Source organism: Argiope bruennichi, chromosome 10 (genome assembly GCF_947563725.1).
Source record: "Argiope bruennichi chromosome 10, qqArgBrue1.1, whole genome shotgun sequence".
Taxonomy (NCBI): domain Eukaryota; kingdom Metazoa; phylum Arthropoda; class Arachnida; order Araneae; family Araneidae; genus Argiope; species Argiope bruennichi.
In genome coordinates, this window is record NC_079160.1 from 107,511,809 (window position 1) to 107,633,704 (window position 121,896).

At 28.9% G+C, this 121,896-nt stretch overlaps 6 protein-coding genes and 10 non-coding genes across 20 annotated transcripts; 15 read left to right on the top strand and 1 right to left on the bottom strand.

Moving 5' to 3' along the window:
* Positions 1-21,132: 21,132 nt before the first annotated feature.
* Trnac-gca (transfer RNA cysteine (anticodon GCA)) lies at positions 21,133-21,204 on the top strand. Its single transcript has one exon. It is a non-coding gene; the product is annotated as a tRNA-Cys (tRNA).
* Positions 21,205-29,826: 8,622 nt separating this feature from the next.
* On the top strand, positions 29,827-36,873 carry LOC129988502 (acyl carrier protein, mitochondrial-like). Of its 2 annotated transcripts, XM_056096748.1 has the most exons (5): positions 29,827-30,058; positions 32,159-32,287; positions 33,129-33,216; positions 34,722-34,813; positions 36,767-36,873. In XM_056096748.1, exons 1-4 carry the CDS (start codon positions 29,924-29,926, stop codon positions 34,811-34,813), a joined length of 444 nt encoding a protein of 147 aa, XP_055952723.1. In that variant the 5' UTR covers positions 29,827-29,923; the 3' UTR covers positions 36,767-36,873. The 2 variants fall into 2 exon arrangements, with proteins under 2 accessions (XP_055952723.1, XP_055952724.1); XM_056096749.1 differs by lacking the exon at positions 36,767-36,873 and having other exon boundaries at positions 34,722-34,817.
* Positions 36,874-39,250: 2,377 nt separating this feature from the next.
* LOC129989413 (CDP-diacylglycerol--glycerol-3-phosphate 3-phosphatidyltransferase, mitochondrial-like) lies at positions 39,251-57,682 on the bottom strand. 3 transcript variants are annotated; one of them, XM_056097936.1, is made up of 9 exons: positions 57,517-57,682; positions 54,930-55,158; positions 52,896-52,973; positions 50,060-50,334; positions 46,837-47,018; positions 43,529-43,845; positions 41,867-42,092; positions 39,869-39,951; positions 39,251-39,520 (listed from the first exon to the last, which is right to left on the bottom strand). In XM_056097936.1, exons 1-9 carry the CDS (start codon positions 57,528-57,530, stop codon positions 39,401-39,403), a joined length of 1,524 nt encoding a protein of 507 aa, XP_055953911.1. In that variant the 5' UTR covers positions 57,531-57,682; the 3' UTR covers positions 39,251-39,400. The 3 variants fall into 3 exon arrangements, with proteins under 3 accessions (XP_055953911.1, XP_055953913.1, XP_055953912.1); XM_056097938.1 differs by lacking the exon at positions 57,517-57,682 and adding an exon at positions 57,373-57,508; XM_056097937.1 differs by lacking the exon at positions 57,517-57,682 and adding an exon at positions 57,241-57,378.
* Positions 57,683-57,870: 188 nt separating this feature from the next.
* Positions 57,871-60,693, top strand: LOC129988779 (cyclin-dependent kinase 2-associated protein 2-like). Its single transcript, XM_056097049.1, has 2 exons — positions 57,871-57,995; positions 58,477-60,693. The coding sequence occupies exons 1-2, from the start codon at positions 57,886-57,888 to the stop codon at positions 58,832-58,834; spliced, it is 468 nt and encodes a 155-aa protein (XP_055953024.1). The 5' UTR covers positions 57,871-57,885; the 3' UTR covers positions 58,835-60,693.
* A 1,772-nt stretch (positions 60,694-62,465) lies between these two features.
* On the top strand, positions 62,466-78,781 carry LOC129987706 (diphthine methyltransferase-like). Its single transcript, XM_056095655.1, has 8 exons — positions 62,466-62,751; positions 63,738-63,893; positions 63,983-64,302; positions 71,023-71,177; positions 71,333-71,402; positions 73,785-73,850; positions 74,166-74,329; positions 78,594-78,781. Exons 2-8 carry the CDS (start codon positions 63,753-63,755, stop codon positions 78,779-78,781), a joined length of 1,104 nt encoding a protein of 367 aa, XP_055951630.1. The 5' UTR covers positions 62,466-62,751; positions 63,738-63,752.
* Positions 78,782-87,179: 8,398 nt separating this feature from the next.
* Positions 87,180-97,146, top strand: LOC129988255 (40S ribosomal protein S2). Of its 2 annotated transcripts, XM_056096440.1 has the most exons (6): positions 87,180-87,311; positions 90,018-90,246; positions 93,816-94,097; positions 95,768-95,927; positions 96,519-96,687; positions 97,131-97,146. In XM_056096440.1, coding segments are annotated over exons 2-6 (840 nt in total). In that variant the 5' UTR covers positions 87,180-87,311; position 90,018; the 3' UTR covers positions 97,132-97,146. The 2 variants fall into 2 exon arrangements, with proteins under 2 accessions (XP_055952415.1, XP_055952414.1); XM_056096439.1 differs by lacking the exon at positions 97,131-97,146 and having other exon boundaries at positions 96,519-96,730.
* Positions 97,140-97,215, top strand: LOC129989533 (small nucleolar RNA SNORD24). Its single transcript, XR_008785795.1, has one exon. It is a non-coding gene; the product is annotated as a small nucleolar RNA SNORD24 (small nucleolar RNA).
* A 1,297-nt stretch (positions 97,216-98,512) lies between these two features.
* LOC129989532 (small nucleolar RNA SNORD36) lies at positions 98,513-98,580 on the top strand. The gene has a single exon (XR_008785794.1). It is a non-coding gene; the product is annotated as a small nucleolar RNA SNORD36 (small nucleolar RNA).
* A 5,297-nt stretch (positions 98,581-103,877) lies between these two features.
* LOC129989538 (small nucleolar RNA SNORD38) lies at positions 103,878-103,947 on the top strand. Its single transcript, XR_008785800.1, has one exon. It is a non-coding gene; the product is annotated as a small nucleolar RNA SNORD38 (small nucleolar RNA).
* Positions 103,948-104,135: 188 nt separating this feature from the next.
* Positions 104,136-104,211, top strand: LOC129989534 (small nucleolar RNA SNORD24). Its single transcript, XR_008785796.1, has one exon. It is a non-coding gene; the product is annotated as a small nucleolar RNA SNORD24 (small nucleolar RNA).
* Positions 104,212-105,196: 985 nt separating this feature from the next.
* Positions 105,197-105,272, top strand: LOC129989535 (small nucleolar RNA SNORD24). The gene has a single exon (XR_008785797.1). It is a non-coding gene; the product is annotated as a small nucleolar RNA SNORD24 (small nucleolar RNA).
* A 264-nt stretch (positions 105,273-105,536) lies between these two features.
* On the top strand, positions 105,537-105,604 carry LOC129989539 (small nucleolar RNA SNORD38). Its single transcript, XR_008785801.1, has one exon. It is a non-coding gene; the product is annotated as a small nucleolar RNA SNORD38 (small nucleolar RNA).
* Positions 105,605-109,646: 4,042 nt separating this feature from the next.
* On the top strand, positions 109,647-109,716 carry LOC129989540 (small nucleolar RNA SNORD38). Its single transcript, XR_008785802.1, has one exon. It is a non-coding gene; the product is annotated as a small nucleolar RNA SNORD38 (small nucleolar RNA).
* Positions 109,717-109,937: 221 nt separating this feature from the next.
* On the top strand, positions 109,938-110,013 carry LOC129989537 (small nucleolar RNA SNORD24). Its single transcript, XR_008785799.1, has one exon. It is a non-coding gene; the product is annotated as a small nucleolar RNA SNORD24 (small nucleolar RNA).
* A 2,633-nt stretch (positions 110,014-112,646) lies between these two features.
* Positions 112,647-112,714, top strand: LOC129989541 (small nucleolar RNA SNORD38). The gene has a single exon (XR_008785803.1). It is a non-coding gene; the product is annotated as a small nucleolar RNA SNORD38 (small nucleolar RNA).
* A 6,846-nt stretch (positions 112,715-119,560) lies between these two features.
* LOC129987710 (uncharacterized) lies at positions 119,561-120,307 on the top strand. Its single transcript, XM_056095659.1, has one exon. It carries the CDS (start codon positions 119,561-119,563, stop codon positions 120,305-120,307), a length of 747 nt encoding a protein of 248 aa, XP_055951634.1.
* Positions 120,308-121,896: the final 1,589 nt, after the last annotated feature.

The window sequence follows — 121,896 nt, forward strand, 5'->3', positions numbered from 1 at the left end:
CAGGAAGAATTCGAATTTTAGGAGCATTAATGTGGTCTATTGTTGGAAATGAGGGGGGGGGGGGCATTTTAAACCAGCGGAAATAGTCCCACAGGCTTACGACAGTTAAGAAATGTTAACTTTTGTATGAATGTAGCACTTTTTTGTTTTTCTTTGTGAACTACACAGATATGAAACAATCCTTCATTAACTTTCAACAATAGAAGAAAATCAGGAAGAATTCGAATTTTAGGAGCATTAATGTGGTCTATTGTTGGAAATGAGGGGGGGGGGGCATTTTAAACCAGCGGGAGTAGTCCCCCCCCACACAATTTTCTTGCATACTTTTTAATAAAATTGTCATGCCAGAGAACGCCTTACATGGCACAGGCTTACGACAGTTAAGAAATGTTAACTTTTGTATGAATGTAGCACTTTTACTGAATCTATCGTGTGATACTTGGAGATCAATCAATAGAATACGTTAATAATAATAAAAAAAAATGTTTTAGACATGTTTTTCTCAATCGATTAAAACCAGTTTGACACAAAACTGCACTTGTAGTCACAAGTTATCATACCAAATTTGATAAATTCAATTCATTGTGTTTTAGAATTATCGGGTTTACTTATTTCTGCAAGTAAAGACCGATAGACAGTCAACCCGCTGTTGGATTTGTCTTAAAATAGATGATGTTAAATCTGAGTACCGAATCTTATCTATCTAGCTCTTTTCGTTTGGTAGTTGTCGTGTTAACTTATATTTGAACAGACGGACTTTCTCTAAATGGATTTTGCTCAAAATATGATAGAAATCTGCAAATTTGGTGCAAAGACTGTATACTAAATTTCAACCTTCTAGTTCAAATCGGTTTTGAATTATCTTTGTCACAGACAAACGGACATTTTCCAAAAATGTGTTTGTTGAACTAAAAATCTGAAATTCGAATTTCTTTGACGATAATTTTTTTTTTTTTTTTTTTTTTTTTTGTATTACGTATATAAATAAGAAAGTAAAATTTAACAAAAATTGGCAAGACTATTAAATTAGTAACATTAAAATCAACGTATTAAAAAAAAAAGATTTGAAACATTGTAAAATTAATATTTTTGTAATAATATTTTTGGAATCGCGGAGAAAGGCCAAAATTCTACTTAATTTTTAATTAATTAAGATTTAAAAAAAAAAAACTTTTTCAGGTGTGCATGCCAAATTTGGTAGCTGTAGATCAAGCAGTTCGACCTGTACAGCACCAACACATTCATATTTATTACTAGCCGCCTTTGGCGACCAGCCGGTTCGCCAATCTTAATGTTCGTTAAAATTTTAATAATTAAATATTTTATAAATTTTTACTTTAATAGCTTCTTCATCAAAATATTTTAAAACTTCAAATTTTGATTGTCATATAATTCATTCATAATATTATAAAGGCCTTCAGTCATAACGTAATATGTATCTCTCATTTTCTGTTAGCACCCGTAGAATTTATGCTTTAAATTAAAGTGGAAAGAATTAATCTTCAATTAATATAATAATATTTTTTACTGAAACAAAGTATTTTTTTTATAATCTGATTACTGAAAATAGAGTCACTCAGCGTTTAAACGTTATGGGCACTAAAGAATATCTTTTTTAATTTATGTAATATCTCAAGAGTTTGTCAACAAAATTTTCTTAGATTCATTATGAGCAGATCGATTAATTAACAATGTTTAAATTTAAATGCATCAAACACTAAGAAAATAAAACGAATCGTTTAAAAAAAATGGTTGAAAACAGGTTTTAAATAAACTACTTAAAAAACGATGTACTTAAAACTATAAGCATATACAAAAAATATATAACTAACATAAATACAGTAGACTCCCGATTATCCGCGCCTGCCGAACAAAGTTTTTTTTTTTTTTTTTTTTTTGACTGATTTCTTCAAAAAGGTGCAGTTTTACAGTTATGCTTTTGTAATTACATAATACATTACAATATTAAAAAAGTACATATGTATTAATTTTTCTGTGTATCCTTGGCGCCTCTCGTAAGTACAAAGCACTTTTCTGTTTTCATTAACAAAATGCATTTTAGGTTAGTTTTGAGTGATATACTAAAATATTAAGCGTTAGTTAAACATTTCCTGCTGTTTATTTTACGTTTTGTTGTACATAAAACGATTTTTCAAAGTTGGAGTGACTGTTTTCTTTTTTGATATACCCGTTTTTAGCTTTTTTCGGATTATCCGCGATTTTTGTTATCCGAGGCGGCCGCGCCACCCAATTCCGCGGATAATCGGGAGTGTACTGTACAATTTACTTACAAAAGCATGCGACTAACTCAAAAATAATTTAAATCATGCATTGATAACGGTTGTCATGGCAACAATCAGAACAGAATGCGCATGCGTGAATTTTCTTCCCCAGTTACGTAACGCAAATACGTGATTTTTTCTACGCCAGATGGGGTAACGCTATGCGGATTAGAAATTTTTAATTTCCTTTATTCTGTTTTATTTTAATTCAAAAGTACTTCAGAATGAATCTGAAAGATCGATTCATTAACAATGTTTAATTTTAAATGCATCAAACATTAAGAAAATAAACAGAATCGATTGAAATAATCCGCTGAAAACTTTTAACCCTAGCCTCATTACTGTTGGGAGAAAAAAAAATTGGAAGCCTTTCTCATTTGGCGGTGGGGAAAATGGAAGATTTTTTTGGCGGGAAAGTTAGTTTTTAATTAATAATTAAAATTCTAATTAAAAATTCGGAAAAAGGAACCCCAGGTGCACATTCCCAACCTCCAAAGTATACATGTACCAAATTTGGTAGCTGTAGGTCAAACGGTCTGGCTTGTAGAGCGCCAACACACACACACACACACACACTGAGCTTTATTATAAGTATAGATATAGATTAATACAGAAAGGGACATTGTATGAGAAAGGAATCATAAGATTCAGTGCATGCACATTACGTTGTTAGGAACTGTGCAAGACTTAACTAATATGAAAAGAATGCGCATGCACTGTCCGCTATTTTCCGATCAGTTTTATTAAACGCAGCATCAGAAGTTATTAGCATTGATGAAATTCGCCTACACAAAAGCAGGGAAGATAATGTAGTGAAGACAGGAAACTGATTTCATCTGTGAATTAATTTTTGAGTGAGTGCGTTCATGTTGAATAAATTATCGACATTGTTAATGTATCCACAGACACAAAACGAGCGGGTGTGTCTAGGACACAACCTACATCATATTATCCCCCCCCATTGTGGGAATTGACCAAGAAAGCTGGGAGGGGGTGTAAAAACCGTTTCATCAAATTGATGAGTAATTTTTTTTTTTTTTTTTACATAAATTTAATTTTTTTTTATGAAGTATCTTGCGGATCAATATATATACGAGGTGATCGGTAAAGTTCATAGCCAGTGATCTACGAATACCTGTAGTAAAGTGACTATGCGGAGTTTATTGAGGCAGGTTATAGCGGTGAAATAAAGAAGTTACAAAAAATAAAGATCGACCAGAAAAAAAAAACCCATTAGAAAAATAACGCTATATCATAATAAAAATATAGAAAAATGTTTCATGAAGTTATCTGTAAAATTGGCGAACATATCAGCGATTAAAACTGTGAACTTTCCGTGAATTAAAATTAAGTCATAGAAAATTAACAAGTTTAATGACAAATATTTCCACTAATTTTACAGACAACTCCGTAAAATTTTTTTCAGTATTTTTATTATAATAAATCTTACATTTTACATAACATATCTATATCTTACATTACTATACTCTGTTTCACCCTAACTTGGCAGTATTGTAAAAGGTAGAAAATGTGACGCTCCGCGTTGGGAAAGAGTTCCCCATCAATTCCGACTTTAAAATAGTTAAAATGCGCAGAAATTTATCAAATAATATCATAAATTACAGAAATCCTTTTTCTATCAATATGTATTTAAAATTATTCTCAAGTTAGAAGTGCTTATATGTTAAGTATTTTGTAAATAAAGCGAACGAATAAAACTAAAAGATTGACATAATGAATTCTACTTTGGCTAGAACCGGTCTTCAAGGTCAAATATTTGGCGCGCTTTTCTTTTACGTCTCCGCCAACTCAACTTCATTCAGTTCGCAACCATTATCATCTTTCGTACTTTTTTATTCTCGCTTTTTTAGAAGCTGATATTTTTGATACTATTAATCGCATTAGTAGTTATTAGTTTTGTTTGGTGAATATTTATTCGATTCGTCATTTCTATTAACTTCTAAAATGTTTGAAAAAGAGAAAGTGTTATCATCGACTACGCTGTGCACACCTTCAAGACGAGTGAAACCAACAAAAAGTGTAGCACGCAGAAACATATTAAATGTTTATTCTCGACTCCGAGAAAACCCTTAAGATTCTATCAATAAAATCGTCGATAAAGTTTCGCATCTTACAGATGTTTCGCAATGAACGGTTTTCCTTTTGAAAAAAGAAATAAAGGCATCCTTTAAGTACCCCTAGAAAGAAGCGACCAGGCTCAGTAGATAAACATTCAGGTCTTGTAAAATATGATGATTTTACATTATTCTGTATTTGACGAAAAATCTATGCATTTTTTTTCGCAGAAATGAGATCTCAACATTAGATAAAGTTTTAAAAGATGTGAACGATGATACAGATATCTTTTCGAAAAACATTAGCCTAACTACGCTTTACAGAATATTGAAAGATATATTGTTTTCTTTTGAGAAACGGTGAAACGAAAGGAAATAATTTTAATGATTTATTAAAATAATGTGTCAATAATATTGAAAAAATAATGGAAATAAGGAAACAACTAATTCTCCGATAAAGTGATAATATGATAAAGTAAATAAATATTTACTATTTGGCGAAAAATTTGAGAGATAAAGTTTCGCCAGCGATCTGCATTTCTAGTAACTTTGTACTTTAAAGTAACCCTGTTCCCCTGACGACGACTGCGATTCGGCATGCCTAGAGTATACACTACTGCCAAGTTAGGGTGAAACAGAGTATAGTGGCCGACCTCCTTTACTTTTTTTTAGTTATTTTTGTAATTTCCTTATGTCGCCGCTAGAGGCGCTGTAACCTGTCAATAAATTAACGTAGTCACTTTACTATAGGTACACGTTACTTCGCTGGCTATATGAGAAACCATTTTAAATTAAAAGGCTTATAAAGAAGTTACAAAAACATCGTTCAAGACCATCGTGCGTGTGTGTGCTATTTGTAATTTGTACCTAGATGGTATAATATTTAGTTTTAACACAAATTTTTCAATATTAGTAGAGTAAAAATTCTTAGTTTTTTTTAAAATTGTGAAGTCATTTTAATATAAAATATTTAGATTAAAATTATAAAATAACGGTGTTCGATGAATCTTTGTTCTATTTTTTTAATGAAATTGCAATATCCTATATATATATATATATATTATCGAAATGATGTGGCAACACATTTTGCTCGAAATTTATTTTCTTGTTTCTAGATGTGCATATTAACAAAGCAGTAGATAAATAAAAACGTCAAATAATATTGAAGTATATGGAATTTAATTAAATGTTTATATTTAGAAAAATACAATTAATTGATTGATTAAGGTACTTAATTGTACTATTTTCTTTGTAAGTTATAAAATTTGACAGAACCATGATAGGAATTTTAGAGTTCCAAAATAAACACGAAAGGAAAAAAATGATTTAGAATATTATGTTCGAGACCAATATCTTAAAAATTTGTATCTCTAACCCAGAGAGCTTTTCGTCGGGGTTTACTAGCTCCTGCAATGTGTTATTCTGTTTCAAAATTTGTGAGCGTAAAATAATCTTCTTAATGGTCATTTCAAATGATTTCATTTCATTTATCATTTATTAATGCATCATTTTCAAATGTTGGAATTGTTACAAAATTTTTCGATTGAGATAAGACAACTGGTAAAAAATACGTTGAATGATAATACGTTGAAAATCTTGAACTAATTTCATCGATCTTTATCCCACCTGGATCAAAATTCCTTAAATTGTAATCTCCATCTTAATTAGGGCACATCGCTGCAAGTGTGAAAAGTCACTTTTTACTTTTTCGTATGCGAAGTATAGAAAAAGTATTGTAATCTTTAAAAAATATTCGAATTCGAGATTTGGACGAATTTCCACGTTTTTAGACCTACCTGAATTTGAAAAACGCATTTCTGGCATTTCGTCCATCCCTCTGTTTGTGATACGAAATTCAAAAATATTTTGAAGTAGGATGAAATTTGATATTTTTTATTATCAAATATTGGATGAAATTTGATATTTGTTAAATTTTGAACAAAATCCATTCTCAAGAAGTCTATGTCTCTATCTGGCTTTTCGATTATGAGTTAGCTTTAAAACTCCAATAAACAAAGAGCTAGATAGATAAAATTTGATACACAGTCTTAGCATCAAATTTTGAACTAAATTTGTTGACGGCTGAAATATCCGTCAGTCTGTCCTTTCGCATGCTTGTAAAAGCAATAACTCAAAAACTGATTGAGGCTGACTAAATCTATGAAATTTTGATTGTTGTCTGCAGTTCAGTGTCAAAATTTAGTTTCATACGGTCAACAAAAATTTTTCAAAATACCTATTCGCACGATGGATTCAATAAAAATAATAGATTCATCCCAAATATCTATATTTCGTATAACTATCGTTAACCACTGCCATGCAAGGTATTCGGCCAGGCTACGGTCCATTATTTTATGTGTAAGAAAGGGATAAGACTTTAGTTGAAGCCTATGCGAGAAAAATTAGGGGAGACTACTTAGGAAAGGGATAAGATCTTAATTGGAGAATGTGCAAGAAAATTCGTGGAGACTATTTAGGAAAGGGGATAAGATCTTAATTGGAATGTGTGCTAGAAAAATTCGTAGAGACCATTTAGGAAAGTGGATAAAATCTTAATTGGAGAGTGTGCGAGAAAATTCGTGAAGACTACAAAGGAAAGTGGATAAGACCTTAATTGGAGAGTGTGCGAGAAAATTCGTGAAGACTACAAAGGAAAGTGGATAAGATCGTAATTGGAGTGTGTGTGCTAAAAAAATTCGTAGAGACCACTTAAGAAAGTGGATAAGACCTGAATTTGTGAGTGTGCGAGAAAATTCGTGGAGACTATTTAGGAAAGGGGATAAGATCTTAATTGGAGTGTGTGTGCTAGAAAAATTCGTAGAGACCATTTAGGAAAGTGGATGAGACCTTAATTGGAGAGTGTGCGTGAAAAATTAGGAGAGACCACTTAAGAAAGTGGATGAGATCTTAATTGGAATGTGTGCTAGAAAAATTCGTAGAGACCACTTAGGAAAGTGGATGAGACCTTAATTGGAGAGTGTGCGAGAAAAATTCGTAGAGACCACTTAGGAAAGTGGATAAGACCTTAATTGGTGAGTGTGCGAGAAAAATTCGGGGAGAAACTCCTGCTGATTTATTTTTGTTATGCTCCTGTCACCAATCGGAAAGGTTTCAGCAACGTTGATATGGATTTATGAAAAATACACTGATGCATGTAATATTTTTACCCACCTATCATTATTACAAATATAGGGTCAATTATGACAAACATTACACAGATTCATGTAAAATGCAGCAAATGAATATCGATGTTTCTGAAGTCAGTTTCAATGACTTAAAATTCAGATATTTTTGTTTTAAAATGACATACATCCAAAGGGAGGCCCAAAAATGTTATCCCTGTTTGTCATTCGCACTTGCTATGTTGCTGTCATGAATGAAAACAAGTTTAAGAAGGTCTAGTCTAGAATCCTTAGTCACGTATTTTCTACCCTCTCTCTCATCATTGTAAATATGGGAACAGTACGGACAAACATTAGACAAATTTAAATAAAATGGAGCGAACGTGTATCCATGTTTTGGGTGTCAGTTTTGAAAACGTAAGAATGAAATATTTATGCGTTCATTGTGCTTAGATTAAATGATATAAAAAGAAGAAAAAAAGAAAGTACCTCCGCCATGCTGTACTATTATCATTAGTGGAAAATACAGATTTGTCTTACTATAAATGCGTTATAGTCCTAGAGCGCCTATGATCGAAGAGTAGGTATGATCTTAAAAATTTACTATAATCTGCTATACTGATGTATTTTAATTTTAAACAGGAAATTTATTTTATTATAATTTTATATATTTTGAAATTAAAAATATTCTTGGAGCATATAACTAAACAGCGACAAGAATTTCGAAGCTAAAAATACAAAGAATTATTTAACATCTTCAGCAAAATAGAAGCGGTTTAATTTAAGTGTTGGTAGAATACAAAATTTTTGAAAATATGTATCAAATCAAAATTATTGATGATTTTATCACAAATATTTGCTGTTAATGTATATAGATAAACATTTTTACATCGATCAAATGTATAAACATCAAATATCATGTTTTATTAATTTATGCTTCACATTACCTGAATGAATAAAATGTGCTTATTTGAATAACATTATGCTATTGATTAAAATGCTTATTTTTATATCAATTTAATAATTTCAATAATGGGTTATAAGTTTTGACACTAGTCAATAAATTTGAACACTAGATTTTGACGAATCTCAACGGTTTAGACCTCCAAGAGTTCGAGAAATAGAATTTTGAAAAATCTTTGTCTATGACAAAGATACATCAAACACGCTTTGAGCTAGACGAATGAAATTTGGTATACGGTCTATCAAATTTTGAGCAATTTCTGTTAAGAAGTCTATTTGTCCGGCTGTTCGAATGTAAGTTAACACGACAATTAAAAAACGAAGAAATAATTAGGTGCATAGATAAAATTCGAAACATAGATTTAACATCTATAGCATAGACACCAATCAAATTTTGAACAAAATCCAGTGACAGGTTGACCATCTGTCGGTGTCTACTCTCAGAAACAGGTAAACGCGATAACTAAAAAAAAAGTAATGACAAATTTATCAAATTTGGTACGTGGTTTTGAGATTGCAATTGTCATTCTGTGTCAAATTTTGTTTCCAATCGGTTGGTCAAAACGCGTAAGAAATATAAATTCGATTTTCGAATACTATTAACCACATGCCAGAGATTATTCGCCAAATAACTCGCCAAGGATTTACAGATATATTCAGTAAAAATGCTGAATTCACACCAAAAAATATTTCGTATCGCAGGTCGATGCCATGCATTTAGTAAATATACAGAGTAGTATTAAACTTTTTTATCAAGTAATTGTTAAAATTTATTAAGCATATAGTCATGATGGACGGATGCTATTGTAAAGTCTCGATCCAAAAACAGGTAGCGATATGATCAAATTTTTTTATTTACAGCTTTATTACATAAAAACAACTCTTTCTAATCTAGGTTAAATGAATGATGCTATTTACAACACGAAAATTACACAAGAATAGTTCCTCGAACCATTTCGAAGGAAACAACTCTACAAGAACAGCTAACAGGCTGTTGGCGTCTTAGGCTACTCCGGGGGTAGCTCTCGGAATCCACCGAATTTTCTTCGGGTGGAATTCTACGCAGAGGTCCGATTCACACGAAGCTTCTCCTCCTTGGTTCACACGAAGCTCCTCTCCGTCTTCTTCCGAAAAATCTCACCTTTTATTTTCCTCTCAGACTCCCTGTTACCCAATCACCGTTCAGAACAACCTGAATCGTCTCTGGTCGCCCGTGGGAAAATGTCCATTGATGATTCACCCTCCACCATGGGAAAAATGCAGGACATCTGGAGTGTTTGACACTGTCGCCTTTCGAAGACACGATTTATTTGCCTGGGAAACGCACGTGTGGTTCCTTATCTGGATTAGCACTAAATGGCCAGATGACCGTACTTAAAAGGAGGGTCTTCCATTTGGCAATCTGGAGGCACTTAACACTGTGGGAGTTTCGTTGATGAAGAATGGCCCGGAATGTACATTATCGAGTGTGGGAAAAAGAAATGCCACAGTGGTCACCCAGGAAGAAGCTGATTCATTACAACTCTCCCCCCCTTTGAAAGGGGACTTTTGTCCAGTCTTGGACGAAAGTCACTACTGGGTCGTGGAACCAACTATCCCTTCTTAGAGGCAATTATGCAATACAAATACATTTTAAAAAACAATTTACATTAAAACACTAGTTACACATTAAAATACCGTTTACACATTAAAATTTATCACTAGATTTTCCTTTTTTTTAAAGGTCACAGCGGCTCAAACCATCAGCATTCTGGTGCTTACTGCCCGGTTTATGTGTGACAGTATAGTTGTATGGTTGTAAAGCCAATGACCATCTCATCAATCTAGGGAAAGCACATTAGATACAGATTCATCATGTTTGCCAGTTTTTGACTGAACAAAGAACATGTGGGTTTGTTGAACAGCTTCTGCTCTTAGTTTCGCCTGCTGGGCTGGTGTTAATTTTCCTCCAGGAACCAGCACACTGGCTTGTGGTCTAATTCCAATTTTTTGTTGAGACTGAGGTGCAGCTTGAGTAACAGTTGCAGGCCCAGGTCTCCGAATAGGTGGTGGGTAATGTAAATTAGACGCTGCTGCTGCAGCAGCAACAGTTGGAATTTGTTGATGAGGAGCATTTCTTACAAAAGTTGGAAACAACATTTGTGGAGCTCGAATTGGATTAGATTGCAGGTGATTAAACTTTTGTTGTCCAAATTGAAAATAAGCCTGCTGTGACTGTGGAACTGAATACTGAGAAGTCTTTCCAGAAGTTGCTGTCATACGATTAGTAGGAAGAGCACTCCCTTGAGGCTGTCCATGTTTGCCAATCACACCAGTAGTGGACATTGGGGGAACAGCAATAACAGGAGTAGAATTTATTGCAGTAGACACTGCAGTACTAACATTAAACATGTTGCGATTTGTAGACACATCAATTGTAGGTGATCTGGTTGCCGAACGTAATGAAGCAGAATCGGGCACAATGTTTTTCATCACATTATTAGGAGCCTTGTACTGATGCCCTCCTGTCCCGCTTTCTATTCTCCTTGCTTTTCCATCCCCTTTCGCGTTTTCCCCCTTCTTTTGTGAACGAGTAGTGACAGCATTCACAGTGGCAATACTGATACGTTTGTTAAGTAACTCGGCCGTGGCGTTACTAAGAAGGTAAATTCCTTGATCGAGAGATGAATCAACAATAGCGGCCTTTGTGACGACCTCCCCGAACTCTGGGCTATTGAGCCTTACACGTGCCAGAGGCAAACACCTCAAATCTAAGTCCAATGGTTGTTTCACTCAAATTACCTCACCGGTAAAATCTGCATTACTGACGTAATTTCGTGTAACGATATCTACGCTGGCGCCTGAATCCCGGAGAATTTTAATTTCCGATCCGTTAACGGATCCTTCACTTATATAGGGAGCAAATAATTCATTTTCGTGCGCGCTTCCTACGTGATTTATCTGCTCCGTCGGTTGATTCTTTTTTAATTGAGGGCAGTTTGGCCTTAAATGCGTCGTAGACAGACATTCATAACATTGTAATTGTTTCCGCTGATCAAAATTGTCTCCCCTCCAATTCCTTTGTGGGGCTAAATTCCTCCACGATTTATTTTCATTGGGTTTAGCGTTTGCCATTCTTTCCGTCGCTTTATACTTCTCTTCTTCCTTAGGCGAAAACGGTCTGTTTCTCTCAACCATTTTTCTTTCGGGGAATTTTACAAAGTTGGATTTCGTCCGCACCGATTCGTAGTGGTCTAGTTTCTCGGCTAGAACAAAAGGATCTACGAACTCCGACCATACGTCTAGAAAATGGTCTCTTATCTGGCTCGGGACGCGTTTTTTTATCTGGTCGGTGATTAACAATTTCTTTAGCCCGGTAAAATCCGTTACACCCGATCCCGAAAGCCAACCATCTAAGAAATGTTCCAGATCAAAAATTAATTCCTTCCACAATGCGTTCGGTTTTTTCTGATGGCTCACGAAACGCTGCCTATATGTCTCAGTTTTTATCTTAAATCGTTCCAGCAAAACTTGTTTAATATGCTCGTAATCCTGAGCTTTGTCTTCCGGTTCTTTCGCTATGATGTGAGTCAAATCTAACGGCAATAATGACAGTAGTTGAGAGACCCATTCAGCCTCGTCAATCTCGGCGGTTTTTAATTGCCTCTCTAGTAATGTCAGATAAATTGACATATCAGTTTGGTTACTATCAAACTTAGGCATTAAATGCTTAATATCTCTTCGCGGTCTAGAATTTTCATTTCGGCTTGAATGTGAGCTATTAATTTCCGAGGAATTAGATATTCTTAAACGCTCCAACTCAAATTCCCGTTCGCGCTGCCTTTCAGCTTGTAATTCTGCCTCTACGCCGCGCTCTTTCTCTGTTTTTCGTTCTTCCACTATAACTTCATATCTATCTTTTACGAAGTCTAAGTCAATATCTGGGAACTCTTTAATTTTCCTGATCAGATCTACTACTTTATTTGAAGGGTCAGTCTCGATCCCTAATTCTTCCGTCAGGGAAAATAAATCTATTTTCAACGCTCTGTTTAAGAAAGCCATTTCTTAATTTAATTCTACTTACAAACTGATTAGCTATCTTACTCTCAAAAAAAAAAATTTAAGCTACACAAAACTCAACTGATTTTAAACACAAGGAACTCCTTTATGTATCAACACTACACATAAAACACAGTTGATTTATACAATACACAAAATAAATTCTATTAAATATTTCACCAGTTTTGAATAATTTACTGAAATCAGCAGATTTCTATTCAACTAATTACTGCAAACTGTCACACAATTTTTCATCTAATACACATTCGATAAAAGTCAAAGTTATCATTCATCGAATGCATTTGGTTCAGCCACTGAAACCTGTGGTTACATTTAGCATTTACAAGTTAATTAGCATCTACAATTTAACATTACTTCTATAACTTATTAACAGAACTTGTACACCAAAATTTTAATCTTTACAATTAGTCCCAACTAATTAAAAATTTCTTTACTGAATTGCTTTAATAGCCAATTCTAGAATGCTACACTGAAATTTCAAATTTTACTTCAGTGATCGACAGTTACTTTTATAATAAATTTACTGCCTCTAGAGAAAGGAAAGTTAGGAAGCACTCACCGGTGTGCAGGAGACTCGGAACACTTCGTCGGTTGGTTGATACCAGGTTGGAGGTAGAGGGAATTCCAATCGAAGTTGAGTCCACTCGTCGAACTTGCGGCTGGAGAATTCCTTTCTAACTTGGGTCAGTACGCTCTTGCAGCTCAGCGATTCTTCCTCGCTTTGAGTTCCACTCGTCGATCTTGAAGTTGGCAATTACCACGCAACTTTTTAAAAGGTAACTTTAACCTAGATATTGTAAGTTTTCTCAGACTAGAAATCTCTGAGTCTGAAACGCAAGTCCAGTTAGCTAATGATAGCTTACCGCGCAAAGTTCTATCAACACCGCTGCCACCAAATATTAAAGCTGTAAAGTCTCGATCCAAAAACAGGTAGCGATATGATCAAATTTTTTTATTTACAGCTTTATTACATAAAAACAACTCTTTCTAATCTAGGTTAAATGAATGATGCTATTTACAACACGAAAATTACACAAGAATAGTTCCTCGAACCATTTCGAAGGAAACAACTCTACAAGAACAGCTAACAGGCTGTTGGCGTCTTAGGCTACTCCGGGGGTAGCTCTCGGAATCCACCGAATTTTCTTCGGGTGGAATTCTACGCAGAGGTCCGATTCAAACGAAGCTTCTCCTCCTTGGTTCACACGAAGCTCCTCTCCGTCTTCTTCCGAAAAATCTCACCTTTTATTTTCCTCTCAGACTCCCTGTTACCCAATCACCGTTCAGAACAACCTGAATCGTCTCTGGTCGCCCGTGGGAAAATGTCCATTGATGATTCACCCTCCACCATGGGAAAAATGCAGGACATCTGGAGTGTTTGACACTGTCGCCTTTCGAAGACACGATTTATTTGCCTGGGAAACGCACGTGTGGTTCCTTATCTGGATTAGCACTAAATGGCCAGATGACCGTACTTAAAAGGAGGGTCTTCCATTTGGCAATCTGGAGGCACTTAACACTGTGGGAGTTTCGTTGATGAAGAATGGCCCGGAATGTACATTATCGAGTGTGGGAAAAAGAAATGTCACAGTGGTCACCCAGGAAGAAGCTGATTCATTACACTATCTTGCCTAGTCCAATTTTGAAGTGACAACGATTTGCAAAATTATTTTGCAAAAGTTTTTTTCAGAGAACGAATAACTTTTTTTTAGATGTTTTACCATTTTCTATATTCGTTGAATCATATGCACTCCAATTCTTAGTGACGATTCAGATTGAATGCCAAATTACTTTAATCTAGAGCAATGAAATTTGTTAGGATAGCCCTGTAAATATAACTATTAGCTGCTTGCATGTATTTTGATCATTTTTTTTCACTTTAAAAAGGCATTTGTTGAGAAAAAGTGGTACAATATATATCGATCAAAATATTTTCCATCCTTTTCTACAACTTTTTCCCATTTTCGTCCAATAAGTCTTGCAATTAATTGTCTTCGAATTTTTTTGGTCCTCCAGGTCCTCATTGACATCGAAATCACTCTTAAATCGTTGAAACCAAAACCGACAATCTGATATGACGGAGCAACATCACCATAAGTTTCTAAAAATGCCTGATGGGCTTCGGCAGCAGATTTCTTCAAATCAAGCAAAGAAAAAAAAAGCAATGAATGTCGGAAATGCAATCTGGAGCATTCTATGATTGGGGTCTTTATACACCACTTTTAAATAGTTGAAACCAAAACCGACAATTGGGATATGACGGAGCAACATCACCATAAGTTTCTAAAAGTGTCTGATGGGCTTCGGCAGCGGATTTCTTCAAATCAAGCAAAGAAAAAAAAAGCAATGAATGTCGGAAATGCAATCTGGAGCATTCTATGATTGGGGTCTTTATACACCACTTTTAAATAGTTGAAACCAAAACCGACAATTGGGATATGACGGAGCAACATCACCATAAGTTTCTAAAAGTGTCTGATGGGCTTCGGCAGCAGATTTCTTCAAATCAAGCAAAGAAAAAAAAAAGCAATGAATGTCGGAAATGCAATCTGGAGCATTCTATGATTGGGGTCTTTATACACCACTTTTAAATAGTTGAAACTAAAACCAACAATTGGGATATGACGGAACAGCATCACCATTAGTTTCTAAAAATGCCTGATGGGCTTCGGCAGCAAATTTCTTCAAATCAAACAAACAAAAAAAAGGAATCAGTGTTGAAAATGCAATTTGGATTTTTCCATGGTTGGGTTTTTTTTTTTTTTTTTTTACACTGAAAAAGTCAATTGTACTAAATGGGAAACTTTTAAAATAAAATAATAGTAAAATGGTAAAATCTAAAACCATTGTATTTTTTATAGATACTTCTCATGTTTACCAATAGATGTCGCTGATTAAAATACTTGCAAGCATGTAATATTATCAGTTGTTCGTCCCTTGTACCTAGTTTTTCTTTAGCTAACATGGTAGACCACTATATAATAATTTCTCTTTAATTGCACTTCATTGTTTTCTAGTCTTTTGTGATTTGTATCAAGATTAGGTTAAACGTATCTGACATTGATATATTGAATAAGCTTTTAATATAATTTCTCTCGAGTTTTTTGCGGATTGCAGCTCAAGGGGTTTGAAGTGTTCTTCCCTTGGAATAATATTTTCCTCAAATTTTACTGGTAACAAAATGAAAAAATAATTGATAGCTTGAATGAATTCAGTTATGCAGCGATTGACAACTAAGAATCAACCATTTGTATATTTGAACAATTTTAATCAAATCTGTTGTGTGTGTATGTAGAATTTGACCAATTATAACCCATTGCATTATCAGTAATTTATAATGCATCAATTTTCTTCTATGATTATTAAATTTTGGTAAATCAAATTTTCGTATGTAATAGTAAATTAGTAAAACCCAAAACCATCGTCGCTTATATAGATAGTTAGCATGTTTGTTGATGATTAAAGTTCAGATGTTGCTGATTAAAGTACATCTAAGCACCTAATAGTTAAGGACTAGATTTCTGAGACATGAATTCTCTGGCCAGTCGCAAATATGAGGTTATCACGACAGGCATTTTAGGTGACTACTTTATGAGGCAGATTCGAGTAAAACGCTTACATAGAATCCCCGCCTGAAAGAACCATTTTTCTTTTGTGCCGTCTTTCTTTTCACACCTCCGGAGCGGGAGAGGCCTTGAGGAGCGCAAACCGGTCGCTCCCCCCCTGCCCTGACCGCAGGGGTTCGGGTCACTCTGACAAAAACGAAAGGGCGGGTGTCTATTTTTCGATCTTTTTCGCGGGCCCACATGCGCTTGATACAGCTGGAGCGATCATATCATAAATAATGGCTTTTTGGGCGAAAAAAAAAAGTTCAAAGTCTTCGAAGCTGGAATAAATTTAACTGAAGTGGCGTGACTAGGAAAATGGCGCACGATGCATAATATTTTATTTTTTTATGTTCTTTCTTACATTAGGCTTTAAAAACGTGAAATAAAATTCTTGATAGCAAGTGGTGTAATTATGAAGTATAGGGACCCTGAATATGTTTAGTGTGGAACCCATTTTTCAGTCTTGGAAGATAAGACAATAAAAACAGTGGCGTAGTGATCAGAGGGAAAGGGGGTATAGATACCTGGGTTTTATGGGTACTTCTTGTGTACAGCCGAACATCCCATACCACTGGATGAAGCAGAACCGAAAGGATGTGTTTGCTTTAGGGGTACCATGGGGAACAAAAGATCATTGCGTTTATGCCATCTTTTAAAGGAAAAAATTATGGTGTCTGTGTGTGTGTGAAAAAAGAATCACATAGCCCAACACCATTTAGTTTGTTTTATAACTAATAATGAGCGGGGGCGATAAAAATCATATTATGTTTCGAGCGCCACTTACAATCGCTATGCCGCTGAAAGAAATGGTTGTATGTCTTTGCATTCTCTTTGGCTATTTCTAAACTGGTACATCGATGTTCCGTTCATGAACACCTTGCTCTAACCCATTTCTTCACTGGTATAGCGACAGAGAGCAAGGAGGGGGAGGGGAGTACAGCCTGCGCCATCTATGGCATGTAGATAAAATCTTTTAATTTTATGCCATTTATATTTTCGAAATATAAAGTAATCTCCATATTTTAACCTCCGTGAGTTCGAAAAACATGGATTTGGAATATGTCTGTCTGTCTATGACAAAAATACCTCTAAAATGTTTTGAGCTATACGGATGAAATTTGGTATATGATCTTCACACCAAATTTGTAGATTCCTGCCAAATGTTGTGCAAAATTTTTCAGAGGAAGTCTATCTGTCAGGATGCTCGAATATAAGTTAACATGATAACTAGAAAACGAAGAGAGCTAGATAGATGAAATTCGGTACACAGAACTTAATATCTATATTGTAGCCACCTACCAAATTTTGAGCCAAATCCAACTAGGGTGCTGAGTGTCTGTCAGGCTGTACTTCCAGAAGCATGTAAAAGCGATAACTCATAAACGCAATGGCTTAAATATACTAAATTTGGTATATGAATTTGTGACTATAACGAGTTCTGTGCCGAATTTTGATTTCAGTCGTTGGGAAAAACGAGTTTAAAACAATAATTCGATTTCGTATTCTATTAGTCTCACGCCAGGGAAGAATCGCCAAAACACTCGCCAAGGATGACACGATGGATTCAGTAAAAATGGTAAATTCCCTTCAAAGATTAATATTTCGTAATTATTGTATGCCATTGTCATACAAAGCGTCCAAAACTTTATTCAAAGCCCACAGTTTTCTGTGGCTGGTGGTGGGTTAATACCTTTATTGAAGAGATTGCAAAAAAACGTTCTAAGGAGACTACTAACACTTGTTTTAATACCTGATAAAGGTTCTGATAAATTAAGGAATTCTGATAAAGGCATTCTAAAACGAACGGGAATTATCACTCCAAATCTTTATAATAACGTTTTGTATTTTTTGTAAGGTTTAGCACCCACGAATGCTTATATTTTCCTTTTCAAATTCCTACATATAAGAAATGTGTGTTTTATAGTAAAGAAAACTGGTACTTCTGTATCAATTGCATCGCACTGTCAAGCAATAGCAAAGGAATATTGGCCTTTAACATGCGATCTTCGGCGATTAATCGCTGGCCTGATCAATAAGCAAATACGAGAAAATCGAATATGTATTTTGAATGCCTTTTTTTTCTCGTTCAATTGAAGCAAACAATTGACATAGAATTATAGTTGTAGTCACATCACATATTAAATTTCATTTATTTAAATCTCCGCATTTTTGTGTTATTAGCTTTATATACTTGTAAAAGTACAAATCAACAGATGGTCAATAACTTTTCGGATTTAGTTAAAATTCTAGATTCTAAACCTGTGTACCAAATTTTATTCATCTGTCTCTTTATGTTTTATAGCTGTAGTGTTCTCTTGTACTAGGGCAGTCGGACAAGCAGACCTCTGCGTAATTCATACTCTTCAATATTTGAAAGAAATCTACAAATTTGGTTAAAAGATTATATACCAAATTTCATTAGTCTATCTCAAACGGTTTTTGAATTATAGTGTTCGCAAACATAATTCCAAAAATGTGTTCTTCGAATTCAGGAGAATTTCAAATGTGGAGAATGAGTTTAAAATAAAATAAATAATTAAAAATTCGCCTTTATAAAAGAGCAAGGAAATAAATTATTCACACAGTGACAAAAACGAATATATTCGTTTCTAGGCTGCTTTTACTATTCTCGTATACGAAGAAAAATTCTTGTAATCGCCAAAAGTCGCCAAAATTCGAACTCTAGATTTTGATGCATCTCCACACTTTAGATCTCTCTAAATCCGAAAAACAAAATGTGTCATTATTTATATTTGTATGTGCATACGATAACTCAAAAATGTTTTGGGCTAAATAGATGAAATTTGGTATATGGACTTATGACCAAATTTTTAAATTTCTATCAAATTTTGAACGAAATTATCTTAGAGGAAGTCTATTTGTCGGGCTGTTCGAGTATAAGAGAACTGGATAATTACAAAACTTAATCAGAGGGAATGGTCCTACCGAAACTTTCTCACGTAGTGTCCAATAAATGTCTTATACAACCACCACGCCTTCCCTACCACCGCATTAAATTGTGGACTTTGGGTAGGCTTAGAAATCCTTGCTTGGCATTCGTGAAAGATAGTTACGAAATAGAAGCCTTTGACGTGAATCTAGTATTTTTACTGAATACATGGCGAGAATATGTATTTTAGACGCCTTTTTCACCAACCGATTAACACCAATAAGTAGAATTTGACGCACAACTACAGCTGTAGTTACAAAATTGTGTACAGAAATTTATTGATTTGAATGATTGCGATTATGAACTATTGCACTTATATGCACGTGAAAGTACAGTCCGGTAGATAGTCAAACGTTCGACGAATTGTGTTCAAAATTTGATAAGTGTTTATAGTTAGAAATACCATATTTCCCCCCCCCCCTTCTTCTTCTTCTTTTTTACCTAGCTGTTGCAATTTGTAGTTATCAAACTCATTTGTATTCGAGCAGAAAACCAGATACACTTTCTGTGAATGGATTTCACTCAAAATTTGATAGAAATATACAAATTTGTTCATAATTCCATATACCAAATTTCGTCCATCTAATTCATAGTTTTTTTGAGTTGTACTTTAGACTTACACACAGACATTTTACTTACAGACAGACATAATGCCTAAATGTGTTTTCGGACTACTTCGGAGATCTGAATTTTGGAGATACGTTAAAATCCCGAAATCGAATTTTGCGACGTTTACAGCACTTCCTCTATATTTTGTTTATGAGAAAGTAAAAAGCTTCATCGATAAAATTTGATACATAGGTTTGGGATCTAAAATGTTGATTCTTAAAATAATTTGAGCGAAAATATAATCAAATATAAATATTTGATTTTCTTATACTAGTGTATTAACCTCGTGTCAACGATTAATCGCCAATAGTTGTTCTCTAGATTTAACAAAATTGCTAGATTCACAACAAAGACTAATCTTTCCTAAGTATTATTCGCCAATAAAATTGAGTTAATTTTCAAATAGTGAAAATAAAAATTTGATCACTTCATATTGGCAATCACGGCACAATTTTATGTGGATGGAAGGGGACAAAGCCTTTATTAGTGATTATGATAGAAAGTTTAGGGCAGACTACTTTTGCTAGTTAATTATAGTAATGACTTAATGGAACGTATGCTGTCCATCAGAGAATAGTTTAAGAAACTTGGATTAGAGCAATCTTTTGTTTTGCTTTAAATTCAACTAATCGAAATTAAACTAAAACGAAGAATACTGAGCAAGAGTTCTCGATCGACTTGTTTTAGACACTATAGCGTAAAAAAATGATTGATGAATAAATCACCTTAAAAATACATATATATTAAATATGTATGATTTAACTGAAAAATGAAAACGACGTATTGTAATGATCAATGTAATTATATATAAAAAATTAGTATTTAATTCAGGGTTGAGGAAAAAAATATAGTGTTTATTAAATTGTAAATTTAATAAAATAGAAAATTATGTTTCTGTTAATATAAATTTTATAAAAAAGCAAAATTTGATGATAGCAGAGCCATAATTTGGTAAGAATTAGCTAAAAATATTGAGATGACTAAATGACCAATGGTTTATATATGAAATGGTCTTCAATATGATATCACAAGCACAAAATTGTTTTGGACACCCCCCCCCCCAACTTCGTTAACTTCGAGTAAATTTTAAGTCTTCCCCTCCCTAGGTCTTGAGAACCGAGATGAGTGCCTTTTGCACCTATGCGGAAAAAAGCCGCTGCCTGTTAACGACAATTATCTTATTTTGCAGTAAAAAATACAAATACAAAAAGTAGTTGTTATACACATCGAAAAATTCATTTCGATATTTTGATAAATCTTTAATAAGCTCTCTTTTCAATCAATTAAATGCAAAGATAGTGTTAAGAATTGTCACAATATAATCATATGGCTACGAAGATTACTTTTGAGCTATATTAATTCATTTTAGAATGAAATATAATAATACAATTTTAATTTAACAAAACGAAAAAATAAGAGGCTACTTCATTGTTTTATAAAGTTACATTTGAGCAACTTGAGTACGGGGGTATAGCTCAGTGGTAGAGCATTCGACTGCAGATCGAGAGGTCCCCGGTTCAAACCCGGGTGCCCCCTGGTCAGTTATTTTATGCAAAACAATTTTTTATCCTCTGCGATACTATTCTAAAATATATATTTAACGAAAACATGTTTCTGAAAAAAAAATTAATTCTTATTCATAATGGTCTCATAAATGTCCTAATTATTAACCCTTTCGTAAACTTTACTTTTACTAAAAAAATATAAATTCAAGATGAAAATCGGTTTCATTTTAACTAAAGAACTGGAAAAAAAAAACGAAATTTTGACTGGCAAATAAACGACTTTTTCATAATATAGAATTCATATTTTAACTTTCAATAAAGAAATTATTTCTTAGTATTTTTTTTTTTTTTTTGCCTGAACGAAAAGGGGGGGGGATGCTCCAAAATATAACAAAAATTTCCTCATTTTAAAAATTTTAAGTTGAAGAATGAATTTATTTAATTATTAGTGTGGCTCGCAAGCTTCGATGGAATTATTAAAAAAAAAAACGCTTAAATAAATTAATATTTTTCACAAATGTTGTCAGAGATGTATAATGTTCAAACTTTTATGGAAGACGTTTAAGGAAGACACGTTTATGGAAGAATAAATTATATTTCAAAATATCATTACAATAACAGACAAAAAATAAATTAAATGGACTATGTAATAAATATGTAACAAAATTTTATTTTATTAAATTTAAATTTCAAAGAAAGTAAATGCTTTTTCGATGTGGGTGCGGTATTAAATTACTTCATAATTATTTTCAGGTAGCCGATGTTACAAAAAATACAATTCTTTTAAATTTTTTTTTTAAATTACATGCTTGAAAAAACTAACACCACTCTTACAATAACAGAGATGAAAGTTTGAAAAATGATTTTTGAAAATTATATATTTTACTCCAATGTTGCAAATACAAATGAAAATTAATTTAAGGCTGATTTTCTTTAAAGAATTATTTATTATTTTTATTATTTTCAAGACTGATTATTTATGCAGTTGCCCATAAAAAGGATCCGAAACCAAAAATGATTTTTAAGAAGTGATAATTATGCTTTGATTTCAAGAATATAGCTTAGTTTACTTTTATTACACTAGATGGCAGCGTATACGAATAAAGAAAAAAATCGTAAAAGAAATTTGTTGTAAAAAGAAGAAAAAGGAAAGCCTTTTTAATTTACATTATAGATGTCCGATTTTAGGAAATAAATTATATTAACTATTGGATGATCAGGTATATTAAACATTTTAAAAGCTTAGACAAATGTCTTCTTAAACCAGAAAAATTTTTGAAATTTTAAATAATATTTGGCGCCATCTACTGTATAAAAATGTATTAAAACATGTAGCATGAAAAGAAAGCAGTTAATATAAATATATATCTTTATTTTTTACACTATAAGCAATTCATTTAAAAAGAGAAACATAAAACCAAAATATCTATATCAAGAAATAAAATTATTCTTTTCAACTGTATTTCTAAAATATCTATATTAATAAATAAAATTATTCTTTTCAACTTATCTGATATTCAATATAAAGTCTCAATCCAACGATATCACACTCCCATTTATTCTGACTGTCAGAATTAACAAAGATTAATGAATAGGCAAAGAAATTACTTTACAGAAGTGCATTTACAATTAACTTCAATGTTATATACGATTTCAGTAATTATATTATAATCATTCAACGAAAGGTGAAAAAATAACTTTAAGAAAATAGATAATACTGAATTAAAAGGAAAGAAAAAAAAATTGCCTGGGAGCCACAAAATCTAATAGAAGAAAGAAGAAATTGAAATTTTCTGTAGAAAATTTCACTTTTAATGCCGGAATGGAAATGTGTCGCTACATACATTCACTGCATGTATGTGATACTATTTTTAAGCATTTATCAAAAACTGATAACATAATATTCCCTTTTTATGTTCGTTTCATATAGCAATGATTTGATCTTTACATTTGGTAACTGTTCCAAATTAAGAATATCATTCATTCAATTGAAGTAAGCGAAACAATGCTTCCATAAGTAATTTATTTTTTCAGAAGCATTCTAATTGCACAGTTACTTTTTCTAAATACATGATTACTTTTTCTAATTGCACGATTACTTTTTCACCGAAAATTTAACATAAACATAATTCCGTTTTCTTTATCGCTATGGACGAACCTCCGAACCTCTTTATTGTGTGAATAAAGTGATGAGTTGAAAAAAATATCTTAGAGCAGATATCGAATTGAACCAATCTTCCTTTAGTAATTTTACTTACCAGTTGATCGAGGGTACGATATAAAAAATAAATATTAAAATAGTATAAATGATTCATGATTCAACCTGCCACTTTGATTTGGGTTCAGTTGAACGCATACTTATTGCACAATATTTCTTTTTATTACATTACATGAACTGATTCTAAATTATGAGATCCATACCGAAATAGCTTCCAAATAGCATTTAAAGGTGACATTAACGTTATTAAAACGTGACTTGTAAAACAATAATTAAGAATTCCTGTTAATTCCATAACGCTTTTTTTTTTATAAGAAGGACAAAAATAAATTTAAAAACTTTGTGAAAGGGCGGTGATTATCGATTGATTTAAGGTATATGATTACATTAAATGAAAATCATTAACAAATTGTAATATTTTTGTGTTTTTGCATAAAATAGATTTAAAAAAATATCAATAAACCAAAATATACCTATTTAATGTCAAAATGTTTTTTAAAGGAAAGAAAAAAAAAAAAAATGTGGGTTTTATTGGCTAAAAAAGGATATTTACTATGTAAAAACATTCCAGTTTAAAAGTTTATCAAATGATTTGTTCAAAATATTTTAGATAGATTACTTAATAAATATGTTTCCTAGCTTCTGAACTAAAACAGAAGCTCTTCTTCTATTTAATCTTGAAGTACTGAGATTCGACTAATAAATAACATCAAATGCTCAATTTTTTTCACAATGTGAAGCATTGAAACAATTATAAAGTACTTTTACTTATTCTCTAATTCAAGAATTGCAGAAGATATTGAGAAATTACTATACTAAATTTGAACAAAAAAAAAATGCATTTAATTTTAATTTGAGATATAATTGTGAGAAATTTCTGCCAGAATTTTGAATTTGTGAAAATTGCATTTAAAGATGTAAAATAGCACTAACTTGTATTATACAAATATAAGAATCAATGTAATTTCCCAAAGAATGAGCTTATAAATAAAATTCAAACAATTTTATGAAGAAGACTGTTCAGAAATTAAAAGTATTGAATAACAAAATATTTCAAAATATAATATAATAATTTTTTTGCAAAAAATTGACCTTCCAGCATAGTTACCTACCTGAAATGTTTCTCTTGTTCAAGAGACATCTGAAAACCAAATTTAATATGACTTCACTATCTCCAACGCTCGGGGCTATATTTGAGCATTGAACACACACATATATATAATTTCTTGAATTTTCTTGAAAAATTTTATAAAATTTTTAAGAAATAAAGGAATACAGTATTTTCCTTTATATATATGTAATGATATTTTAAAATCTAATTTCAACCCTAAAATTTTTTTAACATTTTATCTTAATTGAGCCCATATTAAAATCATTCTAAAATGTTCTCTTTTTTTTTTATCCCATTCCACTTTTTGTAACTAATTTATTCAAGAGAAGTTTTGTAAAAATGCTTTCGTCAGCGGTTCCCACGCTGCGAGTGAAAGGATAAAAATTGCTGATCTAAACCAATACTTTTTAAAGAGATCCCTGTGTTTCCCTTGCCTGGTTCGCGCGTGTGTCGGAAATCCCTATCAGAATCTTAATAATATATTAGCACTGTGAAAAAATATTTTCCCTATCAATATCTCATGTTATATAAGACGAGGAATAGTTTATTTTTCGCTTCTTCACCTCTTCTGCTTTTGTGTCGTGCACTATGGCGGACGTGCCTTGTAATAAATTATACCTTGCCGGGATGGATTAAAACGAATTTAAAAAATGCAAAGTCTCTTCACTGTCTTCGAAACTGTCATCTGCTTTAAAAAATATTGCTTACATTATATATATTTATTATGCTTCTTAAATAAAGAAGTATAATAAATATATATAAAGGAAAAATTCTGGAATAAATTCTTTATTTCTATTTATTATATTTCTTAAATAAAGGAATACATTATTGTAACACTGTAAAAATACTTCATTACAAAAGAAAGAAAAACATAAACATTCATGCAAAATTAATATGAAAACTAAACAAATACTTATAGAATTACTATCTAATGTTTATTTCAAACATATATGCAATAATAGAAAAAAAAAAAAAAGCAAGCGCTCAATGTATTAAATATTCTTACAAAATCATTCATTAGAATATTGTTGAAATTGAAAAATTTCTTATTTTAATTTGCTAGCAGTACCCATATATCATCATTACTTGTGATATGATTTTAGTTACGCTTCTTCTAGGAACTTGAAAAGTTTTTTAAAAAAATTAAGAATGAGTTCCATCCCCACTTTACGAAACTCAATAGGCATGCCACTGCATTCCTCCCCTCTGACGACCCCTGAAAACTTTTAAAGAGAAAAACATTTTTTAAGAATCCATAACACAGATAAACTGACTTTATGTCATCATCTTTTCTTACTTAAAATGTTGGTTAGAGGCTTTAAGATTCTTAATGCTGCTCTACTCTTCCATTTAGATTTCGGATCTAAGATGGTGGTTTGTTGAATGGATTTATATTAATGTATTCTTGGAATGATTGAAATGAGTGTATTTTTCCCGGTGTATTTAAAATGTAAAAGACACTCCAGTTCCATAGAAAGTTTCGTTATTAAAAAATTCTATATTTAAAAATTCATCCTCTTTTTAATTTGGTTTCGCTCTTTTCTTTTACATTTTTTTTATTTACTGATATGTATGTTGGCTGGCAATTTATATTACATTAGATATAGTGTTTTCTATAAATACGTAGCACTAATTTAAACTACAAAAGTGCAACAGCATGACGTAAACTTTTTTGTCTTTTTTATACAGCTGGCAATAATAAGCAAAATCAAAACTGTTTGTTTTTAGTAGCCGCAGTTTCAATTAATTTACAATTCCAATTTTGCTGTTCTCGAAATTTTTACTATAATAATTTTTCAGGCAAGATATTATTGCATTTTTTTTTCAACATTCCTTTTTTTTTTTTTTTTCAGTTGGATTATTGCTATAGTCGTACGATTTTCTTTATTGCTATTTTCCATATTTTCTTCAGCACTTGATGATTGGGTTTCTTCACTATTGGCTTCTTCTGATTCGAGCATATAAAATGATAGTATTTGCACATTAAGAATCTGACACTAAGCGTCATATATTGCACGAGCAGTATTCGATGCTTCTGACAGGACATTTACGTATATTGTTAGATTTCTCAACATGGTGCATAAGGGACGGCCCATTTTTATTCTGTGATAATAAATTTGTCTTTAAAACTGGTAAATCCATACTTGTTTTCTATTTGGCTGCTGGTGATATGGTATTTTCTTATCAGAACAATTCTAATTGTTTTCCCTTTGCATAGACATATCCCCGGAAAAGAATTTTTTTTTGCAGTACCTTAATGACAATAGGCAGAACTTTCGTTATAAACGATATTGTCAATTCTCTTCATTACTTTTCCATCGACTTCCTCAGACTTTAGTTGGTTATACCAACCTGTAGATTTAAATTAAAATTTAGCCATAATTCAGTTATATAGCTTTATGTTTATTTCTCTGATCTATTCATGTAATTTAAAACAAAATACTCCACAACTTTTTCCCCCCTTTAAATGAGGGAACAAAATTACTGCTTAGGTTTTTAAAAGTTGAGAATTATATTTCTGTTGGCAAGATTTTCAAAATATTTTTAATGATTTTGTTGTTGTCATGATTTTCAACCTCCGCATAAATATTGAAATTCCAGTTATATATATATATATATATATATATATATTCCAAATGCCTTGGATTATCTTTTCTTAAGTTTTAAATAATGAAGTTGTGTCACTATTGTATTTGTAATCAAACAAGCATGCATTTTTTATAACTGTAAAAATGATATAGAACATTTATTTCTGTGATCTCATCAATAGTATGTGTGATTTTTCCATATATGATGGACCCAGAATCTTTTATGTATTGAATTTTATCTTCCGTAGGCTGATAATGTCTTCTTTAAAGACAGATGCAATGGGATATTTTGTTATTGATATTTTTTTTTCTTTTTGTCAGAGCAAATTTCAAAATGTTCTTCTGAATTTTTAATTTTCATCTAGAAAATCTTATCTTCTATAAAATGTCTAAATGGCGAATTTAAGGTTAATAGAATGTTAATTTTGTATTTGCACTCTTAGGACAAAATATTATATGATATCTCGACAATATTGCATGATATTCTGAATGTCAATCGATATTCTGAGAATATCATAATAATATTGTGAAGCATTTAGAGCTATTAGGCCGCTTTTGTAATTGTTCAAGATTTCTTATTAGAAACAAGTCTATGCTAAAGTGCACACACATTTAAATGTTTTCCATTATGGCATTTTGTTCTATATGAAATCTTAGATGTCTCGCTCTCCTAATGAAATATCGTACTTTTTACAAATAAGTGTGAGTTCGTCTTGCTGTGAAAATAATATATATAAAATATACTATTAATAGAGTAACAATGTTCATAAAAAACTTCCTGAAACTTTTTTCTATTAACATTGTCCTAACATTTAACATGCATTTATTAGAAACTACATTGCATAAAAAAATAATAATAATCACTTAAAAATCAATATGTATAAAATAGACTATGGTTTATTTCATTTTCATACACAATATTATGGAAGATGAATATCATAAACTCCTTCTTATTCTGATTAATGTATTTCAAAACAAAACTATTAAAATTAACGTTAAATTATCATATATGATTAGCTTGCTTTAATTTTTGAACAATAATATAGAAATTGCATATTAAATACAGTACAAAAAGAATTCTTAAAAAGCAAAATGAACGTTTTTAAAATAAACCAAAAATGCATGCTAATAGAGTTAACATGTAATAATTAAAACATTCACAGAAAAAAAATTTGAAGTTTTTTTTTTTCGTTCTCTAGAGTAACAGCATTTTACTTCTTTCAAAGCATTGGTTGATTGAGAAAAGTTTTGGGAATTATAGATGCAAAGACTATCAAACAACGGATACAAAAGCAAAGAAGACCCTTTTTTTTCCCATTCAATGCATGTTGTTCACTCAGGAACAAATTCGGATTTGGAACGAAAAAATGAACGATGAACCTACATTCTATACTCTGTTTCACCCTAACTTGGCAGTAGTGTATATTCTAGGCATGCCGAATCACAGTCACTGTCAGGGGAACTGGGTTACTTTAAAGTACAAAGTTACTAGAAATGTAGATCGCTGGCGAAACTTTATCTCGCAAATTTTTCGCCAAATAGTAAATATTTATTTACTTTATTATATTATCACTTTATCGCAGAATTAATTGTTTCCTTATTTTCATTATTTTTTCAATATTATCGATACATTATTTTAATAAAACATTAATGTTATTTCATTTCGTTTCATCGTTTCTCAAAAGAAAACCCTAAATCTTTCAATATTCGGTAAAGCGTAGTTCGGCTAATGTTTTTCGAAAAGATATCTGTATAATCGTTCACATCTTTTAAAACTTTATCTAATGTTGAGATCTCATTTCTGCGAAAAAAAATGCATAGATTTTTCGTCAAATACAGAATAATGTAAAATCATCATATTTTACAAGACCTGAATGTTTATCTACTGAGCCTGGTCGCTTCTTTCTAGGGGTACTTAAAGGATGCCTTTATTTCTTTTTTCAAAAGGAAAACCGTTCATTGCGAAACATCTGTAAGATGCGAAACTTTATCGACGATTTTATTGATAGAATCTTAAGGGTTTTCTCGGAGTCGAGAATAAACATTTAATATGTTTCTGCGTGCTGCACTTTTTGTTGGTTTCACTCGTCTTGAAGGTGTGCGCAGCATAGTCGGTGATAACACTTTCTCTTTTTCAGACATTTTAGAAGTGAATAAAAAGAATCGAATAAATATTCAACAATCAAAACTAATAACTACTAATGTGATTAATAGTATGAAAAATATCAGCTGGTAAAAAAGCGAGAATAAAAAAGTACGAAAGATTATAACGGTTGCGAACTGAATGAAGCTGAGTTGGCGGAGACGTAAAAGAAAAACGCGCCAAATATTTGACCTTGAAGACCGGTTCTAGCCAAAGTGGAATTCATTATGTCAATCTTTTAGCTTTATTCGTTCGCTTTATTTACAATCTACTTAACAGATAAGCACTTCTAACTTGAGAATAATTTTAAATACATACTGATAAAAAAAGGATTTCTGTAATTTATGATATTATTTGATAAATTTCTGCGCATTTTAACTATTTTAAAGTCGGAATTGATGGGGAACTCTTTCCCAACGCGGAGCGTCACATTTTCTACCTGTTACAATACTGCCAAGTTAGGGTGAAACAGAGTATAGCAGATTTGGGTGTCTCGAAACGAACCGGATAGTAGAAGCTTTAGCAACTAGATCACGCCAAGAGCCGGTTTTGTAACCAATAGGAGAGCACGATTTTCTGAAGTGCTTGCTCTACATAGTTACCATCTGCAGTCTCATCTGTACCCCGAGACTCTTAAGTTTGTAAACAAACAAATTTTGGGTAGAAGTGTGAAATAAAATCTAGATAAAAATGCTTACTTATTCTGTTATTAGTAATTTTGCTAGAAGAACTAATCGTTGTCTACCCATCGCTTCTAATATTTTTCTAAACAAAAGAAATTATTTAAAACTACACGGCTCCAGACTCCTTAAGGGTAATACGAAGGTCAGTTGTAAGGAGAAATCCAGTGCACATATATACATGAATAATAGATACATTTTTTTCTTTATTTTTTTCAATCTAGTTTGTTTATACTATTAAAGATCAGTATTTTTCATATAAGCAAAAGTTTTAAGATTAATCGTAAAAATTACAGATTTAAAAACTATAAAATCACGTGTGCCTTTAAAAATTGGAAACTTTTCCATTTTTGTTAAAATTCAGAAATCCAAAGGCAGTTATTTATTAGTAGTATGATTAAAAACTTTTCTATATTGTGTTGAAAAAAATGCCATCTCAAATTTCCAATTGAAAGTAATAAAATGGTTCTGTGAAAATGCACAGTTTTTATCAGATTACTTGTCAAATATGTTCTAATATAATAATATATAGAATTTTAATATGTGTGTGATGTTTTTCTTTTTATTTGTATGACATTCAGGCATAAAGAATTTTGCCATCCACAGTTGTACGATAATTTCTTGTTTAGCAAACTTTTTATAATATCAAAAAATTAATTTTTATTTAAGTGAAGACATTTTGTTTTATACTCTATCATGAAAAATCTGATACATAATCTTTTAGTATTTATTAAGATATTATATCTAATTCAGTCATAATTTTTTAGTATGTTATTTATTTTCAGATTAGTAATCATTGATTTGTTATAACTATATTTCTGTTGAACTTATGTTATTAAAATGTATTCCTAAATGAATTTCATATAAGATACATGGACAAACAATATAATATATCACTGAAGTGTTGTCAGAACAATTATTGTATGTAAGTCATACAAATAACTTTAATAATTTATTAAGATACTTAAAGATTATACTAGAGTTCATATATTCTTATTCACATCTTTCTGTTTTAAAAATTCTCTAAAGCAAAATTTCTTAAATTGTGGCATTGAATTATATACATTAAAGATTTAAATGGTATATAGACATTTGCTTTTTTATTTCACATTAATTACAAAGATGATAAGGAATCCTTTTTAGATAAGGTAATTTTCTGACATTCAAACAACTTTATTAAATGTATTTTGTTACTTTTATTTGAATATGAGAGTAGATGAGTTATTAAAATGTTGTTCATTAGGTATATCCTTTAATTTCAAAATATGCAAGCAAATATTTTATATTTTCTCATATTTTGTTGACTGACAAGCTAGCAAAAAAAAAAAAAAAAAGTACTAAATTTACATTTAGTAATAACTACTGTCAAAACTGGGAAATCAGTTTTGTTGCCTATGAATTAATCAGATACTAGCTATTACAAAAAGCAAAAAGCAAAAAAAAAAAAAAAAAAAAAAGGTAATTGAAGATCATATGCTAAAAAATTTTTCCTAACTAAAAGTTCACTATTTTTACAATTGTATGCAGTTAATACATAATTATATATTTTAAAACTTTCCATAATGCATTTAAAAGCGTTAATTTTGTGTATAAATATATATGAGGGTTAGCAGTCTAATATTGGCAACTATATAAGTATAGTTGATATTATGACTTGAAATCTTTGTAGTAATCAGATTTGTGTACAACTTGTTTCCAGGAATGTGAAAATTGTATAATATCCAAAATAGTATATGCTCTGTTAATGTCTGAAATAAGATAGTCTGTAGCCTTAAAGATCTTTTAAATAGTTCCATAACAATTGATGACCTTTCTTTTCTTTCTTTTTTTGTATTGCTTTACTTAAATTGATACTTCTATAATTATGATTTGGTTCCAACGAAGGAGAAACCTTTTTGCGACTTTCGATATGAAATTGCTTCAAAATATTCATATATTGACATTTCACTCCATTCAAATCATCTATATTTTGGCAGACATTCTACAGCATCTACACAGCTTAAAAACAAATTATATGCAATGCTGGCAGCTGCATTGAATGTTTATAAATATTTCAAGCTAGTATAGTACAAGCTATTGACTGTAATTATATAGTTGCCATTATTAAATTTTCAACACGTATGGAAATTTATTAATAAAATGTTCACCTGAAGATAGAAGCTTAAAAACTTTTTTTAACTAAAAAATTGTTAAATATGTTTTAGAATTTATTATTAAAAGGCCTTATAATTTACTATCATTTCAGGCATTGATTGTACCATCAATTTCCCCTGTCCGAATGGGTGGTTCTTTCCATATGCCTTACACTTTAAATCATATTGAAGAACGAGTTCTCCTGGTCTTGAAATTATATGATAAGATCAATCCAGACAATGTAAGTATTTTGTGAATTTTATTAACTGTAAAAATCATTTTGATTAATTAGGAGTTAAAAATGAATTGTATGGCCCAAGTGTTTGATGAATATATAAAAAATATCTGTTTAAAAAATGAAGTCAATCATAAGTAATTGAAAGAGCAAATTCTATACTGAATAATAATAAAATGTCATTGTTTTAGCACTGAATGGTGCAGAAATGTATATATATTTTAAAATCTAATTTTAACAATTAATTTCCCAATTTTTGCCTCTATTCAGCACATATTAATTTCATTCTAAAATATTCTTTTATTTCCTACTCATATTATATAAGCACTGGGGGAAATATTCTCCCTCTCTTTTACTCTAATCTGCTCTTGTATCACACTGTGAACGGACGTGCCTCGTCTGCTCCTCTTGTACATAAATTATGCCTCCCGGGATGAAATAAAACGAAGTTAGAGATTCAAAGTATCTTCCCTAACTTTGGAGACGAGACTGCCTTAAAAAAATTATGGTTACATGTATATATATATATACACCTTGTTTATAAATTGTATAACTCACTCACTATATAGCCTTGATTGGCATCATATATTACTATATATCTAATGATTATAGAAATAGATCTTTAAAATTTAACGGTATTGTTCCAGATATATGTTATCTATAATTGGTATTTAAAATTATATTCGATTTCAATATTCTTATTGATACCGCATGCAACTTTCCACATATATTGTTATCAGATATTGCCACCAGTTGTAAACAAAATAACTTTATTATGAAATTTTTGCTTCAAATTGCAGTATGATTTTTTAGAAATATTTCATGATTTTTTTTTTGTTGTTCTCAGTTATCAGCGAATTCCCACTTTACACAAGATTTAGGACTGGACAGCTTAGATCATGTTGAAATTATTATAGCAATGGAAGATGAATTTGGTAAAAAATTCTTTTCAGTGTTCAGTTTTGTATAGTAAAACATTTCAAATGAAAGACATGTTGTATATTGCAAGTTTATATCATGATATACTAGTTTCAGTTGAATAAAAAATTTATTATGTAAGGTAATAATGTTAATGTATTAAATTCTGAAGCTGTGTGGTTTTCATCAAATCAAATTAAACGTTTTAAGATGCTAATTACATAATTAAGAAATGATTTGCTGAGAAAAGAAACACTAAATATTTGTTAATTCAAACAAGAGGTTTTGGTTTGCAAAAAAGAATTGGAAGTTTGAGGAAGGCAATGATTTTCAAGTAATGACTTTGCAAAAAAAAACAAAAAACATTCTGATTACTTATTTTACATTTTCATTTAAAGTTTAATATTATTTTCCTTTGAATTTAATATATAGGTTATTTACAAAAATTACATTTGTTTTCATAAATTGTATTAATATATACAATAATAAGGTGACATGTTGAATAATGTATTTCTCTATTAAATCTCTTAGCATTAGATATTCTTCTACTAAAGCGATGTTGAAACTTAGCTGAGATAGTGATGGGCCATGTATCATCTCACAATAATTGAAAATAGCAAATTTGGTTCATAAATAATATTTGTTAAAATCACTTTCAAAATGGAGTGTTAATTAACTAAATTAATCTACATTTCATTTTTTTAGCATGGTGCTAAATTAAATATTTGTTAATTAAATTATATAAAATTTTAAAATTAATATCTATATCTGTTTATCTCTCTATATATATACTTTTTCTTTCTTTCTTTCTCTCTCTATATATATATCCCGCTTTCAAAATAGTGCTATAATACCCCTTTTTTTATATCATTATAGACCAATCAATAATATTTTAAATTTTGTAATCTCTGTGTTTTTTCATTTGTATGATCCTAAATAACATTACTCAGATGAAGCTTTACTCAAACCAAATCTGTCATCATGAGTAATATTCTTTCCTGTCTTTGTTTAATAAATTTAATTTTTTTCCTGATTATTCTTAATTATTTTACAATTTGTTATTTTGAATTAGCTGGCTAAAAAAATAAATTTAATAATTAAATACTGACTCAGTAACATTGTTCATAAATTGTTTATCTTGTTATTGCTTTGATAATATTTTAATTTTTCTCCCACTAATTCTTTGAGAGAGAAAACTGTACTGTTAAAAATTATTGACATTTAGTTAAGATTTAAACTATAGAATAATTTTTGTTACTTTTAATGGCTAGATTGAATGGAAGTTGCAATTTTGTAGCAAAATTGTTTGATAATTTTTTTTTAATTTTTATTTTATGTAATATGAATGAATACTAATTTCTATCTTACCATTATCTAAGGAAGAAGCATTGCCATTTTATTGAATAAACCATAATAAAAAGAATAATTTTGGTGAAATTCTTTATTTAAATGATAAATGGTAATTTCATAATCGAAATTTTTGTATGGATTTATAACTAATAATTAACTTTTTATTCAACAGATTTTGAGATTCCAGAAGAACATCATAACAGACTGATGAGGCCTAAAGATATAATTAGATATGTTGCTGACCGATTTGATATTTATGAATAGGTGAGTGAAATTTTAATCTCAGTAATGTCAGTTGTTGAAATTTGTGAATGAATGAATCAAATGAATTCTATAATAAAAGTGTAAGACTATTGATGGTTCATTATTCTCTAAAGCTCTTTGTTAAAAGTAAAGGAACTTAAAGTTTATAGACTGTTGCTGATTAATTTCTGTATATTTTTGTTGTAAAGTTGGAAAATAATTTTAGCTTTAGAATGAATATTTAAGAACCGTTTTTATACTAAAAGCATTAAATGAATGAGAAAAAAATATTTATCTTTCTAGGGGAGAAAATTATTTATCATATTAAAAAAATTATTTATGATTATTTTAAAAATTATTTAGGAAAAATATTTATCTTTTTAGGAGCAATTCCTCTACCTCTGTAAATTTGCTAATAATCCTCCCACCTAAAAATAAATTATTGTCAAAATAATAAATTGTCAAAAATAAATTAATTTTAAAACTATAGTTTCATGAGATTATACAAACAATTATAAGTTATTAGAATTTACTAGTGAGAAAGAAGAGAGAAGGGCTTTATTTTATTTATTAAAGAGTATGTATCTTTAGATTGTGGAAAAATATAAAGCTTAAAAGAAGAGGGAGGGGGGATTTAGGGAAATTAATGGCAATTGAATGAAGTAAATGTTTTGTGTGTGTATGATAAAGGATATAAAGTTCTCTAGTGGTACTTTTCAAATGTTATGTATTTGCACAAAATAACCTTGTATTAGAAAGTTAAATTATTATTTTTTTCCATCAGAAAGCATTATTTCCTTTGGTGTAGAATATACATTTCACCTATTCCAAAATAATTAGATGAAAAATTTATTTTTATTGACTTGTGGATTTTACAAAATGTACACCACCATGTTTTAAGGTGTCACTACCATTCTCTGTTAAGATACTCATGAATCTGTGCAGTAGAGGATTTATTAACGAAACTTAACAAGCATACTAATGATATCTTTAAATATATGTTTCCTGGCTACCCGAATGTTATAAATTATGCTAGAAAAAAGTAATGGAAATTAAATTTTGAACAATGAGGATATTCAGAACTTATCCGATATGATGAACTATATACCATTAGCTAATGAAGCAAAATAATATATATGTGTTTTATATCACAAAGGAAACTACAAAAAAATGGTAATAAATTAAATAGTAATTCTAATTTTATATTTATTTTTTTTGGTTTATAAAAATCATAATTATTATTTGGATATAAAATTTCTCTTTAAAAATGCTTTTAAATTTCCATTAGATTTAGTCAATTTATTTTGAGATGTCATATTTTTTGCACTCTTTGTCCTTGTTTATTGATATTAGAAACTATTATATGTGTTATTTTTTTTAGATAAGTTATGGGTATCAGCTTCTACTTAATATTAATAATTCACGAATTTGTGAAACAGGCTAAATAGTTTCTAATCCATTTGTTTGTTATTTATGTTATTCAATATGTTTGTTTTTCTAGTTCTTTTAGAATTATTATAAAGGAAACATTGCATATTTAAATTTAGTAAATGAATTATTTTTTCAATATAAATATTAAATTGGAAGGAATTATTTTGTTTGAGTATACTTGAATTTAACTATTGCCAACTTCACGTTATTGGTGATCAGAAGAAATTGTTATTGAAGTAAATAGCTACTCAGTGATATCACTAGCCATCCTATATATTTGGACAATGCTAACAATGAAAACAAAATAAAATAGTGTTTAATTTGAAATTTTTTTTATTTCTTAATCTTTTTTTTGCACATGTGCTTAAAATTGCTTTTTTCAATGAAAAGAACATATAATTGTTATCTGGATGAAGATACATTTGAGAAGGGGGAGGGGGGAGAACTGAAATGTTATATGTATATATATAACATTACTGAAATTTTACTTATAGATAATGTGGTAGTTTATAATATTAATTATTTTTATATTCTTTATTTTAGGGGAACAAGCGACAAAATTCTAGAATATTTCTGAAGATTGATAAGGAGGTGTTGTAGTTGTAAAACTTTTAGTTTGTTTTGAAATAAAAAAAAAACTGTAAATGTTATTTTTTTTAGAAGCTTTGGCATCAAATCACCGTGAAAAGATTTCATGCATAATTTGCCTTGTATAAAAGCAAATGTGTACATTTTTAAACATAATCAGAAAATTAATAAATATAATAAGCCATGTAATTTGTTAAAAAGATTTTTTTTAAGAAATGCTATACATTATTTATTTTGATTTATATAAATTGGTTCTCCAATTATAAATTTCTTATTAATTATATATTAGAATTCTATTGAAAATTTATAAAAAAATTTTATTAATGAGAACATTATTTGAAGTTTAGATAATTTGTTTTTGAAATTGAAACAGCAATATTTTGTATAAAGGGAGCATTTTAAAAAAAAATCTCATTTTTTTATGTATTCTAATTTGAAATGAATAATGGAACATTATAGAATTTATATTTTTAATGTAAAATAATGACTAGCTTTTCTGAGGATTACAAAAAGAAAGATCAGCAGTTTAATAAATTATCTGATAATTAATATTTCAAAGATATAATTTTCAACTGTTGAATTTTCAATCGTGCCTTATCTAAAATATTATGCTCTTAATACTTCTAGATTGTAATTAAATAAGTTGGTTTTGTTTTGACATATAAAATTTAACCATGAAGAATTCAGAATTTTATTCAGTTCCATTATTGTTGTTTTTACTCCAATATAAAGTAAAATCAGTCTAGAATACAGTATTAGTCATAACTAGAGCTGTAGCTGCAGAATTTATCCACTACCTGACGATTTATATTGATATAATAATTATTATCTACTCTTAGAATTAAGAAAGAAAGTTGTAAAAAAAGTAACTTTTTTTTAAGTACACATCTTATTTATTCACCTCAACATAGACGGTTAATTACTTGAATAAAACAACAATATAATTTGTGTATTGTGTTTGATATCATTTAATTTGAATAGAAAAAAATATGATTTAGTAAATCTGTATTAAATTTATTAGAAAAACATTTCTCAGTATTATTAGTAACAGAAGGAAAATCAGCAAATTTAATTAAAAGTAATATAGTATTAAAATATTAACTAAATAATAAATATTTGAGGATCTTCCTGAACTTATTTTCAAGCATTCATATTTTTCAAAATTGCTGTTAGTAAAATCACATGTTTAATAACTTATTTCAATGTTAAATAGCCATATCATTATAAGATTAGACTTTTTTCGACAATAGCAAAACTTTTAGACATTATTTGATAAATATAATATTTTTCAATTAACTGCTACATGTATGATAAAAAACTGTTAGTCACAATCTTTTTGTTGCTGTTTCTTCAAGAAAGTAATTAATAACTATTTTAAAAAAGATTAAACTGTTATTTTTGAATTTATGTGCTGACATGATTACCTAATTTTGGCTATAAGAGTGTGTTAACACTCCTCATTATTCAAGAGCTAATTATCACAGATTAAAATCAGAATATTCTGCCATCTTAGAAAAGTGGAGTCTAAAAATATATATACTAGCTGTACCCATAATTCCTTTAGCATTTATTTTATCTCTATATAAAAAAAGCAAAATATAATTTTATGTCCTACAATTTTTGAATTCTTTTATTCAACCCCTTTAGAATCCTCAAATATAATTTGGATAGTAATAAATTAATTAATATTAACGATCTCAGATAAACACTCTTAATCTCAAATATGTAAAGCTCACTTGGAGTTCCTGCTGTAAAATATGGCAACACATATTTGGCCCTGGAAGAAATAGACAATTACTAAGTTGATACTGGCAACTTAAAGAGATTAAATTTTAACTTAAGAAAAAACTAATTTTAAGAGAAGACAATCTCAAAATTTCTTTGATCTTACTACATGTATTTTTAAATATTAATTGCTATCTAAAACGGAATTCCAATAATTACAAAATCCAGTGTTCAAGTAAATAATTTTTGAGAAGCAGTGTGCACTGAATGGAATGCCAACATACATAATAATAATAATATTTTTAGTTTCATGCAGATTTTGTAATCTACAATTGCACCTATACTCCTTTAAGAGTCGAGACTTTTAAATATTCTTTAATATTTAATCAAGTATTCCCATTCCAGTATTTAAATTTTTAGTCCCGATGATATGAGAATGATGGTTAACAGGGGGGAAAAAATGCTTGGGATTCTAAATTACTAATAAAAATCTATAGTTTGTCAATTAATAATACCTATCTAATAAAGAGTAATAATTGATAACATTATTCCATTTCAAATATACATTAAAATCTAGAATATAATCATAATTCAGAAGACATTCTGTATCAGACAATGTAGGTTCAAAGAATTGAATTTTAATTATGCATTAACAGTAATAGATAATTTATTTAATGTGACTTGAACAAAACAAAAAAAAAAAAATGATTCAAATTCACAAATGCAATGTTCTTTATACAAACAAATTTTTAAAAAATAAATTAAGTCATATGAATAAAATATTTGAAGATCAACTTTTAACAAAATTTTTACAATCCCCTTAAAAATATTCATTCTATGCAGCTTAAATGGAACATTCAGAAATCAAAAGAAATCTCTCATGAAGAAGGCCACTAATTTCACCCAGAGAGGAACTTTCCGATCAGGCCGATCAAATAATTCTTTTTCAATTATGGTAGTGCGATCATAAAATCCCTGCTGTTCCTAGAAATAATAATAATAAATAAATAAATATGGGGAAAAAATTGGCCAAAAGAAAAATTATGCAACAAATCATATCCTCTTTTTTTTGTGACAAAATAATGTATGAATTTAAAATGTGAAAATGGACATATAGAGAAATATATTTTTAAAAAAAATGATGTAGATATATTATACAACATAGCATATGGAATGTTATGAATGCAAATGAAAATAAATTATTAATATAATATGCTCATTTTTTATTTTGCATTGCATCGCCTTGTATTATTATTATTATTTTTTTATCATTAGTATAAAAATTATTTCTATTAAAATCAATTTAAAAAAAAATCAATTTTGAAATCTTACATTGTGTAGTTGCATCTGTAGTTCTCTATTTTCTGTTACAATAGCAACTTGAGCTTCTAAATCTTTATACACAGATCGATAACCTGGAAAGAAATATACCGTTTGAGAAGATGGACTCTAGCACTTTTTAAGTAGGATATATATTTCATAGTATTTTGATTTCTTATCTTAAATTTCTTGAACTTGTTAATGTTATCATGGAACTTGTATTTGAATTAAAATAAAATTAATCAATGGCTAAAAAATGATAATATTCCATCTTGATGGCAGCTAAAATAAGCATCAAATGCATCATTTTAATCCCACAAAGCAAATAATTTTTTTTAAATGCATCTTTGCTTAAAAGAACACTTGGAAGATACTTTAATGGCAACTACACTAGGGAAAAGTAGAAAAATTATATTTCTCATCAACTTTAAAGCTTAATAATAGTTCCAAACAAATTAATGAAAAAATATCAAAATGAAATTTTAAAAATTTCAATTGTATTTAAATAAAAGATAACATTTCAGCTTTAAGCACAAATTAAGAATTAACATTTTATTGTATATAGTATTACAGTTGAGAAATTCTAGTGAACTATTTTATACACATAGCATACACAATATTTTCAATTGATCTGTGTTTGAAAAATATTTTTTTTCTAACAGATTTCACTTTAACTTTTGAGTTACATAGGCTTTTTTATTTTTCAACAGTGAAACTAACACATTCTAAAATCAAAAATGCTTCCCCTGTAAAATTAAATTCTAAAGCTACATAAATTCATAAGATATTTCCATGGTCTCTTTTTCCAGCTTTCTGTCTTTCTAGTCATAATTATTTCAAAAAAAAAAAAAAAAAAATCTCTTAATATAAACAAAAGTTAGTGTGGCTATGCATGCTCCACATCTCTCCTTAAACAACTTGGCTGCATTTAACCAAATTTCGCACTCTTTTCATGTAAGACACCAAGAAAGAATATTGTCAATCTTTCAAGGTACAAAAATTAATGAAATACTCTATTAATTAGAAATTAAGAAAAATCTAATCTTTTTTATAATTTGAACTACTCTACCACTATTTTTAATTTTTTATTTTAAAACATATTTTGACAATGTTTTTACTAGCCTCAAAGTACTGATAAATCATGCTCAAAATTAAAGTTAACGGCTTAAAGGTAGACAAACTATCTTATACTGCATCATTTGTAAATATAATTTGAAGTACTAATGTAACAAATATTAATAACATATGCAAAAATAGTAGTTATCAGTGGTTTTTAAAAATTGTCTGGTTTAACTGATATTTTAATTCAAATTAAAAGCAGATGATAAAAATTGTAGAAGATACAAAGATTTTGTGTATTATAATATTTTAAACTGAAAGTTGTTGTCAGGTTAAAAATTTTATACATACAGGGATTTTAATCTCGACAATCAATAGGAATATCAACAGTAATGGATAAAAATTGAACTCCTTCCGTAACATCATGGAGAATAAAAATTATTCTTAATGAGCTTCATGTCCCCTTCTTCTTAAATCAATAATGTGTGTTTCATAAAAAGTTTCATGATGGAATCATTAAGAAAAATTTTAGAATATAAGAAATGTACATAAGTTTTATGCAGATAAATCTATAGCATAAAATTTTTTCTTGATTTGAAATCATTAAATTGTAAAAATTAATTTGAAATATCTGCAGAAAAAAAAAGTCATAACAGAGAAACATAGCAATGTATATAAAATTTATGACAAAATATGGGATTTACTATCTATATAATATTGATTAAGAAGAGATAATTAATCATTGTAGAAAATGCTGACATATAATTTACTTGAAATACATTTAAAATAATACAGAAATACTTTTAAAATGTAATACTGAAAAAGAGAAAATAGTGTTTTTACAAATTATTTAAATGTGTATGAAAATCTGACTTCTAAGGGCTGTTAAATTAAAAAATAATAATTAGAATTTTATTTAATCACACTTTTCAATGACATAAAAGAACTCACCAAAATTTGGTGAACCAATGAAAGTAGCTGAAGGTAAACTAGCATTTGGCTTATAGTACCACAAGCCCTTTACATGAAAAGTCCATGAAGGCCTCTCATATTCACAAAGTTTGATTCTGTCCTGCTGACGGTAACTCAAAACCTTAGAAAAGAAAGTCTTAGCAATTTGGGTATATGCACTTGGAATAGCACCTGACACACCCTTGGCACCATAGAAACCATTCACCTAGAGACAACAAAGAATATTAAGTTTAAAATTCAAACCAGTTAACTTGGTAACCAAAAGCATTATAAAGCCATGCAATAATAATAATAAAAAACTAGGAGATGTTCTAGATTTATATTCTTTAAATAAAAATAAAACAATTACAGTTAGCTGTATTAAAACCATCTCTTTAGATTTAATTCCAATAAAACTTTTTAATCAAATGATAAAAGTATTAAAGTATTATTAGTCACTCTCTTGTAATGCAATTTGATTTCTAGCTGAATATCACTTAAAATATCTACTTATTCCCAATTTCTCATTGAAAACAATAATCAAAATGGAATTATTCCAGAATTTCAACAATTCTGGAATATATTATTACGGCTTTAAAAGAAAAGTTGGGGAAAAATTGAAATCTAATCTTATTTCTATATTAAAATACATACACAAAAATAAAGCCAATTTATACTGTTACTATTCAAAAATGCAAAATTTATATAATTAGTGGCAGTTTAGTCTGTGCAAGGAGTGCTACAAGTCTATACTATATTCAATAACCATGAATTTTGTCTTAATGTTCTACCTATAAAACTTTAAACATTAATGATATGCATGATAAATGAAAATTGATTAATTATTGAAATCTTTTTAACCTTCTGAACTCAGATATCTCCTCACAGGCACCATTCAAGACAATGCAACATTTTGATATCTAATTTATTTATTTTTAAATTTTGGTTATTAAAAATGTTTATAGAGTGGTAAGAAAATGTAGATTAATTTTTCTGGGAAATTCAACACAAAACAATTATATATATTTACAAGTAATAAATCATTGTTATTATATATATTTATTAATAGCAATAAATAAATAAAACAATAAAAAGTTTCCTTATATAAGGCTAATAATAATGCATCAAATTACTTTTCTGAGTATAAAGAGTTAAAGCCCTAAGGGATGTTGAAACAAATGTCACATTATTCACAGAAGATGAGATCATATACAGCATTCTAAGTTTGTCAATTACTGACTAAAAATCCTTAACATTTTCATGCCTTCATAAACTGTTGAAAAATACAAATACAGCCAGTGACAAATTAGTTTCCATGAAGAATGCCACAAAATTATAACTTAATTAAATAATCATGAATATAATCATAATGTCCTAATTGAGAACTTTAAACAGTATTGATTCATATTATACAGTAAACAAAAATTGGTTGATTATTGAAATTTCTTCAATATTCTAAAACGTATTGAAAACGAGAGTTACAATATTCACTAGAAGAGGTCACAAGTAGCATTCTAAGTATTAACAACTTGAAATGTTACAGATTATAAATATATAAATTTTTCCAATGTTTAATTTTAAAAAATAAAATTATCCTTTTTATTAAAAATCCTAACATAAAAAATATAGAAATATTTATACAAAATAATGAATTAAACAAACCTTAGGTGAAGCTACTAATAAACTGAAAAACGCTTTGGATGACTTTAAAATGATGTTCATGTAATGATTAGTTAAATTAAAATATCCTGATGCCAATTTGATGCATGAATTTGGTTCAGCTAGTCGAAGAAATTTTTCTGTCACTTGCTCATCTTGCCTGATTCCAAATGTGTACATTTGAAGCAAAGGATATACAAAAGTATCAGCTTGTGTCATGTTTTTGTTACCCAGTTCATTATGCATATTTCTTGCTTTTGCAGTGTTTATGAGGTTTTGCAGTGATTTCTGAGCTTTAGAAACATATTCTTTAAAATTTCCTATAAAAACAACAGTTATTAAGAAAAGCAATTTTTTAAGGAAAATGAAAAATAATAACAATAACAATCATAAAACACATAGAGTAATATTTATAGCCTGATAATTTAATGAAATATTTTTATAGTAAATAAGTAAATCATAGTAATAAGTAAATGCCTTAATTTTGTTCTTTCTTTTTTATATCACTCCTTTTAAAGAGAGGGGGGGGGGGATTTGTTGTTATGATTCATTTAAGATTTCACAGAACACAAAATTTTTACAAATTCCACATAAATTTTTATCACATTGTGATACATCAATTTTAACTTCTTTTAAAATATGATAGTTCTATATATGCTTATGTGGTGCATAAGTACAATAATTAAGAAAAAAAAATCAATTCTTTGTCATTATAAAGAAGATGACAGATCCAGCCAAAAAAATTTGTACCAATGTATAAGCATATATTGTGCATCGTAGATAAAATATAACAATGTTAGATATATGCAAAAAAAAAAAAAAAAAAAAAATTGCACAAAGTAAAAGACTTTTTTGGAAAATCTTTTCAATGAAATAAATATAGTTTTTGAATAATATTTGCTTTAGAGGCAGTAAATATGCTTAAATTCTTTCTTTCTTTTTATTTTTATTTCATTCCAATTTTTTAAAGGATAAATAAAGATTTTTTTAAAATATAAATTAAAGAATATATTTTCAGTATCTGAAAATTTGACTGCACACTAACAAGCACAATTATCAAAGTCTTTTCGGAAAAATATTTTTAAAATCAGATGGTTGAGAACATCTTAATTTTTGGAGTAGTACTAGATAATTATATATTAATTATAAGATAATTTCATCCAAATATATTACATTATTCTTTAATAAGTCAAAAATAATGCATAACAAAAAATGCTTCTGTAATCAAATTTTATAATCAGAAAAAACAAGCAACTTTGCTTTTATATGCATGAACTTTCGTTTATTGAAACACAGCTAATGAATTAGGTTTTAGTCTTGTTCATTTTGTTTCAGCAAATAAGTAATAAGTTCAATGTAGAATTTAACTTTTGGTAACATGTTTTGGAAATTAGAAAGAGATATTTGACAATATGTTATGTAATTGTTATTAGATTCATTGTTTTTTCCAATTTTTTTTTTCATTTAACAAATTTCAAATTATGTAATATAATCAAAGAAAATGCATAAAGAATTGATTCAATATGCAGAACATGATGTAAAGTAGTTTTAAGTAGGGAAAAATACTATCATGGAGGAATAGAAAAAAAAATATATTCGAGAAATTTAATTAAAGGTAGAATTTCCATCTTTTGGCAAAGTTATGGTATTATTTCGATACAAATTGAAATCGATATAAAGAGTAAAAGAATTTTTTCAGATAGAACAAAAGAATTGAGAGATAGTATTGAGGTGGTAAAAGAAAATAGTATATAAAAAGACAAAAGAAAAAATATACAAGATGAAATAGCAAACTGATGTTCAGTAGAGTGCAATGATTGTTTAGTACAGTTTTCAGTAATTTGGTCAAAATTTAAAAATTTCACATTGATTGTACTTTTTGGCTTATTTATAATGTATATAAACATAGCCAGTTTTGTTATAGTAATTTTTCCTGTAATTCAAAAATTGACAGGTTTCATTCAAAATATGACAGTGGCAAGTTACAATTCACAAATGGACCAAATAACATAACTTTACAAATGGTGCTTGTGGAATCGGGGAAGCTTAAAAAATGGAAATTCATCAAAATCTTGTGTCATTTTTTTACATTGACAAATACAAAATTTTCACTTCATACTTCACTTACAATTTTTTTTTCTTTTTGAAAAAAGCATTTTTATCTTTCATGTAAAGTATTAAAACGGGATTCGAAATCCATTTAAATAGGTATAAAAATGATAGAACAGTACTAATTAAAGCATGAAAACAAATAATACAATATGTTTTATGCTTTCTGTATTAGAGAATATTTGCAACTTTATTGTATTACATTAACCAAGCAATATCTATTTTGTTGTAAGATCTTGGGTTATATATTATTTACAAAAAAAGGGAGCAGAATTTATAAGTTTAATGGGAATATAATTAACTTAAAATACATAATTGTCTAAAACACTTATTTAATACCAGACACAAACAAATTTTACAAATCAATGAGGTGTCTGTAATCCAACAAGATTAAGAATTATACCATAATGAAAATAACTCTAAAAAGCAGTTTCAATAGAATAATTATATTATTCTGCAAATGGAAACATTATGAAAAAAAATATGGAGAAAAAAAAAGAACTAACCAAACTGGGAAATTTATACAGTTTATTAAAAGTACTTAATAATCATACAATATTCGTTATTAAAATCCAATAATAATTCAATATTGACATTGTAATAGATGCACAATTTAATTCAAAATTATAGATTGAAATTTTAATGTTGTAATAAATATTAAACTAGTGAACTATTCAATGACTTCGTCAGAATTTTTTTATATTCCCAATTATCTAAATGTTTTATTGTTCTTTTTTTATAAATAAATTCTACTACAATCTATTTATAATAGCTAATACATCATACAAAATAAATTAGCTTTCCAGTAATATATGATTTTATTTATTAGTTCCTGAAAAAAAAATGTCATAAATTATAAAATATTTAAGTTTTTTCCCCCTCCTTTACGGTTTTGGTCAATAGTATATATCCGAATTTTATCTTATAAATAAGATAATTATTTTACGATTTAAACATAATTAAGATAATTATATGTATTTAAATATATACAAGATAAAATTAATACAGATAGTTTTATTAATACCATCTTCTTATTCATTATTAATGACAATGATGGATTAAAATATTTTTGTGGCAGATAAGAAAACAGGCAGCATCAAAGCAATAATTCAAAATATTGATTAATGTACAAAAATTTTCTGCAAGCTCTCAGATTTATCAATTAAAATCATATGACAATTACACAAGAACAGCTTACTAACCTTCGGATGGATGGATGTTCCACTCAGGATGTAACATAACTGTATTGTTTGGCATAAGAAGAAATGAAAATGATGACACAGTTTGTACAACATGATCAAAATAATCACAAAGCTCTTTGCAGTTATAAAAGATGATATAACGGTCTTGACGATTACAGAAGTATTGGTCACTTAAATTGGCGCTAAAAGTGGAAAAAAATTATAATGAGTTTAGTAAATTTAATCGCACTTTTAACAACAAAATATAATATAATAATCAACAGCTGAATATGTAAAGCATTCAAAGAAATACATTTTGTTTACTATGCACATCTACCATTTTGATTTGGAAAACACACAAATTAAATTCATAAAAAAAATAAAAATTTCATAATATTCATAAAGAATTTTTTTCTTTTTTGAGAACAGTAAGTCTTTACTAAATGTTTACTATTAGCCACCCTTGGTAAACAATTGGTTTGCTCAGATTAATAGTTGCTAAAAGTTTCATTTTTTTTGTCATGATAATATTCTTAAACATCAAATTTTGATAGACATATAACATATTATTTCAAAAGCCTTACACAGTTCTGATCATTATGCTTTGCATTTCCTTAATTTTCTGCAAGCATCCAATTATTACTAGAAAAAGCAGCAGTATTTTAAAATGGAGACATTTTAAAATGTTTGCATCATTGCCTGGTTCTAAACTTAAATCATAATTTTTAGTACAGCAAAACATCAAAAATTTATTAAAAGTATATGCCTCATTCTAGAACCTATTTACATAGAAAAATAAACCTTCTCTTCATAACTGGACCACAGCAATTGAAAAAAAATTAGCAAAATAAAACAGTAACAACAATGTGAATTGTGAGCTTCACTTCAATAATGGAATATATTCTTGTAAAATACACTTAAAATATCTTTTAAATTAATTAAAAATAAAAAAAAAATGGCAAAAAAAACTGATATTATTAAAAAAAATAATTTTTTAAAAAAATTTTAATTTGCATCAAAAATCATTTTGCTATAGTAATATTTTTTGATGTTACTGCATCTCAATTTTTGCCTTATTTTTAAATAATTAAAATAGTTAAAATTTTAAAAAGATTACTCCAAGGTATGCATTCCCACTCATTAATGTATATATGTGTCAAGTTTGGTAGCTATAAGCCAAATAATCTAGTCTGTAAAATGCCAACACACACATTCACCTTTATTGTTAGTAGATATTGATTCATTTGTTTAGAAGAAAGAGGACTATATATTAGACATTTACACAGCTTTGATAATATATAAATATATAATAATTAATAAATTGATATATAAAAAATAATATATAATAAATTGATAATATATAAATATATATAAATCTATCTAATATTTTCATCGACAAATTTTATTACAGATTTTAAAATTTAAGATTAACAGTTTTTTTAAAAAACAGTCAAATCTCTTTATTCAACTTCATATTTTGAGATATTGTATATGAGATAAAAAAATAATAATGTCTAAAATTTTTAGTGGTAATTGCAATGTATATAATGTTGCCATTCCTTATAAATTTATTTTATTGCTTGTATTGATATATTTTAAGAATATTTATTTTAGGATTATTTGTTAAGATGTAATGTAGCTTCTTCTCAATAATAAAAGCACTTCCTATTCCTCATTTCATATATTTTTTAAAAAAAAATTATATACTTAAATATTTTACAAAAGGAATAAAACATTTAAATTTAAATTATTAATATTTAAAATGCTTTACAAATCATAATTTGAAATAAATTGAAATTTGAATAAATATAATTTGAAATAAAATTGACATTATGTTTTTTCTTTAATATCATTAATAATCAAATTACTTTTATTTTCATTCTTCATTAAATTCATAATTATCAGCAATCTTCAAATCTGAATAAATCTTAGAATTCAATATCAGTAATCTTAAGTGTGCATATATATATTAATGAAATGAGCAACATAATATTTCAAACGAAAAAAAAATGTATGAAAATATTTTATTAAAAAAATATGATTTTGAAAAACTAATTAGAATGTACTTTACACAAAATAATATCTTCAGTTTTAACAAGCTAAAATGATTTTGCACTATCATTCACGAGTTTAGATAATCTCTTAATCACAATTTAAAGTAGCTAGATCAGGAAACCTAAAAGGCAAAAGATGCTTTATAAAATTTAAAACTTATTTAACTGAACTGACTCATTTACTGAATATTTCAAGGGAAAAAAGACCTTAGCTGCAAGAAGCAAATATTTTTATATAGTTTCTACTTGACTAGTGCAGCTGTTTCCTGTCAAGATAAGAGGTCTTATTTAACTAAAAGATTTAACTAATGCTTTATTCAGTATTTTATGGGCAAAGCATGAACAGATATATTTATTGGAATAGAATCATGATATCAGTGATTGCATACGTACAAAAAGGATAAAAATTCTCATGAAACACATATAATTCAATAGGATTACATATACAGTGATTACTCATTTAAATATCAATAAACATTATGTAAAATTTGTTAAACTAAAACTTAAAATTTAAATTAAGATATTATTTTCTGAAGATTGTCAGATCAATAAATTAGCATCAGATTAAAAAAAAAAAAAAAAAAAAAAAATACAAAGATATTTTAAGGTAGTAGCTTACTTGTTATGTCATTTACATATTCAATTTTTAGAAATTTGTAATATTTTGTTTAAAATTTTCATAAGACAAAGATAGATTATGCATGTAAATTTTTTCTTTGTATTGAATGGAAAACTGTATTTAGATGTTTCAAATATCAGTTTATAAAGCAGGGATGTGAACACACACACATATATATATAGAATATTTGTTCAAAGAATAATAAGCATGAAAAGGATATTTGTTCAAAAGCAGAGGAAGAAAATCAACAAAATAAGTATCTTTTCTTTTTGAATTAATCAATTAAATATTAAAAATTTCTTTTTTTCTACTCATACCTTAAAATTTCACAAGATTTCTAGTCACTCTGCTCATATGCATTGTTTATCAGATTACACTCTATTGCTCATAAAATGAATGTGCAAAATTAATTTTGAAATTACAAAAGGATTTCTAGGTGCTTTTTGAAGAGTTCGTAAAGGTGATTTTCAAAACATTTATTAAAGTTATATTTTTTCTTATTTTCCTTTAAAGATCTATTGCAGAAAACAATTTTTCCTCAAGAAATAAAGAATAAATAAAAATTACTTACCCACTTAATATTAAGGTATCATCAAATAGATAGACTTTTAAATGAGATAAACCAATTGTTTCATTCCACCTTTCAGGCAAAAACCATTTGATGAAGCCCCTGAGTTTTGGAGTATGATACAATGATACTTCTACTTGTGAAGGGTAATCCTTAATGAGGGGTACAAGTAATGTCCGCGAGTTTTCTGATCCTCTAGAACCTCGAGTATAATCTATTAAAATTTTAACTTGCAGATTTCCTTGAGATTTTTGAAGGCCTTCATTTACAGCTGCAATCTATAATATAAAGTATATTTATTATTATTATTTATTATTTTAGAATGAAAAAGTAAAAATGCATGAAAATGGAATTAAGGGGGACATGTTAATAAGAATTCTTCTCTTTTTAAAACAGTGCTGTCAAGATGTGTACTGAAAACAGTTCATATTTTTGATAATCTTTTATAATATAAATAATTAAGGTAAAATATATTTGATAAGCAATTTTAAGAGTAAACTTAATTTTATAAAGAATCAATAATCTAATTTGAGAAACTTCAGAATATATTTAGAATATTTATAAAATTCTACAGAATTGCTGATTTAAGGGATGTGTCACAGAGTTCTTGAACTCGAAGTTTTTAATCTCAAGGCATAGCAAATGATGAGGGTATTAACATGGCAATTGAAATTACTTAGCAAGTGATTAAGATTCTATAAAACTTTTTGGTTATCACTATATTTAAAAATGTTTTGATAAATATTGACTTTCAAATTGGAAACATTTAATAAAGTAGAGAAATTTATATTCATAAACAGTAGTTATCAAAATTGTGAAAATCTTTTGGGGGAAAAAGAACATTTTGCTGATTTGATAGCTCATAACAGCAATAATATTTGTGATAATCCCATAAAATTATGCATAGTTTAAAAGATGATTTAACATTATAGCAATAATTTTATTGCTGATGTTATATAATATTGAATGTACATGTTAATGAAACCTACTTTCCTTTATTCCTATTTACATTATGAAGTTATAACCAAAATAAATATATCTTGGCTATTCAAATTTGATATTGCACCTACTTTTTTTTTACCCTCCCACACAAAACATGTTTTTTATTTAAAAAAATGGCAAAAGAATAGTGAGAAATGTCATTAGGATTAAAGTACTTTAGCACCCTCTGCAATTATCCAAAAAATTTATTTAAAGGGGGAAAAAATGATAGTCAATTTTTCCTACCAAAATCTTGATTTTATACAACTAAAAATAAAAATCATTTGGTAATTACAAAATATAATCAGAATCTAGTTGTAGAAACTTACTATAAATTTCAAAAAAGAATTTCAGTTTTTCTCTCAAAGAATTAGTGTCCAAGATTATTTGAGTAGATATGGTGGGTGAAACAGTACATAAATCAAAGGGGTGGGGAGATGGTGGTTTATTACCATTTTTTGAGTCTTTGTGTGTGTGTAAAGCAAATCAGAAAATTTTACTCTTTTAATTGCTTCCTCCCTTTTGACTTTTTTCTTCAAAATGGTTTTATTTTTTAATCACTTTGTTTTAATAAAATATTTCAACTTGTTACGCCTTATTTTCTTTTCTTTATTTCACTTCTTATACAATAGGTATTCAAATAAGCTAACTGCTCTATAGATAGGATAAGCATATATTGGTGTACATTTTTAAATGCATGCTTCTAAATCTGGCATTAGTAATGGAATAGACTAAGTAGATATTCAATTCTGATCATTTGTAACATTAAAATAAAATTTAAAAAAATTCGCACCTGACACTTCTTTTACAGGGTTTTTTTTTTTTTTTTTTTGATAAATGTCTTTTACAATAATACTTATTTTTGAGTTGATGTATCATCCTAGCAAAACATATTTCTTGCTATATATGATAAAAAGAATCTTGAATTTTGTTTCATTAATCTGAAGTTTTAAATTTCCATACAAAACATTATTTTCCATGTATAAAATAATATTTTGTACAGTTTCCATCAAATTTTTGCATTTGACAGTAATGATAAAGAGTTTGATTTTTAGAATGGAATTTTGATTTCAGAATATGATTGTTAAATGACTTGGTCTCTATTCTCATCAAACTGAAATTTTAATACAGAAAATTGGTAAAAATAGTATAGAAAAAAATATATATAAGTTTTTAGGATAATTGTACTAGTTGCTATAGCTTCAGTTAGCAAACTAACACTGAAACAATGTTACTTCATACAACACACAATTTTTAGAAACTTTTTTAGTTATTTGGTTTTAGAGATCTCATTCTAGATAGAATGAGATCTCTAAAACCAAAGATTTAGAAGCATGAGAACGATTGTTCAAATTATCCACACAAACATACAAGCATGCATGCATGTGCACACATGCACACACACACAAAATGGATGGGCAGAAAATAAAACATTTTTTTTATTTCATCCTAACTCTAATAAAAAAGCATTTAAGTATTTTTATTATTTCATTGAAATGACTAAACATAATTTTAATTTTATATTTTATTAATACTTCACATTATTGTTGCAGTTCATACTATATAAAATGTTAAAAGAAATAACAATACCAGTAGCAGAAAGTAAAGCTTTTAATATGTACCTTGATAATATATAATTCCATGAAATTAAACTTTTGTTCCAAATATAAAAGTAATATTATCCAGAATATTAATTTTTTTTAAATTCAATATACTGATTATTTTTAAATTTATCTGCATCAGATCTGAGATAGGAATGATATGGTTTCCTTCTATTTGTACAACATTACAATCAAATTTTACAAGCAATATAAGGAGCAAGAGAAAAAAAAAAAAAAGAAAAACATATAACACTTACTAATTCTTTTTCTAGAGGGCCAGTACCAATATATAATGAAGCTAATGTGATTCGTTTAGTAGAATTTCTAGACAGCTCCTAATAGGAAATAAAAAGGACCAAAATTTATGAGAATCAGATTTTAATTTAGTTCTATAATTCTTTTAACTGAGGATGATTGGATTATTGATATTGAAACAAATTCTTAATTTTTAAACTATAAATTGCACTGCAAATAAAAAAATATAAAGGAAAGTTATTTATTTTAATATAGGAAAAATTGAAATAATGGTTAAAAAAATGCCAAAACATGATGTCAACATACTTTTTAAAAGTCTGAATTAAGGTTAAGACTTGTTTTAAAGAATGCTTCATTTTTACTACATAATCAATAAATGAACTATTGTTTAATTTTAAAATTAATCCTAAGTACAAGTACTGTCTATAATCTTTGCTTTTAAACAATATATATAGCAGATATAAAAAAAAAAGAAGAAAAAAAAATATTTGAAAAGATTTTGCAAAATTTAAATAGTATTAGGACCAAGATTGAGGAATCATTGAGTAAGATATAACAGTATCTCTAGTTACAGCATGAAACCCCTTAAGCAGATTTGAACAAAGCAATAATAGTAATATAAATAGATTTTATGAGACAGAAAGACATATGGCATTGATACAAGCTTGTACAAAATTATAGTCGCTCACTCCTCTTATTCTGGAAATAAATTAGTTGGCTATAACAGTTTTGATATTATATTAGATATGAACAAGCCATAATAATAAATAAATAAATGAAATATGAAAGAAGAATTTTAAGCAAGATTAAAAAAAAAAAAGCTATCATAGGCCTCAGAAGAAAAATCATATAATAATAATATATTGCTCAAAATACAATAGAATACTTATTTTAATTCTTAATTTAATATAAAAAATAATTTTATATTTCAATTATTATTAAATTAGTTATTTTATACTTTAGTTATTATCATATAATTATTTAATCAATTTTAATAACATTAAATAATAATTTTCTGTTTCACAGTCATCTATTGTTTTAGCTTCTTGTATTACCTCTTTTTGAACTTTAGAGGCTTTGTTTCAGTTTTGATCTAAATTTTCATGAAAGCATTGTTAAAATGAAAAATAACATCATTTAATGATGCTGCCCAGAAAGCAATTAGACTTAAAAGGCACTTAGTCTGTAATTATGATTTATGAGATTAAGCACTTATTTATTTGATTAAACAAAAGTTTCAGCTACGTTATTCATTGATATATTTTTTTTAAAATAACATTCTTCAAAAGATTCCAAAGTAAGCAACAACAACAAAATTCTGCTTAGTAGATATATAAATTGATATAAGAAATTCGAATTCCCTAATAATAGTAGCCTATAATGGCTAACATACACACATGGATACATGCACACAGTAATACGGTTTTAAGTTCATGAAATTTTATTCTTAGGCCATGCATTCAAAAACTTGTATATTGAAGAATGTATTAGCAATGTATTGCTCTCCAAGATCAGGCTAGTTGTTGGAAGCTTTCTTTCAAGTAATGTAAATCTAAATAGGTTCTTTTTTGAAAATCCTTCCAGTAAGCAATTATCCTCTCCTTCTGCCATTTTATTAAATTCAGGCATTTACCTCAGGTGATTTAAAGATATTTCAAAATGGTCTACACAAAACACAGTTGTCACATTTTTCCTCTACAATTAATCTCTCACTTCTGAATTTAGTTAACCAAGTAGAATCAGTCATAACAATATATTTCAAAATTTAGAATTTAAATAGTGTTTGGAAAGAGAAAAAAAAATTATGCTCACCATCTTGCGATTGAAAAATTTATATAATGTATTAAAGTAATAGCATAAACCGATATTCATATATGAAAACCATAGATGCCATTTATCAAAAGGAAAAAATTATCCTCAAATTTAAGAAATAAAATGCAAAGCAGCAAATATTTATTGTATCCTTTAAATTCTTATGAAAATTCTTTAAAAGTTATAATAAAGATATTATGGGAAATTGATGGGCAATAAATTACTTTTATTTTTTCAAAGAACTCTGAGGGTTCCTTGAGAACTTTTATATTTTTGCTTGAAATGCAGAATTCTGGGCAATATTCTGCAAGCCATGTGAGATCTTGATTAAAGTCATTCATAGCTACAGATTTTCTTTCTACCAATTTATTCAGAGCAACAGGAACATGGAAGCTAAATGCAGCAAAACTGGTGAAAGATCCCAAAGCTCGAACTCGATATGCCCTTAAAAACCTGTAATAAAAATTAATTCTGTTAGAAAAGGATAATTGTTATATTATATTCATCTCATATTTTTGTATTAGATTGTCAGCAGCCAAACTATTAATAAAAATTTAACAAATACTGAAACTTTACATAACAAATACAATGGAAGCAATACATATTTTGATTGCAACTCTGCTAACAGATAAGTAATATTTTTGCAATCATTTATGTTTAACAAACACTGCTACTAAGCTAAAAGAAACTAGTACAATAAAACAGTAGTTTTATGAAAATAACTTCTTCAAAAAATTGTATTGTGATCAAACACTACTCACAAAAGAAAATGATTAAATTTTATTTCTTCTAATATTTGTAATAAACTTTTAACCCTACATTTAAAGTTAACATTCAATAAAATAATTTGGTCGGCCATTTAAAAAAAAAAAAAAAAACTAAATTAATAAAAGATTTAGCAAGTAAATCTCTCAGCACTTTAATAAAAAATTAAACATTTTTTTATAGTTTCTATTTAAAAAAAAATCTTTTTATTTCTGAAGTATAAAAGAGCTGCAATAAAAACAAGGAACTTTAAAATAATATTTACTAATTTTAAAGTAAAACTCAACATTTATAAAACAAAAAATTCAGTTGTAAAACAAATCTAATCTCAGCTATATTGAAGTAATTCTTGCAACAATAAGGTATTGATGCAGTTTCAAAATATTGTAGTAAAATCTCATAAATGCAAATTTATATTTTTTCTAGGGTTTCTATCAAAGAGAGAGAAAGATAGAGACACACAGAGAGAAAGAAATAAAAGGGCAGCAATTTTTTTTTTTGCTTTCATAAATTTTTGCTTTTATTTTTAAATTATTGCATTTATTAAATTTTAAACATAATTTTACCATTTTGAGCAAATATATATAATAACTATATCTTTTAAGCATTTAGTTTTCTTTAAAAGTTAAAATACCAATGGTAAAAATATTTAAATGATCTTTGTTCATTACCTAAAATTTATATTTTAAGCATATCAAACAAACTTTTTTTCAACTTTTGTGACTGAAATTAAGATATCAGCTTCTTTACATTTCTGATGAAAATTCCAAAAGCTTATATTCTTCATAACTTACATAATCTGTAGCATTACATATTTTGTGAGCAAAAGACTAAAATCATGATTGTAAGAAATTAAAATATCATTAAATAATTTAAATACAAACATTTCTTATTTTGAAAGTAAAATCTTAATTTCAAAAACTTTTATTTTCAAAATGAGAAATTCAATTTTTCATTCTGAAAGCAAAATTATAATTTTAGAGTAAATTTTTTATACACAATTGTACCTTAATTTTTCTTCTTTTGATCTCATAAAAATATATTGAAAATCTTGGACAACTTAAAAATTTAATAAAGAAAATAACTTTAAAATTTATATTGCCTTTTATTTATTATATAAAAAAATTAATTTTAAGTAAATGAAAATTATTTTGGAGTTTAATAATAAATAATCCGAGTTAAAAAAAATTCAGAGAAATAGAATTAGATTTATATATTGATAATAAATCTTAAAATTAATTTCTAAATTATAATTTATTTTGTTTAGTTTCAACATTTAAAAAGAATCAATTTTAAGCCTAATTTGAGAAAAAAAAATTATTATAAATATATAATGGTATATATGTTATGTAAATAAGCCAGCTATTAATATTTATATAATTAATATAAGTGATGGAAACTTTATTAAAAATCAATTTTATATTTATCCTTTTTAGAACAATATAACCTTAGAATAGAACTGCAACTTATTTTATAATAAATTCAGTAAATTACATTGCACACATACTTTTTCTTTCTTAAATGTTTATTTGTTTACAAATTTATTCTAATAAATAATATAACAAAATTTTTGCAAATATTTATATTAATGAAGATAAATTACAATAAAGCATTACGATCAGAAATTATAATTTTAGAAAATCTAATTTTATTAACTAGATTGTAAAATTCTTTACAAACCATTTCACGAAAATTTTTTTGTCATTTTGTCAAACGAGCGAGTTTACAAATCAGAAAAAAAAATCGAATTAAATAAAATTTATTTCTTACCATTTCCAGTCGTCTAGACTAAATAATAAGCATTTAAAGAAATTTAAACCAATTCCGATAAGAAATTATCACATTACGTATCGACATTTACTACTTGTAAGCAAAATTTATATAATAAATTCTGAATTATACCGTTAGAAACGTTCCTCAAGAGTGCAGATGAGATTCTAGACGTGAGTTTACATCTATCTAATTTTAGAAATCGGAGCTGAGTAAACAGACGCATTGAAAAAAGAAAGAAAAAATTCATCTGACTTTCAAAAGAATTATTCTTACATTTTCAGTCTCATGGTTGGTTAAATACAGAGTTAAACAATAAAGTTGAATGTGAGAAAAAAATAGAAAGGCATTTTAGATGTTCAAGTCAACATTTTATTTTATAATTTATATTCTATTCTTAAAAACTGAATGCTGTATCGTTTCCCGGCTGCACATGTTTACTATCAACAAATCAAAACTTAATATTTTGTCTGATGCCATTTTATTAATAATTATCGTTAAATTACAAAATTATTAATTTTTAAAAAAATATTTTCTCATTTTTAATTATTTGATTGTTTCGAAGCTATAATTCCTAAATTTATAGCAATTAATTCCGTTAGTGAGATCTAGAAAATAAAGGAAAAAAACTTTGACATAAATCTAATGCTTGTTACCGAAGAAGAACATAAAACATTCCCAGCAAATCGTCAATCGTGCTTCAGTGTTTACAATCATTTGAAATATTTTGAAGAAATCCAAAATTGGCTAAACAGGTAAATTTTAAAAATTATTTAAAAAAAAATACTATTATTTATAATATCATTAATGATTCTAAAACTGCGCAGATTCGATTTTTCGTTTTTCCGTCCGAAAAAAACAAAATCCATTTCGCATTGTGTTAAGCATGCAATAGTTTGGGTAAAATGTTTCCGTAAAAGCTTTCTAACGTGAAGCGTATTATTTATATGCTCATTTTCCTATGACCTGAAAATATTGAGAACATTAGCTTAATTGTTTGCAAAATACAATCCAATATAGTATGTATTAGCAAGTCTAAAATGTTGTTTTGCTTTCTAACGTGGTGGTTAACAAGGGGAATTATGAATTAAAGAATTGTTTCAACATATTTGCTGGGAAGCCTTTAAGAAATGGTATGTAGTTAATAAAGTATTATGAAGAATTATATTCTTTCACTTTATCACTGTTTTTAATTCTGCCCCATACTAATATACTAAATTTTTTTTTTCTTTGTAGAATAATTCAAAAAATGGACGAGGACAATCATTCCATTGATTCACCAGCACAAAGTAATCCTGGAACTCCTCTTCCAAGTAATCCAGGTACACCACGCAATGACAAAAATGATGATATTGCTCTTGTTTCTTCTACATCCTGTTATCCTATGCCTCAAAGTAGTTCAGGATCATCGCGACAACAGCCGAAACCCAAATATTCTCAGCTATTAGCAATCATTGAAGAACTTGGAAAAGACATTCGCCCTACATATGCTGGCAGTCGAAGCTCAGCTGAAAGACTAAAACGTGGTATAGTACATGCTCGTATTCTTGTAAGAGAATGCTTAATGGAGACCGAGAGAAATGCTAGAACATGAATCTCATGTAGTGTTTTTTCATCAAATAAAATTATTCATATGTCTGTCATCAAGTTACAAGTTTATTAGAGATAATATTAAACAGATAATAATGATTTAAATGAAATATTTTTGCTGAAAATATTCAATCAGAACAGGAAGATAAAAGTGTAAATTGTGAATATTTTCAGCTCATTTATCAAATGTACTGTCTTATAGTTTCTCATTTTAAGAAACGGAACTAGTAATTTTAAAATCTATGTAATTTTTTTTAACTAATGACAGCAGTTTTCATTTTGTATAAAAATGTTTGATTGAAAATGGCCATTATAAGTTGAGAAAGGTTTTAATAACATGTTTTTACATTATATTTGACTCACATTGCACTGTAAAGTTACTGCATATTGGTTGATGTTACACAAATGGAAATGTAGTTTTTTTTATTTGTCTTAACAAAAGGAAATATAAAATTAAAGTAATTCTTATATATAGTATAGAATATGTAACTATTGCTCTTGCATTTACAACAAGTTATTAATTTCTCTGTGCATAAATTCTGTATTTTACTCGTTATCAATACAAATCAATATTTATAAATAATTTAAGTTGTATTAAAATTTCTTTACTAATATAGTAGAATTCCAACTATTCAGATTAAATGGGACCAGGTCCAATTCAGATTATCAAATATTTGGATATTTGATCATAAAAGGTTATTTCTTAGAAAAAAAAATGAAATTAGCTTGTAATATATTAATTTTTTGACTCTAAAAACTGTATTCAAATTTTGCATACTTACATACTGTATAAAGTATTATAGTCTGTGTATTTTCTGTAGGCGGTTCAAGGTCACATTTGCTATCAGACAACCAATAACAAGGTAGAAAATGTGACCTTGAATTGCCTACAGAAAATACACAGACTATAGTGTTTGGACATGTGTATTGATTTTTTTGTCACCCACTTTTACTTGATAAAATTTTATTTGAAGATTTCTTTTTCCTTTTGAAGGTGATCTGAATAACTGAACTTCAAATAATAGAAGTTGCAATGTGTAACAATAAAACAAATCTCTAATGTCATCATATTGTATAAATTCAATTTTGTTTGTATGCCATTTGTATGTTAATTATGAACCAAAAATATTATCATTATCATTGCTCTAAAAATTTATATTTATTTAATGTAATATTTAATATGAAATTATCATTTTTGATATTTTAAAGTTATATCTGAAATTGTTAACTTATTGTAGGTTTTTTTTAGATAACCATATTTCATATTTATGAATGATAGATGTAAGAAATGATAACATATTTTATAAGCATGTAAAGTAATTTCAAGTGCTAATAGATGAGGGCCAAGAAAAGATTTTCTAAGTCCATCCAAACTATGTTTTATTATTATTCTCTTCTGTATCTATTTATTATTGATGTTCAGGTACTATTTTTTTGATCTTGTTCAAGCATTCTGAAATTTAATAATACTTTTATTTAATATTTTCACAAATGAAATGGTCTTATTTGTCTCTTATGATAAGTATTAAAGAATTTTATTGTTAAAATATTTTTCTGTTGTGCAATTAGAAAGTAAATTTTACATAGAAAATAGTATGAAAATTAAATTGTTCTTATTAAACACTTTTATTTATAATTTCGTATAAAATAAAGATTATTCCTCAATAGAGAGTGGTTCAGCATTGTATTTAATTTTTTTTAAAAATTGGATATAATAATTTAGTATTGTGAGATAAAAAGATCCTTATTTTGTTATACATAATTATCAGATACCTTTAATTTTTTTAGACATAAATATTATTAAAGAAAATATTTTTCTCTATTGTAAATCTTTTTGAAATCATGCTTGCATTTTAATTATCATCATTTGGTGAAATTAAAAAAATAATTGATTAAAATTAAACTTTTAGTAAATAAAGAAAGGATGAATTATTTTTATTTTTGTATATATTTATTGTTGTCAAATTAAAAAATTTTATTCTGAAATTTTTAAAATTATGAAATGTAATTGCGCATGATCAAATATTAGTCTTGAATAATTTACTTTTGATTGTTATTAATACTTTTCTGATTTCTAATGCATATAGCTGCTATATAATTTTTCATGGGAATGTATAAAATTCGATTGCAGATGTTCATATTAAAAATATTTGTATCAAAAATCTATGTACTTCAAGAAATCTTTTTGTAATAAAAAAAAACTTTTGGAAAACTGAATTATTTTTTTATTTTACACGTTCTTTAAAATAAATCAGTACAATGCTCATATTCATATATCATCTTTTGAAGTGTTGAAGGTTATTTCAGTTTCTAACTAAAACAGCAAATTATTGGTGGGGAATTCTGTATATTGTTATTAATTCTAAATTCACTACATTTAATTAAAACTCTGTCATAAAATATCTGCTTAATTTTTAAAAAATAATTATTCAAATGAATAGTTTATTATTTTTTTAAGTAACTTCTGAAACTATCTACTTTGCCTCTTTTAGTATTTCAATTTGTACTGAATTCTGTGTTATTTTTAGGTGAATAGCTGTTGTGACATGTTTTTATCTTGATTGAAATGAAGATGTTGTATTTAAATAACAAATTTTAATTAATTGAGCTATTCTGATTAATAGTGTTATTCTGTTTTTATTAATGAAAAGTAATTATAAATTTCTGTTTCTAACTGCAAAATGAGGAAAGAATTCAACCATATTTAAATAAAGTATTTTAATTTAAAGGAATGAATTTTGCTGGGGAAATATAAAATTTCTTTTAACGCAAATGGATTTGGAATACAAGATTTTTTTGAGATGTCTGAAAGCAAACAAATGTGCTATGATAAAAAAGTAAATTGACTTTAAGACTTGCTTTATATGGGAACTTTCTCTACTTTTTCTTGTATTCTTAAGTAGGAACTTTTTTTTCTTACCTGACTCTTAAAAAATTATATGTATACAGATAGTAATTCAGCTGATATATAAAGCAAACATTTGAAGCTAAGTTGAAAAATGATTAGTAATTGTTAATTAATTCACAAAGTAAGTCTTTATTATTAGTTCAATTTATTTGTTTAGTTTAAATAAAATCCTGCTGATATTTTGAATAGATTGGAAGATTTGAACAATGACTAGAAATGTACATCAGAGTAAACTAAAGTTTTAAAAGATACCAAATCTCTGAATATTTATTACAAAGTTTAGTCTATGTATGTTATTTTTTTATTGGTCATTATAGTTTTTAAAAAAAAATTTAGCTGAAACATTTCCATGGTAGGAGTATATGAATAAAATTATTTTCTTCCTTGAGTTGATTAATACGGATGATGTGCCTATAGGCAGTAATATAACTAGATTATATGTGGTTCTTGACAAATATCTAGGATTGAATCATTAAAAGGAAGAGAGGATAGATAATAACTGTGTTTATATGCTTATGGTATTCTGGTGAGGCTCTTCGCATTTTGATAGTCTTGTGTCTCTGGGGATATTCCATTGACACAGGGATTTTAAAATTAGGAGATTTTCATTTTTCTACTGCCAGTTGGATAATATTCTGTCTTCTTTTAATCAACTTTGTAGCGTGAATCCGCAATCTTCGACGAAGCAAGTAACAACTCAACTCCGTATTGAAACAACAACAACAACTTGGAAAAACTTGAAAAACGGAACAGCGTTGTGATCAGCAGCTGAAAAGATACTGAACTGTTTACTTTCGGAAATGCAGTCATTTAAACTTAATATGTATATAGAATAGCTTGTCTTGTCGTAGAAATAAATGTTATAGATATTTTTTCAAGGAGAGTAGTTTTTATCAATCACAGTAAAAGAACCCGTGTACCATAGGCGAGTACACGACAAACTTCTTGATAAATTTATTTTCTAGTACTGTTCTTTCATCTTATATTTCATGATTGTATATGCTATTTATAAAGTAAGTTTAGATTGATTAACTCTTCATTGGTCAGTTAAATAGTATCAGAAATTTTGTGAGTAAAATAGTGAAAGGGGAGAAAATATTTTCCTACTACAATTTCATTTTAAAACTATACTTTGAGATTTTGCTCAATCATAATCCAAAAGTCTGCAATTGAGAAATAATAATTTAAAGTTAATGATATATGAAAATGCAATAGAACTATAATGGAAGCTTAGAAACAGTTTTAAGCAAATTCAACTGTTATATTTGTTTATTTTATCAAATTTAAAATTATTATGAAATTTGAACACTCTTCAAAAGACAATATACAACTAACTATTTTTCATTCTGTTGCATTGCGTTGCTAGTAATGTATAAGCTAGAATGGTCATCAGTTTAAAAACAAATGCCAAATGTAAGATAATGTGTATATTTACTTTAGTGTGAACATTGAAAGTAAACTTAGTTTAATTAATGCAGGCTTTATAATCATTAAAACTGTAATTACATTCTTATGGAGACATGCTGCATAGTTCTACTTGTTATAAGAAAAATGTCAATTATATTTACTTTTTTTTTTTTTTTTTGTTATAAACAGCTAAAAGATTAAAAGCCTTTGGGCCGAATTTGGGTCACAGTAATCCCTAAAAAGGGAAAATCTAGCTCGCGTCTTCCCTGTCCGATGGGAAATTCAGTCAGTTTTGATAAAGGCATGGCCGATTGAGTTTGGAATTGGTAAACTGGTAGTAATAATAATTTAAATGGCTCTGGATTTATTACCTTTGTGTTTCGATGTTTTTTATGTTGAATCCGTGTCGTCCAGTATTTGTAAAATGTGTGTGATGTAATAAAAGATCAAAAGACAAAAAGACTGATTATTTGAAATACGCAAAAACAAAAATGTATATTTGATACATCCTTTTCTTGAAATTCGTTGAGGCAGAAACATTGGTTATGTTCCAAATATTCAAATAATTTATTATTTTATATTTTATTTTCAGATTACTTGATTTAAAATGGATGCCGCGAAGGAAAATCTTTACTCTGCTAAATTTATTTTAGCTGAAAAAATGGAATTTAATGCCGATTCTGTTGAATGGTGCCCTTTCCAAGAATTTTCACAATACATGACGTGTGGAACATATCAATTAGATGAAGTATGTTTTATATTTTTGTTAAATATATAAAAACATTATCTCTTAGAATCTATTTCTGTCTCATCATTACTATTTTTCTTTTCCCTTAGGATGAAACTCCTTCAGATGACATCCAAACTCGTAATGGTAGCATTACTTTATATTCTTTTACAAATGCTTTTGACAATGCCAACGCAAAATTAGAGAAAATAGATATTGCACAATCAGGTGGAGTTCTGGATCTCAAATGGTGTCCTCAATTGATCAATGGTGAACCAGTGCTTGGCGCTGCTTGTAGTAATGGTAAAATCATTCTTCTCAGAATGAGCTCTAACAGCAGTAGAATTCATTTACAAGAATTAATCAATCTTAACCTTTCACTCGAAGAGAAAAAGATGATTCTATCTTTAGATTGGTCTTGTCAAGAAGGGTAACTTTTTTTTTTCCATTTTTAAACGTTATTTGTATTTATTTCTTAAATGGAGCCGGAGTTAACCACTTTTTTACTTAATCAATAAATTGAAAAATTTTATAAGCTCCATAAATAAATATTGCATAAAGATTAAGAACATACATCAATTTTCAAAGTTATATTTCTTGTTCACAGTAATAAATATAACATTAAAATCTTATTAATTACTGGAGGAGACGAATATTAACTGATATTAATTAGAATGTATATATCCTGGACACCAATCTTCGAGAATTCCATAGAGATAAAAACTTAATTCGTCTTTTTTACTCTCTCGTGAACGAAATAATCGTGTAGTCGTCAAAAAAATTTAAACTCGAAATTTTGAAGAACCTCCATGTTTCCTTCGTGAGGTTTGAGAAATTCATTTTTGGAAAATGTCTGCCTATCTGTGAACAGGATCATTCAAAGCCAGTTTGAGCTAGAGAAATGAAAGTTGGTATATATTCTTTAACCATTATTTATAGATTTGTATCAAATATTGAATGAAATCCATTCTGTCCAACTATCTAAGTGAACACGATAAATATAAAATCGATATAATAATCGATAACTATTAATCGATATAATATAATCGATAACTTTATCGATAGATAAAATTCGATAACCTGAATTAACATCTATAATGTAAACACATTTCATATTTTGGGCCCAAATCCAAAGAGGACTTGACCGTTTATCGGTTTGTAATTTCAGAAACATGCAAGTTCGATAATTCTAAAACGTAATGAGTTAAATATACGAAATTTGGTATGTGGTTGTGCGACTACAAGTATTGTTTTGTGTCAAATTTTTATTTCAATCCGTTGGGAAAAACGCGTCTAAAACACATTCGATTTGTGGATACTATTAACCGCAAGCCAGGGATCAATTGCCAAAAATCTCGCCATGAATGAGACGACAAATTCAGTGAAAATGCTAAATTCACGCCAAGAGTTAATATTTCGTAACTATTGTCGCCAATGCTATCCAAGGCGTTCTCTGGAATAATACCTTTATTAAAAAGCATGCGAGAACGTTTTGAGGAGACGACTTCCTCTGGTTCAAAGTCAATTCGGATAAAGGAACAAAAAATAATCACTGAAGATCATGTTAAAAAATTGTATGCATCGGGCTAAACCTATGAGATGGGACAATGCAAGCCCCCTCTCTCCTTTCCCTTTCTCAACTTCGAAACTAGATATATTTTAACTGATTTTAAGCTGCTTAAAAATTATAAAGTAATATAAAACTTAATGTTGGTAATTTAAAAATATTTTTGAATAATGCCTCAACATTTAAATAATATTTGATACGATTTTCAAGTTGCATGTGCATGAATTAAATTGTTCTGAAATACCGCAAGTAAAATATCGCGAGTTCGCAAATTGTACAGACTAAGTCTATGGCAAAGGATACCGACGTGCTGCGATTGGTTTAAGCCTTGGCATCTTTTTGGCAATGTTTTGCCAAAAAGATGCCATACGGAAATATATTTTTATAAAAATAAATAAAATATGTGAATTTATCCTCTCCCCCCTATTTTTTACGGTTTACAGGTAATATTAATCTGGAACACATATACAGCGGAAAAGATCAAATCCTGAAACCTAAATTCAGGAAATATAAAAATTACAATTTATTAAAAATATTTTTGTGTGTGTTTCTTCTTAGTATTATTTTGACATAACTAAAAAAATTAGCTATGAAATAACACATTCCGTTAAAGTTTACATATTTATACGTTTTGGGCACTAAGTAATCATATTCTTAATATAGTTGATGGGAAAGTAACAAACGTTCAGCAACAAGTTTCAATGACTGCATAAATTATCTAATAAAGGCACGAAAATCATAGAAAAATAAGAATTATTTAATTTCTGCATCATATGTTCATTTAGTTTTTATACTTCTGTGCATAAACAACATTAGTTACTAGTATTATTATTAATATTTATTATTATTAATTAGTATTAGTAGTATTACTAGTAATATTTAGAGAAAACAATTATATTAATAAAAATTAGATCGTGTTGATATTCACTCGTATCTTCCATAAAACTAATGAAAGGTACAAGGTTTGAGCCAAATAAGCGAAAACTACACTATTATGAGTGCAAAACATTGCCAAAAAGATGCCAAGGCTTAAACCAATCGGAGCACGTCGGTATCCTTTACCATAGACTTAGTCTGTACAATTTGCGAACTCGCGTAAATATCCAGGTCTCGGAGTTTGTAGATGGTTACTTATTTAATAATACGGCCAGCGGACACAGTATATCCTTACTGTCCTATTGTTAACTGTAACTAATGTAGGACAAGAGATTTTCTTTTTCTTATATCTACACAAAAAGAAGCTCATTCAGATGAGATTCAGTGAGTATGGAATAACCTATTTTGGTGAACATCTGGCAGAGTTGAGAAGCCAGATGGCTATTTTGGCTAACATCTGGCTTCTGAACTCTGCCAGATGTTCGCCAAAATTCCAATAAAATAGACCTTCAATTTGCTCATAACTTATATTTTATGCTTTTATTCTGATGATAATTGATTAAAGTGAGGAACTTTTTTATATGTTAATCATTTATGTACCAGTATACAATTTTGGAACTCCTAGTAGATTGTATATTTTTTCTTGAAAATATTATGAATATCTTATTGTCAATCAAAAATTTAATCAAACGAAATATTTCATAATTTTTAACTAGTGTTTTTGGATTTGAAATTCTATTGTAATTAGATTAATCGTTCCAAATAATGTAGAACTTCCCCACCCATATTCGAAGGTATAGAGAAGAAATATTGTAATCGTCAAAAATTTTGGTCTCGAGATTTTAACGAATTTTTGTATTTCAAACCACTCTAAGTCCGAAAAACACATTTCTCTTTTCCTCGCACATGAAATATATGTAAAGAAAGCGTTGCAATTCAAGATTTTGTCGAATCTTCATGTTTCACTCTTCTCTGGAATCTGGGGGAGAAAAAAACCCCGCATTTGCAGCATTATGTATGTCTATCTATCTGTGAAAGCGATAGCTCAAAAACACTTTGAGTTCTACATATTATATTTGACATAAGATCTCTACTTTATATTTGCAGATTTTTTTTATTAAATCTTGAACGAAATTTATTCAGATGCAGTCTGTCAGTACGGCTGTCCAAATATAAGCAAACATGATAACTACAAAATAGGTAGAGATAAATAGATAGCATTTGCTAAGGAAGTTTAATATAAGAAACATAGACATGTTTCAAATTTGGAATCAGATCCACAAAAGACTTGGCCACCTGTCGGTCTGTATTTCCACAAGCATGTAAATGCTATAACTGAAATATGCTAAGATTTAAATATATGAAATTTGATATATGATTTTATGACTATATTTGTAATTCTCTGTCAAATTTTGGTTTTATCCGGTCGGGAAAAAAAATCATCTAAAACACATATTCGGTTTTCTGGTATTTGTGTATTAATTGCATACCACTCATTGATCGTCCTAAAAATAGTACTGGAGTGTCTAAATGTACTTGAGAAAGGAAAACACCTTCTCTGGTTGTATCAAGAGAATTAGATAGTATAGCAGTCTAAAAACGTTATTATGTTAAAAATCATTATTCTTAAATTGCTATGAAATTTCAATGACAGTGATTTCATATTATATCAATATCCTTGTTAAAGTACGTCAAAGGTGTGAAACTCTTTTAAAATTATTGAATTAATAATTATCATTATGAATGAATTTAAATAGAGTATAAGGTATTTGTTCCTTAAACTTACAAGCTGTAGGTATCTTCATAATTAGAGATTACTTATTGCATAAAATCACAACTACATATATCTCTAAGCCTTTTGTACTTTATTACAATGTGATATATACTTAGTGTGGCTAAACATCTTATAAAATCACATAAACGATTCTTCTTTATATGTGTATTTTAGTATACAACATAACATGTTGGGGCCGGGATAGCCTGGTTGTTACGGCGTTGGATTCGCATCCCTTGGGTTGCGAGTCCGAGCCCCGCCAGCCGAAGATACTTCGTGTGTGAGGTGGCTGGCGCACGTATAAATCTGTCGTGTTCACAAAGTCCCCCATGCCGAGAATAATACCACTGGGGGTACTGGATCAGGGGTGATCGTTCTCTGAGTCAGGTCTAAATTACGATCTGTGGATGAGTGAATGAAATGCATGAATAAAATCCGCCCCGTAAAAAGGGTTGTGACTTGTGTGTAGCTAAGTCGTACTCTTGGCCCTAGATGGCGCTACTGAAAAAACAAGAGACGCATCCTTGGCTTAAAATCGCTGACTTCTAAAGTCAGTGGGCTTGTCTATGACAAATGCCTTTAGAAACAACAACAACATAACATGTTTCTTAAAAATTTCGTACAGTTTTTTAAATTCAGGTGAATAATTTTGTGTAACAAAAGGGATGTTGTTGCTTAATTATTATATAGAGTGTTCATAAATGAATGTCCCAAGTTTGCAGGGCTGTTAAAAGAAAGCAAAAGTCTTGTTATTTATCGGAAATGGAAAATAAAAATTGAAAGTTTAAATTCAGCACCGTTATGAGTGTTCGATGTGAGCCTCTCCAGAAACTCGAAAGATATCAAAGCTGTAACTCATCCCAACCTTTTTTTCGTCATGTTTAAAGGTGGTAGATATGCGTGTCTTTAGTTCGTCAACATTAGTTGGTAACGGTGGAACAAACACCTGTTGTTTGCTGTAGCCCTAGTTGGGGAGGGGGGATCAACTCTTGCCATACACACATATCTGCAGCCTTTCAAAATTTCACACCAGACATACAGAAAAAAGTGTGGGTTGAGTTACTGTTTCTCTCGAATATCCATCGTCTTCCTGGAGAAGCTTACACTGAGCCCGTATTGAATTTAAACCAACTATTATTTTTGATTTCCGATGAACAACAGGGGTTGTTTTTCTTAAAGCCCTGCAAAGTTGGGATATTCATTTATGAACATCCTGTATATAGGATGTAATAAGTATTGCACAATTAGTCAGTGAATCTTACTAATAAAAAATACATAGAAAAATTAATATTGCTCTTTTCCCTTATATGTATGAACTGTTCATGTCTAAAGAATCAAATTAATTGTGTTAGAGAACTCTACATGAACATACTGTTACGGATTTCCCTCTATCACTATCAATCCGTCGGGTTCGTTTATTTGTGTGTATTTAGTGGTTGTGTATGGTATGAGGATAACACAACACAATGATCAGTCCTTTCAGTAGACGAACACACAACACGTTTATTGACACTACGACACACAGGACAGCACAAAGAAGACAACTATATACAGCATAGAGAAGACAATTATCTTCAGCCGAGACGTGCACACAGCAGCACACAACAAGACTCTACTGCAGACAGTAGCGCACAGCTTAGTTCAGCACTAGCTTGACTCCGTCGCTGCTCTGCTAATCTCTGGAAGACCCGTGGTTTACCGTCGATTCCGACTACTATTCCGGCAGCTGCAGACTGCCTTCTTTTATAGGTCTCAGGAGGCGGGGCTAGAAGCCTCTCAACCAATCAGGAACTTTCGAGGCGTATCTCGGTTCCCAATGTACGGATCGGGAAAATTCTCGATGTTTCGGGCATAATCTATTTTCGCGCCAAAGTCGCAAAGTTTGTCGCCAAGCTCTGGGACCTCCGACGCAACACCCGGAATCTGTCCAATACTGATGACTGTAAAACAGTCTTTCTGATGATGGAACCAACTATGCTGGGAAGTAGCATCACAGATTCGTAACAATACACTTTGAATTGCTGCATGCTAAGATTAAAAAAAATTTCTATATAAATTTTACTTTACTTATAAACCTGCACTTTGGCATTAATTAAAATAGCTCACATGACTGAATGAATGTTATTATTTTCTAGCGCCATTATTCATCTTCAGGTTTTCATTCCATTTATGGAGTCAGAGAATTAATTTAAATTAAAAAATTGAACTTGGTAGTTAAATTTTTCTTGTAAAAATAATTAGTCAACATTGGTTTGGCAATTGAGCAGCAATTCTCCATTGCCTATGAAACCACATGAAAATTATATTGAATTTTACATTTTTCTGCCATAAAAGATTTACGGCTCATTCACCAGAATTTTCTGTAAATTATTGTAATAAAATATTTTAAAGTTATGCAATAAAATATTTTTAAGTGAATGCTGTAAGCTGGTCTCCCAACACGAGGCTTAGTTTGTGACCTTTAATCGAATGTTAATTAGTCCTGAAGCATTTGTATTATCCTCACTGAATATTTGTTATAAATGAAATTTTCATTGATCTGATATTTTATTCTTAGCTCTATATTTATGTAATTATAGAATTTCATATTCACGAGATATTTTTTGCCATACACTCACATATAACTGATAGAAAGCTCATTCTTTATATCAGTATGGTATAGAATTTAGGTGAAGAATGTCTCAACTCAAATTTTATTTTCATTAATAGATTGCTACTCAAATTATTTCCATATATCGGAAGTAAGTATTTTTAGCAAAAAAGAAATATAATGCAATATGAATTTTTGATATACTCAATTTAGGCATGCTTTGAACGTATGAAACTAAAATTCCTCATTAATGTAGTATTAAATATGTATGAATTAATTAGATGCACATTTTAAAACAATTTATCTTTTATGTTTGTTGTTTCATAATCAGTTCTTCTTTTAGGTCAATAACTACCATAGCTTCAGATACGAAAGGGAATTTAAATTATGTTGCCCTAAGAGAGAGTGAGTTATCTTTGTTGGAAAGTTGGAATGCTCATGGCTTTGAATCATGGATAGTTGCATTTGATTATTCACATCCGAATGTGGTATATTCAGGTAAGCATTTATTTCTTTTAATCAAAATGTAACTATCTGTTCAATATCCGTGATATGGATATTGGACAGATTTAGATTTGGTATATGAAACCAATCTAGTAAATTATTTTATGATTTAAGAAGTTGATTATTATTTTTATTAAATATCTATTTAGGTGGCGATGACTGCCGTTTAAAAGGTTGGGATTTAAGAAATGTATCATCTGCTACTTTTATAAATAAGAGGTATGCAATTTATAGATGCCTTAAGTTCAATTTCGGCAATTTCTGTTGAATGGTTTTGAAATTTGAAAAGATACTCTTTTAAAGTTAAATTGTTTTTTTATTGTATTGATCTGATCTTCTTATGAATGTAGAATTTATAAAATTTCTATTTTATAAAAATAACAGTTATTTAAATGTATAACTTATTTAGTTAAAAAAATTTAATATCCAGAAGTGTAACCAAGAATCACACAAAGATAAACCTTTTGGTATTTTTATATCATATTTTTATATCATATCATTTTATATCATATTTTCATTCATATGATATGTGCCCAGGGTGCCATATCATATGAAGATATGGCACCCTGGGCACATCTTCACACTACATATATTCTCTTTTCTTTTAGCTATACATATGAATTTTCTCTTATTTAAATACACCTAAATCTCTCTGCTCATGTATACTTCTTATTTTTATGTATATATGATAAGAAACAACAACAAAAAAACAACAAACAACATAAATACATATAATATTATGTCTGGAAATACTTTAAAGTAGTGATTTTGCCTGTTTAAAATTGAAACAATGAAGAAACTGAATGAGTTTTTGTGGTTTAAACAGAATAGAAAATGAGGAATTCTAGGTTTATACTAATTAATAATTTATTATGATGGCATTTCTTCAACAACAAACCAAGAAGTCTGCAGTTGCCAATAGTATCAGCTTGGAAAATTTATGAAGTCAAAATAGTATTGTTTTGTTTAATTTTTTGAAATTAAATATGATGGGAAGACTAAAAATGTACCATGAAAATGATCGAAAAATTTTTGTAAGAAAAAGTACTATACTATATAGGATCCAACAATCATTTCAGTGTTTCATCAAATAAGAAATATTTAAAAAAAATTAATAATCCTCAAAATATATTTAATAATATTTACTCTCATTGTTTCAATGATATTTTATATATATATATTTTATTTTAGTATTAAACCTTTTAAAAATTTAATTGTTAAATACAGGTGGTTATAATTAAAGTTCCACTTTGAAATTGTCATAAAAGGAAAACTACTAGACCAAATGTTATCAAACTTCGTAATAGTTTAAAGGTGGTCATGGGAATTTTTTTTTGCACCAAAAAAATTTTAAAAATCACCACCAGGGGGGGGGGATGGTGCTGTATACAATATTGTTAAACAAAATAGGACATGAAGACATTGTTTTAAAATATGTTTAATCGTTTCTGAAATGTGTTACAAAACATGTACAATGAGGCATTTATTATTTTCTGAAAGCAAGTTAAATTGCATTACTGCATTCTCATCAAGAATTCTTAGCATATCCCTTGGCGTATTCCTCTTACTGAATGATACCTTTGCATAGCACGCAAATCAGTGCTGTCGCATTCATAATAACATTTAACGAGAAAAGCATGTTTAGAGACATCGTCGATTCGTAACAGTGAGAAGTCTGAAAAGCAGGCTCTGGAAAACCAAATAACGTGTAAAGCACATCTGCATAAATCATTTACATCTTCCTGCCGTAAGCCAATGACAAGACATTGCGGTTTTGCATAACCCCATAAACAGCTTCTTCAGAAACGATTAAACACATTTTAAGTCGATGTCTACATGTCTTATTTTGTTTAACAATAATGCATACAGTTCTATTCCCCCCTGGTGGTGAATTTTTGAAATTTTTTTCTTTTAGTGGAAAAGAAATTTTCATGACCTCCTTTAACCCATTAAAGGGCCATTTTTTTCTAGTCATATTATGTTAAATTATTTTTAGGCTTGAAATTAGAATAAGAAAAAGGATTCATTTAGCTTATTAGATAAATTTAATTTGATTAATTAATTAATTTGGTTAATTAATAATTAAGTAACAAATCAATACACATCATTTTGTGTGAGATAAAGAACTGAAGCATCTAAGTTTCTGACTTACTAAAAAAATTTGTCAGAACTGATGCCAACCTACATAATTTCATACAAAGATTGATAAATTTGGTGGGAAGCATACTTCCCACGGCCCTAGAAAGGATTAAACTATTGCCAAGTTTGATAACATTTGGTCTAGTAGTTTTCCTTTTATGACCATTTCAAGTGGAACTTTAATTATAACCTTATAACCACCCTGTAAATCACCTCTTACATGGAAGGAAATTAGAAAAATTAACTGAAAGTTCATGCATCCTTAGAGGTATAACTCAAATATAACTAATCATTGTACAGATATACGAGTATTTTCGTATTTATTATGAAAATATTTATGATTTTTTGATCTGATGAATTTAGTCTCTCTCTCTCTCTATATCTTTTTTTAGTAATATGAAATTATTTTATATTTTAATTTCGCCCTGTAGTAGAATCTATATTTTTGTCTCATTTTTCTAGCCATTCCATGGGCGTGACAGCTATATCCAAAAGCAAATTAAATGAACATTTGTTAGTTACTGGAAGGTAAATACTTTTCTTTCTCTATTTTCATAATTATGCTAGTTCATTGTTTTAAAAGAATACTTTCTTATCCAAAGCATAAAAAAAAGTATTGTAATTATCAGAACATGCTACCTCAGAATTTTGATAAATTTCTGCATCATTCTCTTTCTAATCCTTTTCTTTTTATTCATTATATATAAAAATGAATAACTCACAAGATTTAATTAATCTAATATATTTGTTGATAATTCAAAATTAATAAGTTATTCATATATTTCATAAAATTGCTTTATTTTTAATTAATTTATTTATTATTATTGTTATTCCTTTTCAAAGTTATGACGAAAATGTGTTCTTGTGGGATGTAAGATCTATGAAAATTCCGATATCAGAAATTTCATTAAATGGTGGTATTTGGAGATTAAAATGGCACCCTCAAAATCCATCATTTCTATTATCAGCATCAATGCATAATGGATTTCATGTTCTATCTATAGAAGGTGAGTTTCTTCTTTGTTGCTGCAAAAAAGCAATTTTTAACTTTAATATAATAGTTTATTTTTCTTTTTGAAATTTTTTGTTTTTGTTTTGAATATATAAAAACATTACAATTTTAAGAGGAATTTTTTTAAAATTTTATTTTAAAATTACAAAGGCATGAGAAAAAAGTGAACGTAAATTAATCATTTCATAAGTTCATCATGTAATCAACGACACTATCTATGACAGTCCAGATGTTATGCAAATTTGACTTGTAGAGGCTTAACATAAATTTTATCCAACAATATTTATAGCATTTTACTATTTATTACATTGAACAAGTTTGTACACTAAGGACTTAAGGAATAAATGAAATTGAAAATAATTAAACTATTTTTGTGAAATCAGTGTTTTTATTGCTCAAAAGATCTTTAATAAGTCTAATAACAAAAACAATTATTTAAAATAAATCTGACATGTGAATAAATAAAGAATATTAGAATAAATTTACAAAATGTGATTTTTGTTCTATTTTCTTGCTGGTTTCGTAGCTAATTTCTTAATATTATCATCATAATTTTTTTTGCTTCTAGTTCGATACCTAAGATGGCTAAGGTCGTAAACTGTTATTCACTAATGCTATATTTCAAAAAAAAAAATTTTAGTATTTTAAGTCTTGAGAAAGATCTTTCATCACATGCAGTATTAAATGGTAAGGTCAATTTAACGTTCAGAACAATAACAAAATCTAGTAGCTGTTTAAATAAATTACTTTTAAATAAATGTAGTATATACTATGATGTTGACTTTGCTTTCAAAAATAAATCAATACATCAATATTGTTTTTCAAAATCGCCTTTAATCACTGTCACGGTTAAAAATATTACTACGAAAAATTTTCCGCACAAAATTCGTAAAGTCAACGGATTCGCTATAGTAGGTTTATGATGACACTCAAGAAGCGCAATAACAAATAATGACGTTTATTAACTTGAATACAACAGACGAGACGTACACGAAAACAGTAGTATAACAAACAGCAGCACTCTAATGGCTAATCGATAGTATACAACCTTAATAGCATACAAAGAGTCAAACAGAACTCAGCAGGAAGAGAGAGTTCAGACAACTATTCACGTCCATTCAAACATCTTCTATTTTCCACTGTCTCCTTACTTTAGCTATAATCAAGTGCCGACTGACTACATATGACTGACCACTCAACGCACGACTTGATGCTGTTTCAATACTTGACTCTAAGATTCGCCGCAAGGCACAATTCTGAATCCACTAATTTGAACTTTCCTCAACGCTCACGCTTCGTTGAACTGATACAACTAATTTGTTGACGATTCAACTCTGATTGCACCGACTTGGTCTGTGGGCTTTTTATAGCTTCTGAGGCAGGTTATAGAAAGTTTTCAAGGGTCGTTATTATTGGCCCTATCACCAAAATTCCCAGAGATTTTAGAATAATCCCTTTTGTCGCCAAGGCCGAGGACCATTCATCCAGCATCCGACCAGTATCCAACAAAGCTATTTGTCAAACTGTCTCCCTCGCGATGGAACTAATTGCACTTATCGTCTAACATTATTGAATGTACATATCATATTCAAACCAATTGTGTGAGGGAAAAAAAACAAAAAAAAAAAAACAGAATTTTTCTTAATTTTTTCAGTTTCTCGTTAATTTATTTTTTCTTCTGATATAAAAATTGAAGTAGATGGCGTTTTTAAAGCGAGGAATTATTACAGTTCTAATTTAATGCAAAAGATCTGCATGAAATCGGAATGGGAAAAAAAGGGAAGGGAGAGGTTGAACACATGTTCCAATGATACTCAATTTTCAATATAGGAGAAAAAGTCAAAAATATATGACATGATTTAGTTTGGTTGTATAATTACTTTAAATGTTTATATAATTACATCCTTCTTTACATTAATAAAAATTTGCTTGAAAATACGAAAAAAAAAAAAAAAATTAAAAAGAAATCTTAATACGTAATGTTGATAATTTATTTAGGATGGCGATAAACTGCATGAGAAAACATTTAAATGTACGTAATTAGTACTGTAGATAAAATTAATGCGATCGCGATAGTGATAATAACATTTAGAAATCTATGATTATTACTATTGGTAATTTTGTTTTGATGGTAACGTTCATTTTCTAAAAACTAAGCGTATTAACTTTTCGCACTATTGACGTCAGTATAGAGCATAGTTTTGTCTTTGTTTTCTCGAATACTTATGACATTGTGGCACGTGTTCCAGAATAGTTTTATCTTCCCAAATAAAATTATTTTGCGAATGTGCCCAACAAAATTTTTTTATATATTTGAAAATTAACTATATCATTTTCTTATCTAAGGAAAATTTAAAACATGTAAGGTATTTAAGCAATGTAGCTTATATTAATGAAAAATATGTTTATTTTGTTAATTTTTTTATCTGTTTCATTAAATTTCTTCTTGATATAGAGTTTTGTATTGTATTACTTTCTGTGTAAATACATAATTTTACTTAATGCTGCTTAAAAATGGTTTAAGAAATATTTTACAATACACAGAATTCAGGACCAAATTAATAAGTAAGGCGGTTGCTTATGGGCCTGCAACTTTGGGGATCCCCGAGGTCTTTTTTGTGGTTACCTAAAAATTTAATTTTAAGTTGTCATTTAATTTACAATACAGGGCTGGATTATTAAATAGGCAAAGTAGATCTTACAACTTTAGAAAACTCCATCCCGCAAGATTTTTTTTTTTTTTTTTTTGCGGTATTTTGACATTTATTTAATTTTTTGCTTTCATTTGTTTATAAAGACAATGCAATCAAAGTTATTCAAATTAAAATACAGTATTGTTTCATTTAATTTTCGAACATTATCTCCTAACATTCCTAACTAATTAGCATTTGCATGTTTTATGTTATTTTACTATTCTAAAATAATGAAATGTTTTATAATTTTAAAATTTATTTTATTTTTAGATTTATTTATATTGCACCAAAAAACATTTATTTAAAACATTTCTTGCCTACTTCAGTTTTGGATTATTTTTTATATGTGATATACTTAAACTAATTTTTTAAAAAGCGATCTGCAATTAAGTATTTTACTTTTTCAGTTATCAAAATTTGGTACTTAAATCTATCTATATAAAAATTAAGTTAAAATATTTGATTATAATATAAGGATTAAATTAAAATATTGATTATTTGATTCTTAGTTAGATAAAATATATAATTGTTTCTAAAATTTTTTAAAAAAAAGAGGGCCCTGATATTCGCATTGCTTGATTCTGTTTTGTTTAACCTAGCTCTATTACAATACTTTTTAAAATAAAATCTTTAAATTGAAAAGCCATTATAATTTTGTGACATTATTCTAACAACAATCCTAATTAATTACCTTTTCAAATTTTATTTTACTTTGTCTTATGATTCTAAAGAAATATGTTGCTTTATAAAAATATTGCTTTAAATTAAAAAATGCGATCTTATAATTAAATAATAGTATTTAGGTTGTGTTAAAAAGAGCTTTTCATTTTTTAATATTTTTTTATAATTAAAACTGTAGAACTTAGAGAATAATTAAATAACTGTTCCTGAAACTCTTCTATTATTTTAACCTACCTCATAATAAAATTATAAAGAGTCTCGTCCCTCTTCATGCTTGATTTTAATTTGAACAAGTTCGATTGCATTGTCCTTATAATTTTTGTTGTTGTTGTTGTTACTTATGCCACTTTATAAGCCCGCTGACAGATCTGTCCGCGATTTAAGCAGGGTGAGCGTCTCTTGTTTTTTCAGTAGTGCCAACTAGGGCCAAGAGTACGACTTAGCTACTCCATGCGTCACATTCGCTTGCGCAACCCCTTTTTACAGGGGGGGGGGGGCTCATTCAAGTACCTCACTGATAGAACACAGAAGAACAACAACCATGCCCGAACCCGGACTCGAACCCGGGATCACGGGACGTCTTCCCAGATCACGGGGAAGACGCGCTACCCCTATGCCAAGTCGCCGGCTGTCTTTATAATTAAATGAAAAAAAAAAAAAAAAACTGAATAATTTTTAAAACACTGCAAAAATTTCTTGAAAGATGGGGACCACCTAAAAGTGTGAAGCACCCTAGGCAGTTGTCTACTTAGCCTATTAAATAATCTGGTCCTGGAGGTCAAGTATTTTGTAACTTAGCTGAATGACTGGCAAATTATTTTTATTTATTTATTTTGGATTGTTAATAATAAAGTTTTATAATACCTCCCGTTTTTCTTTTACTAGATGGTGCACTGAAAGAAAAGGCTCATTACAATAAACATGAATCCCTTGCATATGGTGTGGATTGGCGTCTTCAGTCAAATGAAACTGGTGAAACTACGGCAAGCGATACAGAAAGATGTGTGTCTAGCCTTGTTGCCTCTTGTTCTTTTTATGATAAATTGTTACATATATGGGAAGTAAATAATTAAAAGATTTTTATATTAATGTAAGTGTTTTAATTTCATATATATATATATATATATATATATATATATATATATATATATATATATATATATATATATATATATATATATATATATATATATATATATATATATATATATATATATATATGCGTCCGTGCATGCGTGTGATATAATTTTGCAGATGCGTGGAAAAGAAGACAAGTTTGACATTAAATTCACTTCATCATGCCCACTGGGAGGATCGATGATACGCATCTGTTTCCATCTTGATATTAGAGCAAAGAGTTTGAAATTTTTCTTTTGGAACTTTTACTTTGAGAGTTCTTTGCCTTGTCATATATGTTAAGCCCCGCTCCTATCGCCCGTTACCTTTACGGATATGATTGTAAATCTGCCATCTGGCCCATTCTAGGACTAATCTTTTATGTCAGAAATTTGTTAGCAATTTTTTATGTCAGAAATAATGAAATAAAAAAGTATTATTTGGAGCAGGAAATAAGAGAACATTTTAAAATAAAATAATGGCTAATTTAAGATAAAAATTAGGAAATTAATTACACTTTAAATTAAATTAAAAAATGGAATTATTTACATACATATGCATATTTCATATTCTTTTGGAAATGAAAGAAATCTTTTCTATGAATTAGAACGTAAATTTAATAACGATTAGAAGACTTAATTTCTAATTACCTTACTTACCACTGACACCTGTTTTGCAATTATTCAGTAGTAGTTGCTTTTGGAGATTACTTAGTACGCCAGGATTCATACTTCCTAAAAATTTTAATAAATATTTTTTGGTAGCTTAGTCCTAATGACTTTCTCAAAAAAATATTTTTAAACATGGGTATAAAAAAAAGGATGAAATATTAACAGCAACAATTAAAACAAATTGAACTTCATTTTAACCATGGAATATGTTGCTTCAAAATATACTCTAAATAAATTTAAATATTTATTAAAAACAAAACAAAAAAAGAAATACAGAACTAAAAATTATTATCACTGAAAAATAATTTTTAAATTTTAAAATGATGGAAAAATCATTTTTGTGCTGAATATTTTTGTAAATAATCGAGGAGAACATCAAAATTTAGCTTAATTTTTAATAATTAAAATTTAAAAAAATCTCTTCTCACATTTCTTTCCTCCAAATTATACAGAGTGATCAGGAAATAACAGAAGGTGTTCGGAGCCCTGTAGCGTGTTATGTACTGGACGAAATATAGCAAAATTTGGCCACCATGCATATTAAAGTACGCTGTTTCGATTTGTCAAGGGGGGGGGAATAGTACCAAAAAACGCCAAAAGGGAAAATTCTGGCTCTGCGATCGAAAATTTTATTATGTTATTTTCATATACGGGTATTTTGGGACACAATATCGAGGATAAAAGGAAAGGTTTCGTTAACTCGACTCATGTTCGACCGTAGATGGCGTTGTCAGTATGTGAACATGTCTTAAGTCAAGCTGTTTTATCAGCGGGATGAAATGCCAGTGCTGCTCTTCGTGAACACAGGCGGTTAAAACAGTTATGTGGAGCACCGATGACCATAACTAACTTACGAAGAATGGTTGAAAGATTTGAAACAACAGGAATTCTTGGTGAGCAACCAGGTCGAGCACATAAAGGTATCAAGCAGGAACAAGTTGCAGAAGTTGCAACTGCCGTTTATGGATCAGGCGATAGCTAATAAACAGGCTATCAGCAATGCACGCTCAATATCACGACAAACAGATCCCCCCGTTCTCGACGGTGTGGACGATACTGCGCAAGATCCTGAAATTTTATCCGTACAATAAAAGACCCATTCAAGAATCCCAGGGGACATATATACCCAATTTGAGTTTGCTTTGAGATTTTTGACTCGATTGGAAGTGGATGACGAATGACCATGGCTGATGTTATGAAGCGCTAAAACTCAATTTCATGTGCACAGACGAATAAAGGCCGATATGCTGCGAACCACCGTCGAAAACCTTCCAATCGAGCCGTTGTGACAATGCCATCGACGGGCGATTTTTTGCAAAATGATTTGAATTCCCGTAACCCTTCCTTTTATCCTCGTATTGTATCACAAAATACCCGTTTATGAAGATGACATGATGAAGTTTTCGATCGCAGCGCCAGTATTTTCCCTATTAGCGTTTTTGGTACTATTTTTTTAGACAAATCGTAACCGCATACTTTAATATGTATGATGACCAAATTTTGTTATAATTCGTCCAGTACATAACACGCCACAGGGCTCCGAACACCTGTTATTTCTTGATCACCCTGTATAAAAGATGTTTATGGTTAAAGTTGCATTGTTAAAAGGCTGTTAAAAATTAAACTCCTGGTCAAATTGACCTGATATTTCATCTGAGTATAGCTGAAACATGGAATTTGTTTTGAGAAAGAAAAAAATATCAAAAGTTGACCGATAGGTGGCACTGAACTCGCCATAAGAGACTAAAAAAACCGTGACCTTAAAAGGTACGTTAATTTTAAGTTTCTAATTAAAATATGTAGCATCCGCATCGCATTTTACATTTATGATAAAATGGCAGGGAATATGCGATTCCTCTTATTCTTTGTCTGAGAAGGTTGTCATGACCTGTCATTGAAGGTTCGGACTCTGATTATGAAGCTTTTTTACAAGAAAGGTAACTGTGCGGCAATTGCATTGCAGCTGATCCGGGCATTAAAGCATTTAAGAAGCGACTCTAGTTCGAAGAGACGTGTTAATTTGACGTGAAATGCTGCAGAGGGAGGAAAGCAATTGTTTCGACGTGAGTGGGAAATATGCAGCTACAGCAATGCATAAAGCTTCAACTGGTGCTTTGGAAATATTCCAGTGCACAGAGAATTTCCCATACTTTATACATGCTTTTCAGCACTGTTCATAAAATTTTAAAATGCATTATGCAATGCTATCGTTCAAAATTACTCATGTCCGGAATTTATTCCATAACATGCGTAAAGCAAACAAAGGAACACCGAGACCTGCCAAAATGAGAAGTTCTCTACTTGCAGTTTCTTGTTCGAATAGAAAAGGAAGGATCATGGAACTTTTTTATGGACAGACGTGGCCTATTTCCATATCCAAGGTACAGTAAATATTGAAAAGTGTAAAATATGGGTAAGAAAGAATCAATTCCAAATTTAACTACTGCCTCTTTATTCTTAAAAGGTGGCTTTGTGTTACGGGCTTAGCAGCTTTTATCATTGGTCTTTTTTTTCTCGAGGAGATTGGTTCTTCGGGTCCTTTAACCTGTAGAGTCAAGACATGCTATGAATCTGTTTTGCGCAACCAGCTGATTCCACAATATAACAACGTGGGTATATATATAGCACAGTTTTTATGCAAGATGACGCTCCTTCGTACATTGCAACATTTCTAAAGCAGCTGTTGAATGGCTTAATTATCAATCACCATTTTCCAACAGCTTGGTCGCCACAATCAAACTCTTGCAACTTCTGTCTATGGCAGTTATCTAAAAGATGTGGTGTTAGTGGGTCTGATCGCGAACTTACATGAGTTGAAAACATGCATTACACAATACAATCACAATATCACCACTGAAGCATTACAATCAGTTATGGAATAAGCTCGTTCTCGATTTCAGTTTAAAAGGATAAACAGTATATTGTACATTTTTTTAAACAAGTCGTCGTCGACTTTATTTTTCTTGATAGTTTCATCTATTTTCAGTTTCTCTACGGTTTTGGCCTGAAAACAAAAACAGGTTTCATTCTCGCTTTTTCTACCATTTTTGGTTTTTGGCCTCGGGACAGTCAAGAACTGATTTCATTTTTGCCTTTTCTAAAGTTTTTTTTTTTCTTAACTATTGGACAATTAAAAATTAATTTTTCCTATCCATTGTTGTACAACCTTGTCGTGGTGGTTGGACAATGAACAAAGTATGCCACAAAACATATCACGTCTTTTAATTAACATCTTATGACGAGTACAGCGACATCCATCGGTCAGCTTTCGAACATTTTCTTTCTTTCTCAAAAACTAATTCCCGTTGCTTTACATATATTCATGTGTCTGTTTTTTGTAGCAACTTTAATTATAATCACCTTATATACAGTTTGGTAGATCTAGACAAACGATCAGTCTTGTAGAGTACCGACACACATACATACAAGGGTTTATCTTTATTGTTAATTGAGATGTAATCAAATGTTCAGATTCTTCCTTTCTTGTGTACGAAGTGCACAGAAATAAAGTATACGTACGAAAAAGAATCGATCTTATGCTTATGGTATATATCCCTATTTTAAAATTCCCATTCGCCAAATTTTCTTAAGAGTTCAGTGTTTCCTCTCATTTGTTCATTTCATATGCGAAAAAGTAAATGAAAAAAAAATTAGAATTTTGTTTACTTCTTTATAAGCACAATAATTCAACAATGCATACAAGTTGGAAGTATAAAATTGAAATGCTGTTTTTATATCAAATTTGTCTACTTATGTGAAAGTTTGATTGAAATCTTTTAAAACGAATTTTATTTGTCTATCCTTGTGAATGTGAATAACATTACTTAAAAATATTGCAAACTAGATTGAAGCGACTTTTAGTTTTATTATCAGAATTATAGATCAGATGTTAGATCAAATTTGACAAAGATTGGCTACATGTCAATTTGCCTATTCTGAAATATGCGAGTAAAGTATCTCTAAAACACCATAAGCTAGGCAAATTGACATCTCAAGTATCAATCGATGACTGTAAGTCTCTTTTCTTGAATCTATTGCTCAGTGCGATTTTTCAAATAGTAAGTAATAAGGTCTCACTTTACCATTGGCTTTCCATGCAACATCTACTTTATAGATGCTTTGAGTTTGGTATTTGTCCATTTTTGTCCTTTCGGTAGTTCTTTTATCATGCGAGGTATATAAGCAGGTATTTAAAAGATATTTGTGATGAATAGAATTATTGGGTTGTACCTCTAATTTGACGGTATAGCCATTAGTTTTGATGGGTTCATAACACCGATAAAACAATAAGACGGACGATCCTAATTAACAATAACTGAAGATGTTTATTTATAAAAATTAAGATAGTGAAACATAAATGAATATTAATAGCATGAGTGCGCATACTAATTACGGTTATAAATTAATATAGAAAGGCATTTATTTCTAGTCATGCATATGTAAGAATTTTAAGAAAAAAGTAACAAACAATATTATGTACTTACTTCGATAGTCAAGACTCATAATCATAGCTAGATTATCAATTAGGCTATGTAGGCAACTATCTAAAGGTTCCGGAATTTTGGAGAACTCGAGACATTGATAGATTTTTTAGGTATTTCTAAAGTAACTTAATTTTGTATTATGATTTTAAAAGACCATGTAAGTGAAAACATTCAATTTAATATAAGGCAAAGTTAAAATTTCAAAATAAAATAAACGAAAAAAATCCAAAGTGTTTATAAGTTGTTCTAAGATTTTTTTTTTTTTTTTTCATTTTGTCAAATTTGCCCTTTGAGATCCATTTTTCACTCTGTAGTTGGTTGATTAACTTTTAAATCAACAATTGTGTTTAAATGTTTGGAAGGTGTTAAAAAAGTTTGCGATTTTTTAAAATTATTTTGTTTTAAAATAACTTTTTAATCAATTTTTTTTGTACTTGTGATATTGAAGCCAGCTGTATTGAAGGTGACATGCAATTAAATATTTTCTTATTTTAATTTGTCCAAATATTTGTTACTCAAAACCTGTTTAAAATAGATATTAAATTTAAACCAATAAAAAAAATCTGGTTTTTAGAACTTTAGTTGAGTAAAGATGCGCCTAAAATTTGTATTGCTTAAGGACCCCTTCGGTGGTTAATCTGGTCCTCTTGATAATCCTGTCACAGTTTCACCATTTACTTGCACACTATCAAATTTTGTACAAAATCTATTCAGAGGAACTATGTTTTCCGGATGTTCGAATATAAGTTAACACGGTAACTAAAAAATGAAGAGAGCTAGATAGATAAAATTCGGCCTACAGATTTAGCATCTATAGTGTAGACATTTATATCTATAGCGTAATTAATTAATTATCTTAACATCTATAGTGTAATTTTAAGCCAAATCCAACAAGAGGTTGATCGTCTGTCCGTCTGTACTTTTAGAAACATGTAAATACGGTAACTCACAAACGCAATTATTTTAAAAATATCAAATTTGGTTTGGGATTTTATAACCGCAAATGTAATTTTCGTTCAGTCCGTCAGGGGAAACGTACCTAAAACACAAATTTGATTTTCGGATACTATTGCATAGCACGGATAAATCGTCAAAAAATTTGCTAAAGATGACACGATATATTTAATTAAAATGCTAATTTCACAACAAAAATCAATATTTCGTAACTATTGTACACCAGTGCTATATAAGCCATTCTTTGGACAACACTTTAATGTAGACACCTATCAAGAGTTGACTGTATGTCGATCTGTACTTTCAAAAACATATAAGCACAATAACTCGGAAACGCAATTATTAAATATATAAAATTTTGTGTGTGGTTTTGCTAGTATAATTGTAATTTTGTGTCAAATTTTGTTTTCAATCGATTGGAAAAAAAACACGTCACACGAAACAACATGTCACATAGGTATAGTATCAGATTGCAAGATATAAACTCAGAAATCATTCTCTTTAACTCTATTAGCACAGGATATTGTACTAGGGATGACGAATATTTTCAGAGCGGTTATTACGTAACCAATATCAAAAAGTCACAAATACAAGTAATAAATACTTTTCAAAGAGGGGTGTGATTCAAATCCTTCATTAAGGATGACGAATATTTTCAGAGCAGTTATTACGTAACCAATATCAAAAATTCACAAATACAAGTGATCAATACTTTTCAAAGAGGGGTGTGATTCAAATCCTTCATACGATCTTACTGATGATATTTCGATTACAAGTTTTGGATCACGATAGAAACTAACAATCGATACGATATCACTGAAATTTGCCGGAGCGGTGACGATACGATCTGTCCAATGGAAGCTCTCGAAAGAAATCTGTGATTGGATTGAAAAGTGAACGGACCGGTTATTGGAATTATCGTATCGTATCATTGAATTGCGTATCACTGAAATTTATCACAGCGGTGATTTCACCGGAAAGTGCGAGGCTTCACTGGAAAGTGCGAAGTCACCGCTCCACTTTACGGGAGTGACCGATATTCGTATTTGATGATGCGCTATTCCATACAGATCATTTTTAATTGCTCGTGACATGATTACTTTGATTACATGTATTCTGTTTACTACTGGCGCCATCTATTGGTAGAATATAGGACTAAAGTAAACATTTTAAAGAAATGACATATATTTTTAACTCATCTTTTCCAGAAAATGGTTCACTCTAATAAAAAAATTAAATAAATAGTTTTGAGAAAAAAAATAAAATTTAAGAAGTAAGCTGAAACAGATAAATTAATTCATTCACACGTTAATTAAATTAGTAAATTAAGTATTAATTACAATTAATAAATTTTATATTTAATATTAAATAATAATTTTTAATTAATAATATGATTGAAATAACAGATATTTGGAACGCATATTTAAAAATAACAATAGCAATATTATTTGTTATTTAAAAAATCGTTATTATGCATCTCTATATTGTGCAATATTCCCGCATATTGTTCAGAAAATATGTCGTGGAGATATGTCTAATGTCAGGAAGATATCCCATGTCCAATATGATATCTGTTTTGTTTGGTATTTTGTACTTATGAAGAACTGAATGTTTATTAGTTGCTCTTATTTCTCCAGAAATATGTTAATAAATTTACAGAATTTCAAACAAATATACAGAAACAACTCCGCTTGTTGGGAAATGTGGTTGTTATTGGTGTGACGTCTTTGGATCATTCTTTTAGTACTGATCACAGAAATTTGGATTTATCTCTAAAGTAGTTCAAGTTAATCTTCAACAATATTTATATTAAGCTGGTTAACATTCAAATATCAATTACCTGTTATTTGTATGTCAAAGAATGCCAGAAAGTTATCTCAAGTATTGCTAAGTTGTATTGCGAATTCATTAAGTGACTATGCAGCAGTGATCCACAATCAAGCATATGGATTTGTAGGAATGAATTTCAAATAGAACTGAGTTATCAAAAAAAAATTTAAAATCCAATCAATTTTTTATCATAATAGAAAAGTGTGAATGAATGCGAATGTTTTTGAGAAATAAATATTTGAAGCAGAAAAATTTACGATTTAATTGCTTTTCATTGACTTTTCAATATTTCGGGAATACTGAGTATTATTTTTATTGTAATATTTTTAAAATATTGTAATTCGTACTTCCCCGATATTATATTATCCCAGGGAAATTTTTCATTTCGGATCTGGCATTTCAAATTCCGAACTGAACGTTCATATTGTGGATTCGAGTGTTTGGACATGATTGACACTCAAGTACAAGGGAATCATACGGTAAATTCAATCATTTTACACCGCGAAGAAGGAGCAACGTGTCTGGACTGAATTTGAAGACATACACAAGTAGGTACTTTTTAATCTTTTATCATCTGCTTTAAATTGTTTTAATAATTTGATGAGATATTCTAGATTTAATCACGATATATTGAAAATGCTTATATCGCTTGTATGAACTTATTTTTGTGAATATTTAATTATTTGAAACCACATGAATTTGCAGTTGAGGGTTTAAAAAAACATTATCAGATTGAATTAAGCCTTGTTATATCGAAATTTACAAAAGGTTACTTAAATTCGATTGTGTTTACTTGGATTATTCAAGAAATCGTACTGAAAAATCTCAATTTTTTGTTTCAGTTTAATGGAAAACGTGGTGCGAGCTAATCAATATTTTACGTACTGATGTTCATATCGTTTATTAATGAAAATGTGCAACAAAATTATGTTAGAAACATGGAAGCTATAGTTTTAATTCACATAATATTTTCCATCTCATATGTTGATAATCGTGGGCCTTTCATATTGTCTGACATAAATTCGTAATACTTTAGTAGTATTTATAAAAGTACTGGCAAAACAAGAATGTCACTTTAAATACGCGTTTAAAGGTTGTTCTTGCATTTTTTTTTAAGTACTTATTTAAACTATGAGGAGTGATTAGGCATCTCTTGGTCATCGTATTATTAAAAGCTTTGAATGTATATTGGATAAATGCGTTAAAATTGAGAACATTAATTTTTCAAACTACCTGAACATGTTTTTTTTAACTTATCTTCCAAGATTATGGGTTACGGTTATTTCATATTTGATAAAAGTATTTTCTAACTCTTCAACACATGCACTCATTTTCTGAAGCTTATCGAGGGGCAGTTTTGACCCTTACGGGCTTATCTTATTGGCTCTTTGTATCAAAATAAAATTTGTCAGAGTATATGATTTTTTTTTTATGGAAATAGTTTATTTAATACAAATATTCGAGTTATAAAACAAAAATATCAAAATTGAAAGTAGCCACATTTTGCCTGGCTTTTTTCAGTATTCATTTCCTTTCCCCCCCGTTTCTTTCATATAGAGCCTTTTATTTTTATTGTAAGTAGAGTTTTTCTGTATGAAAATATTTAAGTAATAAGAAAATCTATAACAGTGGAAAGGCTTGCAAGAAGATCTCGCAATCTTTGCTGCTCACATTTGGAATTGTCAGAAGCCATAATATTGAAATAATCTGAAATGCTAACACATGCAGGGTCAGTTTGATCTCAACCTTCTGGTAAAAAAAAAAAATGATATATATACTTTTTATTATTGATTTCTGCAATTCATAATCTTAAGAGTGTATGAAGAAACAAGTTTAAACTTTTAGAATTGCCTAGAATTTGAAAGCAAAAGAGAAAGGATGGGATCATGAAGATCCCATGCTTATGCAGACAGGTTAATGTTGCATTAGGTGAACCTACGATTCTTATTTTAATATGCTAATGAAAATTTTAAATTCACAATATTTGCTTGGCATATTGCTTTGGAAAGACTTAATTGATTCTTGATATTGCTATATGTTTGTCATCCTGTATATATATATATATATATATATATAAAATATTTTTTTAATCTGTTGTATTTAAATAATCATCTAGAGAATGAATAATATTGCATGTTGTAATTTAGTAAGAATTTAAAAGGTTATGCTTGATGTATAGATATGTAAAAAATTTTATACTAGTAAATAGTTAGGATTTCACTCTTAAGGTGGGTTCACACGAGGCTTTTTATTGCGCGCAAACGTTGTCTCTCTACTGTTGTCCCTCAATTGTCCTCGTGTGAACAGTTGAGCCAACGTGTCGGGACAATGGCTAATATTTGTCCCGACGGGACAACCATTTGCCATTGTCCCGTTGCAGTCAAGTGATTTTCCTGAAGTAGGCGTGACCTTCTATTGCGCGCAATAATAAGCCTCGTCTGAACCCACCTTTATTTCTCATGTTTGTGACGCAAATTAATGGCTAAGCAGAAAAAGCAAAAATAAGAAGATTGGCAATATTATTCGCAAACTGTATTGTCTAACTCTTAAAAAAAAGTTTCCATTGTGTGTAGTTATTTTTGATCTTTGTATTAAATGTTTTAAGCTCTAAATGTTATGGTAAATTAAAATAATGTAGTAATAAATTAAGATAACAGGTTATCTTCACAATATTTGGTCTTATTGTTTCAGATATAATATGTAATTTTGAATATAATGGCAAAAAAAGTGAAATGATTTTTCACAATCTAAATTTTTTAATAGTCAAACCTGTTTTAATGTCCACTTACTGAAAAGAAAGACTAGGAATTGTAGAACGACTACAATTACCTTCAGATATAGAAGAAAAAAAAATCAATTGTGTATCGGTCGTTTGGTGGTTGATTTTTGTTAAAATAGTTTGAGCATGCTACTCTAAGGCAAAATTAAAGAGTGCTGAATTGAATTGCACAAAAATTTTATTCTTAGCTATCATTTGATATTCTATTCCTGGTTCTAGTTAAATGCATTATTTTCCATGATAAGGATTTTTCGTTAGTTGGTATTTGTGTGTCAGCTATGTGCTATTGGTGAACTTTATTCTTAACTGCAACTTTTAGGAATAGTTAATAGATTAACATAATATATGTGGTATTTTATGGTAATTAATCTCTGGCATCTCATTAAAATACAAGTACCCATCAGTTTTATAATAGTTTAGAATTCTATTCTGATTACTTTAAACTATATACTAATAGCGTTATCTTTTTAAATAGTATGGCAGACGCTGCTCCTGCTGCTGGTGGACGTGGAGGATTTAGAGGAGGATTTGGTGGTGGTGGAAGAGGAGGCCGAGGGCGTGGACGTGGTAGGGGCCGCGGAAGAGGCCGTGGACGTGGGAAGGAAGAAAAGGAATGGGTGCCTGTAACCAAATTGGGAAGACTTGTTAAGGATGGTAAAATCAAGTCTCTGGAAGAGATTTACTTGTTTTCTCTCCCTATTAAGGTATTTAAAAATGCATGATCTATTACCATTTGCACTCACTTGAATAACTCAGCTTATATAATTGCATTTAATGTTATGAAATAGGAGAAGTAAAAGAAATTTGTGAATAATTATAAGATTAGTACATTTTTTAGAGGAATAAAAATATAAATCATTTCCATCCTGAAAATTAATTGTAATTTGATCTGTTATGTGGTTTGATTATACATTTGCAGAAATTTGAAACAATGGTTTCTGTTTCATTATGTTTATAAACAATTAAGGGAATGATTGTTAGAAATAATTTAGCTTATATAGATATTTCGAGGAAATATAGGGGGAAAAAAGTGTAGTTTTAAAATTTTTGTCCTTTTTCTTAGGTTATTCCTTATGTATGCAAAAGGAGTCCAACTGTAAAAACTTGTAAAATAAGCAATTTTTACTTTGGAATCCATAAAATGTGAGTTTTAAATTTATTTCTATCATTGTGAACAGAAACATGCATGTTCGGAAATGTTATGTAATTGTTTTAATAGTTAGATGTGACAGAAAGCATGTTAAAATCTTAGTAAATTACATGCTCTCCAATAACTTAATCTTGACAAATTGATGTATTGATTTGCATGCTAAATTTAGTTTACTACTAAATAGTTTAGTATTTGTTGTGTTAAGTTATTGAATTGTCAATTAGGGTAATTAAAATTATTTTTGATCGTAAAATATAAAAAATTTCAGTTGGGTTTTACTGAAATATTTATCTTTTGCAAATATTTAGTCTTCAACTTAGATGTTAATTGTTTTAGACTTAAGAAATGTATTAAATTAATTAATTGAATGAATAGAATATGTGTAGCCAATGATGCATACCAACCAATGTGATATCAACATGATCATTTTTATCGTCACTACCACTGAGGTTCATTGAATGTATTTATTTGTAGTTACATTTTTAGATTGAAATTTATTTTTATTAAACCTTTAAGTGTGAGCATGTATTCCATGATTCTGAAACATTACTTTTGTACTTGTCTAGTTTTATGATTGAAAAGGGAATGTTTTTGTTGGCTGCCTGTAAATGTGCATGTAAATTAACCAGTGATGTAAACTATATGCAATGATGTTTCTATGATTTCATTTATCGTCACTACCTCTGAGGTTAATTTTGTGCAAGCATATGTAGGCTTCATTAAGTTGTATTAATGCATATGATATATAATATTTATTTTGTTAACTAAAAAATATGCTGCTTAAAAAAATGATATGAATAGATTTTTGTGATATAGCAGACTACTGCTATAATTGTCATTCCAGGTTTAAATTTTGACCAGTTTGTACAAATACAGAAGCTGTTAATATGGTTAGTGCATGTTGGATATCTTGTTCAAAGTGCTATGTATATTAACTATTCAACTATCTATGTTATAATCTATGATCATATTAAAATTTATGTATATAGTCTAAATATTAATGCAAAATCTTTCTTATTTCTTGTGTTATATAAATAATAAATCTAAATGCGTGAATGTAGTTAATCAAGAATAATTTAAACATAACCTTTTTTCCAAATTAACATTTCATTTCTGTTCAAATGAAATCGATTATTTCAGTTCCCTCTAAATTTTCTGTAGATATTTAAAAAGCACTTATGTTACAAATTGATAGTTTTAAAAATTGCCAAACTAGCATTCTTATGTCTTATCTAATAAGGATCATAAGTTGCTTCTTTTATGGCAGCAGTGCTTTGTTAGATATGTATGTACAAAATTCTAATGACTGATAAGGGTTAAGAATATAGGCTTGATAGATTACCATTTTTCCTGAAAACTGAATTTTATTTGTCGTAATCAGGGTTCTTGAAAAGTTTGCTAGGACTTCGAAAATTAAGCTGAATTTACACTAATTTTTTTCTATTCATGGACAGAAAAAAAAAAATCTTATTCTAAACCTGTTGCTCTATGATATCATAATTAATAGATAATCTTCAGGGAGAAAGGGAGGTAGAAATTAAAAATGAAATTAACATTTTCTCGATTATCAAGTTTGAATACATTTTTTTGATGACTATTACTCTCGGGAGCACTACTATGCTATTAATATAAATATTATATTATACTATTTAGCGCTTTTCAAAATCTGGTTGTCATTAATTTTTTTCTTTTTGAAATTTTTTTTTCCTAACTTTTTACTGATAGCCCTAATTTATTATATGATCTGAAACTTAAATTTGAGAAATTTTATCTCAATGTATTATCCATACGTAAAGATTTTTGACTTATTGAACAAATTGGTTGAAAAGACAGGCGATAATGATTTTTCAGTGCATAGCAGAATCATAGCTTGGACAGTGTAATTTGAAATATAAAATATTTTAAAGGTACTGATCCCAGTTTATTTGTTTAAAGTTTTCTTTATTTGTATCTGTTTCTTGCATTTTCCTCTTCATTCTGCCATACTAGTGGACAGCAGTGTTAAGAGATTTTTAGAGAAGCAGTTTTAATGAATTTTGTTTCGACTAAAGTGTGAAAGTGTTTATGAAGCAAGGACTCATTAGTAGTTTGTGTGAATCTAATAATTGCTGTTTAGAGGCTAATAGTAAGGAGCCTTGCATTGTGGTCTTGGAATTTACTTTATTTTATACTACAAGATGTAACTTATTAGCTGAAGATGAGCATAGTGCTCTTCCCTTAAGTATTTAGAAAAGGCAAGAAAGTAATAGGATACATCAATATTTTATTTAAATTTATTAGCATTTCTCTATCTGGATTACTTTTATGACATAATTTTTTTTAAAGACTGGAAACCCATTACAAGATGACAGATTCTGCTGCAATATTCTATATGCATTTCGTATCTAGGATGGGAACTGGGCAGACTTGACTAAAGTTTTTGGGCTTCCCTATCTGCAGTTAACCTAATAGCTGTGATGTTACAACCTTATGAATCCAACACTGTTAAACAAGTGCCAGGCAAGCTATCAAGCTAAATGGTTGCATTTAGCAATATATTTTTATTGCCATATAATAATGAGGATATGTCTTGTTAGTTGTAATTTTTTGGTTAAATGACTGTCTTGTCTAAGATTTTGACACTGAATAGTTTTAAAACATGCAAAAAAAAAAAAAAAAATCATGCTAAAATTATTGCAGATTGGAATTACTTTTTTGAGTTGATTCTATTTGGTGCCTTTTATTATTTTGACTAGTGCTTATTATTGGTATTTTGGCTACTTGCTGAGCAGTTCTCTGGGTGGGTATAGGTGTCAAAATCCTGAGATTCCCAGGAATATTTACTCCCTTCAAGTTTTTCCTTCTTTTCACTTTTTTATTTATTACTTTTTTCATCTGCTCTTAGATTTCTGCTGTTTGCTTAGCACAACATGGCTTAATATGACCTTTACCTTTAATCAAATCTTGACCTTTAATCAAATACATGATTTTGAGCTAGCTCAAATTTATCCAATATACTGTTTTTCTTTTATTTTGTATTCATATTATTATGGTTATATAATTAATCTATAACTAATGATTTTTAATGTATTGTCCATTTTTGTTGATTTGATAGATAGTAAATTGATTTATAAAATATTTCAGGAATGTGAAATTATCGACTTCTTTCTTGGAAGTGCTTTGAAGGACGATGTCATGAAAATTATGCCTGTCCAGAAACAAACCAGAGCTGGTCAGCGTACAAGATTTAAGGCTATTGTGGCTATGGGAGACCATAATGGTCATGTTGGTCTAGGTGTGAAATGTTCTAAAGAGGTGGCCACTGCCATCCGAGGTGCCATCATGTTGGCGAAATTGACTATTATTCCTGTCCGAAGAGGCTACTGGGGAAATAAAATTGGTTCACCTCACACAGTACCTTGTAAGGTAAGAATTCAAAATATTTTAAATGATCATTTAAAAGCAGATTAAATATTAATATTTAAATACTTGGTATTGTAATACCTGAAAATATTTGCCTTAGCTGAGCATATATAAAATTTGTGCTTTTTATAAGACACTTGTCATGGAGTTAAACTTTAGGCAGATATATGCTGATATTAAATATAGTAAAAGAAAGTGCAAGATATTTAATATTGTAAGTTAATTACTACGATTTGTAGTGGATTTTATTTGCTAAAAGACTTGGGTGTTAGATTTCTGCTATACTGTAGAAGGAACTAAAACAATATGGATACTATGATGAATAATTTTTCGTCTCTGAATTCGATGTTGAAAAATAAATCTGATTGTATCCATGTGCAAGAAATATATTTATGTTGATTGATATTTTTAAAAGCTTTGTCATCTGTTTGTCATGCTAAGTTTTCAAAAAAGAAAAGAAAAAAAGTCTTTGATTTGAAGTTTTTGGTTGATATTCTTCTTTAAGCATAGATGAGTTTTCATTATTTAAATTCAGATTTTTTAAGATTTGTAATGTTTCACTATTTAGGCTTGTATGTATTCTTAAAAATGATGGATCATTTCTTATTCAGCCATATTGCTTAATTTGTCTTTTTTAATATACTCAACTAGTGGTTTTAACAGTGTGTAAACAAAAATAATTTAAAGTAGAAACCAGGATAATTTTATAAGTTGTAGGCAGTTTTTATTTAAAGACTTAATTACATTTTTTAATTGATTTTTGTATGTACTTCAAATTTGTCTCTGAATATAAATAGTCAAAAAATGTTTTTTTTTTTTTTTTTTTTTCCCTTGAAATTTTTGAATGAGAATGCAAGAATTCATAATTAATAAAAACTGCCGTAAATTGTTTTGCGAAAGGTATAAGATTTTACAATTTTCCTTCATGAGGGCAAACTTCTAATATTTTGAAATTAATGCATATAATGAATAATTGTTTCTTTAATTTCCAGATAAAAAGAACTTATTTCAGAATCATAACAGATAGCTCTGAACTTTTATGACTTTTTGAAATATAATTTGAATTCTGTTAAAATAATGCTGATTTTATCTGATATGCCTGGTTTAATTCTTTATAACTGACTTATCAAAATTTGAACGTCATTAGTCTTTGCACTAGAAGTGTAGAAATCAGCACTGGGTTAAATATTAACAAATTTAATCTGGTTAAATTGATATGGTTAGGTTTTTATTAAATTTCTTCTTGGCGTAGGCATGGAGTAAATGAATTTTCTACACAATATAATAGCAATTTAACTTTTGATATGAAATTTGCTATCAATGAATTTAGTGTTTTTTATTAATGTTTTGATTCTTTTTAATTCGAAATAAGTAATAGAATATTGATTACAAGTAGCAACATTTCGGAAATTAATATTTACTATAAATCAATTTCTATTTATTGCATATATATTTCATGTAGATAGAAGAGCAAGTGATTTAAGTTTTTATTAATTTAAAGATTTATATTTATTTTTTAAGATTATTATAAGATATCAACGTTGTGTAACTTTTTCTAATATAAGTTTAGCTGTAAGGTTTTTGATAATACTCAGTATTGATAAGGAGTTTAAATTTCAGTTTATATCATTTTAGGCCATCTAATTAATAAATTTAATTTGTTATCATTTTAGGTTACTGGGAAATGTGGTAGTGTAACAATGAGACTGATTCCTGCTCCCAGAGGCACAGGTATTGTGTCTGCTCCAGTCCCTAAAAAGCTGTTAACTATGGCAGGCATCGAAGATTGTTATACATCTGCCAGAGGGTCAACAGCAACATTAGGAAATTTTGGTCAGTTAGCTTTAGGATTTGTAATAATTTAAATTCAATATTTATTTTACTTGGATTTTTTAATTGATTATTTTGTAATGACATATGTATTGCAAATTTTTTTTGGTGACATGATGTAAAGATTAGTTGGTAATATCTTGAAATTTTCTTTATTAACTGTTTGTGTTACACGCTGACATTAATTTGATACTGTACAAGTACATTAGAGAAGTATTTAACCAATCATAATGTATTAATTATAAAAATGAGCCTAGATATTAAGTTTTTAGGTGATTCATAATAAGTTATTTAAAGCTAAGTTGAAAATTGGTTAAGTATAAAGCAAGTTTAACAAGTTAAGAAATTTCTCTGCTTAAAAACTACTATTACCAAGAAATTTAAGTCATATTTTATTGTCCCTATAGAGATAGACATGATTTCATTTCTGATGCACTATGGATGAAAATCTTGTAAATTGTAATTGAAATTTTCTGGATGATTTTGCAAGTTGTTTTGCAAAGTAATTCTGTCGAAAGACAAAATAGTTTTTAAATAAAAATTCTTTTTTTATATTTTACATATATTATACAATAAATTTTTTTCTTTCAACAGCTAAAGCTACATTCTTTGCTATTCAAAAAACATACAGTTACCTAACACCTGATCTGTGGAAAGAACAGGCGCTAGCCAAACCTCCTTATCAAGAGTATTCTGATTATTTAATGTTGACTCATAGAACTGTTGGATCTTCTCAACCACGTGCAGAACATGTGGTTGCTTAGTATGTATAAATAAGAATCGACAATAAATTATTTTGTCATTCATTTGTTGTTTCTTGTATGTTTGTAGTATTATATTCCATGAAAAGAAGTTACATCATAGTTTAAAGTTTTTAAAATTATATTTCACATTCAAGTAGATTAAAAATTAAATTGCCATAAAAGTACTTAATATAACAGTCATTATTTTTTTATGCGTCAAATATCTTTTAAAATAAGTTCCAAAATAAAATATTTATCCCTCTGCACTTATGTCAAAATAAAAATATGCATATCAATAAATTTTTATTTCAATATCTGTGGAAATGATTTAAAGAAGCATTTTTCATCGTCATTTTTTAAGCTTTAATTCTAGATTTGCTGTCTAGTAATGAGATTTTGCAATTAAACACCTTTTGTTTTTATTTGAGTAAAATTGGAATAATTGATTTTAATCTTTCTATAGATTTATACAAGCTGATGATGACTATATTTGCTACTCTTGAACATAAATGATGAAACAGATTACCACCAAGATTTAGTCTGAAGCTGTTAAATAAGAGATTGATGCTCGCACAATAGTGCTAATTTTATTTTCAGTTAAATATCATCTCATTTACAAATCTTGGCTTATTTGGGAGATGGCTCATTTTATAAAATTTTTATTGTTATATTAATGAATGCAAATAAAAATTATAATTCTGTAAGAAATGTATTTGTTGTATAACTCATCTGTTTTGTATGTATCAGTTCTAGTTCACAATTTAAAGAAATATTTGCTGCATTGTTTGTATCTTTAGTATTTTTGAAAATTCCTATGTTGAGGCAATTTTAAAAATGAATTAACTTGTGTGCTTGTTTTATGGATTCACAAAAGCATTTTTATTCAACAAAAATATTTCTGCATTAATTTCAACATGAAAAGCATAATCATTTATTTACTAAAGGATAAATTTTGCTGATGATTATTGAACAAGCATATGCCTGATTTTCTATGCTGATAAATTTAAAATGAAGCAATATTTATTTAAAATATTAAATGTGCTGTTTATTTACTAAATACCAAGGTCATTTATGAACTACTATAACATACACACTCCTGAGTCCTTCACTAAATGTATATTAAGGTTTATCTTCTTTATTATGCAATAATAGCAAATAAAAACTTATGACTGTGCTACACTTGATCACAAATGATGAGGCAAATTACCACCAAAATTTTGTCTGAAGTTGGTTTAAAAGTTATGGTATTCTTGAATATATTTATGTGGTACATTTGTATGAAAATATATATAACAGCTTAGCATGGTTCTCAATTTATAATTTCATATATAATAATTATGCTGTTATGCTTTAATTTTACTGCTTCACATTACATAAAACCTTTTTGCAAATGATGATCATATTTAGAGCCAATCCAATGATTACTTTGTGATTACAAATTCTTGATCTGATTAACATTTGAAGCAAAAACTGTTATAATTGTTATATGAAATTGTGGTTATTTCTTATAATTGACTTAATGATGAACAATATTTGTCAGTTCTGCTACTGATTGCAAGTGAAGACAAAAAAAGGTTCCTGATTAAAGATTTCAGAAAGTGTATTGCTAATGATTAATAAACAAGCATATGTCTAATTTTCCACACAGAAAATCTAAACTTGAAGCATCTGATTTTCAGTTTTAATGTATATAAACAGTTTTTGAGTTACTATATTGTAATGCAGATGATTATTTTCTTCACTGGTCCGTGTTACTGATTTTATTGATGATACTGTGAATATGATGCTAATTGGAAGGTTTCTGAAGTGGATGAAAATATTTTTGCCTAAAATACTTACTTTTCAATACCATGATGCTGAATATGAATTTCTTCACCTGATTTCTTTGATGAATTTCGAATTATCTGAGTATTGATATTCTGTTTAAAGCTAGCTTTATTGCAACAATGTCAAAATGGATTGTTAGCAAATGATGAGAAAAAGTCTCGTTCGTATGATATCCTTGATTAAAAAAATTATCATCTGAGCTACTTAAAGGTTCCATTTCATCTTACTTCTTAAATAATCCACTTAAAGGGTGGATTATTTGCTCTTTTATAGGATCATACAGAGAGTATGTTGTCCTGAAGTATTTAATTTTAAAAACCTGATTCTGCTTGAATTCTTACCAACTCTTAAGAAATGTATTCTCAATCTTTTGGGGTTCACTGTCATATCAGCTAGCTTCATTCACTCATCATATAGTAATGCATTTCTGCTAGTAATAAGAAATTATACATTTGTTTCTGACATTAATTTTACATCAATTTTTTAAAACTAAATGATTGATAGATTATTTCTAAAATTAAAGCTTTCACTTAACAGATATCGATATGTAAATGTTGGAAAGCAAAGTTATATAATTGCAAAAAATTTAAAAATCAAAATTGAAATTTCTTTTTCACCCTGTTTTGATAAAATGTATTTCATTAAAATTGGCTGAAATAATGTTAATAACAATGAAGTAATCTTAAGATTGTAAGTATTTAATAAGATAAATTTAATCATGTCAATCAACATTGATGAATAATCTTATTACTAAAGGATACCATGTTATTTTTATCACATTATTTTAAATTAAACTTATATATCGATCATTGCATAAAAATGGGGAAAATAAACTGCCGATGGAGATTGGCGATTCTCCTGTAGTTTGAAAACTTCGCTCTACAGCTATTTCGTTCATTCTGACTGGATCTTCTTGTGAATGATTTTTCAACTCCTATCCTCGTTTATCCTAACTTCTCATTTTCAACAATTTCTTATTTAATATCCGTCATTATTTACACCAACTCCAAATATATGCTTTTCATTTTTCTGCCGAATTAGCACGTAAACAAACTGAATGTGCAAATGCTAATTAATAAATTCGGCCTGCTTATGCATTCATCCACATAATCATTATATATAATAGATTTTATTGAAATTACTTTCTCGAAATTAACTGGATTCAGTTGATTGCAAGATAAATATGTATTTTAAAATCTTCATTTAAGGGCAATAGTATTTTTTAGCATTATATAAAAAAGTTGCAGTTTTATTACCATGTTTTAGAACAATACATGTTTGTTTGTCTTGGTGCTGCTTTAGTGATGAAAAGTTTACTTATGATTTATCATGATTAAATTTTACCACCAAGATCTCTGATTATGGCAGCAATTTTCAAAATCAAATCTCTAATATCCTTTCAAAGATATCTCTAATTTTCTTAAATGTAGCATTTACCATACAGCATATTTATGGTGAAATTTTATTGATTTCACATTATAATATTTTGCAAAAAAAGTATTGCTTTTCTTATATGATACTGTAGTTTATACATGTTCTTTAGCATTTTCGATATTTTAATGATGAAAATTAACGACGGTCTTCTGACAAATCCTGAGAGATGCATCGTTTTCTGAAGTAATGAAAGATTAAAAGTTAATTTTGTATCTGAATATGTTTATTTTATTTATTTTTTTAGTGTTTCATCATGATGCATTTGAGATTTAATCTGAAGCTATTAGGTCAAGGCACTGTTATTCTATTCCTTTGATATTTTGTTTTGTTTTCTTTACTTCTTATTGAAATTTTTTTTATAAATTCTTATTAGCCTTATACATTATGATGATCATTATTAGAGCCAATCCAATGATTATACCATGATATGATACCTAGATCTGATAATTTATTTCATAGTTATCTTAAACTGCTCTCTGCTTCCAACTTCAAATAAAATTTCTCTGGAGGTTCTCTGTCTCTCTCTTGTGTAGTAACAGATCTACCCTTGTTATTTTTATAAAAGCATGTTGCTAATGATTAATAAACAAGCATATGTCTGATTTTTTGTGCAGAAAATCTATACCTGAAGCAACTTATTTTTAATTTTAATTAACATACAGTTTCCAAGTTATTGTATTATAATGCAAATGATTAGTTTCTTCACTGGTCCGTGTTACTGATTTTATTGATGATGCAGTGATATGATGCTAAGACAGAAAAGGAATATATATGAGAATGAAACAGGACAGATCTGTTTATCAGAGATTTGGATTTGGAATAAATTTCTAGATTTTGCGATTGAAATAAGTCATCCTAATGCTGCTTTGATGATGAAAGAACTTTCTTCTGATTTCCTGTGATTATATTTTACCACCGAGATCTCTGATGTAAGCAGCTTCAATTTTTTTTGTAACCCATACTTGATTAAAAGTAATTGACATTATTTTATATTTAGATTCTGTTTCGTTATAACAAAATGTTTTCCAGTGTTCTGTTGCATTTTGCAGATAACAACAGTCTTTTGAGAAGGAAAGATATCATATTCTGAATATAAATACTGGACCAAAATGAGTTTTCCGAATGAATATGCTGTGTTTCTTGCTGATATGTTTTGAATTATGTTAATATGATGACTATATTTGCTACTCTTGAATATGCATGATGAGATTGATTACCACCAATATTTAGTCTGAATCTATTGGGCTGAAGACTGCTAATATATGGTCCTTTTTTCTTTATAGTTTTATTATTTTGTTTTTCTTATTAGCCTTATACTTTAGTGAAAGCATTTTTTGGTGAAGTAATAACATGATGATCACTATTAGAGCCAATCCAATGATTATCCCATGATATGATATTTTGATCTGATAGTATATTATTATTTGAATAACAGTTATCTAAGCATGTTATTTGAATTGCATTTTAATCATTACCAACTTTTATGATGATTAACACTCGGTTCTGCTACTGAATGCAAGTGAGGACAAAAAGTTTATGATGAAATGCAGTGCAATCAAGAAATTTTCTAATATTTGTACATTTTGGGTTTGAACAAAAATTAATTGCAGTCTAAATCATGTTGCTAATGATTAATAAACAAGCATATGTCTGATTTTTTTTGTGCAGAAAATCTATACCTGAAGCAACTTATTTTTAATTTAATTAACATACAGTTTCCAAGTTATTGTATTATAATGCAAATGATTAGTTTCTTCACTGGTCCGTGTTACTGATTTTATTGATGATACAGTGCATATGATGCTAACTGGAATGTTTCTATGGTGAGTGAGATATTTTTGTCAGAATTTCTTGTTAATACTGAATCTGAATTTCTTCACCTGATTTCATTGAGTGAATTTTGAATGATCTGAGTTGATATTCTATATAAAGCAGGCTTCATTGCAAAAATGATGATACAATGTCTCATTTATGTGATTTCGGTAACTTTAGGACCGGTTTATCTTTTTTATGGAATCGTTCATAGACATAATGATTTTAAAAAGAGACATTTTCTTAGTCTTTACTTTAATGCGTCTTGTTATTTTAGCTTTGGTAGATAATTCTGAGTTGTAGAATCGGGTTTTGAAATTTGGTCTGTGTTTCTGATATCAGCGATAAATAAACATGATGGTAATCAGAATTTTTTTGGCAGTCTTTAATTCATTGAGTGATTATATATCTCTTGATGTATAATTATCCTTTGGATAAACATATAATGCTTTTATATAACATAATTTGCGCCATTTTTTAGAAAAGGAAGTCTTGTTTAAGGTTTTCCAAAAGATTTGGTGCTAAATAAAAGGATCTACCCCACAAGATGTGTTTTATAATAAGCATATCTCACTAATGTAGACCAACAATAATTCATTTGAATGCAAGATAACTTTATCAATGATTTATTATGATCATATGCTGCAATCTTCACCTTACTTTAATTTACTTTTGTCAGTTTTGATTTTTTTAATTCATCATTTCTTTTGCAGAAATTTACATTATTCATGCGAGCTGAATATCCTTAGTTTGACTATATTGTTTATTTAGTCTGCAATAAACTTTGGATTATGATCGTTGCATTTCATATCTGTAGAAATATTTGCACTCTTGAGAAATTAACTTTCCTATCTCTCTATTTGAGCAGGCTGTGATAAATTTCTAAATAGGTGGCTCTTTAGGGATTGTGGGGTGGAAAGTTGCTTGACTGAATAGTGAGAGTACATGCAAGTCGATATGTGTGATTAAAAATAATAAACATTTTTTAATTATAACATTAGAATTGTAGTATGTGATCATATAAATTATCTTTAAGTATAAATAATTGTTTTAAATTATTATTTACGAGTTGATTATATTCTATTTAAAGAAATTCTGTAAAATTATTTTTAATGCTATATTTTAAAAAAAATTGTAATTCAAAATAATTACATTTACAAGTAGAGAAATGATTTTGTTTAATATTTAAGGAATTTTATTATGTTACTCATTCTATACATGATCTGCTTAATGTGTAATAGAATGTTACTTTTGAAAAGATTACTAAGACATATTAACTTGTTTATTAAATTAAAAATATGAAACTTAATTGACTAGCTAGAGAGAATTCATAACAAACATCATTGCCTGAAGTTATAAAATATCTAAATCAACCTGCAGAAACAAATTAGTAATGGTGGTTGACTCATTTTATGAAGTAATAAGACTATGCCTGGTTCTTTTATGCCATGACCATATATTTGTAATAATAATTTAGCTGCTGCAGTGATGAAAAAATCTTCTTATGACTTAATGATTATATTTGCCACCAAGATCTCTGATTATAGTAGCAGCTTTTATTTGTTTATACTATCGTTGAAACAATTGATAATTAGTATGTATTTAAATAAGTGATACCTACAAAATAGGAAATAGTGATATCCTCATTATTTTGTTTAATTCTTAACTTCCTAGGATTATTGTCTATGAATATAATGAAGATTTACAAATATACACTTTTGAAATTCACATTTTGCTATGAAACTAATGATAGGTATTCTGATAAATTATTAGACTCGTTGTCCAAATTAGAATGTGTTTTTTTTTTTTTTTTTTTTTTTTTTTTTTCTTCTTTTCCAAACAAATGGTTGTGATAATTATTTGGCTATTTCATTAAAAATCATCTTGCTGTTTTTTGTTTACATTTGAATGAATACAAAATATTGTGGGGTGCATTTATAGTTCCCAAATTACAATTTTTTAGGTAATAATAACTATTGCCTATATCTGAATTGCTTATTTTTTTATCGCATGATGATCATATATAGAGCCAATCCAATGATTATGCAGTGATTATGACTTTTTGATCTGATTATTCCTAAATGCTTAAATAAAACAAAAACTGATTTAATTTTATTGTATGAAGCTTCTTGCTTTCTTTTAGTGATGAATGACATTTGTCAGTTCTGCTACTGAATAGAAGTGAAGACAAAATATTTCTGATAAGAAAGTAATGTCTGCAATTGTCACAATAAATTAGAATGAATTTAATCAAGATTTTTTAGAGGCAATTGAATGTTAAATTTGCTATTAATATCAATGAAATGTTTTCTTATATCTGTTTGACCAATTAATATTTAGCTTAAGCCTAATATCAAAATTGATTTCTTTCTTATATTTACTAAAAATGTATTCTGGCTTGTGACGATTATATTTGCTACTCTTGATAACAGATGATGAGACAGATTACCACCAAGATTTCGTCTGAAGCAGATAGACTAAGCAATGCCTTGAGCAGACTTTTCAAATTAATTTTATCAATTATCAGTTTTAGATAAGAAAGGGGAAAAAAATAGTTTTTTTATAAAAATGCAAATGATTACTTCTTTCACTGGTCCGTGTTACTGATTTTATTGATGATACAGTGAATATGATGGCAGTGATATAAATTTCAATATGAGATTAAATTGGTTTAAATAATTTAAACAACTATTTCAAGATTTTAAAAAAGGAAAACTGATTTAAATTTCCTAATTTATTGCATTTATTATGTATGAATGTCAACATATGATTTAAACTTATAAGCTAGTCATTTTGTAAGTGTTGATTTGTCTTTAGTAAAATGTCTTCTGTATTAAACATTTCATTAATATTATAGTTTATTATAAATGATAATTTTGGAACTAGTCCATGTTACCATTACTTCTTTTGATGATAAAATAAGTATTATCAAAGTTTCAGCAAGTTGTGATTTTATTATTTCCAACTGCTATTTGTTTAATTAGCTGCTTTATCTGAATTATAATTAAAAGCTTGTAGAAATTATTCATTAGTATAGCATGGAAATAGAATTTAAAGCTAAAAAATCGTAGAAATGCAATCAATACAAAGTCTAACAGAATAGGTATATAGAGGTGTAATTGTGTTTCATAGCTCTAGCTTAATTTTCACAAATTTGAGAATGCTTCTAAAAAAGGGTAGATTTGATTTTCTTTAAATTTTTTTACCGAACAGATGTGTTGTTCAGAGATCTGGGTTCAGAATAAATTTCTGAATTTTCCAAATGAAATGAGTCAGTCTAATGCTGCTTTGGTGATGAAAAAATTCTCTTCTGATTTCCTCTGATTGTCTTTTACCACAGAGATCTCTGATGTAAGCAGCTTCAACTTTTTTTTAAATCCTATATCTGAATAAAAGTAATTTTTATTTAAATTGTTTCATTTTAACAAATTATGGTCGAAAACCCCATACTTTATTTATTTATGATGACTATATTTGCTACTCTTGATTATGCATGATGAAATAGATTACCACCAAGATTTAGTCTGAAACTCTTTAAGTGAAGGACTGTTCTGTTACTTTTTTGCAGTGTTTTCGTTACTTCTAATTGAGTTTTTTTAGCAAAAATTTCTGAAGGAACTTCCGAAAATTCTTTTATGAAAATATAAGTGATAACATAATAATCATTATTGGAGCCAATCCAGTGATTACTCTGATATATCTTGATCTGATAATTTATTGTTTAATAAACAGTTATTTTGTAAAAAAAGAATTTTTTATTATAATCTTATTAAAATGGCATTTTTATGTCATCACCTTTTATGATGAATGACTTTGTCAGTTCTGCTACTGAATGGAAGTGAAGACAAAATTTTTCTGATGAAATTCAATTTACTGTCAAATTCTTTAATATATTTCGGGTAAAAATCTTTTTTGTTGCAACAGAAATTGTTCTGCTAATGATTAATAAACAAGCATATGTCGGATTTCTTATGAAGGCATTCCAACTATGGAGCAAAAATATAGTTTCCCGGTTCTTCAATAATTCTTTCACTGTTCCATGATTTTGATGGTAATGTGAAGATATTGCTAATGAAAAATTTTAACTTTCAATGTTTTTTCATTTTATCTAAGGTGATTGCAGTTATATAACGAGGTATAATTATTCATAAGTTAGAATTAGAGTAATAATTTTCTTTAATTGTAGAACTTAAAAGGCAACCATTCATTGAAAGCCTGTTTGCTATCAAAAATGGAATTAATTTTTCAATAAATTTGATTAAAATCAGAAATTACTTTTTGTTGGTAAAGATTTTGCATCTCCTCTTATTTTGGTAAAAATGTGTTGATTTTTCTGTTCTTGGTCACTGTTTTAAAATGATAGTTTCTCATTGCAATCTTTGCACTAATCCAAGAAGGAGAAGGCTTATTTTAAGTTTTATCATAAAGATTCAGTGCTAAATAAATGGATCTACCCCACAAGATATGTTTCAGTATAAAAATATCTCACTAATGTAGATCTATAATGCCTTGTAAAAATCTTAACATTTGATTTTATTATCATTGGCTTGATGTGATGAAATAAACCTGGCTGATATTCAATGATGTCTTCTATTAGCTCTATCTGACTATGCCACTTGACACATTGCTTTAGTTGCCTGTATTTTTTGTCTGTTACTGGTAAACTGGTAATTGCTTTAGTATTTTTATGCATAATTTTAATCATCTATATGCAAAATATTCTGGATATTAAATGTTCAAAGCACCTTAGATTTTATAATTCATGAAAAATTTTATGTCTATAATAAAAATAAATTGGCTTTGCTTTTAAATTTCAGTGAATATTAAATTTTTGAGCATGCTGAAATTGTATTAAATTTAAATTATGAAAACTATGTGAAAATTCAACAGTGTTGTTGGAATTGTACTGCAATTCATAATTTTTTTGTTGATATCTGTTATAAAAACTTGAGTGTCTTCTTTTCTTTATGTGTGTTTCAATGTCTTTTTTTGGTAAAAAGCATAATTACATGTCATGTCTGGGTATGTTTTGGATGGTACTATAGTTAGAAAAGTTTTCATATGAATTCCAAGATTTTGGGTTATAGCAGTTTTAGTTTAATATCTTGAATTATTTGTTTTTCTTCTTAACATTACCAAATTTTGCTTAAATAAAAGTATTGGCTAAGTAAGATATTAAGGTACACCATTCTATATTTTGTCTTTAAAAAGTAGGGATTATTATTTCCTTATGTTTTTAAAAAAATTTTTTATCCATTTATTAAAAGGTTTATTTTGGGGTGATGCATTAGTTTTGATTTCATTGTGAAGCAAGAAAAAATATCTAGTAACAGTCTTCTGACAAATTAGTGTGGGTATATGTTTTTAAGCCTCGATTATGATACTTTAGTATTTTGTAATCGAATTATTCTTATTTATGATGATTATATTTACTACTCTTGATAACAAAATGAAGAAATAGATAACCACTAAGATTTAGTTTGATTTATTGATGGAAGTAGTCCTTGAGTTTTCTGAAATACCTGTTCATATGGTTGTAGTTATTTCTTGAGAAATTTCAATTGAATAGAACAAGAAAAAAAAAATTTTTTTTTTCATGAAATGAAAATCCAGCATGAAGATGTAAAAATAAAATGCATTAGGTTTTCTTAATTAGAATTGTTTCTGTTAAAAATTTGTTCCATTTTAAAATAAAGCAAACATGTTCTATTCTGTTTAGGTATTTTTGGTGCTGTCGCCATTATAAAAGCCACTAGCCAATTCAACTCTTATTTTTATTGATCTGATTGTATTGCAAATATCCATTGCTATCGTTCAAAGAAAAAAAAATTACTGCAAGCTTATTTCCCTTGATTTTGTTTTTTTGTTGAACAATTCTGTCAGTTCTGCTAGTAAGTATAATTGAAGAAAAATATTTTTTACAAATTGTTTCAAATAAAATGCACAATTCTACTTTTTATATGGCACAGTATGAACCCATAGATAATTTTTTTTTCTGAAAAATTTGCTTTTCTCGGGTTGAATTGTTTGGTTTTAATTGCTAATGATTAATAAACAAGCAAATGTTTTGATTTTCTATTAAGAAATCTGAACTAAGCATCAGACCAGATTTCAATTTTAGTGAAATGCATGAAAGATTTTTCGGGTTGCTGGATTGTAATGCAAATGATTTTCTTCACTGGTCCGTGTTACTGATTTTATTGATGATACAGTGCAGATGATGCTAACTGGAAGGCTTCTATAATGAATAAAATATTTTTTGCCTGAATTTCTTATTAATACTATGATGCTTGCAATGAATTTCTTCACCTGATTTCATTGATGAATTTTGAATTATCTGAGTATTGATATTCTGTTTCAAACTGACTTCACTGCATAAATAATGAGCCTATGAGATGTTATCAAATGATGAGACAATGTCTCGTTCGTATGATACACTTGATTATAACTGTCATCTGAATTACTTCAGGAGGAATGGATTAACTGAGTTTTTTTTATTTAGGAATTGCATTCTTTGACATAATAATTGTTGTGGAGGTCTATGATGGCTCCACAATTGAGATTGGAAAATGAACTGAATAATGTGGTGTAATTTATTAAAATAAACTAAGGAATTGCAATGTAGCTATAAGAGATCATATGATGCTTCTATAAAATGAGGTTTTCTACTATGAGAAGGGGCATGGAGTCACCCCGCTACCAGCGGTAAGCATCGTGTTCCGAGTTCTAACAACGCAGTTCTGGTGGGTCATGACCCACACAGTTACAAAAAAAGCAGCCCTAGAATGGGTGCTTGCCAACTTGGTGCATTGGTAGCACAGTACTAAACAATTGTACTATTTTAAAGTGTCTTTTTAGTAGCTTTTTATCTAATAAACCTTTACATTTGGGCTTTAGTAGATAAGCCTGAATTGTATAATATTGATTGGACATTTGTAGAATTTGGTTCTGAAAATGTGTGCTTATCTGTACACATTTTCAGAATTATATATTAATATAAAACAGATTATAGATTTTTTAAAAAAAGAATTACAAAAGTTAGCATGTTTCACAATTTTAATTTTATCATTTTAATTGACCAGTTAAGAGAAGGGGCTTTATAATATGCATTCCCTGGGGTTATAAATTGCCTCAATTTCCCTGTGGAGACAAATAAGTTATGGTGGTTAACTCATGTGAAGCAAGACTGCCTAGTTCTTTTATGGCACGTCTATATTAATTATAATAAGAGTAATTAAGCTACTGCTGTGATGAAAGAACTTTCTTATGACTTGATGATTATATTTGCCACCAAGATCTCTTGATTATAGTAGCAGCCTTTATTTATTTGTGCTTTTGTTCAAATAAATAAATTGAAAACTGTGTATTTAAATAAGAGGTGCCTATAAAATATGCAATTGTGGTATTGTTTTCTTATTTTTAATTTCTTAGGATTATTATCTATGAATATAAAGAAAAATTGGAGAAAGTATATGCTTTTGAAATTTCATATTTTGTGATGAAATTAACAATGGTCTTCTGATACATTATTAGAGATTTTATCTAAATTAGAATGATGCATATTTATTTAATTTTGTCTAGAAAAATTTTCCTAATTAATGTTAGGCAGTTTAATAAAAAAATTATTGAACTGGTTTAAAAAATTACTAAACAAAAATTATCAAAATTACTGTTGGGTGCCTTTTTTATTACAATTTTCTATTTCTTATTCACTCTTTGTACCTAATGAGTTCTTGGTTATTGTTAATATATTCCTGGAAAACTTTTTTTTTTCACATGATGATCATATATAGAGCCAATCCAATGATTATGCAGTGATTATGAATTCTTGATCTGATTATTTCTAAATGTTTAAATAAAAATATAACAAAAATTGATTTAATTTTGTTTTATGAAACTTGCTTTCTTTTAGTGATGAATGACATCTGTCAGTTCTGCTACTGAGTAAAAGTGAAGATAAAATATTTCTGATGATAAAGAGAAATGTCTATCATAATGGATTAGACTGAATTTAAGTAGGATTTTTTGAAAAGGTGAATTTAAAATTTGCTATTAATGGTAATGAAGTGTCTTCTGACTTCCTATATCTATTTGAAAATAAATATTTAATAACTGAACACATCAGCCTTAAACATGATTTTAAAAATGAAGTATGTTTTTATGTTGCTTATTTTTAATTCATTCAATAATATATTCTGGCTTATGATGATTGTATTTGCTACTCTTGATAACATATGATGAAACAGATTACCACCAAGGTTTTGTCTGAAGCAGATAGACTAAGCAATGCCTTGAGCAGTCTTCAATTTAATTTTATCAATAATCAATTTTGGAAAAGATAGGGGGGAAGGATAGTGCCTTTTAAAAATGCAAATGATTACTTCTTTCTTGTTACTGATATTATTGATGATACAGTGAATATGATGGCAGTGATATAAATTTCAATATTTGTTTAAGCTGATTTGAACATCTTTTTCAACATTTTAAAAAAGGCTGATTTAAATTTCCTAATTTTTTGTATTAGTTATGTGTTAGATGCTAACTTAAGATTTATGGCTTTAAACTTGTAAGCTAGTCATTTTCTAAGTGTTGGTTTATTTTAATTGGTAGATAATGTTTTTAGGTCTTTTCAGTGTAGTTTACTAATTGTCAGTATAGGAAATAACAATTTTTCTGAATAATTATCAAAGAATACAAATGATTACTTCATTCACTGGTCCGTGTTATTGATTGATTTCATTGATGATAGTGAATATGATAAGTATGGTATATACTTTAATAGTTTATACACTGATTTGAGGGTCTTAATTGTGTCTTAATTTTCATTGCCTTTCCATTAAAATGTAATATTCAATTGCAGATTATGACTTCTTTGATTCTGACTTCTTTCAAACTGATTGTTTCACAATGTCAGACATAGAATTATGTAAGCTTACCATGTGTTTGTTATAAGCATTTATTTACGAATATTGCTGCCTTTTTTGTTGCTGATAGCAAATGGAAACAAAATATTTTCCGATTACAATTGATTAAATTTTTAGTTCAACACTGATTAATTGGCACATTTTCTAGTTGGTATAAATGTATTGCTAATGATTATTAAACAAGCATATGTCAGATTTTTCATGAAGACAATCAGTCATCTGAGGCAAAGCATCTTGATCAATTTGTGCATGAGATTTACTGTATTGCAAGTGATTGTATCCCTCACTGGTCCGTGTTACTGATTTCATTGTTGATAGTGAATACGATAACTATGGTATATGCTTTAATAGTTTATACGCTGATTTGGGCGTCTTAATTTTCATTGCCTTTCCATTAAAATGTAATATTCAATTGCAGATTATGACTTCTTTGATTCTGACTTCTTTCAAACTGATTGTTTCACAATGTCAGACATAGAATTATGTAAGCTTACCATGTGTTTGTTATAAGCATTTATTTACGAATATTGCTGTCTTTTTTGTTGCTGAGTGCAAATGAAAACAAAATATTTTCCGATTACAATTAATTAAATTTTTAGTTCAACACTGATTAATTGGCACATTTTCTAGTTGGTATAAATGTATTGCTAATGATTATTAAACAAGCATATGTCAGATTTTTCATGAAGACAATCAGTCATCTGAGGCAAAGCATCTTGATCAATTTGTGCATGAGATTTACTGTATTGCAAGTGATTGTATCCCTCACTGGTCCGTGTTACTGATTTCATTGTTGATAGTGAATACGATAACTATGGTATATGCTTTAATAGTTTATACGCTGATTTGGGCGTCTTAATTTTCATTGCCTTTCCATTAAAATGTAATATTCAATTGCAGATTATGACTTCTTTGATTCTGACTTCTTTCAAACTGATTGTTTCACAATGTCAGACATAGAATTATGTAAGCTTACCATGTGTTTGTTATAAGCATTTATTTACGAATATTGCTGTCTTTTTTGTTGCTGAGTGCAAATGAAAACAAAATATTTTCCGATTACAATTAATTAAATTTTTAGTTCAACACTGATTAATTGGCACATTTTCTAGTTGGTATAAATGTATTGCTAATGATTATTAAACAAGCATATGTCAGATTTTTCATGAAGACAATCAGTCATCTGAGGCAAAGCATTTCGATCAATTTGTGCATGAGATTTACTGTATTGCAAGTGATTATTTCTTTCACTGGTCCGTGTTACTGATTTCATTGATGATGCAGTGATATGATGCTAAGACAGAAAAGGAATATATATGAGAATGAAACAGATCTGTTATTCAGTGATTTGGATTTAGAATAAATTTCTGGATTTTGCAATTGAAATAAGTCATCCTAATGCTGCTTTGATGATGAAAGAACTTTTTTCTGATTTCCTGTGATTATATTTTACCACCGAGATCTCTGATGTAAGCAGCTTCAATTTTTTTTTGCAACCCATACTTGATTAAAAATAATGGACATTGTTGCATGTTCTGTTGCATTTTGCAGATAACAACAGTCTTTTGAGAAGGAAAGAGATCATATTCTGAATATAAATACTGGACCAAAATGAGTTTTCCGAATGATTATGCTTTGTTTCTTGCTGATATGTTTTGAATTATGTTAATATGATGACTATATTTGCTACTCTTGAATATGCATGATGAGATTGATTACCATCAATATTTAGTCTGAATCTATTTTACTGAAGACTGCTAATATATGGTCCTTTTTTCTTTATAGTTTTATTATTTTGTTTTTCTTATTAGCCTTATACTTTAGTGAAAGCATTTTTTTGGTGAAGTAGTAACTTGATGATCACTATTAGAGCCAATCCAATGATAATCCCATGATATGATATTTTGATCTGATAGTATATTATTATTTGAATAACAGTTATCTAAGCATGTTATTTGAATTTCATTTTAGTCATTACCAGCTTTTATGATGATTAACACTGTCAGTTCTGCTACTGAATGCAAGTGAGGACAAAAATTTTCTGATGAAATGCAGTGTACTATCAAGAAATTTTCTATTATTTGTACATTTTGGGTTTGAACAAAAATTAATTGCAGTCTAAATCGTGTTACTAGTGATTAATAAACAAGCATATGTCAGATTTCTTGTGAAGACAATCTAAACATGAAGTAGTAGTTTTCTAATAAAGCAGTAGTTCTGTAGTTTTTCAGCTCCGTGTTTCTGATTATATTTATAATAATTTAAATATGATGTTAATGCAAAATTTTATCAAACTTGATTATAGTTATCTAGCATGGTATAATTATTAAATCAGGATTATACTTATTTTCTTTCAAGCAGCTATCAATTGAAAGGTTGCTGTAAAAAAAATGCATTAATTTTTTAAATGTAACCTGCAGTTGATAAAAATTAAATTACTTAGTAAAAATAAGCAGCTATTGCATCTCCTCTTCATTTGGTAAAAATTTGATTTTTTTTCTGTTCTTATTCACTGTTTTAAAGTGATTGTTTCTTATTGCCATCTGTGCACTAATCCAAGGAGAATGCTTGTTTTAGCTTTTTATGACGATTAAGTGCTAAATAAATGGATCTACCCCACAAGATATGTTTCAGCATAAAAATATCTCACTAATGTAGATCTATACTACTTTGAAAATATCTAATATTTGATTTTGTTATCATTGACTTGGTGTGATGAGATAAACCTGCTGATATTCATTGATGCCTTTTTTCGTACCCATCTGACTATGCCACTGCTATATTACTTTAACTACTTGTATTTTTTTCTTCTGTTATTTGCCGACTAGTAACTATTCATTATATCTAAGCAAAATATGTTTATTTGTCTGTATGTTGATTCTTTTCTAAAGATATGTTGATTTTTTCATGGGGTGTTTCACAGGGGTAACTTAATTGGAATTGTACTATAATTCGTAGTAATTTTCTCTGTTGGTATCTGTTATATAAAAACTGGTTTCCTTTTCTTCATTTCTATGTGTAGTATTGGGATGTGTTGTGCTTAATAGAAAGCATTTGCATGTCGTGTTTCGATGTTTTTTAGGTAATGTTGCTATAGTAATGAAAGATCTTTCATGTGAATGTATATATTTTACAATAAAAAAATCATTGGTTTTTCCAATATTGTAAATTTTGACTAAACACAAATGTTACTTGGGGAAGATTATGTACGTTTTGTATATTTTTTAAATAGGATTGTTTCCTTTGTCTTTAAATTTTTTTAATTCATTAATTATATTTCTCTATTTTGGGAATGCATAAGCTTTAATTTCATCATGAGACAAGGCAAAAATCTTCTGACAAATCAGCATTGATTCTCTATTTTCTGAAAAGATTGAAGAAATCAAATGGTGGATCAATATCTTTTAAGCAGTGACTATGTTACTTTTTTGGAATGTGAAATAATTTTGAGGTATGATGCCTATATTTGCTTCTCATTATTACAAATAATGATACAAGTTACCACCAAAATTTAGTCTCAAATTGTAAAATTCAATGTTCTAGACTGTTTTTTCATTTGAATTATTACAGTTTGAGTATTGTTCAAGTTTAAATTAAAAGCACAAATGTGTTTTATATTCTGTGCTGGCATTTTTCTTACAATTTGATTATCATTATTAAAGCCAATCCACTCAATGACATTTAATTGGTTTTATATTTTGGTACGAAATCCACAGTTCTGCATGAACCTTTTCTGAAGAATACATTTTTTATTGGTTGAACAATTTATAATCGGTTCAGATGTTTAATAAACAAGTGTATTTTTTTTATTTTCTATGAAGAAAATTTGAATGTGAACCAGCAGATCAAATAATTTCGATTTTAATAAAACTACATAAATGTGTGTTTTTTTTTAGTTGTATTTTAATGCAAATGATTATTTTCCTTACTGAACCATATTATGGGTTTTGTTAATGATTCTGTGAATATTACATTAATTAGAATGTTTTTAAAATAAGTCATATATTGAAAATATTTATAACAACATGGCATGGTTTCCAATTTATAATTTTATATCTAATAATTATGCATGTTAGGCTTCACGGTGCATAAATACTTTTTTTTACAAATGATGATCATATTTAGAGCCAATCCAATGATTACTATGTGATTATGAATTCTTGATGAGATTAACATTTGAAGCAAAAGCTGTTATAGTTGAAATTGTGGTTATTTCTTATAATTGACTTAATGATGAACAATATTTGTCAGTTCTGCTACTGATTGCAAATGAAGACAAAAAAAAGTTCCCGATTAAAGATTTCAGAAAGTGTGTTGTTAATGATTAATAAACAAGCATATGTCTGATTTTTCATACAGAAAATCTAAACCTGAAGCATCTGATTTTCAGTTTTAATGAATGTAAACAATTTTTGAATTACTATATTGTAATGCAGATGATTTTCTTCATTGGTCTGTGTTACTGATTTTATTGATGATACTGTGAATATGATGCTATTTGGACGATTTCTAAGATAATGATTTTTGTCAGAAATGCTTAGTTGTGTTAATACTATGATGCTAAATATGAATTTTTTCACCTGAATTAGTTGATGAATTTTGAAACAGCTGAGTATTGATATTCTATTTAAAGTGTCTCGTTCATATTTGATTAAAAATGTCATCTCTGTTACTTAGGAATATAAGGATTATCTATTCTGTTGTAGCATTACACAAAGCTGATATAGTGATGGTTCTATTTTTAAAATATAAGCTGTTCTTAGCTTTTACACTACTGCTTTTGATAAATAGACTTGATTTGTAAAACCTTGATTTCATACATTGCTGAATTAGGCCTACAAATGATTATTTTATTCACTGGTGTTCTGATTTTTGTGATGATATAGTGAATATGATGCTTAATGGAATATTTCATCTACTTTTCTTTTGCTATGTTATTTTATCTCTGATATTGTTACTTATTGATTGTTATTATACTAATATTGTTATTATTGATAACTCCAATATTGAAAAACTATATTTTGATTGTTTGTATATGAGAAAGTCTCGCTTGTATGGCAATGCTGGTTGTAATAATTTTATGTGATTTACATGAAGAATGGGTGCACACTTTTTACAGTTTTATGCATCATTCCTTTTTTGATTGGAAATATATTTTGCCTTCCCTCTTTATACAGGAAGTTGTTCAGGATGAAAATTTACTGTAACAAAAACTGAAATTTAAATATAAAATTTTCAGATTAACCTATTTGTGCCAAATATCTTATTTTTACAATAATCACATTTTGCTTCCATAATTAATCATGTTTCAATTTTGTGACTTTATTTGCTTTGTATCGTCAGTTTTCAGCTGACATATATTTTCCATTAACAAATGAAAAGTAAAACTCTTTTTGTTTTGATTTGAAAGTATTCATTATTTAATATATTTTTAAAGGTATTCTTTTGCCTTTTTAGTCGAAATTTAATTATTTTTGTTTTATTGAAATTGAATTTTAAATTAAATTTGGTATAAAAGGAATTTTTGTAACTAGAACTCAATTTTGTAAAATTTACTGCATCAAACATTTTTCTTGATTTGCAAAAGAGTTTTTCAGTTTTCAAAAATGTGTTGCTCAGATCAATTTGATGTAATTCCTACAGCTTTTCTGACTGAATGCTAAATAGACTGCTCTACCTATCAAAATATGCTTTAAACAAACATCTCACTAATGGTGATCCACAATCTCCTTTTTCATTCAATTTAAAATTCAAAATCTAATCGCTCCTTTTTGCATGATATAGTTTTAAGGGCAGTGATGTTTTAGCATTACATAAAAATGTAATTTATTATGTATGTATTATGTTTCAGAAGAAAGCATGCTCTTGTTTGATGCTGTTTAATGATGAGAATTTGATTCATTATGATTCTATTTTACAAGCGAGATCTGGATCTTTGATTCTGGCAGCAATTGTCACTTGGATATAATATTCCCAGTTTTTTAAATTAACATTTATCATAGGACCATAAGTTTGAAGGAATCTTATTCCCTTATTATCAGGTTTTTATTATCAATAGGGTTTTCTTGTCTAATTTATTAGTTTTATAAATGTTCTAATGATGAAACTAACGACGGTCTTCTGACTAATTATGAGAGATGCATCGTTTTCTGAAGTAATGAATCCAGTAGAACTTAAGTTTGTCTCTCAACATGTGTTACTTTTTTTTTACTGTTACTGGTACATTTGATAATTGATTATGACTATTTGCTACTCTTGATTATTCATGATGAAACAGATAATCATCAAGGTTTTGTCTAAAGCTATTAGATTAAGGACTGTTATTGTATTCCTTTTCATAAGGAGCTCTTAGTCTTCCTTTAGCCTTTTCATGATGATCATTATTAGAGCCAATCCAATGATTATCCCATGACATGATATCTTGATCTGATTTATTATTTCCTGAATAGAATTTCCTTATTTTGTTACAATATCAAGTTGTATTTTTATGTCGTATCTACTTTTCCGGTGAATTTTAATGTAAAAAAAAGTACTGCTCTTTTGTCAATTGCGAATAAAGTTAAAATTTCTCTGGTGAAGTTGGGTGTCCCCCAGCCCTTCCTCTCTTGCAGTAAGGTAGTAGAGTTGCCATTGTTATTTTTCAAAAAACATGTTGCTAATGATTAATAAACAAGCATATGTCTGATTTTCCATGCAGAAAATCTAAACCTGAAGCAACTTATTTTTAATTTTAATTAACGTACATTTTCCATGTTATTGTATTATAATGCAAATGATTATTTTCTTCACTGGTCCGTGTTACTGATTTTATTGATGATACAGTGCATATGATGCTAATTGGGATGTTTCGGTGGCGAATAAGATATTTTTTGCCAGAAATTCTTGTTAATATTATAATGGTAGATGGATTTCAAAGTTAGCATGATTTCTGAAATGACAAAATGAATTTTTAACAACAACGCAATGTCTCTTTCGTTTGCAACACTTCATTACAGCAGTCCTCTGAGCTACTTATAAAAAAATTGGATTATGTGATCTTTTATAGAAATGTTATGTTCCATTTTCAAACAGTCACAGTTTGAATTTTCCCTCTGGAATTCCTTTGTATTTAGTAGATACAACAGATATTTGAATTTGCAATTTTGATATCATATGTATCTGAGTGAATACGCATTTAAGTGCAAGATACACCGCCGTATTCACCAACCGTTGTTAAACATCAGCTGATGATTAAATGCTGATCAGCAGTCAAATTGGTATTCACCAGATTGATGTGGATTTCCCCCTGTTTTGCCCCATTTTTTGATTCACGGACTTCCGATGATCAAATTTGATCAACGGTTTTCCGTATGCGTAGTTCTCAAGAAGGACAACTATTACATTAGTTTTCAAACAAACATGGAGAATTTAGATGCGTTGGAACTATTGCAGTTGATACCAGATAGGGGGTCGCGAATAATTTACATTGAGAGTTTTTGATTTGGATTTGTTAGATGAATATGATTTTGTTTGAAGCACAGACTTCCCCGTAATTCTGCTGAATGCATTTTATCTTTGATGAAGGAGAAAGTAAGCACCAATATTTTACGAAACAGTGCTGTAACTCCCGAAGAGAAATTGTGTATTGCCTTACGTTTTTTTGCAACAACTAATTGGTGATTTCAATCAAACTAGCCAGTCATCATGTTGCCGGGCTATAAATGAAGTATCTAGATGTATAGCTGAAATGAGGCCAAGATTCATTTACCTACCAAAAAATGAATCTGAGCGACTTGAGGTATGTTTACATTAATCTCTTTTATATTCTTCATATGGGAATCCCTTTTTATTATTATATCAGAGTCGATTTTTGATTATTATTTTCTAGAATTAAAACTAGAATCTGTCATTTGTATAATTCCTTGCACATTCAATTTTTTGAAGCAAATGAATTATAATTAAAAGAATTTGCTAAACTTATTAATACCTTTTAGAAAAATCGTCAATTATACTGTTTTTTGTTAAATAATTGTTCCTTAAAATGCTTTCATTAAAAACATTTTATTGCATATTTTCTATCTGGTTAATCTAATGACTTGCTAGTAAAATAAGTTGTTTCATATCTATACATATTCATATCATTCTTAGTCTTTTCCCCTCAGGGGCTCACCTACTATAGGTGAGTACGGGTGTCCCAATCCCGAGGTACCCAGGGATCTTTACTCCCTTCATGTTCAATCTCCCCTACGCCTTCTGCTTTCTGCTGTTTTTTCATTCCCTCGACGGCAGGCGAGGGGGCTCGCCATGAGAAGCTGTCGCCGCTCTGTTTGCTTCTTGCTTCTCATGGACAGCCAAAACGCCACGTGTTGGCCGTGCGTGGCAACCCACTAGCAAGACGGGTGGTGCACTGTGGTCCCCTGTGCATCAATCGGCTGGTAGCTAGTAACCTTAGTGGCTAGTCTGCTAGGGATCAAGCGAAGGTGTTACTCCTTCGGCTTGGCGTTAAGGGTGGTTACTGTCCCCGTGGGTAACTCCGAGCGTATAGGTTCCGGCTAGCACCAAGGTAAGTGCCGAGGCTGGGAATGGCCAGAGCCGGTGGCTGCCTTCCCTTGTTTGGCTCCGTAGTGGGCGGTGCCGTCGGGCCCGAACCTTACACAATGTCGTATGGTTCCTCCCAAAAAGGGTCACTTCAGTGGGCATCATCACAAAGTTCAAATTCAATCAACAGAAAAATATTTCGATCATTTTTTTTATTGTACACCGTATTTCTGATGAAAATGAAACTTTTAACACAGTGTCACCATTTTTGGTAGACAAAGCATTTCTTAGTACAGTTGGTGAAGTTAGTAATATTCGCAAACTTCGATCTGGTGATTTGCTGGTTGAGGTAAGCTCCCGTCAGCAATCCCAGAAAATTATGAAATTGAAAGCCTTGGCAACAATTCCGATAAGCGTTAGTCCTCATAAGTCTTTGAGCTCTTCAAAAGGAGTAATAACTTGTGGGCAATTATTCAATATCCCTGTCGAAATTATAACCAAAGAATTAAAATTCCAAGGGGTGACTCATGTACGCCATATTACCATTCGGCGGGATGGACAACTCCTTAATACAAAGCACTACGTTCTTACTTTCAATAGTCCCCAATTACCTGAATCAATTAAAGCAGGATATATAAATTTGCCTGTACGACCATATATTCCTAACCCTCTACGCTGTTTCCAATGTCAGCGCTATGGTCATTCTAAAATGAACTGCCGCGGGACTCTGACTTGCGCCCGCTGTGCAGAAAAGAATCATGATGGTCAGCAGTGTTCTGCACCTGAAAAGTGCATTAACTGCAATGGAGACCACACTGCTTATTCCCGACTTTGTCCGCTTTGGCAACTAGAGAAGAAAATAGTTGCAGTCAAATTTAAAGAGAACATCTCGTATCCTGAAGCGAGACGCAAGATTATAGCTCAAACTCCTACAGAAGGTTCAAGTTATGCATCAGCTGTTCAAAGGAATCCCCCAACTGTAGTTAATCAAAACGTTCAAATTGAAAAAACAAAACTTTCCATTCAAGCACAATCCTCGAATTCTGAATGTGACTCAAATGATATTCCTGAGCCATCTAACGCCCGTAGGCGTAAATCTAAATCACAGACTTCTTTGGCACTTTGACTTTCAAAGCGAGGTCTAACAAAACATGATTTACCGACAAAATTAAAAAAAATCTACAGTTAAAAACTCTGTCGCTCTAGGTTTAGCAAATAAGGGTGTTGTCCAACAGGACTTAACGTCAATTTTTGGGGCTCCCTTAAAAAGTCCTGAACTTATTTCCCTTCACCCATCGGAGGAAGAGGATGAGTTAAAAATGAGTTGCGATGCTCCGGCAACTCCATCAACTTCTATTTATCCCCTTACTAAAACATTCTCTTAATGGGTACGTTCCTTTCATGGAATTGTCGCGGCCTTCGTTCTAAACTACAAGACATTAAAGATATCATCAACAAATTTCATCCAATTTGTATTGGACTCCAAGAAACCTTCTTGTCGTCCAACATTCCTCTCAAACTACGTGGTTACAACAGTGTTCGGAAGGATACAATCCATGGAACTGGTGGCGTTTGTATCCTTACATCTAACTTATACCCGAGCACAGCTCTCACTTTGCACACTACATTGCAGGCTGTGGCTGTGCAAGTTCATGCTCGAAAATTAGTCACAGTTTGTAGCATTTATTTACCACCACACGATTTGATTAACCAACATGATCTTGATAATCTCATGGACCAGCTTCCGGCGCCTTTTCTGTTATTTGGCGATTTTAACGGCCACAGTATCTTGTGGGGCTCTGATAGTACAAATTCTCGCTGGCGACAGATTGAACGGTTCATATCTGATAACTGTCTCTGTCTCCTTAACAGTGACGAGAAAACCTACTTTCATGAGCCCACACGTACCTTCCACAGCTTAGACTTGGCCATATGCTCACCTGATATCCTACCGTTGCTTAATTTTATAGTCGGAAGTGATCTCCATGATAGTGATCACTTCCCTTTAATAGTCTCCTATACTGAAACTGATTTCAAGCAATGTCCATCACGTTATGTCTTTCAGAGGGCTGATTGGGCTGCTTTCATGCAACAAGCAGTGATTTCTGAAAATATGGTCAGCATGGCCGACATTACACACGCAATACAAAGTGTCGTCGACTGTTTACTTAAAGCCGCCAATAATACCATACCTAGAAGTTCCCCACGTATGCGAAAATTTCGAAGACCGTGGTGGAACGAAGCCTGCCGCGCTAGTTACAGGGAACAAAAGAAACGGTGGAACATTTTCCGCAGGTACCCTACATCGGAGAATCTTATTGCCTTCAAACGTGCTAGAGCAAATGCTCGTCGGCGTAGCGAGAGGGAGTCCTGGTGTCGCTTTATTTCCTCAATCGCATCCTTTACTTCCAGCAAATTGTTATGGATAAAAGTCAAAGCTGCTAATGGAGTATATAAAGATTTTTCCTTCCCAGTTTTGAATACTGGAAATGGGGTGATGTCTTCTCCATTAGACGTTGCCAATACTCTCGGAGAAGCCTTTGCAAAGGTTTCCGCAGCTGATAATTACATGCCTGCTTTTATAATGACTAAGAATCGCGCGTAACGGAAGTCTTTGCGTTTCACTACCCGAAACTCTTACTCTTACAATTTAGGATGAATGAATTATTAACGGCCTTGTCTAAAGCACGTGATACCAGTCCTGGTCCTGATGGA

Excerpts from the sequence above, each read along its gene's own strand:
- LOC129989413 (XM_056097936.1), bottom strand. Across the intron at positions 43,846-46,836 it reads GAACATCCATCCATCCGAAG|GAAATTTTAAAGAATATGTT; the intron begins GTTAGTAAGCTG and ends TTGTTTTTATAG. Across the intron at positions 39,952-41,866 it reads CATTGGTTCACCAAATTTTG|GTTATCGATCTGTGTATAAA; the intron begins GTGAGTTCTTTT and ends ATTTCTTTCCAG.
- LOC129987710 (XM_056095659.1), top strand. The coding sequence starts at position 119,561 with ATGAAATTGAAAGCCTTGGCAACAATTCCGATAAGCGTTAGTCCTCAT.
- LOC129988255 (XM_056096440.1), top strand. The coding sequence starts at position 90,019 with ATGGCAGACGCTGCTCCTGCTGCTGGTGGACGTGGAGGATTTAGAGGA. Across the intron at positions 90,247-93,815 it reads TGTTTTCTCTCCCTATTAAG|GAATGTGAAATTATCGACTT; the intron begins GTATTTAAAAAT and ends AAAATATTTCAG. Across the intron at positions 95,928-96,518 it reads AGCAACATTAGGAAATTTTG|CTAAAGCTACATTCTTTGCT; the intron begins GTCAGTTAGCTT and ends TTCTTTCAACAG.
- LOC129988779 (XM_056097049.1), top strand. The coding sequence starts at position 57,886 with ATGCTTGTTACCGAAGAAGAACATAAAACATTCCCAGCAAATCGTCAA. Across the intron at positions 57,996-58,476 it reads ATCCAAAATTGGCTAAACAG|AATAATTCAAAAAATGGACG; the intron begins GTAAATTTTAAA and ends TTTTCTTTGTAG.
- LOC129988502 (XM_056096748.1), top strand. The coding sequence starts at position 29,924 with ATGCTTACTTATTCTGTTATTAGTAATTTTGCTAGAAGAACTAATCGT. Across the intron at positions 32,288-33,128 it reads ATAAGATCAATCCAGACAAT|TTATCAGCGAATTCCCACTT; the intron begins GTAAGTATTTTG and ends TGTTGTTCTCAG. Across the intron at positions 33,217-34,721 it reads AGCAATGGAAGATGAATTTG|ATTTTGAGATTCCAGAAGAA; the intron begins GTAAAAAATTCT and ends TTTATTCAACAG.
- LOC129987706 (XM_056095655.1), top strand. The coding sequence starts at position 63,753 with ATGGATGCCGCGAAGGAAAATCTTTACTCTGCTAAATTTATTTTAGCT. Across the intron at positions 73,851-74,165 it reads CATTTGTTAGTTACTGGAAG|TTATGACGAAAATGTGTTCT; the intron begins GTAAATACTTTT and ends TCCTTTTCAAAG. Across the intron at positions 74,330-78,593 it reads TCATGTTCTATCTATAGAAG|ATGGTGCACTGAAAGAAAAG; the intron begins GTGAGTTTCTTC and ends TTCTTTTACTAG.